At 43.1% G+C, this 144,179-nt stretch overlaps 1 protein-coding gene across 1 annotated transcript; it reads left to right on the forward strand.

Annotated features, from left to right (window-relative positions):
- Nucleotides 1-6,882: 6,882 nt before the first annotated feature.
- On the forward strand, nt 6,883-86,696 carry MBOAT1 (membrane bound O-acyltransferase domain containing 1). The gene is made up of 13 exons (XM_054020568.1): nt 6,883-7,166; nt 39,221-39,366; nt 40,706-40,783; nt 48,137-48,232; nt 58,959-59,014; nt 61,961-62,015; nt 63,279-63,462; nt 65,154-65,346; nt 73,975-74,078; nt 79,192-79,256; nt 80,763-80,895; nt 82,352-82,503; nt 84,542-86,696. The coding sequence occupies exons 1-13, from the start codon at nt 7,077-7,079 to the stop codon at nt 84,675-84,677; spliced, it is 1,488 nt and encodes a 495-aa protein (XP_053876543.1). The 5' UTR covers nt 6,883-7,076; the 3' UTR covers nt 84,678-86,696.
- Nucleotides 86,697-144,179: the final 57,483 nt, after the last annotated feature.

Consider the following 144,179-nt stretch of genomic DNA (forward strand, 5'->3'; position numbering starts at 1 on the left):
ACATACAAACTCTATAAATGCAGTTCCCTCTTTTCATTCATTTTGAGAAAAAATGTAATAAATAATATTACAAAGAACGAGAGTTATTTCTCTACCTGAAGATGAAAACTTGCCCTGCAAAGCTCAAATTTATTTCCTGCATGTTTTACAATTTCACCTCTAGGTGGTAGAAGACAACAAACTCTAAGGTGCCTGTTTCCTGAAGGATAGCATAGTGGCTGAATGAAGAATAACTTCACCTATGGAAATACAGTGCAGAGAGGTTGAAAGTTGTGTTACGTCAATGGGGATGCAGTAAGAATACAAGTATCAGAGGGGTAGCCATGTTAGTCTGAATCTGTAAAAAGCAACAGAGGGTCCTGTGGCACCTTTAAGACTAACAGAAGTAGTGGGAGCATAAGCTTTCGTGGGTAAGAACCTCACTTCTTCAGATGAAGAAGTGAGGTTCTTACCCACGAAAGCTTATGCTCCCACTACTTCTGTTAGTCTTAAAGGTGCCACCGGACCCTCAGTAAGAATACATTCTACCTTTCACAGGATTCATTTTTCCAAGGTAAAGCTACCAGCATCAGTTTAGTTCACATGAGAGTAAATTAGACACAAAAAATAACAATCAAAGTTTCTCTGCATTTTGCTGTCCCTCAAAGCGTTTCCCTCACCAGTTCTGAATAGCCAAGTCTGAGCAGCCTTTACTTGCCCTTGAGCTGCCTGTGGACATCCTCTCATGTCTACACTTTCACCATTATTGTGATATGTGACCTGACCGCCCCCGGTGATGACTTTGTTGGCTCTGTTGCTCCTGTATCCTTTCCTTCTGAGGGACATTCAGTTAATAGGGTATGTTTCCTAAAACCCTGGCTCCTTCTCCAAAAGGTCTGCTTTTAGGAACTTCAGCTTCTCATCGCTGTAGTTTGGCTTTAATCTTCAAATCACTTCCCCTTGTGCTGCTCTCTTCAGCACCACCATCACCTCAGGCTATCTTTTCAGATTTTTTTTATCTGCTCCACTTGACATAGAAGTAAAAAACAACCTCTGCAGTATAATTTGTATTACAGTAGTGTCAATGTGTAAAAACACATAGGAAGAGACTGTCCCTGCCCTGAAGAGATCACAATCTAAGTGGACAAGACAAACAAAAAAAGAAGAAAGGAAGTACTATTATCCTCATTTTGCAGATGGGAAACTGAGGCACACAGAAATTCAGTGACTTGCCAAAGTCACACAGGAAATCTTTGACAGAGTGGGGCATTGGACCCTGAGTCTCAGACCATCATTCCTTTCTTGCAAGTTTGGGAACAATTTGCATATGTTAATATACTCATTAGCAAAGGATAATGATATCTAGGGGCATGACCATATAGGGCAATGTGGGCACATGCTGTAAAATGTGGGCACATGCTGTAAAAATGACCATGTGCCCTGAGCAGGACACCTGCAGACCACTGCCACCAGAGAGTGATTCTCACTTGCAGGCAGGCGAGTGAGGATCTGGCTACCTAATTAACACTGTACATAGGCTGCTTTAAAGGAAAATGTTCAGATCTGTTGATAAATGCAAAATAGCCACATTAACCAGTGGATCTAATTTCCTAGAAACCTCAAAATAGCATGTGGTTTGGGGAACGGCTGCCCAGGGGATATATATTTTCTTTTTAGGGAAAAAGTGAGAGTATGAGGAGGAGGAGGAAGAGTAATAATTGATGTTTGGCTTGTAAGTTTGGCTTATACCCAACAGAGTATACTGCTACCAAGAACATCGGCTACTGCCACAAGAAGTATTTACACTGTAACCAGACAATGCAGTACTGTGTTGAAAGGGGAACTTGCTGTTCTTTCTTGTTCTGCTGACACATTTTCAGAACCTGACATACCCCGAAGGTTCCTGGCTGACTCAGTTTCAGGCTCTGTGATGGACTATCATTTTCTCCTCTTGAAATAATTACCAGTTGTGGTAGTTGAAACTGCAGTAATGGCCTAAAAATGGTGGTATGCAATGTTCAAAATCCTGTTTTATAATGTGTGAGTGCTACCATTTACAAGTCCAGGCAGAATTGTGCCCTTTTTTGCTTCATTATGATGCATGAAGCAGGCTGTGTTTTTATTTGGTTTCTAAATTTTGCTTCTTTTTTAATATTAGAAGTTCTGGCCCTGAAGCCCTATGGATGATTTCAGAACTTGTGATTGTGATTGTGACGTCACAGGAACCTGAAAGTTGAGCAACTGAGAGAAGTGATTGTTAGGTCTTGTGTGTGACGGGTTGGATCACAGAAACCCCCTTGGGAGCTGCCACCCGATGTGCAAAGACTACCCCTGCTCCTGTTTTCCCTGCCAGCTCAGGACTCCAGCACCCTGTCTTGCTGAGCCAGACACTCCCGTCTGGCTCCAGACACAGACCCAGGGTCTGAATCACTTGTCCCAAAGCTGCAAGTTTACCTGAAAACAGCTCGCAGTAGCGTGCTTGTCTTTAGCACTCAGATGCCCAACTCCCAATGGGGTCTAAACCCAGATAAATCCGTTTTGCCCTGCATAAAGTTTATGCAGGGCAAACTCATAAATTGTTCGCCCTCTATAACACTGATAGAGAGATATGCACAGTTGTTTGCTCCCCCAGGTATTAATACATACTCTGAGTGAATTACTAAATAGAAAGTGATTTTATTAAATACAGACAGTAGGATTTAAGTGGTTCAAAGTAGTAACAGACAGAACAAAGTAAGTCACAAGCAAAATAAAATAAAATGCGCAAATCTATGCCTAATCAAACTGAATACAGATGATCTCACCCTCAGAGATGCTTCAGTAAGTTTTTCTCAGACTGGACACCTTCCAGGCCTGGGCACAATTCTTTCCCCTGGTGCAGCTCTTGTTGCAGCTCAGGTGATAGCTAGGGGATTCTTCATGATGGCTCCTCTCTCTCTGTTCTCTTCCCCCCTTTATATATCTTTTGCATAAGGCGGGAACTCTTTGTCTCTCTGGGTTTCCACCCCCCCTCACTGGAAAAGCACCAGGTTAAAGATGGATTCCAGTTCAGGTGACATGATCACAAGTCACTGCAAGACTTCATTACTCACTTGCCAGCACACACATATACAGGAAGACTCACAGGTAAATACAGTCATCTGCAGACAATGGGAGTCATCAAGATTCCAAACCATCATTAATGGTCCACACTTTACACAATTACAATAGGCCCTCAGAGTTACATTTTATATTTCTAGTTTTAGATACAAGAGTGGTACATTTATACAAATCAGATGATCACACTCAGTAGATTATAAGCTTTGTAATAAGAAGAACAGGAGTACTTGTGGCACTTCTTTTTGCGGATACAGACTAACACGGCTGTTACTCTGAAGCTTTGTAATGATACCTTACAAGAGACCTTTTGCATGAGGCATATCCCAGTTACTTACATTCACTTATTACCGTATTTTCTCTAAAACTATCTCAGTTACATTATATTGACTTATTATCAAGTTTTTATAAAACCATATAGACTGCACAACGTCACATTGTGTACACTGTTTTTTTGCACCAGTCATCATAAATCCCAAGCATAGACATGCTATATCAATTGAGTGGTAATCTATGATGGTAAAGCAAATACTCACCAGCAACCACACACCACACAACAAAAACCCTAACCCAGGAACCTATCCTTGCAACAAAGCCTGTTGCCAACTCTGTCCACATATCTATTCAGGGGATACCATCATAGGACCTAATCACATCAGCCACACTATCAGAGGCTCGTTCACCTGCACATCTACTAATGTGATATATGCCATCATGTGCCAGCAATGCCCCTCTGCCATGTACATTGGCCAAACCGGACAGTTTCTACGTAAAAGAATAAATGGACACAAATCAGACGTCAAGAATTATAACATTCAAAAACCAGTTGGAGAACACTTCAATCTCCCTGGCCACTCGATTACAGACCTCAAAGTCACAATATGACAACAAAAAAACTTCAAAAACAGACTCCAACGAGAGACTGCTGAATTGGAATTAATTTGCAATTTGGACACCATTAAATTAGGCTTGAACAAAGACTGGGAGTGGATGGGCCATTACGCAAAGTAAAACTATTTCCCCATGCTTATTCCCCCCCCCCCCCCGCCCCAGTTCCTCATATCTCCTTGTCAATTGCTGAAAATGGGCCATTTTCATTACCACTACAAACAGTTCTTTTTCCCTCCTGCTCATAAAAGCTCACCTTAACTGATCACCCTCCTTATAGTGTGTATAGTAACACACATTGTTTCACGTTCTCTGTGTATATATATATCTACCTACTGTATTTTCCACTACATGCATCCGATGAAGTAGGCTGTAGCCCACGAAAGCTTATGCTCAAATAAATTTGTTAGTCTCTAAGGTGACACAAGTACTCCTGTTCTTTTTTTGAATGGAGCTTGCGGACCACTGGTGGTCCACGGACCACAGTTTGAGAACCTCTGTACTAAAGCTTATCTTAAGCTGAAGACAAAACTATATTCCTTAGTAGAAACTTTCTAACTATAAGGATAGTTAAGCACTGGAAAAGTTTACTGAGGGAGGGATGCTTGTGGAATCCCCATCACTGGAGCTTTTTAAGAACAGGTTAGAAAAACACATGTCAGAGATTGTGTAGGTGTACGTGGTCCTACCTCAGCATGTGTGTGTGTGTGAACTAGACTAGATGACCTTTTGAGGGCCCTTATAGTCCTACATTTCTATAGGCTAAATGTGCTGAAAATTTTCATTTTATTTATATTCTGGGTTGAATGTGTGGATCACATGGTGTTTATCAGTACAAGCTTGGTGTCATTAATAAAGTCAGGGGTAACAAGAAAAATACATAATGTGTCAGCTGTTTCCCAAAAAGTAGAAGTGTCATCTGACAGTAGGGATGAATAAACACCAACAATGACTAACTTTTGCAGAAGTGGGAGATAGCACTTTCTGGTTATTCTCTCCATGCCATTTTAAAAAATGGAATCCCTTGGCATTTTTTTTGTACAATTTCCAATCCTGAAAAATTACTCTTCAGCCGTATATACCAAAATTGTGTGACAGTTTCTCCAGGTCCCATATTCCCTAGGGATTTTTGCCAGACACAAATCGTGACCCTAGGCAGCTGCAAGGTGAGCATTTACCCTTCAAGAGAAGGAAAGAGAACTGTATGAACAGCGTGGGACAATTTTATATGGCAGGAACACCCTTTCCCTAGTGTTTTATTTTTGATAATGTTGTGTCACAACATATGATCCTTTGCATGATTAGTCCTAGAATTTTTTTATGACTCAGTGATTCACGCTGGATACAGGCAGAGCCGGCTTTAGGAAGTGCGGGGCCCGATTCGAACAGTTTTGACGGGGCCCCAGCAAGGATGACTAAAAAAAAAAAAAAAAACCACGTAAAAAAACATGTGGGGCTTGTTCTCACCGGGCGGCACTCGTAGTCTTCAGCGGTTTGTCCTTCACTCACTCCGGGTCTTTGGTGGCACTAAAGGACCTGCTGCCGAAGTGCTGCCGAAGACCCAGAGCGAGTGAAGGACCCGTCGCTGAAGTGCCGCCGAAGACCCGGAGCGCTGCCGGGTAAGTAAAAATTAAAAAGGAGCCTCTAGCCAGGGAAGGGATTCTCGGCCACTTGCCCCCACCCCGGCGGCCCTGCCACTGGGCGCGGGGCCCTCTTAGGCGCGGGGCCCGATTCGGGGGAATTGGTGGAATTGGCCTAAAGCCGGCCCTGGATACAGGGCAGGGGGCATTAGATGCCAGTTTCCAAGTGAAGGGCATCCCTCGCTCCACCCGCCAGGCGGGCACCCCTCAGTAGGGTTACCATATTCTCTGCCTCCAAATGGAGGACACTCCACGGCCCCCGGCCCCGCCCCCAGCCCCGCTCATACCCCCGCCCCAACCCCGCCCCCTCCCCAAAGTCTCCGCCCCCTCCCCTGCTTCCCGCGAACATTTGATTCGCGGGAAGCCTGAAGCAGGTAAGGGAGGTGTGGGGGGGAGGAGGCGCGGCCCCGGCCGACCACCCCCGGCCCGCCCAGCACTGCCGGCCCCTGGCGGCCCGGCGCACCCCCGGGCTCCCCGCGGGCCCACCGGCCCGGCTGACCGGCTCCCCGCGGGCCCGCCGGCCCGGCTCCCCGCCGGCCCGCCGGCCCGGCTGACCGGCTCCCAGCCCGGACCCCGGCCCGGCCCCGCGCCCCCGGCTCCCCGTCCAGCCCCGCGCCCGGCACTGCGCCCCTAGTTCCCGGCCGGGCACCATGCCCCCGGCCCCGCACCGCCGGCCCCGGCCGAGCACCACCCAGCCCTCCCAATTTTCCCGGACATGTCCGGCTTTTGGGGATTTCCCCCCGGACGGGGATTTGAGCCCCCAAAAGCCGGACATGTCCGGGAAAATCCGGACGTATGGTAACCCTACCCCTCAGCCGCTGCTCCAGGAGCAGACAAGCTGCCCAGAGACGCCTGCCAGGCAGCCCCCACTCTCTAATGGCGTGTGCTGGAGTTGGGGAGGGTCTGTGCTTCCCCAGAGGCGGGCGCAGCCGCCGCAGCAGTAACCGGGGCGGCTTGCGTTACGTTTCAGCGGGAGGGGGAACGGGCAGGAGCCCGGCGTGTGTTCAGCGCGCAGGGAAGCCAGGACCCCGCGGCTCCGCTCGCTTTCTGCGAGCATCCAGCCGCACCCGCTGCCCTCTGCGCGCTTCGACTCACTGAGGCTCTCGGCTCCCGCCCTACCCGGCCTCCGCCCAGCGCGGAGTGACTGGCGGCTCCGCCTATGGGCACGTCCCTGCTGGCTGTGGCGGTGGGGTCTGGACGGGAGCCAGCTCCCCCTCCCGCCCCGGGCTGTTGGCTTGAGGCTCCGCCTGGAGGATGCTGCTTGGGCCGCCGCCGCCCTCCCAAGTTCCCCCCGCCGAGTAGGAAGCGGGGAGCGGGCATCGCAACCAACCCGCAGCCGCCGGAGGGGCAGAGCCTAAGCTCCGCCGCCGCTGCATTGGCCGGGCGCACGTGTGTGTGTGTGCGAGGCTCCCGGCTGGTCCCAGCGCTGCAGTGGCTCGGGGCGGAGGGAGGCCCAGGCGGGAGGGATGCAGGATGGCAGAGACACCCAGCGTCCCCTACCGAACCACGGGCTCCACCTTGCTGCACCCGCTCAGCCAGCTCCTGGGCATCCCGCTGGACCAGGTAAAACCGACACACATGACAGGGATCGGGGGTGCCCCAGCAAGGGGCCAGTTGTACCTGGGGAACGGGAGGGAGAAGACGTGGGGAGGAACTAATAAGCTTCAGTATGATGCGATTGGAAATCTGGGCTATACGAGGCTTGTTGGGGGCTCACTTAAACGTTTTGCAAGGTTATATGTATATCAGTACATGTGTGTCAGACTAAGGCGTACAAGAGTAATTTGCAACCTATTAGATACACTGCATGGGGTATTTTACATAGGGCACTGTATGTAAGAGAGGAGGTCAGTTTTCAGCAGATCAGTTATTTCGTATGACATTTTGCCAAGGTGGTCTGTATCAGCACCTCAAGAAACAAACCTATGCAAGGTCAAAGTGCGCAGATCAGATATCTTGTAATGGACATATATGTTAAAAGACATATAAAGTCAATTTGCAAGGGCAGCCAGCAGAGATCAGAAAGTCAAGAATCTTTGCGGTTTTTGTTTTTTTTTAAGAAAAAAGGAAAATGGACACAACATGTGCACAGATTGCAGAGCAGACACTACTGTGTAATAGAAAGCAAAGTGATCAAGCATTGAAGTTAAGCAGGTGTTTGGTTAGTTCCACAGTTTTTGTTTATACTTTAAAATACATTCTGTTATCTGTCTTGTTAACACTTATTTGAGCTATTATTTACTTAGGTAGCTGTACATGGCTCTTTCCACTATTCTGAGTCATAGTATTCTTTAGGGCTAATGCTGCTCCAAGTAGCGATATTGACCTAAATAAGGGAAAGTTTAAAACTTTTTTGGGGGATGGTAATGGTGTTATTTGCCTCATAGTCACTTAGCAGCTGACTAACCAAAGCAGCTATTTGAATACATTTTGTGTCAGGGGACAGGGGTTGAGTGTTGTAGCTCATAAAATGCCAATTAATTCAGCTATCAGGGGGTAGCCATGTTAGTCTGTGTCCACAAAAACAACAAGGAGACCGGTGGCACCTTAACCGGACTCCTTGTAATTAATTCAGCTGTTATTCCTTAGATTATACCTACTTGGAAGGGAGATTAGGGAAAGAGACTTCCGTAATAACAAGGGACTGTTGATCCCAAAAATACCTGTGTTGAGATGTGTAGTCAATTCTCAAAATAAAAAAATAGAAGAAAGGCATCTTACAGGAATGCAAGGGTGTTCAGAGCACTCATGGCATGATATATGTGGTTGTGCTGTCGCATGTTAATTTATAGGCTCATTGTGAAATTGACCTCTAACAGGTAGAGAAATCATTGGTTGGTGTTTTCTCTTTATCATTTTTCAAGCATACACACACCTATTGCCCTTTCTGCATTCTTTCAGCAATGAGGAAGTTCAGCCTGGAAGTTTGCTATACCAGCCTACTGATGTGTTCAGTAGTTGAGATTGTGCTGAGAGATAAACCAGGGCAACAAAGATTTACTGTAGGTTTTGAAATCAACAAAAACCAGGATATTCTAGATTAAGATTGACTTGTTCTCTTTTACTCATGCAGTAACTATGCACTGTTTTGGCTATTTTTTTTTATAAATTAATAATAAAAAAGACATTTTCAGCCCCTTCTCCCTTCCCCCTCAACTTAAAACATGCAACTTTAAATTTGTGCAGGCTTACAGTTAATGTGTTGTTTTAAAGTAAAAAATAATGTTTTTAAAAGATTGGTATTTCTAGTATTTAGTAACTACAGGAAAAAACAGGATTTATTGTAAATTCTACCTGTAAACCTATCTGTGAACGTATCTGCTAGTCCAGTCTGCTTAGAGGCAGGACAAAGAGTTTTTCTTTTTTTTCCTTTCTTATTTTTAAAGGTATTATGGGCTGGAAACATTTTAAAACAGTGTTAAAGGAACCATAGGCAGACACTACGTATTGGCTGGAACGGCATACATCAATATACAGTACAAAGAGTATTAGATAGACTGGCTGACTGAAAAGTGAATAGCTTTCAAAAATATATTCCTCCCATCAGTGAAGATGACATAAAGACTATATTCTCTATAGACAAAATTCACCACTTATCCCCCTCATTGCCCAAAGCCTGAATGGTCATTGTGTAGGGAACTTTATAGGGATTGTAGTGGGCATAATGAAACACACGCACACACAAGAGGGAGTGGGGTAGCAGGTAGGGTGTCCACCTTTGTTGGATGGAAATAAGAGAAAAACACATGAAAAATAAGGGACAACACTTTATTTCACACTATTTCCCTTAGCATATCATATACTTGTCTCTCAAGCGTATGCTTGAGGGCAACAGAAAAGTACAATGCAATTATCATAAGCTTCAAATGAATGTGTAAAATGGTCAGTGTCCCTTTAAATAAGGAATTGGGTGGTCACTCTATCAGCTGTGATGAGAGGGGCTCTTGAGGGTTCATGAAAGCCCCGTGTTATAATTCCTCCAGAAATTTTCAGAAAGATTGGGGTGATATGCTTTCCTCTTATGGAATCTGCTTAAATATTTCTGCAAGAAGACTGCTCCATGGGACTTATAAGAATACTTCTAAGATCTGATTTCAGAGTGGTAGCGTGTTAGTCTGTATCAGCAAAAAGAATGAGGAGTACTTGTGGCACCTTAGAGACTAACAATTTTATTTGGGCATAAGCTTTTGTGGACTAAAACCCACTTCATAGGATGCATGCAGTGGAAAATACAGTAGGAAGATATATTTACACAGAGAACATGAAAAAATGGGTGTTGCCATACCAACTATAACGAGACTAATCAATTAAGCCCACCAAGACTAATCAATTAAGGTGGGCTTAATTGATTAATCTTGTTATAGTTGGTATGGCAACACCCATTTTTTCATGTTCTCTGTGTATATATATCTTCCTACCATATTTTTCACTGCATGCATCCGATGAAGTGGGTTTTAGCCCACAAAAGCTTATGCCCAAATAAAATTGTTAGTCTCTAAGGTGCCACAAGTACTCCTCATTCTTTTTTCTAAGATCTGATTATTATTATTATTATTTTTGCCTTTTGAATGGACCAGCTTGTGCCAAGTGTCAAAGATTTTCAGTTTCCCTGAGGTGGGACGTGCCCAGAGCTCTCCACAAGAGCTTTACACACCTAGCCTCACTTTAAATTACATAGATTGAGCTCTGTGCAATAGCGTCAATATAGATAAGAACAAAATGCAAACACCTCCAACCTTTGGGCTAAATATAAGCTTGTTTGTCAGGTGGTGTTGCCTCCTTCCTTTGTTGGGGGAGAGGGATTTGTTTAAATGAAAAAATAAATACGGATTGTTCAGTTTTTAACCCCTTCTTTATGCAGAACTTGCCTCTCTGGCCAAAAGAATATAGTGTTTATTATAAATCCTATGTATAAAGGGAAACATCTTGTGGGAATCCTTTATTAAAATATTAATGGTCCCTCCATGGCTTCTAAAGGCTCTGGGCTGCTATAGGGGAAATTAACCTTCTGTGTCCTACATGCATCTGTGGCTATGGGTTCAGTGCAGCTCTTCACCCATCCTGCGCTTCTAGTGCCTGTCTGGAGCTCAACACTGCTACTAAAAAGGACTCTGGGAGTCTCCTGCATGCCTGCTGTGCATCCCCCACCAGAGCACAATGGAATTGTGGTAGTTTCTTTATATTGGGGCTCGTCCCTGGCCCATCTGCCCCTGGGAGAATTTCACCCTGCGATAAAAGCCAGCACCACAAGCTGAGCTGGGGATGTGAAAATCAGGCTATCTGTTTTTGTTTTCTAACTTTCACATGACTGGTAATAAAGATTCTGCAGTCTTCCCTCAGCTGGCCATTCTGTTGATGAAGCCTGAGTTAGAGTAGAATCTGGCATGTTCTTTCATAGCTGTATTGGCTCTGTTGTAACAACAATAGGGGGAAAATGTATGTAGGTAAAATAATCAACTTGAACAAGTGCATGGAGCATATATGTAGAGTAAAAGAATGACATTTTTGCATAGTTTTTTCCTCCTTTTTAAAAATGAAAATGATGAATTATGTTTCAAAATAATGCAGAGTTCTAAAGAGCATCTAATTAGTCAACACATCTAGAAATTATACAGTACTAAAACTATTACTGACTATACACTATATTAATGAGAGATGCCAGCAAGGTTTGCTGGTTTACATACATAATAAAGAGTTGCCATGTCTCCGTATAAATGGTATATATTCTTTTTTTACTTGTAAGTTTTTCCATTAGATAACATACTCTTGTATTTAACAAACCTTTCATTAATTGGAGCATGATTCTGTGGCAGTACTTCTTTAGCTGCAAGAGTACCAGATGCAAAAGGGGATAAAAATAATACAGTGTTTAGGACATCATTATATCCCAGTAAAGGAAGCCTTGAAGTGTAGCTGATTTCTGTTTTAAAAATATTGGGCAACTACAATATACACCTCCCGTAACATCAGGCAAAAGAACACTTTCACCTGATATGCTCAAAGTCACCAGTTCTACCACAGCCCCTCAGCGTAAATCTGAGTCAGATTCAGCAAATTAAAGAGCAGACTTGGAGTAATAGAAATGTTGTAGACATTACATTATATAAGTAGATGTGCTTAACTGCACTGTACAGGTATGTTAAATGTATGTCTTCAAGGACTTGATTGTGTATTTTTATCCATGTACAATGCCTAACCCATGTACAAATGTTGCAAATACAAACAAAAGATAAATATCGTCATTAGAAAAAACGTTACCACTCAAGACTCCTTCACACTATAGCCTATTTGATACCCAAATTCCTTTTTCAGCAGCCCCCACCACCCACCATAAATGCCCATCTCAGAACCTCAGTTTAATCCTCCCTGATGAGTCTTTTAGCATGCCCCCAACTTAGTTTGACAGTGCCTGCATTTGTTGACATTTAGCAAAGTGAGTTACAGAGTCAAGACCTCTTCACAGAGAATGCAGTGGCACAGCTTCCCCTCCCTTTTAAACCAGGGGGCTTTTAGCTTGAGTACCTCCATTGACTGCAGTTGCTGTGATATCACTAGGGAAGCAAGATGATCTTTCAGCCGGGGTTCAAACCGTTTAGGATTTGACTGCGTCCCTTTATCTATGGAATTATTGATGTTTTCTATGTGTGTCCTACATTGTTATTCACACACCTATTTTTTACTTGAATTCATTCACTGCAGCTGGACTTCGTGATTGTGTCTTGGCAGCAGTTTAAATTGAACATTCACACAAATGATTACAGGTCAAGCATACTTCCATCTAAGTGTCTGAACAAAATGTATCGGGGACATCTTCCTGATAGTGATTTGAATGGCTCTTCCACTAAAACTGCTTAGTTGGAAAACAGTTGTGGAGAGGATGTGTGTTAGAGATTTTCCATTTGGATAAAGTATAAATCATCCTAAACTTTGGTCTCAAATGTGAAGTGAGCCCCCATACCAAATCTTTGTGGAAGCTCAGAAAACTTCAGCTAAATCTATAGCTATCAGTTTTCAGTTTTGCATCTATTCTTCCTGGTTCTTACCAGGACTACAAGAGAGTGAGCTGAATTAACATCCACAAGCCTGTTTATGTGACTTTTGTAGCCCAGCTTTTGAGGTCTAAGAGACCAGTTAAGAATCTAGTCTTTTGTAAGCTTGTTGAAATTCAAGCTGAATTGCCCATATTTTGAGGTTCATCTGTCACTAATTTGTTTAGATTTTTTCTTTCAGGCAGTGTAGCATAGAGCAGGATGAAATGAATCCTGCCTTAATACCATGGAATGGACTAGATAACCCACTAGAGATTCTTTTTGCCTAAATGAATCTAAAATAATCTTAATTGGGATGCTGTGTATCAAAACAAGGAGTAATTGGAGAAAAAATGCAACAATTTATTACTGATCAAATTAACTGAGTTTAGGACTCTAGTCTTGTTGTAGGAGGGTTGGTCCCAGGATATTAGACAGACAAGGTGGGTGAGGGAATATCTTTTATTGGTCCAACTTCTGTTGGGGGAAAGAGACAAGCTGAAGAAGAGCTCTGTGTAGCTCGAAAGCTTCTCTCTTTCACTAATAGAAGTTGATCCAATAAAAATTATCTCACCCACCTTGTGTCTTTAGGATTCTAAACAGATCAGGATTTTTGACAGAGAAGTGAGTGAGTTAGTAGATGACTTTAACCTGAAACATACAACTACATTTTGTGGCTAAAAATTAAATTTTGTAATGGGTTCAAGTGGGACTGAGTTATATGACCCATACACAAATTTTAATACTTTTTTTTTTAATACAGGAACAACTGTTAATGTCTGTCCTGAACTGTTACATTTCATTTAATTTTTAAGTTTAATGCATTGCACTCTGAAAATGAAAACTTGATTTGTTATTTTGAATAGCAGTAGCACTGTTAGGTTTAAGGGTGAATAAAAATCAATGATTTAAAAAAAATCGGATTTTTTTTATTTAAATTGGATTTTTTTGATAAAATGCTTTTTGAGGAAAACCTATCTAAAGATAGTTAATATTAATGATTAACCTGTTGAATTGGAGATAGTTCACCTCCCACTGACTTCATAAATATCTGCTTCAGTTACCTTTGGTAAATGAAATAACCAATCATTCATTTTCTGATATAGCTCTAAAACTAATATGAAAAGTTTTCAAAATAAATCACTGTTTAAAACTGTATAGTGTGTACCTTCTAAAAAGGAAACCTACAGCTATCTCTGAGTTGTAAAGAATATGTATTAAGGTTATAACAACCAACAAGAACGCACTTTTATGTAGAAATCCATGATTAAATCGAGTCTTCCTGACTAGTGATTTAAATCAGATCCATCCTGTTAGATTTATTATCTCATTGCAAGACTCACACTCAGCTGGCTATAAAAAACTTGTCTGATATTCAGTTATTTGAGGAACAGTGTGTGCTAATGTAATCTAAAGACTGTATCCTGCATGTATATTCACAGAGAGGTACTGCTAAGAGTTCATTTGCTAGCTTTTGAGTGCTCAGCTGTGTAGCATTGATGCTATTTTAATGTAGTTAAGATGGAAGTATTGTTTATTTTTTTTTAATATAATGCCATAGAGGTATATAGTATTTTACAGGAAGAATGAGGCTATGTTCCCTGCCAGGGATTGAGGTTACCCCCTGAGAATTATTCCCCATGCAGGCCAATATAATCCTCTGTAATATTATAAAATGTTATACAGAAGACTAGAAGCCTTTGAAAATAAATGCCTATGGAAGATTCTGGGCATTTGTTGGAAAGATTTAATCACCAGCAAAGAGAGACAAAAAAATCACCAACTAGAAGCTCATTTCCACCAGAATCAGAGAGAAAAGGTGGACTTATTTGAGCTATGTATTCTGTATGCCAACACACATGATATGTCTACGCAATTAAAAACCTGCGGCTGGCCTGTGCCAACTGATGGGCTTGCAGGGCTGAGGCTAAGGGGCTCTTTAATTGCGGTGTAAACATTCAGGTTTGAGCTGGAGCCTGGGGACTGGGACCCTCCCTCCTCATAGGGTCCCAGAGCCTCGCCTCCAGCCAGAGCTCAGCTGTCTGCACTGCAATTAAACTGCCCCTTAGCCTCAGCCCCGTGAGCCCATCAGCTTGCATAGGCCAGCCGGGGGTGTGTAATTGCAGTGTAGACATATTAACAGACTCCTGCATGAAGCTGTCAAGTGGAAATCCAACTGGTGTGAGGAAACAAAGGCATCTAAGAGAAACCTTAAGAAGAGCTCTTATCAGGGAGGGCTTAACAGTCAATATCAACACCGTAAAGCTGTCTGCAAATGACGGAGAGGAATGGAAGAGACTAACTTCCACTCTGTGTACCAATATCAGTTTGAGAAGGATGTAATAATAATAATAAGATAACAATACAAACCTCTCTCTGACTTAGAAATATGTGCCCCATCTCTACGTTGTTCTCATTCAGAAGGTAATTTCAGCCTCAGAGTTCTTAGCCAGCATCTTGATATTATGCAAGTAAATATTTCCACATCTCCTTATTCATTGAAAACAAAGTCTTTGTCCTGATAAATTTTCCATTTGGCAGGGAACAAAATTGCAATTGGGAAATAGCCTCTCATGAATTTTCCTGCTTTGTGCACTTTCCTTTCCTTCTCATTTGTATTACATAAGATCTGGAAAAATAAATGTTAGGGATTTTGTATAGAATTTCCTGAAGTCTTCTCTCTACGTTAATCATAGTAGGACTGATTCACCAGTGCAAAGTGACCCCAAAGCCACTCTATGGCCTCCTCCAGTGTAGGGGCCTCCATGGCAAGCACAGTGCTATCTATACCTGCCCTGCTCCCCACTCCAGTTCCACAGAAGATGCCAATACTGGGGACTTGTTGGGTGCAGGAAGGGGTCTGGTTGTGGCTTTCCTATGCTCCGAATTCCCAGGTTCTGCAAGACCCATATGGATGGGCAGCTCTCAGGATAGCCAAACTAACTCCCAGTAGACCCAGGATAAAGGAGGTGCAAGTCTGGTTCCTGCGCCAGGGTCTCCACCAGTGTAGCGATGAATCTAGCCCTCCATTCTTATCTAAAATGATAAAATCATCTGCAAGGTACAAATGATGTCAACAAACTAGATTTCCTATTGGAACCTAAGGCCTATTCAATGTCTAATGTACCATATGACCTAATCGCTTTTAAAAGTATTGGAAAGTATTTACATGCCAAAGTTACTAGGTCCCCTCCTCCTTGCCCAGCTAGTCTAAGGGCTGGTCTACACTGGGGGGGGGGGGAGTGGGAATCGATCTAAGATATGCAACTTCAGCTATGTGAATAGCATAGCTGAAGTCGAAGTATCCAAGATCGAATTACCTGGGGTCCACATGGCGCGGGATCGACGGCCGCGATTCCTCTGTTGACTGCGCTACCACCGCTCGGTCTGGTGGAGTTCCGGAGTTGATGGTGAGCGCGTTCGGGGATCGATATATTGCGTCTTAATGAGACGCAATATATCGATCCCGGATAAATCGATTGCTACCCGCCGATATGGCGGGTAGTGAAGACGTACCCTAACAAGTGGACTTAAATTGTAAGAGCATGCTTGACATTCTAGAAGTTCAGTTACATTCTGGCATGAAAGCTGCCATTGTCCTTCAGTAACGCCTCTGACATTCATTTAGCTCTTTCTTCAGAATATTTCACTGGCTGATCTGTACTTTACTTCTGTCAACATGGTGGATTTCAGTCTCTCCTCTGTAAGGGTTGTTTCAGTTGGTTCACACATCTTGTGCAATTTACTGTCAATTTGCAGGGTCACTTTGAAAAATAACTACAGGGAAATCGCTTGATCAGATGTTTCCTGCCCCAGAGCAAGAGAGCATCCAGTCATGCTCTTCTCATCTATTGATGATCTTAGTTTGAAAAATTCCTTTTCTGTAATCCTTGCTTTTGTGGTTTAGGACATTTTAAAACGGCTCTGCAATCTTATAGGTGAAGTGTGAAGCAAAAATGAAGGCACAATAAATTGAATTTGCCACTTCTGAGCTACAAGGACTTTAACTTTAAAAGGACTTAAACTTTAAAAGAATAGAAAACTTTTTTTTACTTTTTCCTCACTTGAAATATATTGGGCCCTTCTAAAGTTAGGTGGGAAATAGTTTTCTTATCCTACAAGAATTTTCAAAATTTTAACATATTTTTTCCATCCTGAATTGGGATGAAAATTTGAAATCTCAAACATCTTCATGAAACAAAAATCCAAAACTTTGTTTTGTGTTGGATCAATAGAAACATTTGTAAATATTTTGATTTTGACCTTTAAACATTGGTTTAATTTTTTTTTTACTATAAACTAACTTAAATTTCAAAATAAAAAATAATTTCAAAGAGAAAAAACATTGACATTTTGAAAATGTCGATAAGGGGTGTTTTGACAATTTCAAAACTTTTTTTTTATAAATTTTTCTAACCAGGAAAGTTACCTTTTCCTTAAATAGTTTGTTTTGACTAATTGGCGTTTTCCAATAAAAAACATTTAGCTGAAAAACTAGCTTTAGTCCTTAGTTTGCTTGATTTGCTGGAGGAGCCTGAGTTGGTTGATCAGAATGTCTATATATAGCGTGACCACCACCACAGTGTTTAGGCACCAAACACAGAAACTTTAAAAAGCATTGTTGCTGTTCAGAATCAGACTGTTCTCTCCAGTCTTCACTCAGTTATGTCATAGATCTGTGGGTTGTTTTGGAGGATGACATCTTGGGGTGGGTGGAGAGAGAAACTCACTGGCCATATTATTTCTTTGTGCTTGAGGGAGATTGTGCGGTTATCTTTTGTTCGGCTTTGTCTCTTTTAGGGCTCATAGATATATCCTAGCTTCCAGTGGCAGGAAACTCCAGAGCAAGTGACCTCTGCTGAAGATGCGCTGCCCCTGGTTCCCAAGTTTTACTAGGGGCTCTGAGACCCATGATGCCCTTGTGTGTTATAGTTCTTACGTGTGGTGTGAAAAGAGAGAGAGGGACCCTGAACCCTAGTGAGGGCTTTGACTATAGAGTTCCATTTTCAATGTAGCCCTGCCCTTCATATCTGCATTTTTCACTGAATTCTCGTGTTTAGCCCATTTTTACATCTGGGTTGCCTGAGATCTTAAACAGCTTAAAATAATTCTTAGTGAGAGAATGAAACTTTTTTACACTGAAAACCATACGTGAAGGCTTGTAACTTTGTGACATCATAATGGATTTTTTTTTTCTGGTGAGTCTATTTTCTTCCCGGAAAACACTCTCTCTTGTATTCTGTGTAATCCAGACTAGACATCCAGGCCACTCTCCCTTTTTCTGAGGAGAGTTGCTGATTTCCTCTTGGGCCAGTCACACCTGCTTTAATTCCTGGGGAGAGAGGGTTTCTGACGTGTGAAATAAAGTGCTCCTTGTCCCCTGGGATGAGCCTCAGTAGCATTTCTGGCACTCAGTGTAACTGAGCACTGTACTGCCAGCCAGTGTGGCAGGCTTCTTAGTGAAGGGGGTGTTTTTATATAAACAGAAATACAATTGCTGAAATGGAAATTGAGGAATCTGGACTAGTGATCTCACAAAAATGTTTTGGAGTTGTTTCAGTGTTTGGCTTAAACACAAAACATTAAAAGTAGCTTATTCAGGCCCAGAAAGGAACTTCAACCACTGGTTGTGTACATTTTCCCTGTGCTGCATGTCCGAGACCCATGATGATAGCTCTAATCGGACTGGAGCTCTTTTTTCCATTAATGTTCTCTTGTCCAAGGCTGTGTTTGGCATTGGTGTGTACATAGGATAGGAATGTGGAGATGTAGGGAGATATGAAAGTGGACATTTTTAAGAACCATTTTTATATAGCTTCCATGAATTGACATTCATATATACCTTTTCAACTGTACTTAAAAAAATTATTTTTAGACAGACGTGGTTAATTAGTTTAAATCTTCTCAAATAACTGTACTTTTTTAAAGAGTACCGTAGTTTTTTCCCCTGTTATGGACACAAGGAGTGTTAAAGAATAGTTCAATGTTGACTTTCTTTATCTCTCACATACATACTATTTCTTATCACTAGCCTGTTGAGGCTAGTAGTAAGCATTCACACCAAGTCTGAGGAGCTGTGATTCATCGATCGGGATTATATGTTACCACCACTGTTTTCCCTCCCTGCAACTCCCATTGGTACTGCAGCTTCTTACTTTTATTAAATTATCTTAGCTTTACATAGCACTTTTCATTCTGAAGAGTCTTTAAAAATGCTCTGCAAACTACATTAAATGCAAAAACTGTACACTAATGTAGCACTAGGGATGAGGAAATTAAATGCAGAAAAGTCAGGTGATTTGGAAGTTGAAGGGCCTGGTCTCCAAGTAAAGCCTCCATTTTTGATAGCAGAGTTTTTGAACTCAGATTGAATTGGGGGCACTATTTTTCACCCACAACTCATTCATGTTTTTTTCTTGTAATTCTCTGCTGGCTAAATTGGGACCACTGATTTGAAAATTGGGCCTAATATTCCTACAACAACGTTAACTTGCCCACACTATACTCAATGTTTACTTTGTACATTTAACAGTCTAAGCAGTATATTAACATTTAGTCATATTCCCTACTTACACTGTTAAACTTTAATAGGCTTCCAAGACATTAAATAATTTGTGGGGTTTTTATTTAAGTATAATAGTCACACATACATATATAATATATGCAAACACATAAACACATGGAGACTATCCCCAGTTGCTCCATAACAACACCTTTGTTAGCTAATTTCTTATAGTCATCACAAAACTTGTGGAACTTCCAGAGCATTTTGGGTGAGGAGAGGGTGGTGGTTTTGCTGATCAGCTCAGGAAAGGCATTCCATTCTGAAGGAGCAGCTGAATTCTCCTTCATGTAGTTGGGAGTATTTGGTTGAGCAAGTCAAGATGTAATATTCAAACCAAACAGAGCTGTAACTAGTACACAAGGGTCGATTTGCATCCTTGTTCTTTACATTCTGAGACAGCTTTTTCCAGTCAGCTATGGAAACAGTATTATTATTCTGAAGGTGATATTTTTGCTAGCTGTCACTGTTTTCTTCAGAAGTGTCAGTTAAAAGATGACAATAATTGACATCTTTGTATTTTTTAAATTTCATTTTTATGGCAATCAACATAAAAAAAAAGAGGAACAATTACATGGGAAACTATTTTTACTTAACCACAGAAAGAAAGATTGAAAAGATTGGGATTGTTACTTTAGAAGGGGGACTAATGAAAGGGGACAGGATGAAAGTATATAAAATAATGAATGGTATAGAGAAAGTAGATCGGGACTTCTGTTCTTCCTGTCTCATAACAAGAACCTGGGGATATTTAATGAAATTGAAAGGTTGTAAATGCAATCATGGTAAAAGGAAGTACTTTCTCCACATAACACTCCATTGGAATGTGAAACTCATTGCCACAGGGTGTCACTGAGGCTAGGGACTTGTCAGGATTCAAAGAGGGATAACAGGACCATCCAGAGTTATACTAGCTAATGATAAAAAAGAGTATTGGGAAGGCCATAAAACTTCATATTGGGGATTAGGTTGAGACCTTAACGAAGGGCTGATTATTTCTTGCACCTTCCCCTGAAGCTTCTGGTGCTGGTCACTGTTGGAGACAGGATATTGGACCATGGGTCTGATCCAGTATGGCAGCTCCTATGTTCTTAAAGTGGCTATTTCTGTGTACCTTCTAGTAAAGTCACATCCCTCACAGTAGAATGATCTTTACCGCTTCATCTGATTTTTATATATATATTGCTTACTGGCTGTGTGGGAGACTATTGATTGCTGATTGCAGGATGGGCGGCTAAAGTTCAAAGTTCATCTAGATCAGTCTAGTTCTCAGCTACTTTGTGCCATTGGAATGGCCCAGAGCAGCCAGAGTGAACCCCAAAATTTGGCTCATCAGCCTGGGGCTAGCAGCAGGAACTTCTCAAATTCCTGTCTCCATCTGATGAAAAAATCCTATACTACCAGTTATACCAGGGATCGGCAACCTTTGGCATGTGGCCCGCCAGGGTAAGCACCCTGGTGGGCCAGGCTGGTTTGTTTACCTGCCGCATCCGCAGGTTCGGCCGATGGTGGTTCCCACTGGCTGAGGTTCGCTGCTCCAGGCCAATGGGGACGGCGGGAAGCAGCGGCCAGCACAACCCTTGGCCTGCACCATTTCCAGCAGTCCCCATTGGCCTGGGACGTCCAAACTGGCCCGACCCGCCAGGGTGCTTACTCTGGTGGGCTGCGTGCCAAAGGTTGCTGATCCCTGAGTTATACAATCAGCTCAGACTGATTTTAGGGATGGTAGGGAAAAACTGAAGTATCGTACCACATTCTGTACTTATGTTAGCCTTTCAGCAATGGCAAACTTTTGTCCATGTTATTTTAGGGCTCTTTTAAAAGATTTCTATACTGAATTATTCCATTAAAAGGAATTTTTATTATAATTGGATGGTAGTGGTCTAAAGCCTTATTATACAAGGAAATATAGAGATAATTCAGGTTGGCAACCCAAGTATTTAGAAAGGAGATGTTCCAGCTCTTCTAAAGCATATTTTTATGACTGTGGATAAGACTTATTTGAAAGAAATGTTAAGATCATTCATGCAACTTAAAGCATAACAAACTCCTCTCCCAATATATTTTTCTCTCCAATATGTTCAGATTTGATATAGTTTGAGGAAAGACGTGGAATGGTACAGTTCTGAGTTTGTGATGTTGAATCCTAATACTACCCTTAACATTTTCTCTTTCTAAAATATATTCTCAAACAACTCTTCTCTTAATACATATGTTGTTGGTGTGTTCATGGCAGGACAGGTTGTTTTTATTCAGTGGTTAAGAGTGGTCACTTTAATAGTACTCCTAAAATGTAAGGGTTGTCTTCTACTCTTCAATAGTCATGAAATAGAAAATGAGATTGGTTCATATACAAAGGAAAAGAGCACATAGCTTCTTCTATATCTGACTAGATAAACGTAGCAAAGATACTGTCCCCCTTGAAAAAGTATATGACTGTGCTAAAGGCAAAGATGCACATGTTTGTTTGTTTTTTGATATTTTTTACTGATATGGCAATTTTTTATTGACAAGTACAATGTCTGGGTTGTAATCTTCAAGCTGTGCCATATTACAAATAAAAAGTACAGAGTATTGTTTTTAGGAAGGCAGTGTGATCTAACAGGTAGAGCACTGGACTGGGACTTGGGAGACCTGTATTCTATTCCTGGCTCGGCCACTGGCCTGCTGTGTGACCTGGGGCAAGTTGTTTCATCTCCAGGTGCCTCAGTTTCCTTAACAACAAAATGGGGATCATGATACTTGCCACCTTTGAGTTCCACCGATTAAAAATATTAGACAAGAGCTAGGTATTGTTATTATTCATTATAAATGAGTGCCTTTGCTGTATTGTGATACAATGGATAATCAAGGTGCAAATATATTTTTTAATTAGTCAAAGAAATGAAAGCAAAATAATCCCCTTCCTTCAAATTTAGAGTATAAAATGTGGATTTCTAAGTTGTTTTCTTCATGGTGTTGCACTCCAAACTGATTATTGCTCATGGTATGTGTGTTTTCCTGTTTTTCTTTATGATTTTGGTTACTAAGTTTGAAACCAGAAAAAAGAGTGTGGATTTTTTCTTTGCCTAAACAACAACAACAACAAATCTTTTGTGTAAGCTTCTACAAATCACTTAAGACAAGATTTTTCAAAAGCAACTCGTAATTCTGAGGTGGGCAACTTGAGATACATAAAAGAGGCCTGGCTTTCAGAAAGAGCTGAGTACCTGCCTGTGAAAGTCAGGTTATTTTTAGGTGTGTCAGGTTGGGCACCCAAAAGTGGAGGTACCCTAGTCACTTCTGAAATTCTTTTCTTCTGTTTGTTTTTTTTTAAATCCTTTTTTGGTCCTCTTTTTTGGTAGTACGATGGATTGTAAATGTGTTTGTAGTTATTAACTGAATTTAGCTGAGGAATCTTAGATGGGCCAAGATCTAGAGTAAACTGCTGTAAAGTCTGAGTATGCCCAGAAAAGAAATGTATGCTGCTGGCAATGTCAGATCATGAGCAGAAATAGGAAAAAAAAATAACCACAACAGGATATTGCAGATGTTCACATCTTCTGTAGTGGTTTCTTTTTCTGCTATGGTGCTAAAGGAGTTAAAAAAATAGTTAAACTCTGGTACATAAGTAAACTCTGGTGCATAAGTAAAATATAAACAAAGATATATCATTTTAAGTGCAGTAGCAAGATAATTTTATCCTTAAGCCAGAGGACAACAGGAAAGGGTAATATTTTAAGACCGTGGATGATCTATCCAGCACTTTTGTAGGCATTTGCTTGACATTGGCAGTTATGACTGACATCGGATGCTGGCTAATTCTGCACAGTCACCATCACATTGGAAGCATGAAACAAAGTTACGGCTGCTAGGATATGTAAGAGGCCCTTCAAAAGAGGGTTAAACTGTTGAGAGAGAAGCTTGCACTCAGGACTTGGAAAAATTAACTTGCCAGTGGTGAGCAGGCAGATTCCTTTAGTGAGGGTGAAGGTCTGCACCATCAATTTAGGGATAATTTAAGCTTTCTTTATTAAAAAAAGTTATTAGCCCTTATGTTTGCAAAAATAACCTTCCAAATGTTAACTGATGTATGGCATTATCTTTTTGGAGTTTGCATGCCAGACAGTTCAGGTGCCTCTGCTCTTAGCTTTGCCATGTGCAGCAGAGGGAAATTAATAAGTCTGACGTTAGTTTTACTGCTGCTTTTTAGCATTTTGAAGCCTCATTGAAATTGCCAAGATTCACTTGTTTCCCATTGCTACTTTGGGAAGGCTCTAATCAGCAGCAAAGGTATGTACTAGAATTACGAGGGTGGAACAGAATCACAAGACCCTGGCAGAAATATCAATACCACTTCCCTTTCTTACACCTGTGGCTGGATGGCGACAGGGCTCCTTACCAGAATGTTATCTCTGGCCCTCACTGGAGGCTCCTCCATACCCTTGTGTCCATTATCTGCTCCTAGTTGGAAGCTTTCTCTCTGAGGCTAGAAAGGTGTTTGGTAAAATTTTAATCCCCATTTTCAAGAATGTTATTCTTTGTAGAATATTTCTGAATCAGCCTTTAAAATTCAATTATAAACCGTTGTTTAAGAGAGTTCTCCTCCTCTGCTTCTTCCATAAACTCCGTTGGTTTGTGTCTTTGGGGGAGTAAGATTACTGAAACGATGAAGAGAACAGGAAGGATAGAGGTTTACCAAAGCCTTCTCATTGCAGATGCAGGAAGTTGATCATGTAGACTACACCCACCAGATCAGAACAGTGGCACACTAATTGCTTAAAAATAACATTTTAAAACACATAACAAAGATATTTTGGATAAGATTTTCAGAAGTGACTAGTGATTTTGGTTCCTCAATTTTTGGATGCCCTTTTAGATACCTTAATTGGGCCTGATTTTTAGAGAGTGCAAAGTACCAACCTCTGAAAAATCAGGCCCCTTTAAGATATCTCAGTTTGAGTACCCCAAAATTGAGACACCCCAAATCACCAGTTACTTCTGAAAATCTTTGCTCTCACACTTTAGTTGAAGCAGTATGCTACAGAATGTGGCTGCTTCCCTCGCTTCTGTTAATGCTCACACACATGCAGTGTGTTATAACCTTCCTTGAGTGTAGCCCTCTTGAGCCCTTTAAAATGTGTTCTAAGCAGCTAACTCTTGCAATGTTCTCCCTGATGTTTTAAGTAATTAAAAGCCATAATTTTTCTGATTGATGTACTGTGGCCAAGGTTTGAAAACAACAAGAGCCAAAGTTAGATTAACAAATCCATATTTACTAGCCTTACCACATCTCAGAGATTTATTTTTCATCAAATAACTTTCTTCCCAGAATGGTGTGCTTAAATTTTACACAGTGACAACAGCTTCATCATTTTAAAAACACACAGTTTAGAGCCGTGGTGGGCAAACTTTTTGGCTCGAGGGCCACATCTGGGTATGGAAATTGTATGGCGGGCCATGAATGCTCACGAAATTGGGGTTGGGGTATGTGTGTGGCGGGGGTGAGGGCTCTGGATGGGCCTGCGGGCTCCAGGGTGGGGCCAGAAATGAGGAGTTCAGGGTGCGGGAGGGGGCCCCGGGCTGGGGTATGGGGGGCCTGAGGGCTCCTGCTAGGGGTGTGGGCTCTGGGGTGGGGCTGGGGATGAGAGGGTTGGGGTGTAGGATGGTGCTCCAGGCTGGGACTGAGGGGTTGGAGGATAGGAGGGGGATCAAGGCTGGGGCAGGGGGTTGGGGCGCATGGGGGTGGCTCAGGGGTGCAGGCTCCGGGCAGCACTTACTTCAAGCGGCTCCCAGAAGCAGCGGCATGTCTCCCCTACGGCTCCTATGTGGTGGCACGGCCAGGCGGCTCAGCTGCGCGCTGGCCTGTCCGCAGGCACCACCCCTGCAGCTCCCATTGGCCGGGAATGGGAGCAACAGGGGCGGCACTTGGGATGGGGCAGCATGGGGAGCAGAGCCCCCTGGCCACACCTCTGCGTAGGAGCCGAAAGGGGGACATGCCGCTGCTTCTGGGAGCCTGCGGAGCAGCCCCAACCCTGTTCCTTGGCTGGAGCACTGGAGCGGGGCAAGCCCCAGGCCCTGATCCCCAGCGGGAGCTCAAGGGCTGGATTAAAATGGCTGGTGGGCCGGATGCGGCCTGCGGGCCGTAGTTTGCCCACCCTTGATTTAGAGCAACCTCCTGAAAATGCTTCTTTCCCTACTGATCTCTCTGCTGTGTGCACACATTGGCTGTTGTTGCAGGGAGGATAATGAGTGTTGCAGTGTTGGGTATTGATGGTCGTTGGTGGTTTTTTTGTTTTGTTTTTTTTTAAGGCATTAAAGTATTTGTTATAGAAAGAAAAATTCAAATAGAATCACATTGACTTTGAAAACGGATGCAATACAGGAAAACGGGAGACAAAATTTTAGACTTATCAACTTTGGCCCCAGCTAAGGAATGTACTTTATGGTTAAACGTTTTAAGCACGTGAATAATCTCATTGAAATCAATAAGACCACACATGCTTAAAGTTTGGCACATTTGTGAATTGGGGCCTATTATTACTTGAAAGATCATGCAGTCCTTACCTGTATCTCCCATTGGGGCTTGGGGAATTTAATTTGAGTCATGACTAAAGGAATGGGCCCCAACTGGGAGGGGCAAATGTTTGTTCATTTCTGAAAGAAAATCAAAGTGTATGCTGTATTCTTGTCTGAGTGGCATAGTCCGATATTACAAGGAAATATTTGACCTGCCATACTCCAACCTGCTGCCTGAAATAAACCCTTAATACTGAACCAACATTGCAGATCTCTTTTGCACTACCACTCTAGTGCATTGTTACTTATAACTGTTTACAAAAGAATCTTGAGAAAATAAAAGCCCCAGAGGGTAATCATCTGGAGGCTGTATTTAGATAAATATCCTCCCAAGGACTTGGGTGGCTGGCAGGAGTTCTAGGTTCTAGGAGTTAAAGAACCTTCAGTCTGTTTGACTTGTATCAAGCTCTTACCTGACAAAACCTGTCCAAGATATCTAGCTAGTGCTTGGCTGCCTGTTTCCTTTTCATTACTGAGGGCATGTCTACATTACAGCCCTAAGTCAACCTATATTAGGTCAACTTATAGCCACCGCGTTAATTACTGCAATGGCTGATGTCCATACTACCCTTCTGCTGTTGGTGGTGTGCATCCTCACCAGGAGCGCTTCCACCGACTGAAGAGGGACAGAGTGGGGGGCTGAGAGCCAGGACTCCCTGCGGGGAGCCCAGCTGCCCTGTCCCTCCAGCTCTCGCCTCTCTACTCCCAGCTGGGACTGTGGGGCAGCTGCCCACTGGCTTCTTGCTTCCCTTAGTGTGGAGCCTCCAGGCAGCAGCCCAGCTGGGAGTGGGGAGCTTGGGGGCAGCCAGCCTCTAGCTGCCTGGCTTCCTTGTCAATTTCCAGCATGGATCGGTTAAATTGACAAGACAGCCAACAGCCCATGTAAATAACCCAGTGTGTACACAGACATTGCATTGCCCTAAGTACACTGACATAAGCCCTATGCCTCTCATGGAGGTGGAGTTACTATGTCAGTGCAGTACGGCGCTTAAATCGGTGGGACAAGGCTGTAGTGTGTACACTGACATAATTGGGTCAAAGCTGTCTTATGTGGACCTAACTGTGTAGACCAGGACTGAGTGCTGCCTGATTGCTACGGTTCCTGTGGCAGTGGTGATGGAGGAACAGGGTTAAGTAAACACTTTTGAGGATTCCTATGAAGATAAAAGCCCTTTGTTTTGTTGGAGACCTTATCAGATGTGAAGAGACCACTCAGGTACTGTATTTACCAGCCAGGTATTCACTTATAGGAAATGACCAGTTAAATCTGTTAAATTTTATGACAAGCCAGGACCTGTGTAATCTAAGGGAATGTCTACACTAAAGTTATACCACTTTTATTAAAACGCTGGAATTAAACCGCTATTGCATGTCCACACTGTGCTCCTTGTGATGCTGGAGTGCATCCACATTAGCAGCTCTTGCAATGGCAAAGAGAGCAGTGCATTGTGGTAGCTATTCCACTGTGCAACTGGCCGCAGGGTGCTTTGGGAAGGGTTTGCAATGCCACATGGGGCAGGCACAGTGTCACATGATGCAGGTTTCCCAATCCCATTGTTCCATGGGCATCCTACTACATTGCCAGCTGCTTTTCAACTGAAGTGCGGGGGAGGGAGATTGTGTGACAGGAATGTGTATGTGTATGGAGCCGGGGAGAGAGACACTGTGTTTTGGGGGACAGAGTGTGTCAGCATGCTGTCTTGTAAGTTCAGACAGTGGCAGGAAGCAACTAGTCCTGAGGCAGGGGAAGGGGGAAACCACGACATCAGCCCCTGACTCCCTCCCTGGGCTCTCTGCACAGCAATCTTTCTCTTCTCTCACACACACAGACACCTGCCTCTGTGTTCAACAGCACAAGCATTTCACATTAATGGTTTACTTTGTGTCCCGGAGCAGATCAGCACAGCACACGACTGTCAGAAATGGTGCTTTGAAAAGGGAGGGGCGCATGTCTCTAGGGCAGCCGAGTTCAAAACAATATGCAGAACGGTCATTTGAGGCATTATGGGACAGCTCTGGAGGCCAATTACAGTGCAGAAAGCAATCAAATGTCTACACGGGCAATAGAGCGCTGGAGCCTCTTTGCAAATAGCCTTACGACTCTCGTCGAGGTTTTTTTGGTTTTTTTTTGCAGCGCTGCAACTGAGGAGTTTCTGCACCCAAAGTGGCTTGGCAGAGTGTACACGTCTGCAGTTTGAGTGCAAAAAGCTGCTTTACTGCGCAGAAACTTGTCAGTGTAGACAAGCCCTAAGGGTCAGAGCGTCAGCTGCTGCGTGAGTCTGCCTCTGACCACAGGGAAAAGAACAATTTGGCACTGTTTGTCCAGCACACGGGATTCGCTGGTGCTCTGTGGGATTTTGGGGATGGCTCAGGATGGGGCAAGGCAGGGTTGACTGCTCTTCACGTTACTATCTCTTGCAGAGCCCCTAGATTTCCACCAGTTAGAAGTTAGAGCTCGCAACAAGTCTCCTCTGCATTGTTACTGAGCAGTAAGAGGGGGTCCCAGGCTGCCTTGGCGGCGGGGGAGAGGGGGTGAGAAAGGGGGGCAACAGAGCACTGCACATTGGCTGCTGGCAGTGTAGCTGTCTCTTGCTTCTGAATCCTGAGGAGCCACATAGTTGGGAGGCCCTGTCACACCATCCAAGCTCTGTGCCCTTTTACCTAAAGGGATTATTTACAGGATATATACCACAACGTAAACCTCCCAATGTTTCTTTTGATTGCTTCCTGGTAATAGTATTTTAATCTTTGTTAATCAGGAGGCACGGGACGGGGTCTACTGGGGAGCAAGTACATAGATAAAAATGCTGACGCTCAGAAGTATGTTGGTTACTATGATATTCTTCTAAATCTTTGGCTCAAATTTGGATTTCTGTAATGCAACATGGACAATTCGGTTAAAACTCAAATCGAGTTATTTAAGGAAAGGCTATCTCAGTGGGCCTTGTAATTCCATTAATGCAACTCAGATGCATTTCTAGTGATGAAAGGGCTTTCATGACTTAGCTAAACTATGTTGTAAAATGAAATGTTGTATAACAAGTGTTTTGTTGGTTTGGGTTGCTAGGCGTGGGTGCTTCTGAATTTTAAGTTAGCAAGGTGGGGAAGTGACTACCAAGAGGGTGAAATGAAAGCTTCTCCTTTTCTGGAAAATCAAGGCCTGCCACTGGTGCAGTCTTTGAGCCATTTCAAAGTAGGTACGTCCTCTTGAGTTGTCACTTTTCTCTTCCTTTTCACAATTCCAAAACCATTTCACTTCAAGTTACACATCATCATTTAAGCAGGATAAGTCTGGTCATCAGTACTTCAAAAGGAGACCCACAGAGAAAAGCCAGTGAAGGTAGCACACTTCCCTCTGATTCAGCATTGAACCAGTGTTCCAGCACCATGGTTAGGGAGACAGGAGATGCCATCTTTCAGGTGATTTGGGAAATCAAGGTCCCAACTACGTGGGGTCATTAACAATCCTATAGCACTTTTTGCAAAAGTTAGGGTGTTAGTCCTGTTTTCCTGGCACAGTTCCAGTTTGGATAATTATATTTTACGTATGTTTTTCCTTCAAGTATTCTTCACTTTCTGTCCTGTGTTGTGAATTGGCTTGTAGTATTGCTCTTAAACATCTGCCACAAGAGGTGGCAGCATTTCAGATGTGTGGAATTAATATTATTTTATTGTTACTATTCTTTTATTTGTAAACCACTTTTGAAGATGAAAGTTTCTATTATTAGTATAAAACACTGGTATTATCACAGTCTGGGCAACTAATATGCTTCATAGCTAATGTCTTAAGGTGTCTTGATTAGAAAACCCCTGAATTACTGAAGTTTTCTAAGTACTCCTGGCTATCTCAGAATTCCTTTGTATCTATCATAGTAAGTTACTATGTCATAACTATAAAGGGAAGGGTTACAGCCCTCCTGTGTACAGTACTATAAAATCCCTCCTGGCCAGAGACTCCAAAGTTAAGAAGGTCAGGTAACCTGGCTGACACCTGACCCAAAGGACCAATAAGGGGACAAGATACTTTCAAATCTTGGGGGGGAAGAGGCTTTTGTTTGTGCTCTTTGTTTGGGAAGTTGTTCGCTCTTGGGACTGAGAGGGACCAGACATCAATCCAGGTTCTCCAAATCTTTCTGAACAAGTCTCTCATATTTCAGACTTGTAAGTAAACAGCCAGGCAAGGCGTGTTAGTTTATCTTTGTTTTCTCAACTTGTAAATGTACCTTTTACTAGGGTGTTTACCTCTGTTTGCTGTAACTTTGAACCTAAGGCTAGAGAGGATTCCTCTGGGCTCTTTAAGTTTGATTACCCTGTAAAGTTATTTCCCATCCTGATTTTACAGAGATGATTTTTACCTTTTTCTTTAATTAAAAGCCTTCTTTTTAAGAACCTGATTGATTTTTCCTTGTTTTTAGATCCAAGGGGGTTGGATCTTGATCCACCAGGGAATTGGTGAAGGTCTCTCAAGACTACCCAGGGAAGGGAATTAGCATCGAGAGTGGTGGCAGCGGACCAGATCTAAGCTGGTAGTTAAGCTTAGAAGTTTTCATGCAGGCCCCCACATTTGTACCCTAAAGTTCAAAGTGGGGAAGCAGCCTTGACACTGGGATTATCCATTGAGAGAACGGGGTTGTGGCAGAACATCATTGCTCATAACTGAGCACTACTTAAACATCTGTGCAGTATACAGAATAGTTACAGTTCAGTATAAGAGTTGTTGAGAGCAAAATAGAGCCTTGGATCAATGAGCCGTTAAAAGTAAGCATACAGGCTTGCACGATTTCTAACCTAGAATTAAGTTACAGGTTAGATTTTTCAAGACTACTTTTCATTTAATTATTTTCCTTTCCAAATTTCCGATGACTGCAGATTTAATCTATTCCACAGCTATATCACATGTCCTACTAGTGATTATTCCTTTAATGGCTTCTTAAAGGTAATCCAGAAAGAACATCTGTTTCAACTTTAGAGTCTAAACAACAAAGATTATTGATCCCGTAAGTAGGAAATCAGCAGAATTTACTCATGAAAACAGCATCACAGGCCAACATTTTTGAGATATGTGCATGGAGATAAGCTGTACAGCTCCTGTTAGTGCACACAGCCCCATTTTAAAATTTCCCCTCCCGGTAGCAGGGGTAGATATGGTGATTTCCCTGCTTTGGGTGGAATTCACCCTCTCTCTGGATAGAGTTAAATCATCCCTGCCAGAGAGAATTTGTCCTTTGAGCTCATAAAAATGCTTCAAAAGAGAAAAATATTTTTCCTTTGGAATGGCCCAGATTCCAGGAAGTGTCAGGTATGTTTAAGAAATTCCTTTTGGGTATATCCCAACTCTCCAGACAGGTGCACACACGTCCAATTTCAAATATCACAATTTGGATGTTGTTCGATGCTATCAAAATACTCTGTTTAATTTTCAGTATCAAAGTATAAACATTTCCACCAAAGTGCACTTAATTATATTTGTTTGCCAAGTGGCGCCCTCGGTTATGTATACAAGAAGCCTTATGGAGAAAACAAATGATTACACTTCCAAATCCCTTGCTTTTCCTCTGCAGAAATACACATCTATGACTAATGGGGAAATTTCTATGGGGGCCCCTTATTAAAATGTTAACCAAACAATGCTGCCTGGCGTTTGAGTTAAGAATGAACGCCTGCAACCTTTAGTCTTATTCACCTTCACTGATTCTTAATGCTTTCCTGAGCACTGAGAACATCTGTTTGGTGGCCTATGAGAAGTTACTTGCTAGATACAGCACTGGTATCAACATCGTAACTGGGACTAAATAGCTCCGTTGTAGGCAGGGCCAACATTAACATGTCTTGAAGCATGGATTACCTGCTTGTCCCAAGGATCAAGGCATACTGGCAGCTCTGCTGCTGACTGTGCTGTACCTGCTTAGTAAGTAAAACAGATTTAGAGCCTGATCTTCAGGTCTGGCTGAATACTGTTCAGCACAGAACCTTAGGGCAAGAAGTAAAAGTGACTTTCTGCCACCTTTGCATTCTTGTAATTTGGGGCCAGTTCAGAGCAGAGTCCAGCCTGAATGCTAATTGCCACTGTTTAGCTGGGACTATTTTGGCAGCCAGAGATCACCGATTCTATCCAGATGGGCTTCTGTGTGCTGCCATTTTGAGTTTGGAGAGAATTATAGTCAATCTAGTCCGTCCTCCTACATTTTGGCAAGTGAGGTCAGTTTTTGAGCAAGTATAAGGGGAAAAAATAATAAAGGAAAAGCAAGGTATTTTGTGGTCAGACTTGTGGGCGATTTGCATATGCCAGGATTACTGCAGGATCAATGGAAAGAAACTCTTTTTTTTTTTTTTTTTTTTTTTTTGAAGTGAGAGATGAGTAACCCAATATGACCTAGGTGAAGCAGTGACCAGGAGTGTTTCTAGTGATTTATTATAAAGGTGAAGCCAGGGAATTACCAGCTCTAAATCTTCTGTGTCCTGACTCTAAATGTTCCAAGAGCTTCCTAGCAAGGGAACATATTTTCCCTCTTCTCCTTTATAGGCTTTTCTGTGGTTTGAACGATCATTTTCAAGAGAGAGGACAACACACTATTTACTTCTCTGTGGAGCTGTCATACCTCTCTGTTGCTTTCCTCTGTTGTAGGAATGTGATGAATCACTAATTATTCTGGTCATGGGGCTAGTTTATCCACTACTTAGGAAAAAACTGTGCAGGGAACAGGAAACTTTGGATTCCCTCTGGCGTTGTTTCAACTTCATAATTCCATTGGATGAGCCGGGTTTGTTTCTTGGTGGGAAAGGCAGCAGTTTCCATTTACTACATCTTCCAATGTCCTGAGGTCTGTAGAGATCTTGGGACACCTGTCTGAGGCCAGGATCTCTGCACATTGCTGTCTCGGACCCTCCTTTTGGCTCCTTGCCCACTGACTGCTGTCCCTAAAATCATCCTGCTATGGGTGTTGAATGTAAGGGAAACACATACAGGGTAGCGCAAAAGGGGTCAGCTTTATCTTACGGAGTGTCTGTGGGAATGATAAGGGGGAGCATGGCCCTCTTGCATCATATGCCCTCTCTGTTCTCAGACATGGCCATGTAGGGGCTCCAATACCTGGGGCTAGGGGGCAGATGCCTGGAAGTGATCACTTCTCTCTCTTCTGCCAGACCAGCCACGTCTGTCAGATCACTGTCTCCTCTTATTAAAAATAAAGTGTGGATGACTGGGCCCTTTAAAGGTGACCTTTTTTTGGTAATGATGACCTACCTACAGTATTGTATGTTCAGGAGAATCACATAATCAGTAGTAGTATGCTTGGATAATGTCATTCACAGAGTCCAGACAGTGGGCTGTTGGTCGTTTGGTTTGATTTGGTTAGTAGGTTTTTAGATGCAGTTTGGATTTCAGGGCCCTATGACAAACACAATTAATAAGTAATTGTTCGTGGGGAAAAATAGAATGAATATAGGAAAAAACATGAAATGTAATTCCTTTCTTCACCATACATGCTATGCACTGACGATTCCCTTGGTCTGTCAAAGATAAAGTAGATAAGGAAATGTTATTTACTCCTTCTCATAGCACAAGAATTAGGGGTCACCAAATGAAATTAATAGGCAGTAGGTTTAAAACAAACAAAAGGAAGTATTTCTTTATACAATGCACAGTCAACCTGTGGAACTCCTTGCCAGAGGATGTTGAGAAGACCAAGGCTATAACAGGATTCAAAAAAGAACTAGATCCATTCATGGAGGATAAGTGCATCAGTGGCTACTAATTTGGATGGGCAGGGATGGTGTCCCTAGCCTCTGTTTGCCAGAAGCTGATAATGGGCAACAGGGGATGGATCACTTGATGATTACCTGTTCTGTTCACTCCCTCTGGGGTACCTGGCATTGGCCACTGCCGGAAGACAGGATACTGAGCTAGATGGACCTTTGGTCTGACCTAGTATGGCCGTTCTTATATCACCTACAGCTTCCCCAGACTTGAGGCTTAGCTTTGCAGCTACTGTTCTCTGGTTGAGGAGCTCTCAATAACAGTCCATCCAGTTCCATTCCTTTATTAACTGCATGGTTGGAGTTGCCCCAACTTCTCTCTTTCTTCAGTGGCAGAATGCCTTGCTGCTGCATTATATTGCTGCCTTCACCAGCTGACTGATGGACCAAGAGACAAGTTGAATAATGAAAACTGAGGGGATGGTGGTATCTTTCCAAGGCTGGTCTTGGCAGCATACTGTGTGCTCTGATGGCTCATTTATTGTATCTTATTCAGTAGAAATTGGCTTTGTAGAAAGCCAATGCATTTCTTTCATGTTGTCAAGGCTGAAGAAGTTTGAAATGAAAAGATCCGAAGGCAACCTTGAATGGGCATGTGCAGTTAAAAGATGGGTTATGTAATATACAAATAGTTATAGGTTTGAAACAGAAGGGATCAGTTTTAAGATAAGTGAATAATTATTTTCCTAAGTCAACATTCAGAATCCCCTAATTCATTATTTCCACTGTGCTGTTAGCAACACCAACAACAGAAATGGTATGAACCAAAAGGAGGGTGGTTTTATGCTCTTCTGCCAATGTGGCAATTCCCACAGTCAGGGATTTTTGGGGTCAGGGAGAAAGAATGAACTTTCCTTCTTTGTGGTCCAGCACTGAGTGCACACAAATTGTATCATATAAAGTTACTTTAAATCATAGGCATGTGCTCAGTTTTGAAAATTAGGGGGAATGTTTGTTCTTCATAGCAACCTTACTTAACTACCTCAAATATGTATGGTAAGCAAAGGGTCCCAAAGGAATCTGCATAATAAACTGCAGTATGCTTATTGTGTTATAACCCCACTCTCTCTCTCTGTATGTATGTGATACACACACACACACACAACATATGATATGCATGTAATAATTTATTATGCACTGTTGACTGTTTCTCTTCCTCTTCTCCTGAGATGTAGAATTCTCCCCTCCCTCAGAATTAGTTTCCCTGATGCAGAGAATGGACAAGATTCAGTCTGGCATGAAAACCAATTTTTCTAGACAATAAAAAGCTGCAGCTTTAAACCACACTACATGGTTAGAAATGGGAATTTTATACCATTGGGAAAAGGATTCCCAGCTTTCTAATGGGGCCCAGCATTTGCATCAAGCCCTGGAAGATCCTGTGAAAAAAGACTTTAAATCTGTGATAATTTTAAGTTTAGAAAAGATTGTGGTTAAATTTTTAGATTTTTTGAACCTTGCACAGCTGAACTCATGGGTAGTGATTTGTAGAAGTGTTGAGCACCTGCCACTCCTGCTGGCAGTCAGTGGGAGCCGTGAGCATTCATGACCTCTGAAAATCAGTCTCATGGTAACTAAGGCCCTGATCCTGCAATGCGGATAAAACCTTTATACCACATCATGTTGTGCATACCCTTGTAGGTACAGTAGAACCTCAGAGTTACAAACACCAGAGTTATGAACTGACCAGTAAAACCACAGACCTCATTTGGAACTGGAAGTACACAATCAGGCAGGGGGAGGAGGGAGGCAAATATAGTACAGTACTGTGTTAAAAGTAAACTACTAAAAAAAGGGGGGGGGAAGCAGCATTTTTCTTCTGCATAGTAAAGTTTCAAAGCTGAATTAAGTCAATGTTCAGTTGTAAACTTTTGGAAGAACAACCATAATGTTTTGTTCAGAGTTAGTTAATGAACAACCTCCATTCCAGAGGCGTTTGTGATTCTGAGGTTCTACTGTATTAAATATACATATAGATTGCATGAGTGTTTTCTCTAATAAAATTGCAAACAAACAATGCTTAGTGTTATGTTTTATCATGGTCTAGTTAGAGGGGGTGAAAAACGATGCATATATTTAAGGCATCACATTACATATTGCCCAAGATGCAGAAGAAGAAAATGGTACAAGTATAATTTATGCACAGTGGTTTCTTTGTTGATAGAAAACCTGTGAGGAACAGATTTTAGATAATTATGCACATTAGCAGTAAACAAAATGAAACAAAAATACAGCATATTCTTGCTGGAGTAGCTTTATCAGTTGGATAAGGATATGGAGGAAAGGATGTTGAATGCCTGCATTAGAGTTTGGGTCATAGCAGGTGAGAAGAAGGAGATGACCAGGGTAGGGGTGAGTGTGCCCTCAGTCAGTGAAAAGGCAGACTCTTAACATTGTAAACCACATCCTCTGCTTCTGTGAAATAGTTAGAAAACAAGTGTTTGATCTTGAAAACCATGCCATTTATACTGCTTTCTCATTCCCTTTAGAGTAGTGCTTAGTCATTTACTTTCAAAATGACTTTCAGGGGTGCTGCTATTTCAATTTGTTCTTCTTTGATTCCCTCACTGTAACCTTCCTTTTCAGATACTGTAAATTACTTCTGAATTGTTAGCTCTCTAAATTAGATTTCCTGCCTTAATGGCATGTTGTAACCATGGTGCTGCAGGCAACTGTTAGTTTAATTCAGGGCAAGAGGGTTAAGTGAAAATTACAATTCCAAGATTATCACTCTCCATGTAAATTAGATCTATGGCATTAGAGCTTCTTATAAAGAAATTGCCTTTAAGCATTGAAAGTAGAATGAAAGTTCGAGCTAGAGTTTGCTTTTACTTTTATCCCAGTGTAAGGAGCAACATGTAGCTGTACTGTCCCAAAAGCAGCACAGGGAGGGAATTGTGACTCTGAAGGTCTAAGGCACAACCAAGATCTTGGATTGAATGGTCAATGAAATCGTGCGTGGGCTTTGCTGGTGAGCTTTCCATGACTAACGCTCCCACAAAACGGGGTGTTGTTTTTCTTTTAAACAGACACGCAGGTCAAAGTCCATGTCCTCTCCCTCTCTGTCCATCATGGGTAGGTGGGGTGGGCTTTGAGGAGCCTGCATAGTGGTTCAGCATTCCAGCCTGCCATGCAGCTTAGCTCCATCAAAGCTTACCTATGTACAGCCCCAAAAGAGAGGGGTTGGGGCAGGCTTTGAGGGCAAGTACATTGGCAAGTTGGCATATCCATGTGGCCCCACATACATGGGGCACAACCTGAGTCTTTGGGCTGTAGCAGTGGCCATGGAGTGGCTATACTGCCACTTTGCAGACCTGCGGAGCAGATGTCCTCCTCCACTTCCAGATCCCTTTGGACCCCCCACACACTATGCTAAGCCTGACTATGTGAGGTTGGTGTTCCAAGAGTGCTCTAAATGTAAACAGTGTTAATACATAATGTGACAGCAGCCTGTGCTCAAGAATTTGTACAATAGTTTCTGGGTTTTATAGGACCAATAAAGTCATCTTGCTGTACACTGCAAATGGCTTTCTCTGAGATCCTCTTTATATCTGCTTTTAATACTTGATACAGACGGAAGGAGTAATTCCCTTATTCAGGCTTAAAGTATTGTCATGGTGAGAGAAGCCTCCTATGTTTATTCCTGAGTTGTAATCATATGATGCCTTTCATTGTTTAAGTGCTGACTATATGACTAAGTTGTACAAGACACAAGTGGAGACTGGCCCTGTCGAAAGAGCTTGCAGTCTAAAATCCTACATGTTTTGAACTTTAGACCTGCAGCAGTATCCGTTTTATAAATACTGAAATAAATAGTTTTGTTTAATAATTGAACCAACAAATATTTACAGAAATCATTCACTGTAACAAGACCATTCTGAATATGAATGTGATCTGCCATGCCAAAGACCTTAAGGGTATGTCTATACTGCAGTGTAACCCCAGGGTTCAAACTGAGGCTCAAGCCTAACCCCCCTTCTGTATATACACAAATAGTGCTAGCCCAGGGCTTGGACCAGGGTTCTGGGATGCCATGGGGGTGGAGGGTCTGAGCCTGAGTCAAGCCAGGAATTTGCAACGTAGATGCAGCCCTATTGGACTCAGAGTCTGGGAGTCTGTCAAAAGTATTTCACAGCCACACAGGCCAACTTTCTTTGTTCTCTGGACAGTCAAGTTTTCCCACACTGTACCAGAAAGAAAGGACTAGCGTGGCCACATTTTGGGAGATGCTAGGAAGGCTGGGATATGGGTGGTTGGAGTCGGGCACGCATAATGAGGTATAGATATTGGAGCCTGAGGTTGGGTCCCAGGTTTCAACAATTCCTAACCTAAAGTTACAAATGAGTGTAGATGCTCAAGCCCTAGGTTACTAAACCCAGGGTCTGCTAACTTGAGTTCTACTAACCCTGGGCTTATTTTGCAGTGTAGGCATACCCTAAGAGATCACAGTCCTGAACTGTTTATTTAATATGTGACTTTCATGTGGAAAATAAGTCAGACCCAGGCAGCCTTAGTTCAAAGGATTTCCCAATGAGATATGCTAACTTGGTCTAGATTCACAGCTTAGTACAGGGGTTGGCAACCTTTCAGAAGGGGTGTGCCGAGTCTTCATTTATTCACTCTAATTTAAGGTTTTGCGTGCCAGTAATACATTTTAACGTTTTTAGAAGGTCTCTTTCTATAAGTCTGTAATCTATAACTAAACAGTTATTGTATGTAAAGTAAATAAGGTTTTTAAAATGTTTAAGAAGCTTCATTTAAAATTAAATTAAAATGCAGAGCCCCCTAGACTGATGGCCAGGACCCGGGCAGTGTGCCACTGAAAATCAGCTCGCGTGCCGCCTTCGGCACACGTGCCATAGATTGCCTACCCCTGGCTTAGTATGTTGCCAAAGAGCTTGAGGTGAATGTTCAAGAAAAGGTCTGCAGCAAAATAATGTAAATCTAATCTTATCTGTCTAGGTTCCCATATTCTGTCCATCATTGAGGTATCTGAGCACCTTACACATTTATTAGAAAGAACAAAAGAGCTTTATTTGTTTTAACTCTGTGGGTTTTGTGGGGCAATTGAGGGGAAGGGCAGTGGAAGAAGCAAGCTTTGTGTTTTGCTTTGAATACACGGAGGCTTGTGGCTATTCTGGGCTCTTCTGGGAGTGAATTCCATTTGTGGGCTCTGTCTCCTGCACACACAAGCCTCACTCTTGAGGTTGGCAGTTCCCATTACCGTAGCTAATTTCTGTTTTAATGAGCAGAACTCCTTATTATGGACCTCATTGTTTCCAGCCTCTGCTGCTTGGGCATGCACTGGGAGGAGAGGCCTCAAGGAGGTTGGTGCATTATGGGGAGTGGTGGGCAGAACCAAGATTCTACCCATTTCCACCCCTGCCCATCTGTGCTGAAGGATAAAAAACAGCCATGCAGGGGCTGCTGTTACTTCTGGATGGGACTGTTGAATGACCCACACTCTGGCCCATAGGTTTTGATCCTTTTGTCCTTAGTCAAGCAAAGCTCCCATGGACTTTACTGGGAGCTTTGCCCAGGAAACAAGGTCAACCCCTTTATTCTTTTTCCTCCTGGATCTACTCTAGTTTCTTGTGATAGGTGAGAAATTCTATATAGCTTTTTCCAGAGTCACAAAAGGAAGCTGTTGTGATCTCCAGCAATGAAGTCTGTGGCCAGGTAACATTCCAAATTTCTTTATTTGTTTGTTTTAGGTCAATTTTGTAGCCTGTCAGCTGTTTGCCTTGTTGGCTGCTTTTTGGTTTCGCATTTATTTGAGCCCCAGCAATGTCAGTTCCGTTGTTCGTCATGCATTTGCCACTCTCTTTGGAATATACTTTGCTGTTTTCTGTTTTGGATGGTGAGTATTTAACTTTCAGATAAACAAATTATGCTAGCAATTATGTTTTATTTCATGTCAGTTTTCCTAGATTATTTGTGTTCTGTCCTGAGACAACTTGTGTGTTGCAGTCAGGGCCGGCTCTCGCTTTTTTGCCGCCCTAGGCAAAAAAAGCCGCCCTGCCCCCCCCCCCCCCCGAGCGCGGCAGGGGAGAGCGCCGAGCCCTGCCGCGGGCCCGCAATCCCCGACCGGCCGGAGCGCCGGGAGCAGGGCGGAGAGCCTGGCCGGGGCTCTCCGCTCTCCCCAGTGGCCAGAGTGCCGCGGGGAGGGCGGAGAGCCCCCAGCGGCCAGAGTGCCGGGAGGAGGGCGGAGAGCCCGGACGGGGCTCTCTGCTCTCCCTGGCGGCCAGAGCGCTGGGGGGAGGGCGGCAAGCCCAGCCGGGGCTCTCCGCTCTCCCCGGCGGCCACAGTGCTGGGGGGAGGGCGGCGAGCCCGCCGCAGCTCTCCGCTCTCCCCGACCGGCCGGAGCGCTGCGGGGAGGGCGCCAAGCCCACTGCGGCTCCGCTCTCCCCTGCGGCCGGAGCGCCGGCGGAGAGCCCTGGCCGGAGCGCCACGGGGAGGGTGGCGAGCCCAGTCGCGGCCCCGCTCTCGGGCCGGAACGCCCTGCCACGCCGCCCCCTCCAGGTGCCGCCCCAAGCACATGCTTGGTGGGCTGGTGCCTGGAGCCGGCCCTGGTTGCAGTCCTGCAAAACAACGACCACCTAACCGCCACAAAGCCCGGAACAAACTGAAATGACTTGTAGATGTTTATTTGCAGTGTTGTTGTAGACCTGTTGGTCCCACGACATTAGAGAGACAAGGTGGGTGAGGTAATATCTTCTATTGGTCCAACTTCTGTTGGTGAGAGAGACAAGCTGAAGAAAAGCTCTATGTAGCTCTAGAGCTGGTCTCTCTCTCTCCAACAGATGTTGGTCCAATAAAAAATATTCCCTCCCCACCTTGTCTCTCTTGTAGATGTATGTTGTATTTATCTATGGCAAGTTTACTGCAGTCATCAAAGAGACACCATCACCCAAGAAGACATAAAAATATATCTTCATTAGAGGAGATGCATTCATTGTTGAGTATTTAATTTTCTTTTTTTTTAAAAAAAGAACATTTTAGGCCCAAACTGGTTGACAGGATTCTTACTTGAAGCACTGTTCTCTTCACGGTATAAAAACTGCATTGTGGGGTGGCTCCATGTTTACTGGCTCTATTTCAAATTTAGTTAGCTTACATGGTAGAAAAGGGATTTTTTTTCCATCAGCCCTGCAGTCTTACTCTGAGACTATCTAAATGTTTATCTTTTTGTTTTCAAGGTACTCGATCCATATTTTTGTACTGGTGATGATGAGCTATGGCATCATGAACATTGCAAGTATTCCCAACATCCACAGGTAAAGTTACATGAGGGCAAGAATTCAATTACCCTGTTCCATCTAGAGGCTGGCAGCAACACAGAAGTTCATTTTGGTACCTTATCTCTCTCACCACCTGAGTTCTCCACTCAGTTGCAGCAGTTTTATGGATTTAACTACAGTATCCACTGTATTGTCTAAATTTTGTGGATTTTTAGTTAGTGTATCACATCTGCCTACCAAAGAGAGGGAAGGCGTTTTGTACTTTGCCCAGTTTAGCCTCCTGCAGCTTCAGCAATTTACATGGAGACCTCTTGTTTTTAAGTTGTTATTGGAGATTATGTCAAGCCACACACTCTTCAGTGTTGTGTCCTGGTGAATGGGTTTTAAAAACCCTATTTTTAATTTTTCCCTCTTGCTGTTTGGCCTTTATGCATTTCCCATTTACCCTTGAGTTAGATAGTCAGAATAAGATCACACGCAGTTCAAAATCTGTGTTTTGTGAAACAAGTCAGTATTTTGGTACAGTAACTCCTGACTTAAAGACATCCCGGTTAACGTTGTTTCATTGTTATGTTGCTGATCAGTTAGGGAACATGCTCGTTTAAAGTTATGCAATGCTCCCTTCTAACGTCGTTTGGCAACCGCCTGCTTTGTCCACTACTTGCAGGAAGAGCAGCCCGTTGCAGCTAGCTGGTGGGGGCTTGGAACCAGGGTGGACCGGCAGCCCCCCATCAGCTCCCTGCTCCCCTAAATTCCCTGTGCTGCAGCTGCCCAGCAGGCTATCAATTGCCAGCAGTTCAGCTGTCCCTCCCCCCACTGCCATGTGTTGCTCCTGCCCTCTGCCTTGGAGCAGCTCCCCGAGACTTCTGCTTGCCGTTCCGGGGGGTAAGGGAGTAAGAGGGGGGCAGTCAGGATGTCCCCTTCCACCCATGCTCCCCACTTACCCCATCTTCCATAGCACAGGGGGGACACACGACAGGGCTCAGGACAGAGGGAGCTTGCTGGCAGCAGCTGCGGTCTCAGCAAGCTGATCTAATTAACAAGGCAGTGTACTTAAGAATAGGATCAGCATACTTAAAGGGGAAATGCACATCTCTCGCTCTCTCTCACATATGGTGGGTGTCTCTGTCTCTGTCTGCGATGCTGTCTCCCCTCCCTCCATTCCTGCTGCCTTGTAGAGTGTGAGAATTAACCCTTGAGGGCTCAGCCAATTGCTAGTTCATCATTTAGCAGTAAGGCATTCCCTGGGAAATATCCCACCCTCTGACTCCACCACCTCAACCAAGCTTCACAATCATCATCACTGTGTAGCCCACGAAAGCTTATGCTCAAATAAATTTGTTAGTCTCTAAGGTGCCACAAGTACTCCTGTTCTTTTTGCAGTATTACATTGTTTGATTAAAACTTATACTGTATGTGTGTGTGTGTGAGAGTGTGTGTGTGTATATATGTATGTATATATATTAGTCTTTTGTCTGGTGAAAAAAATTTCCCTGGAACCTAACCCCCGCATTTACATTAATTCTTATGGGGAAATTGGATTCGCTTAACATCGTTTTGCTTAAAGTCGCATTTTTCAGAAACATAACTACAATGTTAAGTGAGGAGTTACTGTACTGGACACAGAGCTTCACAGAACTGCAAATACAGGAAATGCCATTGACTTGATGACAAGAGAGCATTAAACCATCACCAGCCCAAAAGTAAAAGTTATAGACTGTCAGATTGTATTTGTTCCTTATGCTAAGATCAAAAAGAAAGGTACTGAAACTACCGTAGCCAGGTGTATGTTTAGTGCAGGGGTCGGCAACCTACGGCACATGTGCCAAACATGGCACGTGAGCCGATTCTGAATGGCACACAGCCTGCCGGTGAGAGGAGGAGAGGCGGAGGGGCCGGAAAGCGCCACGCTCGGGGAAGAAGCAGGGGAGGAGGGAAGCTTGGCTGCGGCAGGACCAAACTTCTGCCTCCTGCCCCGGCAGGGGAGAGTGGTGTGGGGGGGTCCTGGCCCCCTACCCCACTCAGCCCCCCCGCCCACCGCTCTTCCCTGCGGGGGCAGGAGGCAGAAGCTTGGTCCTGCGGCAGCCAAGCTTCCCTCCTCCCCCCGCTTTTTCCCACAGCTTGTTGCATTCCGGCCCCTCTGCCCCTCCTCCTCCCTCTCCCTGCCGGGATGGCCCTTGCAAGGGGGAGGGGGAAGAGCTGCAGGCTGCACACAGCTCCGTAGAGCAGGCAGAGAGAGGTAGGGACGGGCCTTTGGGAAGGGGGTAGAACAGGGCATATCCCTCCCAGCCCCCTGCCATGAGCCGCTCAGGGCAGGGGGCTGGGAGCACCCCCACGAGCCGAGCACCCCAGCCTTCTGCCCTGCACCCCCCCACACATCCTCCAGCCCTCTGCCCTGACCTCCCCCCAACACCCACGCAGCCTTCTGCCCTGCACCCCCCACACACCCAGCCTTCTACCCTGCACCCCTCAGCCCTCTGCCCTGACCTCAAGTCGCCCCCAACACCCAGCCCTCTGCCCTGCACCTCCACACACCCCCAGCCCTCTGCCCTGACCTCCCTCCAACACCCAGCCTTTTGCCCTGCACCTCCACACACCCCCAGCCCTCTGCCCTGAACCCCCCCCACACCCAGCCTTCTGCCCTGCACCTCCACACCCCCCAGCCCTCTGCCCTGCACCTCCACACACCCCCAGCCCTCTGCCCTGACCTTGAGTCGCCCCCAACACCCAGCCTTCTGCCCTGCACCTGCACCACCCCCAGCCCTCTGCCCTGACCTCCCCCCAACACCCAGCCTTCTGCCCTGCACCTCCACACACCCCCAGCCATCTGCCCTGAACACCCCCCACACCCAGCCTTTTGCCCTGCACCTCCACACACCCCCAGCCATCTGCCCTGAACACCCCCCACACCCAGCCTTTTGCCCTGCACCTCCACACACCCACAGCCCTCTGCCCTGACCTCGAGTCCCCCCCAACACCCAGCCTTCTGCCCTGCACCTCCACACACACCCCAGCCCTCTGCTCTGACCTCGAGTCGCCCTGCTCAGCCCACTGCAGGCCTAGGTGAACAGAACCCCAGACTGGAAGCGGGCTGAACAGGCTGGCGGCGTAAGATCAGCATTTTAATTTAATTTTAAATGAAGCTTCTTAAACATTTTGAAAACCTTGTTTACTTTACAACAATAGTTTAGTTATATAATATAGGCTTATAGAGCGAGACCTTCTAAAAAATGTTAACATGTATTACCGGCACGCGAAACCTTAAATTAAAGTGAATAAATGAAGACTCGGCACACCGCTTCTGAAAGGTTGCCGACCCCTGGTTTAGTGTCTCACTGAACCTTATTGGGCAGATGGTACCTTGATCAGAATTGGCAAACTCTGTTGAAACCATAGCTGATTCTTGTACGAAGATAGGAAGCATCTATAAAAGAGATTTACAGGGCAGTAGAGTAGTTCTCTTTGTAATATTTTGCAAAACATAATCACAGATAATGTATGGTCTCAGAGTTCTCCAAGCAATAGTTCTTTGTTAGGGTTCAGCATGCTGAGCATTTCTTTCTCTGCATGTGGAATTGCTTTTCACTTGCTGTTATTTTGAGCCCTTAGTTGAAGATATGGAGGTAGTAGTGTTACCTGGAAAATTGGTTTCTGTAAGTAATCTAGAGGAACATGCCAGCTGGCAGCCTGAGAGTTATTCCACTTTTTTGTTTTGGGTTGACTTGGGCATTGCTTAGACCATTGGATTAATGCTCCCGTTAGGTCTAGTTTTGGTTTGTAACATATATCCTCTTGCCCTACTCTCTTTGTGCAAGTTTTTTAACTCCCCTTCATTGGCTTAGACATACTCCTGTGGCCACTGCAGTTGTACCTGAAGACAGAATCCCTGTGCTTGCTTATCATTTGGTAGGGGCTTTCTGAGGGTCAACGATAGTTATGTGTGCATCAACCATCTCCCCTTCTGTCTTGTCAGTTCTTCAGACAATCTCTCTCCAGTGAGTCTAATGTCCAGTCTAGTACATTTTTTAAAGTAGGATTTATTTATAAATATCTTACAGTGGCAGGCAATAAAATTAAATAAGTGACGTGCAAAGTACGAATTGTTGCTAGAGGTAGATGACTTGCAACTGTACGCGGTGGCTCTTCTATGAAGTACCCCTCATGTAACAGCCAATGGGAAAACATGCAAAGGAGAAGGCATCCAGCCTAGAATCCATGATTGTTCCAAACAGGCAGGGGCAGGCAGCAGGGAACACTGGTAGCAGCGAAGCAAGATTTTCATGGAGAGGGTATGAGAGAGTGGCATAATTAGAGGCCACTTCTGACAATTTGATCCTAAATGAGTTTCCCAAGGTGGCCACATAGGACAGTCACACGGCAGAGCCAGAACTAGAACCTAGAAATCCTGATATAGTTGATAACTAGCACTACGCTGCCTGTGTGAGAAGACATCAGAGAGAAAAGGTGCTAAAATACGCTTTGTTTCTTTCTTGATCAGTACTGTTGCCTGTGTCTTGGGGAAAGAAGGGAGCAATCTATTGTTCTGGATCAGTGGACCAAGTTGTAGAAACCAAATCTACAGCTAGAAATCCAATATTTATTCATGCCTGCATAGGAGAATGAGAAGAAATGGGCATACATTCAAGTTAAAGGATTTTCCTCTCACTCTTACTGTTTAGCCAATTATTCATGATGGAAAAAATAGCATATGTTGCACCACAAATGAAGCCAGTTTACATAATGTTGTTGGCTATTAGAGTGCAATAGTGAGTCATACTTTGAACTGCATTGGTTTGAAATTGTGATGGAACATGCTGAAAATCTTAGCAGGGCTGGGGAAGTTGGAACAGTGCCATTCCTCATTCTTAGCAATAGCTTTGTGGCTCACACATAACATGTTCAAATTAATTGAGGCAACATGAAAAGTAACTTAAATGATAAATGTTATGGGCTAAAACAGGGCTTGAAAACTGCAGCCAACAACTGCTGGCTTAAAAACCTGAGCCTATTCATAGTGTTTAATACACTGTGTCCCCAAGCCATGCCCCGTTCCTTCAGCAATGTACGAGAATATTGATAATAGGAATATAAAAAAGTATATTTTCTCAGGGGAGAGATTTCTCATGGAGTGAGGTAAAAAAGAGAGTAAGGGAAATAACGAAAGTATGAATGCATGAATGAGTCTAAACTGCACCCTTCCTATTCCCCATTAGTCCAGTCTCTGCATAGGCTGTTCTGTCTTCCTCTACTGGTTTGAGCCAGGAGGGCTGTAGTAGGTCAAACCCAGGCATGGGTTTGTTTTTTAAAATCAATACTCAAAACAGATAAATAAGGTCCTGCTGCCTGGCTCCTCCTAAAGCCTCTTCCACATAAGGTTTCTTTCCCTGCTCATACAACAGATGTCTCTAGCTAGGTTTTACACCTAGCTAGTGTGGAGAATCGCCTTCCAGGACTTTCATCCTAACATTGGGTCTCCTACAGGAGCCTTCCTGCTACCTGCAGGTCCCTCTCCCTAACCAAGCTACTTGCTGACCTTTTATCTGAGAACCAGGTGACCCTGCAGGCTGTCACCTGATCCCGCACCTGAACCCATCACCCGGGTTGTAAGTAATCAGTCACTGGTGGGCCTAAACACACCTCCCTTAAAGGGACAAAGGCCTGGCTCCGCCCCCTCCCAGCTGGCCAGTTCTTTTGCCATTTCATCTTCTGTTCTGTTTCCCATTCTGGTTTGTCCTGACTTGGGCTTGGTGGCCACAGCCTCACACTCGCCAGTCTGCCTGCCTGGTCTTCTGCTGGCCAATTTGTGCCACTGCTGTTTGGGTGTGAAGGCCTTGATTTCCCAATCATTAGGTTCCTGCCTGCCCCCTACTGCTAGGGCTCTATGGTCCTAGGCTCCAGTTGGCTGGTTTTGCTGATATGATGTTGGACCCTGATGGCCTCAGTTCTAGATGAGGTCTTAGGATCACCTGCTGTTCTCTTCTCAATTTGGTGTTCCAGCCTTCTGGTGCTCTGCTGCACCCTTCTGGATCTGCTGAATCTTGGTTCTGTTGGTCTCCTTCCTGCTCTTCTCTGTCTCAATTGGCAACCTACATCTGCTGGCATCCTCTTTCCTGTTCTGTTATGGATGGGGATGATGAGGAGAGGGAGAGGAAGTAACAGGGTTTAAGGATCACCCCTCCGTGTGCTGCACTGAGGATCTGCAACACTGCACTCCTTAAACCAGCGATACTCAGACTGCGGCCCATGAGCTCTTTAATGTGTCTCCTGCATGTCTTTGCAGCACATGATATCATAACACAGTGTGATTTAATTATTAACCAATCAGGATGCTTTTACTATGTTATTAACCAATTAAGTTATGAACTTGCACTAAGTTATTAACTTATTTGCTGTGAGAACTATATATATGGCAGACCTCTGTGGTTCGGGAGCCAAATTAGCCATCAGCAGTACCCAAAAGAGCCACAGTAGTGTGAAATATTTCCTCTCTCATACTGTTTTACTATAGTACTATTCATATTTAATGAAATAATGAATTCATGCTACTGTGACTCTTTTGGGTACTGCTGATCGCTAATTTGGCTCCTGAACCACTGAGATCTGAGAATCACTGCCTTAAACTATTAGAATGTCGGAATACAGGATACCATTAGCCTTCCTGCCTAACCTAATTTTACACTCACACAGGACACAAACCAGAGAGTGGATTTTTTTCAAACCCTAGTTAAAAAATACTTCCGGTGTGCATAACGGCCTATTTGAGCATGTAAAGCCAAAAGAAATTGTCTTCCAAATGTTACTGAAAACAATGTACAGCGATTTTGTACTCTTAAACAGGGCCGGCTCCAGGCACCAGCTTGTCAAGCAGGTGGTTGGGGCGGCCACTTCGGAGAGGGGCGGCAAGTCCAGCTATTCGGCAGCAATTCGGCAGACGGTCCCTCACTCCGGCTCAGAGCAAAGGACCTCCCGCCGAATTGCCACCGCAGATCGCGATCGCGGCTTTTTTTTTTTTTTTTTTTTTTGGCTGCTTGGGGGGCCAAAACCCTGCAGCCGGCCCCGCTCTTAAAGCATAATTATATTCTCTCTCTCTTGTTTTCTACAGACTTGCAATATGAGTGTCTCAAGTATTTCTGGTGTGTGTATGTACATAGAACAGAAAGGAAAATGGATAATCTCAACAGTATGTTAAATGTTATCTGGCTTCAGACACTTGAATTCTAGGACATAATTTTCCAAAGTGACTAGTAATTTTGAGTGTCTCAATTTTGATTATCATCCTGACATGTATAAATTTACTCTCATTTTTTGGTTTGCTTATATGAGGTGAATGTAAAGTCTTGACTCTGCTTCAGTTGGTAACTGTTCTGTTTGTTTGTATGTTCTGTTTAGGTACTCCTTTGTGGTGGCCATGGGATACCTCACATTGTGTCACATTAGCCGAATATACATATTTAATTATGGTATTCTCACTACAGATTTCTCTGGGTGAGTATCCAGCTCATATACTATGTCTGTTGATAAATTGTATAGTCAATTGCTTGATCACACTTTGGTTCATTATGAAATATATTCAAGAGGCAAATTATAGATTTATAAATATAAGGTTTATACCAGGGTAGAATATTCATATGTCTTGTCGTTTTCCTTTGGGACATTTCAGTATTAGCTTGTGAGAATAACTCCCTACCTGTTAATATGGAAAAATACTCATATGTCCTGACCCAGACCGTTTTCTTATCTCCTTAAGCCAAAGCTTACTTCAACTAATGCATGGTCTTATGGGATACCTGACATGAGTGGACAGAATTGTAGGGAGAGTATAATACATTCAGTTAACATAACTTCCCAATACTTATATTAACACTAAGCCTACCCATATATGTATTGGCTAACAATATAATTTATTATTAAATTATTGTAGAACTATAATTTAGTACAATTAAAAGAATGTCACACAGGGCGGTCCTGCAATCTTGTTTACTTAATCTTTCAAGAAATACTTGTTCAAAGTAAATAATGCATGATGTTAGACTGACTCAGTATTTCCATTAGCCAGCAAGGTGTGCCTGTGTGTGTTCTTGCACAATAGCACCTTGCCAGAGGTGGGGAGGGTCTGCTTATCTGCTTCTCCACCTTGAGTGGGGATGGGAGAGTAAGTTCCAAAGTTACTCTTTGGTGGTGGAGTGGGTCCTAGGTTATCTTCCTATCTGCCAATCCCTCAGTGTCCAAGGAAGCAGCAAGTCAGGTTGGCCCAAGCTGCTTCTTCCTTAAGTTTGTCTGGTTGGGTGGGATAGACTGTTGCTCTCTTTATTCCTTTCTTGAGAGTGCAATAGACCAGTATTGCCAGTCCCGGTGAGTGGCCCCAAGCCTTCTCTTTCCTCATTCTGATTCTACTCTGGGGGAGACGGTCCTTGGATTTTCCCAAAGCCCTTTCTTGCCAAGCTGGGAAAACAATGTGAGAGGAGCCATCTGGCCCTCTCCTGCTGAAAGGGAGAGAACTTCCAGAATAGCTGTAGCTGGTTGTTTCTTCCAGCTTTAAAGGGCCAGCTACCAGCAAAGCTGTTTTATCCCATTTTTGAAAGAGTGAAACATGCATGTTTTATTATAAGTCCTTTTCTGGATGCTTTGCTTTGGCATATATAAACTGTTCTTAGGATTATTTAGGTTTTTTAACTCTTTCTTACCCCAGTTACATATTTTTTCCCTTCTTCTTTATGCTAAGAGGATTATGCTGGTGAGTTGATTTTTGGTGTTTTTTAATACTTTATAAGAATGGCACTACTAATAATACATCATCCTCTTTTATAGCATATGTAGACTGTCAGTGTAGTGATATTATAGTTTTTACCAGAAATGGATTAGTTTAAAAAGAAAAAAAATCAAAGGACTATGATTGCTCAGGAGGCTAGTAATGGGCATGGGTCCCAATCCAGTAAACTATTCAAACATGTGCCTAACTTTGTGCACATGAACAGTATGAATGAAGTCAGTGTGACTATTCATGGATTAAATTATGGACAAGCTTAAATCCTTTGCTGGACTGGGGCCACGGTGCCTCTCACTTTTTGGTTACGGGTTTGAGTTCAACCAGTTTGTTATGAGCAAAAACCACTACCATTTGAAGAATATTCATTGAAGGCCTGTGGGTGACACAAATGGCTTATCTGAAATTCTAGGGGCCTACACACTATTCCTAGTGGAAAAATTCACAGCACAAAAATCACCATAAAATTGGCACTAGTTACCACCCTTATTAACAGTCTTATATGAGAGTCAAATGCTTGAATTGGCTTGGAGACTGACCCACCTTTTCACCCTGAAAGGTGGTATTTTCCATGTGTAAATTGGAGCCTTTTGGCTGACAGATACACAATCTTGCACTTTTTACTGCATGTGCCATATTTCTGCTGTAGATAAATGGAAGATTTCATTCTCCAGGGCTGTTGGGCTAAAACATTTTATCAGCCCTAACTTTACTCCAAAGGAAAAAATGGCAGCATTTCTAGCAAACCACCCTAAAAATGAACATAGTTAAATGTGAAATCTCGAAAAGCTTTATAAAGCAATTTTTTAGCAATGAGTGTTACTGAAGGCAGTTATTTATCTTCTAATGCTTAATGCTTTGCTGTGTTTTCTTTCCTCTGCTGGTTTTATTTCAATCCCCAAAGTTAGCAATAATGGTAGAATAGCCAATTTGTAAAAAGAAAATATATTTGACAATGGAATCTGACCTAGAAGTCTTCTTTTTTGTTACACCATTGCAGAACAAAGTACAGAAGTATTAAACACTCCAAAGAGTTAGATGGAAACATTTGTTTTCCTTGAAAATATATTAAGGAAATTCTTTTTTGGCATTGTAAGTGATGGGACGACAGCTCTGGGGACTGAAGTCCTCTGTGTATCCACAGACCACGTACAACATGGGTAGTAGCAGTGCAAGACATGGCTCTGCCAATAAACCTCTTTTCTGTAGTATGAAGATAGCACTCTCTTCATTCACTCCGTGCTCATTCATTGCTTGACTACTCTGTTTAGCATTTGTCCACTTGAAATTGGACACCACTAACTGATTACACATAAGCTGATAAGGAACCGTGGGTGGTAACTACCAACCAGCTTAAATTCAAACCAGTGAATCAGAGTTGAAAAGCTTGATATCCCATTAATATCCCACGCAATTCCCTCAGAAACATTTTTCTGAATGAAAACTTTCAGCTGTAAAGAATGGTTATCTAATAGATGCCTCCAACTAAACATATTGTTTAGAATTGGGGATGGGTGAAGTAAGTGGTTCTGATTTTAAGTTAGGAAGTGACTTGAATTTCTGCCTAAACATGAAACAAACTGAAAACTGATTTGAGGTGTGTAAAATTCAGTTTGTATCTTCTTCTGTGTGCTGCTGCACTTCCTGGTTTCTGTTGAAAACAGAAGTAAAAAATACAGCAAGAGATGTTGATATGGAGTTTCTAGTACAATAGTAAAAAAACGTAGACAATCTGAACAATCTCATGAGAGCCCTTGATCGTGTGAGGTTTTCCACACTGATTTCCAGACCAAGGAAATAAATTCACAAAAAGTATCAAAAATATTAGAAATAAATCATAGCATGAGGAAATTGAGTTTCTGTTTCTCTGGTCTGGTTTTAGCAATGGTGTTGATATGTTTTATTTTGTATGATATTCACAGATTAGGCATTGTGGGATAATATCCTTTAGTTTGCAGCTGCAAAGCATGAGGAGCTCTTTTTAGTCACAGTTAAACAGAGCTCAAATGATCTGGGTTTTGGGAATAAATGGCTTTATTTCAAATGTCTTCCTTTAGGTTTCCTCTGTAAATGTAAGTATCATCTGTAGGCTTTATTCTCATAGAATATTGTGATTTTCTTTTAAAGTCTACCTACTTCTTCGCCTCTTTTCAATAAACCGTGTCAACATTTTGAACAAAATAATAGATTCTGACCTTCACTTGTGGGTATACAGTAGATTTTATTAATGTTTATTTTTGTGCACATCTCTGCAGCCTTCTCAAACTGAGTCACATTTTTATTACTTATATGTCAAAAACATTTGACCTTGCATGACATAGGCACCATGTTTAACATACTAATTTAGTCAACATTTTTGTGCCATTTATAATTAGATGTTACCTGAAAGTTAAAAAAAAAAAAAATAGCAATTTATTCCTTCAGTATTGCCAGGCCTAAGTGTTCAAATATCCTGAGTCTGACTTAGTAATTATGGGATTTTAAAAATAAGCTTTGGGTTCTTTTTATTTTGGCTCTGTTTTTGAGCTTGGAGGTTTCATGTTTCCAATCTTTTCTCTACAATCAGTAGGGCTAGGAACTTATTTAAAAAAACAAACAACCAACAAAAGCTGAGGTTCTCGTATAATCACATGATTCAGGGAGCTGGGGTTTTAAAAACATATCAAATATCGTAAGACCTGCAATAAAATCCTGAGAGTTGGCAACGCTTCTTTTTAATACTTTAAATATCCAAATCAGACTTCTAACTTGGCAACTAATCACACACAATGGAGGCTGGCAGATATTAAACACAATGTTCTGGCATTTACCTGCAAAGCTGATCTTCAAGGACACTTTGAAAGAGCTCTCTATGTGTCAAGAGGCAGAGATTGCTGATCTCTGCCGTACTGTTTATTTTATTACTAGGCTTGAAATCTCAACGTACCAGCATCTCCTGACTCAGCATTTCAGCTTTAAAACAGAGAACTATTTTAGGTGGGAGGAAGGTATGAAGTGTCTGTCCAGGTGCTATAGTGGACCCATATATAACAGTAGTTGCATAATGTGCTTCAGTGTGCCAAGTTAGGCATCTCATTAGGACTTCTCATTCTGTAAACTGAATGGCAATCTATGTGGTACCCATCACTAGGATGTGTGAGCAACATATGGATTCAAAGGTTGAAAGCCAGAAGGGTTTAGCATATGATGTAGGTGAAGCACTTGGATTTCAGGGCACCAAGTGAAACATGCAAAGTTTTCAGTTACTCTGTTCTCGCTGTAAATTTCTTAAGCCGACATCAAGATGAAGTCGGTGGCTGGGTAGGAGGGGCAGGGGGACGGCAGACCTGTTCATCCTACTTTTACAGCTGGAGGAGAGATTACAGTACCAGGCACTACAGAAGTATGGATATGTGCTTTCAAGTATGGACATGTGTATGGGAAAGGCTGATATCCCATAAGAACCCACAAGGACTTATTCTTTTCTTGGCTGGGACACGATATGGGCAGATTTCTGCTTAGGGGACGTTGCAAGACAGTTTTCCACCTTCCTGAAGAAGGTTACAGAATAGACTAGACAATTTGAGTCTGTTTGAATATTGGAGGCTTTAGCTGAGCTGTTATTTTATACACTGTTTCCCTCTCTAGCACCCTTAATTCCCTCTCTTACTGTCATTGTATATTAAGCATCTTGAACCCAGGAGGAAAATAAAGACTCCTATTGGTTTTTCAGAAAGGGCTTTATATGATATGTTGTATTTTTCTGCATCAGGAGGGTCATTTCTGTCAAACTTTATGTCTTATTTAGAGTTCAAATTTGGGATGGAAGGGAGAGAATATTAGTTTTTTCAGATTAAATTGTAGCAGTGTTCTAATACAGGCTGATTTTGTGCATGACCTTCAGTCCATCTGAATTGTTTGGATTTCAGTGCTCAGTGGTTTACAGCAGGGGGCCCAATTTTCAAATGCAGGTGCCTAAATGCAGGCAATTAAAGGGACATCAGTTTGGCTTTGATTCTCTGGTTTGAAGTTACTTACTTAAACCTTAGCATAAAATAAATCAGTTTTGTCATTAGCAAGAATCATGCCTGACAAAAGTTTGCTTTTAAAATGAAAAGTTGTTGCTGAACCAATGTGACATGGTGGGATAATACACGTGACTGGAATATTGTTATAGAAGGGTACAGCTTGCTCAGGAAGGACAGGCAGGGAAAAAAGGGAGGAGGTGTTGCCTTATATATTAAAAAGGTATACATTTGGACTGAGGTTGAGATGGAAATAGGAGACAGACTTGTTGAAAGTCTCTGGGTAAGGATAAAAGGGGTAAAAAACAAGGATGATGTCATGGTAGGGGTACAGACCACCTAACCAGGAAGAAGAGGTGGATGTGGCTTTTTTTAAACAACTAACAAAATCATCCAAAGCACAGGACTTGGTGGTGATGGGAGACTTCAACTACTCAGACATCTTCTGGGAAAATAACAACAGGGCACAAATTATCCAAGTTCTTGGAATGTATTGGAATGTATGTTTTTTTATTTCAGAAGGTGGAGACAGGTACGAGGGAGAGAGGCTGTTCTAGATTTCATTTTGACAAATAGGGAGAAACTGGTTGAGAATTTGAAAGTGGAAGATATCTTGGGTGAAAGTGATCATGACATGATAGAGTTTGTGATTCTAAGGAATGGTAGCATGGAGAACAGCAAAATCAAGACAATGGATTTCAAGAAGGCAGACTTTAGCAAACTCAGGGAGTTGGTAGGTAAGATCCCATGGGAAGCAATCTAAACAATTGAAGACAGTTGGCAGTTTTTCAAAGACACATTATTAAGGGCACAAGAGCAAAGTATCCCACTGTGTAGGAAAGATAGGAAGTATGGCAAGAGACCACCGTGGCTTAACCAGGAGATCTTCAATGATCTAAAAATAAAAAAAGAGCCCTACAAAAAGTACTACAAAAAGTGGAAACTAGGTCAAATTATAAAAGATTAATATAAACAAATAACACAAGTATGTAGGGACAATTAGAAAGGCCAAGGTACAAAACAAGATCAAACTAGCTAGAGACATAAAGGGTAACGAAAACATTCTACAATACATTAGAAGCAAGAGGAAGACCAAGGACAGGGTAGGACCGTTACTCAACGAAGGGGGAAAAATAATAACAGAAAATGTGGAAATGGCAGAGGTGCTTAATGACTTCTTTGTTTCGGTTTTCACCAAGAAAGTTGGTGGTGATTGGACATCTAACATAGTGAATGCCAGTGAAAATGAGGTAGGATCAGAGGCTAATATACGAATAGAACAAGTTAAAAATTACTTAGACAAATTAGATGTCTTCAAGTCACCAGGGCCTGATGAAATGCATCCTAGAATACTCAAGGAGCTGACTAAGGAGATATCTGAGCCATTGGCGATTATCTTTGAAAAGTCATAGAAGACAGGAGAGATTCCAGAAGACTGGAAAAGGGCAAATATAGTGCCAATCTATAAAAAGGGAAATAAGGACAACCCAGGCAATTACAGACCAGTCAGCTTAACTTCCATACCTGGAAAGATAATGGAGCAAATAACTAAGCAATCAATCTGCAAACATCTAGAAGATAATAAGGTGATAAGTAACAGTCAGCACGGATTTGTCAAGAACAAATCATGTCAAACCAACCTGATAGCTTTCTTTGACAGGGTAACAAGACTTGTGGATGGGAGAAGTGGTAGACATGGTATATCTTGACTTTAGTAAAGCTTTTGATACTGTCTTGCATGAGCTTTTCATAAACAAACTAGGGAAATGCAACCTAGATGGGGCTACTATAAGGTGGGTGCAAAACTGATTGGAAAACCATTCCCAGCAGGAGTGCAAGTAGGCTGGTATGTTCCAGTACACCGTACCAGCAAGCTAATTATAGCCGGTACAGCGTACCAGGAAGACACAGCAGCAGCATCTCCGTCTGTGTACCACAGCAGCAGCCCCACTGGAGGAGAGGGCTGGGGGGTGGGGCTGGGAGTTCTGCTCCTTTCCCCACTGGAAGGGGCAGCACCGGGGAAAGAAGCAGAACGCCGGCGGCTCCTCTGGCAGCTGTACTGCCCCCTCCCCAGCCCTGTCTCTGGCACAGCGGGAGGAGGACAGAACCCCCCTCACCTTCCGCCCCACGTAACATGGGATGGATGTGCGATGGGGATGGGGAGAGCGTAGGGTTACCATACAGCCGTATTTTCCTGGAAATGTCCGGCTTTTTGGTTCTCAAATCGCCGTCTGGGAGGAATTTCCAAAAAGCTGAACATGTCCGGGAAAATAGGGAGGCATGGTAAGCCTAGAGTTACCTGCAGGAGCTGCGTGTCTGGGATGCTCGCCCGGCCCCGGCTAAATGTGTAACCCGCTTCCCTCCGCCATGTGAGGGAGCGCGGCGGCTTTGATGGGCTCCGGCCGGCCAGGAAGTGATGTCATTCCTCTTCCGGCCCCACCCCGGCCGGGGGCCCGGCACTGTGGGAGCGGGAGCCATGCAGGCCGCCGCCTGGCCCTGGGGACGGGCCCTGTTGCTGTGCTGCTCCCCTGGCCCTGGGACTCCCGCTGCTGGTGCTGACCGGCGGGTCCCCGGCTGCTCTGCTGGCCTGGGCCGAGTCCTGCTGCTCGGCTCGGGCTGCTCTGTGCGCTGCTGCCCCGAGCCGCTCTCCCTGTGAGTACCTGCCACCCTGCCCGCAGCCCCTGTCTCCAACCCCTGCCGCACCCCCTGCCCGCAGCTAGCCCCTAACTCCTGCCCTGCCTGCAGGCAGCCCCTACCTCCAGTCAACCCCTGCCCTGCCTCCAGCCAGCCCTGCCCCGTGCCCCTGTCTGCAGCTGGCCCCACGTCCACTGGTGCCCTGCAGTTCCCAGGGCAGTAACCCTGCACACCTGCTTCAATGAGGGGGGCAGGGAGCAGCTGGGACCCACACTTGTGAAACGGAGCTCATTTCTAGTTCAGGCCCATCTTTTTAAAAAAGAACTTTAGGTAGGGTTACCATACGACCGTATTTTCCTGGACATGTCAGGCTTTTTGGTTCTTAAATCGCCGTCCCGGGAAAATACGGACGTATGGTAACTCTATTTAAATATCTAAAAATGTCTGGGAGGGCAGCTGCAACAGCGAAGCTTACCTCCCCTCCCCCCCGTGGAGTGTCCTCTTTTTTGAATGTTCAAATATGGTAACCCTAGGAGAGTGTGAGGGCCCTGGACTGGGGGCGGGGCGATGAGGAGTCACATGGGGAGGTCACGTGCCCTCCTTAGCTGGTCGTCCTCCCCCCGCCGTACCGGTAAGACATGGATTTTACTTGCACCACTGGTTCCCAGAGAGTAATCAATGGTTCACAGTCATGCTGGAAAGGTGTAACAAGTGGCGTCCCTCAGGGATCAGTTCTGGGTCCGGTTCTGTTCAATATCTTCATCAATATGATTTAAATAATGGCATAGAGAGTACACTTATAAAGTTTGCGGACGATATCAAGCTGGGAGGGGTTGCAAGTGCTTTGGAGGATAGGATTAAAATTCAAAATGATCTGGAAAAACTGGAGAAATGGTCTGAAGTAAATAGGATGAAATTCAATAAGGACAAATGCAAAGTACTCCACTTAGGAAGGAACAATCAGTTGCACAAATACAAAATGGGAAATGACTGCGGAAAGGGATCTGGGGGAAGTGGACCACGAGCTAAATATGAGTCAACAGTGTAACGCTGTTACAAAAAAAGCAAACATCATTCTGGGATGTATAAGAAGGAGTGTTGTAAGCAAGACACGAGAAATAATTCTTCCGCTCTACTCCATGCTGATTAGGCCCCAACTGGAGTATTGTGTCAGGAAAGATGTGGACAAATTGGAGAAGGTCCAGAGAAGAGTGACAAAAATAATTAAAGGTCTAGAAAACATGACCTATGAGGGAAGATTGAAAATCTGGGTTTGTTTAGTCTGGAAAAGAGAAGATAGAGGGGACATGATTACAGTTTTCAAGTACATAAAAGGTTGTTACAAGGAGGAGGGAGAAGAATTGTTCTTCTTAACCTCTGAGGCTAGGACAAGAAGCAATGGGCTTAAATTTCAGCAAGGGCGGTTTAGGTTGGACATTAGGAAAATCTTCCTAACTGTCAGAGTGGTTAAGCACTGGAATAAATTACCCAGGGAAGTTGTGGAATCTTCATCAGTGGAGATTTTTAAGAGCAGGTTAGACAAACGCCTGTCAGATAATACTTAGTCCTGCCATGAGTGCAGGGGACTGGACTAGATGACCTCTCGAGGTCCCTTCCAGTCCTATGATTCTATGATTTTCACTAACTGCAGAAAACTGTGCCTGCTTGTGGATTCCCTTTGGATGTCCATGTCTGAGGAGGATGAGGATAAAGCATATTCTTTGTGTATAAAATTATTACAGTGATATTGATATACATTTAGGGTTTAAAATACAATTGAATTTCAGTTCGCTGAATCTATAGTATCTAAACCTCTCAGTCTACTGAACTGCCATCATGACTCCCTGGTCTATTGAAACCTAATTATGTGAACATAATCTTTTGAGTGGTTCAGATAATCGGGATTCTACTGTACCTTCGACGCTTTTTTCAACACGGTGAGTATTTAGAAAAATCACGTCAACTTTTATATTGAGGCAACCAAAAGGCAAATAGTTAATCTTAACCATCAGGTCTGATTTTGAATTGGGAGATTTTTGAATACAATGTTGCCTGGTGGGTAGAGCAATGGACTGGGGCTCAAGAGACCTCAGTTCTATTCTCTTTTCTGCCACTGGCCTACTGGGTGACCCTGGGCAAGTCGCAGCGCCTCTGTGCCTCAGTTTCTCCATTTGGATAATGGTAATAATTATACTTGCCTCCTTTATAAACCCCTTTGAGAATTACTGATGAAAAGCTCCATATAAGAATTAGCTGGTAGTTTTATTCTGCCTAAAAATGTTTGCTAGGCACAGTCCCCACTCCAAAGGGATTAAAACCAGATGAGCTGCAACAAGGGTGATGGTATTTCATACTGAGGTATTATTTGTTCCAGAATGACCCCCTTAGCATAGTATACGCTGTACTGGTTGCGGTACCATCTTTTGGATGAGACCTACAATAAGGTTCTGACTGCATTTGGTAATTAAAGATTTCACAGCACTCTACTGTAGGGTTGTTAACTTTGCTGTTTTGGCCCAGTTTCTACCATGGATAATTATGTTCTGCCTACTTAAATTCCTCATGCAGTTTTGGTATTTATATGGCATTTTCCACTTTTTGTTCTAAACTGTGACAACGATACCTTTCATCCCAGAGGTGGTTACATTTCATTGACTAATTAAGTGAATTGGGATCCTTTAAGATGAAAGACATTATATAAGTGTAAGATTATTATCACTCAATCCAATAATCATATAAAAATAAGATGAAAGGATTTGCACTGTATTATGAAAAGGCATTCATCGCTTTCTATATCTTTACGTTATAGCCCACTGATGATTATTACACAGAAGATAACAACTCTTGCATTCCAAGTGCACGATGGTAAGCAAACAAACCCTCTGATATCCTAAAGGCAGCACTTCCATTCCAGTCCACTGTCTTTAGTGGAGTTACCCCAGGGATGAATTTAGTTCACTGTGTTTCTGCAAGCAAGGAAGGGCAGTGCTTTCTGAAAAACAGACAGATTTTGCTGCATTTTTCCTGATTCTAAACCTTCTTTTTATAATAAAGATGCTTTTATACCTCAGAGAAGATTACCTCCAGGGTATTGAAAATTACACTGGTTTGAAGTCCATGGGCCTAAGTCTGATCTCATTTAATATTTGTTTGACACCTGTGTAACTCCACAGACTTCCCTCAAGTTACCCTTGATTCTCGCTGATGTGAGATCAGAATCAGGCCCTAGGACTTAATATGTTCAGTCCTGAATCTATGCGAGACCAAGGCATGAGTTTAAGGACTTGTCTATACAAACAAACAATTTGCGGCAAGCTGGGGTGTGAATCTACCCTGTGCTAGCCTGCTGCAGACTAACTGTCTGCATAGATTAGAAGTTTGCTCGAGCCTAATTTTTAGGTCTGACCCTGACCCGAACAGGGCCCATCCCTACCTGACCCAAGTCTCTTTGACACTGCTAGAGTCACAAATGGCATCATTTTCCAGAAAGATGCCTGCCTCCAGTACAATAAAAGGCTCAAACATTGAAATTGTCATTAGTGGTGGTGTTGTTTATTTCTATAGCGGTTAGGGTTGCCAACTTTCTGATTGCAGAAAACCGAATACCCTTGCCCTGCCCCACCCTTCCCTGAGGCCCTGCCCCGCCCCTTCTCCAAGGCCCCACCCACTCCATTCCCCCTCCCTCCCTCCCTCGTTCTCCCTCACTCTTGCTCATTTTCACTAGGCTGGGGCAAGGGGTGAGGGTGCAGAAGGGGGTGATGGCTCCGGCTGGGGGTGCGGGCTCTGGGGTGGGGCTGGGGATGAGGGGTGTGGTATGCAAGAGGGGCTCTGGTCTGGGGGTGGGGCTGAGGGATTCAGAGTGTGGGAGGAGGCTTTGGGCTGGGGCAGGGGGTTGAGGTGTGGGAGGGAGTGAGGGCTCTGGAATGGGGCCGGAAATGAGGGGTTTGGAGTGTGGTGGGGGATCTGGGCTGGGGCAGGGGGTTGGTGTGTGTGTGGGTGGTGAGGGCTCCTGCTGGGGGTGTGGGCTCTGAGGTGGGGCCAGAGATGAGAGGTTTGGGGTGCAGGAGGGGACTCTGGGCTGAGGCAGAGGGTTGGAATGTGGGAGGGGGTGCGGGAGAGGACTCAGGGCTGGGGGTTGGGGTGCAGGAGGGGGTGATGCGTGCGGGCACCAGGCAACACTTATCTTAGGCGGCTCCCAGAAGCAGCCAGCATGTCCCTGCGGCCTCTAGGCAGAGGCACAGCCAAGCGGCTCTGCACGCTGCTCAAGCCCGCAGCACCCATTGGCTGAAGTTCGGGGTGGGGACAGCGTGCGGAGCCTCCCTAGCCAGCTCTGAGCCTAGAGGCTGCAGAGACATGCTGGCTGCTTCCAGGAGCTGCAGGGAGCTTGCCTTAGCTTTGCTGCGCCGCTGACTGGACTTTTAATGGCCCGGTCAGCAGTGCTGACCGGAGCCACCAGGGTCCCTTTTTGACCGTTACGATCGAAAACCTGATGCCTGGCAACCCTACCTGGGGACTCCACGCAGGGATCTGAGCCCCATTGCGCTAAGCACTGTACAAACAAATAACACAGAGACAGTCTCTGCTTCAGAGAGAGTAGTAATCTAGGGTTTAGGTAATATCCAACAGGTGTAAATAAACAGACACATGAGGGGGGAAGACATGGTAACAGCAGAGACGGATGCATTTGAAATTAATCTTTTTAAAAGTCCTACAGATTAATTGTAGTGGTAAGTGCTTATTACCTTACAAACTTTCATACTAGTGGAGTGGATAAAATGGATGCAGTTTCCATTTTCAAGCAGTTGTGACTTTATCTAGAAAATACATACAACTCCCTTCCAAACGAAACCAACCCTGCCCCCAACCTCTCCAAAAATAGAAGGAAAAAAAGAGGTTAAATATGCTGGTGCAGCCATGATGGGTGTGCACATAAATATATCAGTGTTTGTTGTTAAATGCATGCTATGAAATATACAGGCTGTACAGCGTTACATAGTTAATGTTAATATGATAACCTTAACTTTTGCATTTGAGTGTTCAAAAAACATAATTAATGTTCTGTTAATCATACGGGTTTTTACATAAGAGTGTTTAAGCGCACTAGTCAAGGGTCTATTTTACAGTGGTGGATATAGTCTGAGCCCAGGAGTTTAGTGGTTAGAGTGCAGTGCCTGGGCAGAAGGAAACTCAGCTGGAGCTCTTGACTATAGTTGAGTCCTGACCAACCCCTTCTTTCCCATGCCAGCAGCCAGTTCCTCTCCTTTGGCCAGTCTTCTTGCTGTGAATTGCCCCTTTCCTCACATGGGAATAAGGAGGAGGCTTGTGGCTAAGAGGACCAGCATTTTCTGGGAACAGGGATTTCCCGGAACAGAGCTATAATAATAGCCACTGGGGATGAATGCTGGTGGATGAGCATTAGGCAGCTCACTGCCTACTTGGGAAGCTGTTTCAATAGGTACAGAGACAGTGAGGTTGTGGACTCATGTTGAAGAGGAGAGAATGAGGAAGGGAGATGGATCCAAAGGAGAAGGAGAGCCTTGTAGGGAGAGGGGGGAGGAACCGACCCTAAAGTACCCATTCTCAGTACTTCATGCAGTCTTTTGAGGATGAGCATGTTTGACTTAAAGGATGGAAAATGAAATCAAATTATTACTGTTGGTAACAATGAAACACAGGAAGGCCTGTGAATTTAAAATCTCCAATAACTGCCTACAGCATGTAACCTTTGATCTTGGGATAGTTTTCTGCAGTTATTTTTGGAAGAGTCTAATTTGATTTTATCGTGTCATGCCTATTATTTATTCTTTCTAGGAATAGGCCGACAAGCTGAGGACCTCACTGCTGAGCAAAATCGTCTTGCCGTAAAGTAAGAATTTACTTCTCCCATTCAGTGTGTCTTTAACCTCATCTAAGTAATAGTGGTCTGTGGGGTTTTTAATTCCTCCATGACTCATTACCAGGAGTCAGATTTTCCCCAATCATGTACGACTTTTAAAAAAAAATTGTTGTTAATGTAGGTACTGCCTGCAATCCACCCAGTGCCAAAGGTGGATGCTTTAATACTCATTAAGGTAATTCTTTTTGTGATATTCGTGTCCCAACCACCCACACATGACTTCTTCATTTCCCCGCGACTGAACCATATACCAAGAGAGCCCTCGTTTCTCCAAGGCCGGGTTTAGACGCTGATTCAGCAAAGTACTTAAGCACATGCTTAAATCCCATTAACTTTAATGGGTGCCTGAAGCGCAGCAACTGCTTATGTGTTTTGCCGAACCAGGCCCTTTAATAAAGTTGTGCTACTTGAATCTTCAGGCTTTTATCTACCCTTTCATTGTGGTCTGCTATCTTTCACATTAGAATACTCCCTTCCCCCCCCTCACCATCAATAGCTTCATCAAAGCACTAATCCATGTTAAAACAGCAAGGATGAAGTTTGCTTCTGACACTTCAAATGCTGCTGGGTTTTTTTTTAAACCTACTACCAGCAGTTTCTGGACACTGATGCATGTTTCTCCTCCATCTCTTCATCTTCCAAGTACAAACTTTGATACGACAGATTTGACTGTTTACCAAAAGAAAACGGATGCTGCTTATCTATTACAAGCATTTTCCCCCTCCCCCCATCTTGTTTTAATTCCACTCTAATTGTGGAATGAAAGCGAAATCTTTTTTGAATAGGCTGAAAGTTACAGCAGTAACTAACTTTGATCCTTGTGTTTAATACATTTCAAACTTTGCTTAGGGGCAAAATAATTAGTTCCTCAGTTTTCAAAGTTTAACTGTGAGCCATTGGAAAATTTACCTAATTATTAGATGATGGAACTATGATTGTCATCTCTTGAAAAATGAAAGTTTGTAGGGAGGTTAATATAACATTTCTACAGTAACCCGTTGCTTTGTGTCTCCATTTATCATTTAGTATACAGCTGGCTTTAAAAATGTAGAGTACTCATAATTGAGGTTCTGTTGTATGTAAAGTTTTAAATATACTCTGAATAATAATAATCCATGGAACTGGCAAATAGTATGTTACACAGTCTAATTCAAAAACTTATCAAAAGTACCCATGAAATTTTTTTTTTTTATATTTTACCTTGTTCTGTTTTGTGTGTGGATGTTTTGACAGAATAAGACCGTCCTTACTGGAATATTTGAGCTATCTCCTCAATTTTATGAGTGTCATAGCTGGACCTTGCAGCAATTACAAGGACTATATAGCCTTCATTGAAGGGAGGCATGTGCATATGAAACTTTTAGAAGTGAACTGGAAGCAAAAGGGTTATGACAGACTTCCCGATCCTTCTCCAACTGTAAGTTGTGAAAAGCCAAGTATTTATTGCAAAGGGCTAGAGAATACTGCTTTGCACGTCTGACTTCTATAACTGCACCTAGTTTAAAACCAAACAAGGAAAACTGCTTGAGGTATTGTGCCAGAAAATATAACTGTTTTCTGCTGTTTGTGTTGATAACAAAGCTAGGGGGAAGAGGGTTGGCATCATCCCTTTGTTCAGAAGAGCACATAGTAGCTCGTTGGTTGGTGAACATCATATGTGCAAGTCTCTCCGTTCACAGTGGGAACATACTATAGATTCTGATTATTATGAATTGTAATTCAGACTTAGACAAAAGAGAGAGAACATTTTACAAAAGAGAAAAGCTGAAAAAACTATTGTACTGTAGATGACATGTTGGAAGCAGGAATCATAATTGATTAATTACTGTAAGTTGCCCAGATGCATTTCAAGGAAACCTGGTGACTGTCTTAAAATATCTGTGAAGCCATCTTTTAAATCTGAAAAAGATAAATCCATTGCAAGGACTTTATAATTTTTGTTTTATATTATTAAATATTAACTGGATACTCCCACAAGTGGCATTCATGTATTGCAGAAAAATGCATGGGCCAGATTCCGATGTTACATTGGAGTGACTCTGGATTTATACCTTTAACTGACTGAGAGCAGAATTTGGTTCTGCAAATTCTCTCTGTAACGTGGAATATGTATATATACAGGGCGTCATCCTGATCTCTCACTGTTGTAATCTGCTGACAGTGTAAGTGAAGTCAGAATCAGGCCCACATTGTGTCACTTGCATAAATTATATATGTGTAGTATAGAAAAATTAGTATTTTTCTTTAAAAAGTTAAGCTTTAAAATGACATTATGCATTTAAGTTTTACTGTATAGGGAGTGCATGTAAAAAAAAAAGTATTTAAGAGCTAAAAGTGAGTTAGTTACATCAGTGTTTAAATAATAATGGTATATTGTTTTTTATTCTCCTGATATTAGGAGTCTACTCTTACGGATTCACCTATTTGCAATATGAATGTATGAATGAATCTGTTTACTCATAATGGATATGTGAAAGCCAATTACAAAGCATTCACATAGCTTACACCTATAATTCTGATTTCTGGAGTGCTAGGGCACTAACTACACATTTTTAAAAATATATATTTGCTAGGTTAGGTGCAGGACAGTATCTGTCTAAGTCATTTTGAGAGGCACTTTCAGACACCTTGATGGGAGTGATGGAAGAACCTAGATATATAACAATCTAATTGTACTGGAAATCAGAATATTTGGTGCTTCCAGCAGGAATCCAATAATAAGTTCCTGTGCTTAACTGCACAGATAGGGAAATTCTCTGTTTCCCATCTTATTTCTCTGTCCTCTTCAGGGCACTTCCAGCAGATCATGTACAGTGCTTAGGTGAAAGAACATGACCCATTTTGGTTCTGAATAATTCTTTAATTTCTATTTGTAAGTATAATTAGTAAAATATGTTAAAGCCAACTTTGCATGGCTTTCACTGATTCATTATACCAGCTGGTCCTTGTTACAAATTAATTATGAGGAAAAGGAAGCTATTATTAGCTGTTACCAGTCTTGTTGGGTCTTTAGTCAATTTATTTTTGTAAGTGAGAAGCATTATTTTGCTTTTAGTCTATTCTGATAAATTATCACATCAATGTTTTATTATTCATTATGCTTTTCAGGGGGCTGTGATATACAAACTGTGTATCACATTTGTATCTCTCCTTTTGTTCTTGACACTTACCAAGACCTATCCTGTTACATACATTGTTGATAGCCAGTTTATCAATAACACATCCTTCTTGTCAAGACTTGGCTACCTGTATATCGTTATGCAAGCATCGAAGCCAAAATATTACTTTGCATGGACATTAGGTAAGGATGACTAAATGGCTTATTTTGTGTCCAAAGAAATTTAATACATAAACAGTGGGGTGTATGAAATTGTCATAAAACAATTTTTTTTAAAATTTGGGGCCCAATCCTGCAATTCCCACAGCACCCCTGCATCTGTGCAGAGCCCCACTGAAACCAGTGTGGGTGCAGCAGTCTGTCTGTGCGCTGCCAGTTGCAGAAGGAAAGAGATTTGGTGTGCTATGGGTATATTGACTATAAATCTCAAAAGGACACTGTCAAATAGTGTAGGCCAGAAGTTTGATCTACTTTAAAACTGTTGTCAATTGGCAGCAAATGTCCCCTCCTCCCCCATACCTGGGGGCAGATCCTCAGCTGATGTCTATTATAGTTCCATTGAACTCAGTGAGGAGTATGTAACCTCTGGAATCTAGATGTGTAATATAATTGGTGTGAGTATGGGTATGTGTATGTAACACCTTCCCCTTACACCTGGACCTTGTTAATTGTACCTAAATTACTTTTATTGGTATTCTTAATACTTTAAGAAGAAAAGATTGTATCCTTTGTGCCATGATTGTATTCCCTGGTCCCAATCCTGTACTGCTCTGGTGCAGATGGGGGCTCATGGAGCCTGTGATCACCCTGGTAGTTACAAAGCCATTGTAGATGTGAACCAGCCTATCCAAAGCTGTGGGAATCGCTGTACAACCATTCTTAGGGTTGTCTATAACTAGAAAGTTGTCCCGCTTTAACTATACTAGGGAATAGGCTATGCCAGCATAAGGTGCCTTTATACCAGCATAACTGCATCCATATTAGGGGTTGTACTGGTATGACTATATTGCTAAAAAATCATACCCCTAACTGCCAATTATACTGGTACAAAATCTCTATGTGGACCTAGCCTCATTCAGTCCCCATCTCCTGTGGGTGACAATCCTACACCCTTACTTGCAAGGGAGAAAGGGAAGCAGGGTGTGGGCAGAGATAAGGATGGTCAGGAGTGGGCTAATTGACCTCTAACCCTGCCCTCCCCATTCACTTGGGTACAGAGCAGCCATAAGGCAGAAAAAGAGTTCGGTCTGCTATACTGAAGAGATAGCTCACCTGCATAGGATGAGGAGTAGCACTGTCAGCTGCTCAGGTGTAAAACTCCCTGGCTAATCAGTCTTGTAAAATTCTTCTCATCCACTCACCTGAAGCAAGCAACTTTTCCTGGCCAAATAAAGTTGTTACATTATCAACAGTCATTGCTATGAAAACAGATAGCTATTGCTATGATAATGGATAGTCAAGGGCTTTGGCTGGTCATAAATGTTAATAGAGTTGAACCTCAGAGTTATGAACACCTCGGAAGTGGAGGTTGTTCATAACTCTGAAATGTTGTAACTCTGAACAAAACATTATGGTTCTTTCAAAAGTTTAAAACTGAACATTGACTTAATACAGTTTTAAAACTTTACTGTGCATAAGAAAAATGCTGCTTTTAACCATCTTAATTTAAATGAAACAAGCACCGAAACAGTTTCCTTATATTGTCAAATCTTTTTTTTACACTTCCCCCCTTTTTTTTTGTAGTTTATTTTTAACACAGTACTGTACTGTATTAACTCTTTTTTTTTTTTTTTTGGTCTCTTCTTCTGCCTGATTGCGTACCTCCAGTTCCAAATGGGGTGTGTGGTTGACCAGTCAGTCAGTCAGTAGTAATTCTGGTGTTCGTAACTATGACATTCTACTTGTAATTATTTTGCAAGGCTATTTTCAATATATTTCTTGCAATTTTGTCTTTATTAAGAGAAAATTCAGCAAAGAGGGAAATATCAGGTAACACTGAGAGAAGGAAATAATAGAGGCAAACAATAGCTGCGAGACAGTATCTGAACACACTTGCAAACCTTGAGTGGCTTTTAGTATGTAGCTACTCTAAACATCGAAAAATACAAGGCTTTTAAGAAACTCGCTGTGTTACTAGTAACACCTTAAGTTGTTGTATTGGAAAGCATTTAATACAATTTACTTTCCAACAATTAGGGTGAGGAAGATTGATCCTGTAGGTCAGGCATTGAATTTGGACTCAAGAGGACTCTGTTCCCAGCTCTACTTGAGACTTCTTGTATAAGCTGGAGCAAGTCACTCGTGATTATTCAGAAGGTTGAGACCCATTGTCTGCATGTGTTTGTGCACACCAGTTGTTACTATAAATTGGGCATTTGCTTGCCCTGGTGCATATTTAGACCAATTTTTGCAGCCAAAGAATTTATACAGACCTTGGTCTTCAACCTTTTAAAAATCAATCTCTTATTACTGTGGCTACATTTCCTTATATGTAAAAGTGGGGATCATATTCTTGTCCACCTCACACCAGTGTTTGGAGGCTAAATTAATTAGCTGAAATGAAGCTCACTGAGATACTCAGATGGAAAGAACTTTATAAGTTGAAAGCATCCTTACTATTTCACTACTAAATTGTCCCCCCTCCCCCCGCCACTTTACTCTTGGATAATTAAAATAGACCATTTGTTTTTCCTTGTTCTTTTACAACCTTATTTCAGTGCTACCCTATTGAAGAGCAAACACAGCTAGGGCATGTTTGAAACCAAACCATATTTCCAATGATATTCTAAAAGGAAATAAAAAACAGTTATATTAAATTTTATGTAAACTGCCCACAGAAGACCCCCCCCCTTCCAATTCACACACCTAAAATTGTTTCCTTTAACAAAACCTAAATTTTGGTTCTAAACCACATACTACTTCCTTCTATTAAATGACATTAGCCTTCAGGACTATTGGGCAGATCCCAGGCAGAATAAAAACAAAGGGGTTTTCTGACTGTTCACCCAAGAAAAGTAGCCTGTGTTGCAAAATATTAGAATAACCCTCATATCCCAGTGCAGCAATGTAAACACCATTATATTGTAGGGTTACCATACGTCCGGATTTTCCCGGACATGTCCGGCTTTTGGGGGCTCAAATCCCCGTCCGGGGGGAAATCCCCAAAAGCCGGACATGTCCGGGAAAATTGGGAGGGCTGGGTGGTGCTCGGCCGGGGCCGGCGGTGCGGGGCCGGGGGCATGGTGCCGGGCCGGGAACTAGGGGCGCAGTGCCGGGCGCGGGGCTGGACGGGGAGCCGGGGGCGCGGGGCCGGGCCGGGGTCCGGGCTGGGAGCCGGTCAGCCGGGCCGGCGGGGAGCCGGTCAGCCGGGCCCGCGGGGAGCCGGGCCGGCGGGGAGCCGGTCAGCCGGGCCCGCGGGGAGCCGGGCCGGTGGGGAGCCGGTCAGCCGGGCCCGCGGGGAGCCGGGCCGGCGGGGAGCCGGTCAGCCGGGCCCGCGGGGAGCCGGTCAGCTGGGCCCGCGGGGAGCCGGGCCGGCGGGGAGCCGGGCCGGCGGGCCCGCGGGGAGCCGGTCAGTCGGGCCCGCGGGGAGCCGGTCAGCCGGGCCGGCGGGCCCGCGGGGAGCCCGGGGGTGCGCCGGGCCGCCGGGGGCCGGCAGTGCTGGGCGGGCCGGGGGTGTCGGCCGGGGCCGCGCCTCCTCCCCCCCACACCCCCCTTACCTGCTTCAGGCTTCCCGCGAATCAAATGTTCGCGGGAAGCAGGGGAGGGGGCGGAGACTTTGGGGAGGGGGCGGGGTTGGGGCGGGGGTATGGGCGGGGCTGGGGGCGGGGCCGGGGGCCGTGGAGTGTCCTCCATTTGGAGGCAGAGAATATGGTAACCCTATTATATTGAGATCACTGTCTACCAACTCTTTGAATTTATTGATAGTTAAACCTTTTAAGACCATTCTTATTGAGTGAGAACTTGAAATAAGGGTTCTTATTTTCCCCCTGAAAAATGGATACTATCTTTCTCCGTGTTTTGGATATAAACAACCTCCTTTTCAGCAGCATTGACTAGAACAACAGCTCCCAAGTGGGACTGATGTCAGTTAGTGGGTTTCATTCTCAGCTTCTAGTGGGCCACAGGAAGAGCACAGACAAGATCTTTCAGTGTTGCTACTAGGTATATATGTGGAAATGAGGCAAGACACACACAAAGGAAACATGGGATGGTTGAAAGGATGTATAATGGTGTGGGGAGAGGGAGGGATGAAATCTTAGGAGGAGATAGGGGGATCTAAAACACTTCTGTAAGGAAAGGGAGAATCAAACATTCACAGAAGGGAGCAGGCCAGAGAGGCCTATAAAAAAGAAAGTAGTAAATGGCTTGGATTTTAAGGTGGGGAATGTGTTTCTTTGGCTATCAATTTATTTAATATTGAGAGTTAATTTGATTGGTATCTAAAAATAACTTCAAACTAACACTCTGTTGCCCCCATCCCCATATATACTTTTCTTTAATCTTCTTAATTTGTGTGTCAGAGGAGATCCCTTGGCAGGCTATGGAAGGGTGAGAAAGACTGTGTTTGCTGAATAGAGAAGATCACCAAGATCTGCTACACAGAGGCACAGATACCTGGAAATTGGAGAGGAGCATCATGGAAGGGGATAGAAAAGGGACTGTGAGCATTCAGATTAAGGCAGTGATAAAGTGCAGGAAAATAATAAGTGGAAGAAAACAGTTGGGATTGGTTTATTTGTAATAGAAATGGCTTTGGAATAATAAATCATTCAGAGAAATAATTTATTTTAGTTGGATATAGGTTTAGGTTATTAGAAATCTGGAAAATGTGGGTATAAAGTAGAAACATTATTAGAGAGAGAAACTGCCTTTGGATTTATGACGTGACTTAATCTTGGAGACTGTGGAAAGATCTTGTGAGTTTTGGGAAAGCATGCTCTGTCTAGTGGTGGGCGAGGCTTCTTTTATCTATGTTGCAGATCCAAGCAACAAAATGGCGTGATTCCTCCCCACCCTTTTAGTTAAGCTGTCCGTTGTGTGGAATAGGGCATTATATAATCATTTAATAAAACTGCCGATAAGCAGTTGCTGTTTCCAGAAAAGGACAGTCATGCTATTGTGTGAGGCACACTGCAGAATTCCTCCAGATTCATGAAAAGAGAGAAAATTCAAGCATTCTGGTTGGTAGCATTAAACACTGGAACTTAGCTGTAAACTTGACTAAGGCTTAAAATACTTATTAGTAAAAACCATTTAGACCTGAATTCCACAATCTGATAGATGGGGTTTATCCTACATAAGCAACTAACCAAATAGGGTTAAATTCTGGCCCCACTAAAGTTAATGACAAACCTCCAATTAGACTTCAGTAGGTCCAGGATTTTACCAGTAATTTGAGAACTGAAAGGTAGCAATTCTTTTCACTCCAGAGTACTTTATGCTGCATCCAAACTTTTTCATTGGGGATAACAGACCTGTTTTAATATTACACACTGGAATGCACCTTTTTTCACCTTTGCCCTTAATTAGGTGGTGCAGCCTGTGGAGACTAAAAGTCTCAGCATTCTGTGGAGATCAAGAAGTAGCAGTGCAGTTTGAAGTGTATGTGTGGGAGTTGATTCCCTACTGCATGGTGCACAGTTCTTCAAGGGGTTCTCTTGTTGCAGCATAGAGGGCAGGATAGGGCCAGAAGATTTATGCCTGTACAGATCCTCCAGTTCTTGGCTCTGTGAATACATTGGCAGCAAAGACGCTACTTCAGCCATTGTCTACAGCCATGTCCACTCCACAGCCTGTGGAGGGACATTTTTGACCTTCCTGCAGACATACTTAACACACCTGGGCTGGCTGTTGCGTCTCACGATTTGGGCCTATGGTATTGTAGCATGCAGAAAGCCCGAACAGTAGTAGACATTAAGGATAGAAGGGACTAAATATAAATTTTCTTATTTAGTTCTAGCAATCTGGCACCAGCAGTTAGCACTTGTTATTGATCTAGTAGCAGACACTTTCTTGTTCAATAAAAAGTATAACAACTAGCAGGGTTGTTTTTAGATTGTTAGGATCAGAAATCAAGCCTCTATTTCCAGCAGCTTGTCAGTGAAGTGGAAGGTTAAGAGAAAGGTCCATATTTTTCTGGTTAGAATACTGCTTTTAGATTAGACTGCATCCCTGAGTTGTACTTCAGGGTTATCCCTGAATTTGTACCTAATCTCAGAACACTTTGTAAGAGAGACCAAGACCAATTTTGAATCCCGAGACACAAATGCTGACTTCATTTAGTAAAAATGAAAGGCTCAGCTTTATCTTCAGTTTTCTTGATCAGACTTGTCATTTATAATGGAACTAGGCGGAAAAATCTAGCAGTGTTTATACTTTCATTTTTTCCTTCCAATATTTATAGGCTTGGCTGTATTTAGAGACCTAGAGGTAATGAGTCCCTCCTGTCTTCTCAGTATGCACAGAGAAAGGGCTTTTGACAGAGGCAGATTAAAAGCAGGATCCTTGAAATCCAGACCCAATTATCAGAGGGGTTCCAGAGCAAGACAGAACCCTGATTGGCTCTGTGGGAAAGAATGCAGCGAGAGCTGCGGCCCATGGAATTCCACTGGGCTTACTGAATAAGGAAGAACAAAGAGTCTTCTAGGAAGAGCATAGTGTGTGAAAATGGGCCGGGTGAGTGTCCAACCTGACATGAACCAGGCCTCCATTTTTGCTCTTGCAATTATTTGCCCCTGCAATGTAAGTTATTTGTACATCCAGTATTGGATGTGCAGAGATAGTCTGGTATTAAGTGAGTTGTGAGATCAGCACGGAACTTTGTACATGGGGTGTTCAAAAGTCATCGCTAAAACTTAACGTTGACTAAATCTTAATAAAAAACAGAAACTTGAATTTGAGACACGGCAGTATTTGCCCCCACAAGTACAAGCGCAGTATCACAGATACAACCATGTGGCAAATATTGATACATTTTAATTAGGGCTGTCAATTAATCGCAGTGAACTCACACGATTAACTAAAAAAAAGTAATCGCGATTAAAAAAATTAATCATGATTTAAATCGCACTGTTAAACAATAGAATACCAATTGAAAATTATTAACTATTTTGGATGTTTGTATACATTTTCAAAGATAGTGATTTCAATTACAACATAGAATTCAAAGTGTATAGTGCTCACTTTATATGTTTACTACAAATAGTTGCACTGTAAAAATGATAAACAAAAGAAATAGTATTTTTCAATTCACCTCATACAAGTACTGTAGTGCAATCACTGTCATGAAAGTGCAACTTACAAATGTAGATTTTTTTGTTTGTTACATAACTGCACTCAAAAACAAAACAAGGTCAAACTTTAGAGCCTACAAGTCTGCTCAGACAAACAAGTTTGTTTACATGTGTAGGAGATAATGCTGCCCAATTCTTGTTTACCTGAAAGTGAGAACAGGCGTTTGCATGGCACTTTTGTAGCCAGCATCGCAAGATATTTACATGCCAGATATGCTAAACATTTGTATGCCCCTTCATGCTTTGGCCCATTCTGGAGGACATGCTTCCAGGCTGATGCACTCATTAAAAAGTATGTTAATTGAATTTGTGACTGAACTACTTGGGGGAGAATAGTATGTCTCCTGCTTTGTGTATTACCCACATTCTGCCATATATTTCATGTTATAACAGTCTCGGATAATGACCCAGCATGTTGTTCGTTTTAAGAACACTTTCACTGCAGATTTGACAAAACACAAAGAAGGTAACAATGTGAGATTTCTAAAGATAGCTACAGCACTCGACCCCAGGTTTAAGAATCTGAAGTGCCTTCCAAAATCTGAGAGGGACGAGGTGTGGAGCATGTTTTCAGAAGTCTTAAAAAATCAACACTCTGATGCAGAAACTACAGAACCGAACCACCAAAAAAGAAAATCAACCTTCTGCTGGTGGCATCTGACTCAGAGGATGACAACAAACATGCATTAGTCCACACTGCTTTGGATCGTTATTGAGCAGAACCCATCATCAGCATGGACGCATGTCCTCTGGAATGGTGGTTGAAGCATGAAGAGAAATATGAATCTTTAGTGCATCTGGCACATAAATATCGTGCGCCGCCAGCTACAACAGTGCCATGCAAACACCTGTTCTCACTTTCGGGTGACATAAGCAAGAATTGGGCAGCATTATCTCCTGCACATATAAACAAACTTGTTTGTCTGAGCGATTGGCTGAACAAGAAGTAGGACTGAGTAGACTTGTAGGCTCTATAGTTTGACATTGTTTTATTTTTGAATGCAGTTATTTTTTGTGCATAATTCTACATTTGTAAGTTCAACTTTCATGATAAAGAGATTGCACAACAGTACTTGTATTAAGTGAATTGAAAAATACTATTTCTTTTATTTTTACAGTGCAAATATTTATAATAAAAATAAATATAAAGTGAGTACTGTATACTTTGTATTCTGTGTTGAAATTGAAATCAATATATTTGAAAATGTGGGGAACATCCAGAAATATTTAAATAAATGGTATTCTATTATTGTTTGACAGTGCAATTAATCATGATTAATTTTTTTAATCACTTGACAGCCCTAATTTTAATGCAACCATGTTATATGTATGTTTTAGTTTCATAATGATTAGAAAAACCCTTTCTGTTCACTGTCCTTTACTAGATTTTTTTTCCACCCTAAGAGTTTTCTTATTATTGTTTATTGAGCATTATCATTGTGTTCAGTGTCCTTCAGACATGTAAAAAAAAATGACGCCTGCCACAGTCTAATTTGAATCGTTTGCGTTGATGTTACAGCTGACGCGATCAACAATGCAGCTGGCTATGGATTCAGTGGTGTTGATGATCAAGGCAATTTTCATTGGGACCTGCTATCCAACTTAAATATATGGAACATTGAGGTGAGTTAAAAGAAACAAAATCTTGGTATAATTATGGAGTGACGATTATGATGTGGTTCATTAGTAACGGGGATACATTTTTCTCTTCCAAAGGTGTGTCTAGAATTAGAGTGAGTTTTATCTTTTGTACGGATAAATTGTATTGGTCACACTTCATAGGAAGGTTACATTTGTAAATAGTTTCTAAAGAGCTAATAAACAATGTTTTAAAAAACTATTAATTATTGTAGAGTTCAACAGGTCAATAGATTCCTTACAACAGTGATTCATAACCATGATAGCATCTTCTATTTATGTGCTTATAACAATCTGTTATTACTATTTTTAGTATTTGTATGGCAATAGCAGGTAGAGGACCCACCTGAGATTAGGGCTCGTCTGTGCTAGGTGATGTACAAATACACAGTAAGAGACAGTCCAGGCCCCAAAGAGCATATGTTCTAAATGGAAAAGACAGACAAAAGGCAGAAGAGGAAACAGGTATGGTCACCTGCCCAAAGTCACAGAATATGTCAGTGGCAGAGCGAGAAATAGAATTAAGAGTTACTCCTAGCTCAGTTCCCTATCCATTAGACCACACTGTTTCTCAGAACATCTGTAACATATTCCTCAGGCCAGTGGCATGCTTTTAGCATCCTATAGTCCCTTACAAATATTTATAAAGGTACCTTTACTATAAAGTGTGACCAAGATATTTCCTGTTAGTTTGTTGCCTAAGATAAATATCTTCTGAGTGCCAATGGCATGAGAAAATGTCTAGGAGATTGGAGTAGGCCATTCTCAATTTCTTCTTCTACGGATTTATTTTCATACAATAACAGGAGCTCTCCACCTACAATCCATTATTTATTATTTTAGAAGGAAAAGCAAAGGAAACCAATGAGTTAACTGCATTGTAGCTTAGTGGTCTATCAAAAGACAGATTTTGGTAATTCATCTCTAAATTTTAGGGGCCCCTATAATTCTCAGTGGAAAAGTTGAGACCATCACTATACCCTCTCCCTTTCATCTTCCCTTATTTGTGCTTGTCTTAACCCTTGCCCGAGCTTGCATCTGTCATTCTTGGAGTGTTTTTCCTTGCTCCTTTTTTGCAGCATCCACAGTGGGTGCACAGCTCAAGTCTAGAAGCACTTGCAGCCAACTGCAGATGGAAATGCACTCAGCTTCCCCCTTTGCTCCCGGACTTGAGGGGGGAATCTAAAATAGATTGAAAACAGGAATGGGAGTGCTCACTGTACCACTCAGAGAGGAGGGGGAGTTGGGGAGGAATGTCGCTAAGCCGAGAGAAGCTGTGAGTTCCCCAGTACTTTAACCCATTCTCCTATCCTGTAGACCTCATTCACCCTTTCCCTCTCTGGGACATATGGGCTGCGGGGGGAGGGGCTGGAAAGGGGATTTCTTTGGCAGCATAGGAGCAATGAAGCCATATCAGCCCCAGGACCCTTGTGATGCCACAGCCTCATTTCCATTTTGAACTTCCCTTTGAACTGGTGCTGTGTGGTCCAGCTTTCCTTATGGAGAACACTCCTCTAACAGCACAACCTGTCGGAAGAGTTCCATGGAGAGGCCCTGGTGGATGGAGGGAGGTATGAAATGATGGGAGGCCATAAGATTCAGGCTCATTTTTTCCCCCCAGAGTGGGGCAGGCTGGGTTAAATATTAAACGGACCAATGGGATTGTGGTTTATGACAAAATTTTAAAAGGCTAATTTTTTTATAAGTTGGTGACCTGGGCAGTACATGTCAAATAGTAAGAGCCACTTACGTGCATAAAGCACTTCTGCATTTGAGCCAATTGCTAAATGTGGCTGCTGTTGCACCATTTGGTCATGGCCAGGTGAAAATACACTCTGTGCAGGTAGCAGACTGTCAATTAGGAAGTGTTGTGAAGTCTTTTAGGCACAATGAAAGAGTAAGTATGTGTGGAAGGCATCAAAGATTTGAGGTAACTTCATCATTGATCCTTTCTATGGTCTGCCCAAAGAATGCCCTCTCAGGGCTCGGGCTGTAGCCAGAACATCTCTCTCAGCAGGAGCCCACATCCATCTCCCTTCTGACCAGTGATTTTAGGCTAGCAGCCCCCTTGCAGTCACTGTGATTCTCTCCAGCAGGTCTGACCAAAAGTCCAGCCTCCTCACTTGCTTTCTCTCCAAGGGATATGGCCAGGGATTATATGTTGCAGATGGAGCCTTCACAGCAGAGTACATTTATTTAGGGATGAAAACATAAATAGGTCTAATGCATACTAAGTGTACCCAGGAGGAGTCTGGAAGATCAGAATCCTTCCAATCCTTCAGCAGGGCAGGGTCCCCTTTGGACAAAAGGCTCATGTCTGTTTGTTGAATCAAAAACAAAGCTCTTCTGTCAGGATAAACTCAGCCTTTTACATCAAAGGGCCTTTCTGTGTCTCCTTGCCTCTGGCACCTGTCTGAACCAGTATATGCAAACTACCCCAAGGGGTGGTATTTCTCTGGAGCTGTTTATAGTCCCACGAATTGCAGTAATTATGGCCCAGTGGTTTAGTTTCTGGAGGAACTTTTGTAACCTTCCTGCATGGAGTGGAGTAGACTCTCTAGCTCACAATGATCCATATAACCTTCACGAAGTTAATACAGTAGTCCCCAAAAGATACTGCATGTGACTGCAATATCTGTAACAGAAGGTGTCAAGGCTGCTTCCCCACTCTGAACTTTAGGGTACAAATGTGGGGGCCTGCATGAAACTTCTAAGCTTAACTACCAGCTTAGATCTGGTCCACTGCCACCACTCCCAAAGTGCTAATTCCCTTCCCTGGGTAGCCTTGAGAGACTCTTCACCAATTCCCTGGTGAATACAGATCCAAACCCCTTGGATCTTAAAACAAGGAGAAATTAACCATCCCTCCTCCTTTCTCCCACCAACTCCTGGTGGATCAAGATCCAACCCCCTTGGATCTAAAAACAAGGAAAAATTAATCAGGTTCTTAAAAAGAAGGCTTTTAATTAAAGAAAAAGGTAAAAATCATCTCTGTAAAATCAGGATGGGAAATAACTTTACAGAGTAATCAAACTTAAAGAGCCCAGAGGACCCCCCTCTAGCCTTAGGTTCAAAGTTACAGCAAACAGAGGTAAACACCCTAGTAAAAAGGTACATTTACAAGTTGAGAAAACAAAGATAAAAACTAACACGTCTTGCCTGGCTGTTTATTTACAAGTTTGAAATATGAGAGACTTGTTCAGAAAGATTTGGAGAGCCTGGATTGATGTCTGGTCCCTCCTAATCCCAAGAGCGAACAACCCCAAACCAAAGAGCACAAACAAAAGCCTTCCCCCCACCAAGATTTGAAAGTATCATGTCCCCTTATTGGTCCTTTGGGTCAGGTGTCCGCCAGGTTACCTGACCTTCTTAACCCTTTACAGGTAAAAGGATTTTGGAGTCTCTGGCCAGGAGGGATTTTATAGTATTGTACACAGGAGGGCTGTTACTCTTCCCTTTATAGTTATGACAGAAGGTTTGAGGAGAACCCTGCCAGAGAGCATTCCATTTTGACAACCAGCTTGACTGGCTGCTCTCTTGGAAACACAGAGGGGAAAAAAATCAATGCTTGCCAAGTAAAAAAGGACAACATTGATAGAAACAAGGAAATATAGCTCCTTTCTCTAACTGATACTATAATGCAATTAAGTTGTGTTTCTCAATTAGGGTTATTTTAATGTAACCCATAAAACACTAATGAAGATTGTTCTAACCTCCAGTATTTTGGACTGAGGATCAAAAGCACTCAAGTACTCCTTTTTAGCCCCTCTCCTGCCCTACTCCAGTTCACACTTCCCTTGGCTCTCTTAGAAGACCTTGTGAGCTTTGGAAGAGCCCTTTGACCTTCTACTGGCTTTAGTACAACTGCTGCTGGAATACTGTGTCCATTTCTGGTACCCACAATTCAAGCAGGATGTTGATAAATTGGAGAGGGTTCAAAGAAGAGCCACAAGAATGATTAAAGGTTTAAAAAACATACCTTCCAGGGATAGACTTAAAGAGCTCAATCTATTTAGCATAACAAAGTGAAGGTTAAGGGGTGACTTCATTACAGTCTATAAGTATCTACATGGGGAACAAATATTTAACAATGGGCTCTTCAGTCTAGAAGAGAAAGGTATAACATGCTCCATGGCTGGAAATTGAAGCTAGACAAACTGAGGCTGAAAATAAGGCATACATTTTTATGGTGAGGGTACTTAACCATTGGAACAATTTACCAGGGGCATGGTAGATTCTCCATCACTGACAATTTTTAAATCAAGACTGGATGTTTTTCTAAAAGTATGGAGTCCAGCTCCTCAGAAGCTTCTTGTCTCAGATAGCAAGCAGAGGTCAAGTGGAGCCAGGGCATGTGCAGAGGTGGAACTGAGCAGGGCTAGAGGATCTGCTACTGGAGGGAACCCTGTGGTCCTCCAACCATGAGAGTGGCACACGGCTTACTGAGTCAACAGGTTGAAGTAGTCACTGTAGAGTGGTTATGTAACTGCTCTGTGGGCTTGCCTCCCCTTTCCCCATTGGTATCTCCCTACGGCCCAGCTCAGTTTCTCAAGCTGCACTCTGGGCTGAAGATTTGGCCCTAAGTTCATGTACTAAAAATACTTTCCATTGTTTCTTGAAAACAAGTTCATTTACCTGTCCCCCTGCCCCCAATAATGCATTTCTATTAGAAACCTTTTGTTTTCATAGCACTCTAGCTATTTCCAGCCCACCTAATGGACTGCAAGGTTTAAAGATTAAAAAGCAGTTGTTTGTAAGTTGAAGGGTTGGGGGTGGCATGAATATCTGAAATTAGAAAACCTTTTTTGGCTTTTTCCATAATTAGAAAGATAGCCAAACACTTTTATTTTGTTTTATAATAAAAAGTGAGATTTTAAAAGTGAGTGGCAAGTGTCAGCCATGGGTAAATTCTTATGGCTGAGTTATAAACCCCAAAACATGTTTATAATGGAAATGTTGACACAGCCTTGACTGTAGCTAGCTACTACTCCTAGCATACTGCATGTAAACCTCCTCAGTTTAAAATCCAGGTAGAGACTGGTATTGTCCTGTACATTTCAAAGCCAGTGTGAGATGTTAACTTTCTTCTCTCTCTTAGACTGCAACAAGTTTCAAAATGTACATTGAAAACTGGAACATTCAGACGGCTGCCTGGCTAAAGCGGTAAGAACAGTAAAACAGTCAATTGTTGGTGAGACCCAGTTACTTTTAGGTGGTAATGTTGGCTAGTAATTCTAACTGGTGAATCTGATAAATACACAACAGCCTCTCGGTCACTTTCATTTCTCCCTGTGTCTATAAGAACTTGTGTGCTACTATGTTTTTGGTGCTCTGAAGTTTTTATTGCTACATTTTTGGAATGACCGCATTTACTCATGAGCAGCGAAGCCATGAGTGAGCTATACAGGTCTTCCTAAATAACATTTTTATAGCACCTCTCACTGTCCATATTTTCTTTGTTACCCATCTGTATTATTTTGCTAGGAGTTTATCATATTTTCTCTCTCTCTCCCTTGCACTTGAAATCGATTAATTACTATTGGAGATGGGCCTGAATTGGGTCCAAACTCCTTCTCCAATTGGAACTTTGGGAAATCTTGGTCCTGATTCAAACTTTAGTAGCCTCAATATAATCTATTGCAGAGGCACTGGTTACCACATACTTCAGGTGCCAATTTAGGTCTGTCTTTATAATATGCCAACTTGAGATGCAGAAAGTAAATTTTGTCCAACACTAGGGAATTTGATTTCAGACTGTCATCACTATGATTCACTGTAAATAATAATATTAATCCAAATTTTGTAGCTCAGTCCTGTCTCTGGATACTGTGAAAACAATGCCTTTGGTATGTGAAAAGTCCGGTTCAAGTCGATTGATGTGACCGCCAAAATACAAGAGTTTATATAATGTTTGTCCTAACTGTATTTTGTGTAAAAATATAGATCTGAAAAATCTGTTTCTATTGTTCTTCATGAGTGAAGTAAACATAATGTTTTTGAGAAAATAAACTACCATGATCTTTTCTTAGGACCATTGCATTTTGAGTTAAAACTCAGATGTTGTAAGATTCTTAGGGTCCTGTTGCTGTGTTTCTGAATACGCACACGGAACCATTCACCTACATCTTCCTTAGCTGCTAGTGTAAATCAGCATAGGTCCATTGATTTACACTAGCTAAGGAACTGGCAGTCTGTGATGTAAAGTACGGGCAGTGGCTGTATAGTATTCTGCCTAAAGAATATTGAAATAGAAAAGGAAGTGTGGGTATGTCGCTTTCATCCTCCCACCCACTCTTGAATATCCGTCAAGTTTCTCAGGATAAATACAGAGTTCCAGATGGGAAAATGCTGGTATGGTAAATGAGAACCCGCCTTATGCCAAATTATATATAGAGAGAGCATAAATAATATGGCATACGGTAGGTTCTCATTTACCATGCCTATATATATAGGTTTAAATTCCATGATAATTAATTAAGTCACGAGAGAATGCCTTACTCATGCAAGTAATTCAATTGACCCTCACGTAAATGAAGGTTTGCAGGACTGGGCCCCTGATACATAAAGGTGATCAGAATGGGATCTTTAAGATTCAAGGAGATCTGCAGTGCAATGAATATTTGTTACTGGTTCAATCTGCTGTTTTCTGTTTGTTTCATTTCTTCCCAGTGTTTGCTATGACAGGGCTCCATGGTACCCCACAGCCTTAACATTTATCCTGTCAGCCCTGTGGCATGGTGTCTATCCTGGATATTACTTTACATTCGTTACCGGAATCCTTATGACATTAGCATCCAGAGCAGTACGTAGCCTTTATTTTTTTCTTCAGAGACTTATATTAGATTACTGTAAAGCTTTCAGTGCTAGGTGTTTATGTACCCTTTGACATACTGAACCATTTTCATCCCTGGCATAACGCCGTTGACTGTACACGAGGGGATGAATCCACGTAATACCTTTTTCCTTTGAGATGATCCTCACTGAAACGTTGATCTGCACTGCAATAATTGTAGGTGCTTCCTATAATTACAACCAGCCATTGCTCTTAATTGATTCAGCATAGCAGATACTGTGACGCTGGACTTGGCTACAGTCATAGAGGGAGAGGTGAGGGGCTGTGCAAAATACTAGTGGTCCGTCATACATGTTGCACATAGGTTCATTTGTCTCATAATTGACCTGGTCAGGTAGAAAGAGCCTCCATCTCATCTGTGTATTGTGATAATTCTGTGTAAAGTACAGACCTCATAGATTGGATTGAGCCAACAGTTGGTTTCAGGCTGTATAGGCATGTCTTTGTAGACCACACCAGTTTCTACAGAATATGTACTTTCATTTTTAACAAAAGAAAAGCTTCTGCCCATTATGGTTGCAAAAAAAGAATTCTGAATGGGACCCCAGTGCATCTAAATCTGCAGATAGATCATACAAAATAGTATGTCTGAGAACTTTGAACTGGCTTCATTCTTTGCAGCAGAGTGTTAACTTTGGATCCTAATGATGACAATTTAATTTCCCAGCATTAGTAACTATATCCGTGCTGGTCATTCTAGTGGAAACATCCGCTGTGAAGAGATTGGCGAGCACCATCGCTTTTACCCATAGTCTGACCTTGGGTATATATCCATATCAGTTTGACAAGTGAACAAAGCTGGCAATCAATAATAGTTACCATAATACTGTACCACAATAATATTTTGCATTTAATTTGCCCCTTCCCTATGAGGATGCATTCCACAGATTAAAACAAATAATCCACCCCCCAAAACATCAAAAAAAGAAACCCAGCCCTCCAAATAAACCAACATGTGTAGAAATCCAAAATGCTTGCAGACATAATCAGCTGCTAGAGAGTGTAACTCCTCTCTCTGTTGTACATTTTATAAGCAGTGGCCTGATTCATCCGAAAAGAACAAAATTGCCCATAGATGCCCATACGAGAGAAAGCCTACTCCCCTGGTTATAGAACACAGGAGATCTGGGATGTATTCCCAGTTCTATCATTGACCTGCTGTGGGACCTTGGGCATGTCATTTGGCATTTGCGTGCCTCCATTTCCTCTCCCACTTTTATTCTGGCCTGTCTATCCAAACCGTAAACTCTTTGGAGCATAAGTATGTGATATGTTGAGGCCTCTGGGTATCACTGTAATACAAATAATAATGGATGAGGAGTTTAATAGATGTGAAGTGAGTCTGCATGTGTTTACTAAGAAATTTTGGTGTTTTTTTTTTAATCCCCTTCTCCCTGATTTGTAGATAAGGAACAATTACAGACGTTACTTCCTCTCTTCAAAGCCACTCAAGGTGATCTATGACATTGTCACGTGGTTTGTCACTCAACTGGCTGTCTGCTATACTGTTGCACCTTTTGTTATGCTGGCTGTTGAGCCCACGATTAAGTTATACAAGTAAGTTTCCCCCTTTTAACTCTTAAACTTGTATACCTTAGACCTGTAACCATTGGCTTTGTTTAATAAGCCAACCTGTGATGGAAGCTGATTAGAATTTTGCCATCATTTGGAGGGAATCCAAGCAGGTTATTTAATAACATGAGTAGTGATTTCATCTGTATAACTCGATGAATTCATTTAACCATGCTAGAATAATTTTCCTTTTCTTTCTCAGTTTAGTTTAGTGGGTTTTTTTATTCTTATTTGACCTGACTTTCCATGTGTCTGTTGCTGCCCTGTTCAAAGCCTCCCAGTGCCAATTATTAACAAGACCAGAGGATGGGGTGGGTAAGAATGAAATTAATCTTATATTTGGGAAATGTCTAGGTGAGAAAACAACTAACTTCCAGTTGTAAAATGCTCATGAGAAGGGATTCTGAATTGATCAGCAGGAGATAAAGAAGATACACAGCTGATTCATTGTGTATTAAAATCATTTTTTGCTTTGCACTCTTATTTTATGTGCAGTTACTTCTGTATTTTAAAAATGAGGTAAAGGGAGATGAAGATTATATATAGTGAAGCATAAAATGGGTTGAAAAAGACTTGACTAAATTACTTCACTTTTCTTCCATTTTTTGGTAAAACCTTGTCAAACACAGAATAACAGTTTTTGGCTGAAAAAAGAGACATTCCATTACTTTGTCATAAAAGACTGAAAACTGTTAGTCAAAAGAGCAGCTGTGCGTGAGCCTGTTTGAGGGATTTTGAATGCTGTCCTTTTAAAAAAAAAATTAAAATGTTTAACTAAGTTTTCTCCTTACATAAACACAACTATTAAAATGCCAACACCAATCTGAAGCTTGTATCAGTGTTGGCAAGATTCATTCCCGGCTACCATTTTAATATCTCATTGTTCTGTTTTTAGCAACGGCAACAAATAAAAAAAGATAAGGGCTATCTCAGTGTAAAAATATTGAATGTGACAAACTCATGGACACTTATGAATTTGCTCAAAGGGCAAAATTTTGCCCTTTTTGCCACCAAAGGTCATTTGAGGTAACAAAATACCAACGTCTTAACCTAAGTTCCATTAATAAATACTTGTAAAGAGATTGCTGTTTCTATGCCAATACCTGTGAAGGAAAAACTGTGGACATGTCTGGGGGTTCAGGCACCTTACAGGGATTTTAGAACTATGAGGGACTATTTTAGAACTATGCTCCATAGCAGGGGCAGGATATGCCTAAGTGGTCAGGTGCTGGACCCATGCACAGCTCCCTGACCTTCCTCAACCCATACTCTATGGGCCCACCAAAACAGGTGTCCCATTTTCCATTTTAACTAACTGCTCATCCTGAACACTATCAGTTATAGAAATAAATATATGGAAGATGTTTTATTTAACATTGTGCCATTCTCTCTCTAATTATGATGTCTTTTATTATGATTATTATATTTTATTAATGATCAGCAAACCTAAAAAATGTTCAGAGTTTTAACTCATTTCAGATAAGCAACCAAAAGTTTGGCTGGAAGCTCTTCTGTCCTTCAGTTGCTGGTGCCATTTTTTCAGGCACAAGCTGTGCTTGCTCAAAAAGGAGGCTTTCTGAAAATGTATCCCTGTATATTCTTTAACAGTGGGAGACTGGCTGAGAAGGCCATGTGTGGGTTTCTCAAACCATAATCATGGGTAGTTCACCTCTGAGTCCATTTCACCTGAATTGTCAAAGTTTGGGGCTAGGGATTTGGAAAAGGGTTCTGGGTTTGACCCCTTGTCTAGTAACAATATATGGGAAAATACTGGCCCTGTTGAAATCAATGCAAAACTTCCATTGACTTCAGTGGGTTTGGATGTCGCCATAGTATAAAGTAACATACTGCTGTAAAATCCAAAGGCATAAAAGCCTGTCATATATAAGACTCTATCAGGTGCTCTGTTTTATGTCTAAACCTCTTGAATCTGATGGAGCTGGTTGTAGTGCTGAACTAATACAATTTTCAGCATTCATATGTTACTAACAAGCATGTTATCTCTTTCTCTTTTCGTTTCTAGGTCAGTGTACTTTCACATGCACATTCTGAGCCTCCTGCTGCTGCTGGTCCTACCAATCAAACCTCGAGACCACACCCCGAGGCAGCTTCAGAATCAAGTCACACACAACTCTGTTAAAAACAAGAAAGAAAAATGATACCTCAAAGAAAAACCACTGATATTGGGAAGTGAAGTGTCGTACCAAAAACAAAAGGGAGAAAATAAAAAGACAATGGGATTGTTATTGCTTAATTTAAAATGCTTTGGAAAGGACAGACTGGAGCTTGGTTGACTGTATTCCAGATGACCCAGTAACAAAGATTTACAGGCTTGAGGAGCAGTGCTTTTGATTTTATAAATATAGGGACTATTTTTATATATTTAATTTTTTCACATGTACAGATGTTTTTGGTCTTTTACAGAAATGTACATTTGATAAACACAAATTTTGAGATTAAGAAAATAATCATTAAAAAAAAAAATTAGCAAGAGTCAAATCAGCAGCTTAGCAGACTGGTGCTCTAGGCTGCGGAATCTTTGGCTTCCTATCCTGGCTATGGCCAGAGGGGTTCTGGGGTGTAGAGCCACAGAATCTTGGCTCCTGAGATTGTTGGCATTGACTCCAGCAGGAGGAGGAGGGCCACAGCGCAGGGTGCAAGTGCTTCCCATGTGGTTGTGAAGCAGGGACCTGCTGCCTGAGTTCAGCAGCTTGGAGACTCCTAATCGCTGTCAGTGACACCTGCTGGTGTGAGGGCAAATTAGTCACTTGGAAACCATTCACGTAGATTTCTGTGAACATCAGCCACTGGATTGGCCAAACTAAAATATTATGTGTGTATATATATATATATATATAAAAGGAAAAATCAGAATATCCTATGATATGCAGATTAAAACTTCTCTAGCTGAGGCTACGTCTACACTACAAGTGCTCCAGTGGCCCAGCTACAGCACTGCAGCTAACCCTCTACAGCGACTGAAGGGGTTTTTCCATTGCTGTGGGGAATGCAGCCCCTTGAGAGGCAGTAGCTAGGTTGACAGAAGAATTCTGCTGTCAACATAGTGGTGTCTACACCAGGGCTTAAGTCATTTTAACTACATCTCTCAAAGGTGTGGATTTTTCCCACCCTTGAGTGACATAGTTAGGTTGACCTAAGTTTTAGGTTTAGACCAGGCCTGAGAGACAAAGATAATTGGGATGTGGCTGATGTTCAGCACTACCCTGCAGCTTTGGAGTGATATGTTTTGACGTGATACTTTTATGATCAATATAATGTAGCAATAGGGAAACCTTGCAGATTTAGTGCTTTAAAACTGTCAGTCATAGATCAAAAGCTGGAGGAAGGGTTGGGAATAGATCAACTTGTTCCTCATAATATTATGTATTGGCAAATAGGAATTTTGTTCACACAAGGATAACAATCCATTAAAAATAAAATTAAAAGAGTACTATACAAGAGAAGGGTTGTGATATGATTAAGGGACTGAGAATCAGCAGCTCTGCTTCTGACTCACTGCGTGATCTTGGGAAAGTCACTTAACCTTTCTATGTTTCAGTTTCCTCATCTGTAAAATGGGGATAATAATACTTACCTACCTCGCAGGAGTGTTGTGAGGTTACATTAATGTTTACACAGCGCTTTGAGAGAACAGGATGAAAAGTGCTATGTAAGTTTAAAAACTAAATATAGTCAGAGAGGACCTCTTAAAGGAACACATGAAAACGTGCACCAAATAATTCTGTATATATCTTTAAATGTTTTCTAAGTTGGTTTTCTCAGAATCATTTAGAAATGAAGCAGTTCCCTTACATACCATTGATTTTCCTCATCTGTCTGAAGTGTAAGTGAACAAAGAGTCTACCACATTTATTTTATTTTAATTTTTGTATCAGAACAAATTCAAATTCTGCAGAATCCTTACTATGGGGAGAAAAATGTAAGAAATCAAAACTGAAGGATGTAAACAGTTTCACTTTATTTTTCTTGACGGACTGATTTTGCTTTTTTCCCCTGCACCAACCTCCTTCCCTCCCTCTTCCCCCCCCCCCGCCCCCCGAATCCCCAACAGCCTTTTAGTATAATGTCTATTTCATGGGAAAGTTTATTTGGTGATTTCTTTTGGAGAAGAGATGGATTACTAAGATTGGTCTGAATAAACAAACTGTTTTTTGTCAGTGTGTGGCCTTATTAATGGGAGGGAAGTATGAAAATCTGGGGAGAATGAGCCTGTGTCTCATGAAGCAAGGTGAAAGATCATTATACATATGGCAGGAACTAATCACATCTCTCAGTCTCGCATTTTACAAACACAGTGTGGTTCAGATGCTGCTGCTATTGAAATCCATGCTAAAAACTCCTATTTATTTCAATGAGAGCAGGATTCATCCCTAAATGGGTTTATTTTTTGTCATTTTTTTTGTTTTGTTGTTCAGTCTTTTTATTTACATCTTTTTATTTAAGAACTTGCTGTGACATTTCTGTGGTGTGGTGAATCTATTCCTACATAACCAGATCAAACCCCTACTCAGCCCATACAGGAACTAGGACGTTCTCCTTGGCATTCTTCTGTCAGAGAGGGGGTGACATTTGTGGAAATAAGAAAGGTCCTAGCTCAAAAACCAGCCGATAAGCAGGAAGACAAGGTGAATCCTTACAGAGGCCCTGTGTCCCTGCGTGGTTTCTGGATACCCATCAGATCCTCACCTTCCTGCTTCTTGGCTGTATGACTCCAAATTTGCTGTACTGACAGGGCTGCTGCAGCTGGCCCCACCAGTGTTCCCTCTAATTTTTTCCACCCATATGCGGAATTAATTTTGTTATGTGCACATATAGAGGTGATGTGCATATTGGTGCACATAACAAAATTCACATGGCGGGGTTCGGAGTGTGGGAGGGGGCTCAGGGCTGGGGCAGAGGGTTGGAGTGCAGGCTCTGGGGTGGGGCCAGGGCTGAGGGGCTCAGGGCTGGGGCACAGTGTTGGGGGTGAAGGCTCCAGCTGGGGGTGAGGGCTCTGGGGTGGGGTTGGGGTTGGGGTGCAGTGGGGCTGCCCGGGGCTATGGTGGGGAGAGAGAGGACTCCCTCCCCCCTAGTTCTCTCTTCCCACAACAGCCCCTGGGCTGGAGGGGAGAGGCACATATCCCCCAGCCATGGCAGGTCCAGGCTGGGCTGCGTCTGTGCCAGGAGAGGGGCGCCTGTCCCCCCGGCCGCAGCAGGTCTGGGGCTGGGCTGGGTTGGGGGCGCCTGTCCCCCGGCCATGGCAGGTCCAGGCCGGGCTGGGGAGGGGCCTGGAGAGGGGTGCCTGTCCCTCAGCTGCAGCAGGTTTGGGGAGGGGGAGGGGCGCCATAGCAAGTCCGGGGCTTGCGGGGAGGCATCTCTCCCCACTGCAGCCCTGAGCGCCTGCGCAGTGCTAGAAAGGGAGGTACATAGGGCTGATCCAGGTCTCTGGATAGACATATGTATGTCTACCAGTATGGGTAGACATACATATGCTCTCTTTGCTTGATCTAGCATGCTAAATATAGCATGGCTGCAGGGTCACAGGCAGTGGCCTAGGTTTACCATCCTGCCTGACCCTCCTGGGTATATACTTGGGATGAGGGTCTACCTTTTTTAAGTTTTGTGTACATACTGAGAGATGTTTATATGTAACGGGAATATAGAAAAAGTATTTTAGTAAATTACATGTCACCTGCACTTAAGTCCCAGAAATGCATCAATGCAAATGCTTGCAGAACCGGTAAAGTTTTTGGAAGCACTGGGCTTGGATCAGAGTAAACATTTTCAAACAAGTTAGTTTACATCCCAAGTCCATCAAAAATAAATAAGAAGTTCGACAGCTGGCCTACTGCCTGGTTTGCATATGATGCTCCTTGCAATGGGTTCTCAATTCAGGGCCGTGTCTCTGTTCCATACTCCTTATCTCACCCAGCATTTGATGCATGCTATATATCACATTGGGTTTTTTTCAGCACTTCATGAAGCAAAAGCTGCTTAACTCTAGTGCTTATCCTCTACTACTTTCTTACTGTATACTTGCTAGTGTATAAACCATCATTCTCCTGTCATAGTCCATCCTTAAAGAGTCATCACCATGATTAAAACTTGAACCCTGGAGTTTCACTTCTACTGAAAAATGTTCATATTGGCCCTGGAAATAGCCTTATAAATACAGTGTGTTTGGTCTTCCCTAATTTCTTTTCAGATTACAGATTTAGGATCCAATTCTCCATTGTCTTGCAAGTTTGTTGTTATTTACATCTGTGCCAAATCAATGTAAAAGTCGACCACTGGTATAAATAAGTGGAGAATTCTCATTTAGTTAGCAATTCATGCCCCATTTGCACAAGTGTAAATTACTGCATGATATGCAAGGCAGTAGAGAATCAGATCATTAATGCGCAATAGTGGAAAATCTGTTGAACCTAGTTATTGGCTTTGCATTGCTGGGCTCTAATTAGAAGGATGTAAATTGAGCATGGTCTTAAAAATACTGGCATTAAATAGGTTTATGATCTAAGTCATATTCTAGTAGCCTGTAATCACTCTTTGGGCTCAGTTTGGTGCCGGAAGCAGAAAGAGATGGATATTGTAAAGAGATCCTCAAGACAGAAACAGATGATGCTTGTAGGAGAGAGAGAAATATGGAGCCCTGAAATGGAGACACAGAAACTAGATCCTAGAGGATGAGCAAGTGTTCTTATTCATGAATAACTTAGATGGAGCCCAAATTCCAACTGCTATTCATCAGCACATGTTCTTCTACATCAAACCTAACACAGAACTGGGATATGCTTAGGACGGGGAGGGAGAAAAAAAGACTGAAACTAACATTTCAGTTCAGTAAACTGAACATTTAAAAAAATAGCCTCATGAATAAAAATCTTGCGGGACTGGCATTTCTGGAAGGAATTAACTCTTCTGAAACAATTTCCTCACTATATTAGAGGCACAAATGTACTTCATTTACCATTCAATATGCATGTTTCCTTTCCCCCCTCCCCATTTGTGTTTGCTCTCTTGTAGCATGCCAGGGCAGGAAGGCAGAATTATATGGGAGAAAAGTGAGGCATATTTCTCTCCTGTTATGAGTGCTCCTTTTTAAATGTGTATGCTGCACATAGCTCAGATTTTAGAATCCTTTAAAGTGAAAGGAGGCTGTAGGTTAAATTTCACCCTCTGATAAGTGCTTGTGAAACACGGCAACTATCTGGATGCTGTAACTGCAAAATGGATCCATCTTCTTTCTTAGAAATATTGAGTGAAATCCTGGTACCAGTTAGTCAATGGAAAAATTCCCATGAACTTCATGGGGCCAGGATTTCACTGGTCTAAGGCACTTATCACCTTCCTGTCTATGTATCTTATATTTGTGAGCACAATTCAACATTGGCTGGATTTGCCGGTAATTTTTTGACTAACATTGAAGAGAATATTAAAGGAAATGCATTTGCTTGAGTAGTGTGGTACAGCCTGTATTTAAAGCTTTCCAAATGCATCTTGAAACAGTGCACTTCACACTTACACAGGATGTTGTGAGAGCCATTCCACCCTAACACAATGCTGTTCCTGCCTGATTTTCTCAACAGCCATAGTTAAAGCTTTTGGTTTTCAGTTTTAACCATTAAACACTGGTAAAGCGCCCCGATTTTAAAACAAAACAACAAGAATAAAAACCAAATACATCAATGTTTATCTAATACACCCCAGAAAAACACCAGAAATTGTTACTTGTATCTAAGGGCTTGTTTACCTGGAACAAGTATCAGAGGGGTAGCCGTGTTAGTCTGAATCTGTAAAAAGCAACAGAGGGTCCTGTGGCACCTTTAAGACTAACAGAAGTATTGGTATTGCATCTGAAGAAGTGAGGTTCTTACCCACGAAAGCTTATGCTCCCACTACTTCTGTTAGTCTTAAAGGTGCCACAGGACCCTCTGTTGCTTTTTACCAGGAACAGTAATTCGCTCTACAAGGGTGTGATTTCTGAAGCAGACTGATGTCTTCCCATTAATTGGTTCAGGTGGATCCTGCTGGTGCACACAAAAGGTTTCCCAGTGCACTTTAACATAGTGCTCTTTGAAACAGTATTAAGTTAAAGTGCTGTAGGGAACATTACAACGAGATGACTCATTACTGTATATACTGCTGTAAAGAGTAATGTATATGTAATGTATATTGTCTTTACAGTATATAAAAGAGAGAGCCCTGGAAACCGCCAATTATTTTACCTCTACATAAAACTCAAAAATTGCTAAAAATAACCCCCCAAGTCATATTCCAATAAAAATCCAGTATGTGTTTCAAATGAATTCTCAGATATAACCATCAGACAACTTCTCTCTTCCCTCCCAGAGAGGGCAATAATAACAGAGTATTTGAATTTGTTCTTGGAAAAAACTGCCTATCCATCTAATCTCGTGCTGAAATTACGTAAAGTGGAAATATGCCTGTAAGTGACCTCTGTGAATAGGGCCCTTTGTGTATAAGTGTGTCAGGATAACATGAAAGTGGAAACTCAAATACCCTGGCTGGTTGTTAGTGGGTGACCCTAGCAAATCAGGCAGGAATGATTTTGCAGCTATCCAACCCAGCTAATAGTGCGGTCAGGGTGGTTTTCATATATGGTTTCTATGTGAAGGATTTTTGTAATGTTTTGCTGTGGGGGACAGTTAGATGTGAAAGCCATGACAGTAATCACAAAGGGGAATATGTTCACAGTCTTATCCATTCATCTAAAGGGAAGTGTGTGTTTGTCTAGTTCAGCGGTTCTCAATCCGGGTCCTGCGGCCCATCGGCCACATGCGGCCCAATTAGCACACAGCTGCAGCCCAAGTCGTGCCGGCTAAGCAAAAAAACCCCCCAAAAACCAAAAAAACAAAAATCCAGTGCTGCCGGTGGATATCGGGACAAATTGCGTCCCGACCAAAGGGACACAGGACAGACACCGAAATATCGGGACGTCTAGTCACACTAAGTTTGTACTGGAAACTTGTGCTGATGGTTATTTTCTGCTTCACTCGACTACCATTGTGGTAATGGGGCCAGTGTGTTCCGAGGCACGAGGGACAGAGCTGTGAGCGTTTTTGAGCTTGAACCAGTCATTACTGAGGCTTGATGGAGAAAGAGAGAGACTCAGTCTGGGCCATCTAAAATGGCCCAAATTGTGAGGGAAAGAGTCTTCCATCAGCTAATGTACAATGTCTTGCAGATTTTGCACTGCATTCTGTTTTGATCAGCTAAACTAATCAGTTCTGAAGTTAGGAGATGAAGTTAATCTATTTCCCTCTACAGCTTGAATTTGCAAGGTTCATGGGGATCACTGAATTCAGAATAAAAAATGTTAGTCACCTGGTAGCTCAGAGATGAGCCCAATCTCGCAGCCCTTATCCAGGCAAAACTCCCAATGATATGCAAAAGGTATTCTGAAGGTACTATAAGCAGTGAGGTTTACTTGATTCCATATTGTAGAATTGTAGCTTTGTTTCTTCATTTTTTTCTTTGTTCTACAGAAAAACGACAACCATCTGTGCAACCGTCTGTTGTCTGATTAACAAACGATGGGAGTGGATGCTAATTAAAGATAAAAAATGGCATAAAGTGTGTATGTCAGGTCAACAGAGGAACCTATTCACTGTTGTGCAGTATGCTATGAGATGGGTAAAACATGTTTTGGGGTTAGGTTAAACTTCGTTAAACTGATGGGCATGAACACATTCATTTAAGACCGCTTTAAGAGACAGTGAAGGGGACGCAAACTAAAACAAGGCAAAAAATAGCACCAGGTGAGCAGAGGGTTCCATTGGGTATTGTTTTGAGAGAGAGAGAGAGAGAGAGTGTGTGTGTGTGTGTGTGTGTGTGTGTGTGTGTGAGAGAGAGAGAGAGAGAGAAGCGGGAGTGCAGACCAGACTGAGACAGACAGAGGAACAGCCTGACCAAGCATGATGTGTGACCCTGGAAGAAGCTAGAGAAAGGACTTCTGGTCTGGTGCTGGCTAAAGAGGCTTCGGACTGTAAGCAAATAAGTTCTTCCCTGTTTTTGGTTTCTCCTGCATTTGGAGAAGCAGGGCTTTGAATGTTCCTTTGTAATAAACAAGATTGCATTAAAGAAAATACCAGATTCCCTCATCATTTTCTACTCCCAACTGTACCAACCTACAAGGTTTGAACTTTGACTAGCTGCTTGGTTCAAAAAGGGATAACCATAATAACTGATTTTCCTTCTTACTAACCGACACCTCCCCCCCCCACCCATTTGACTTTTCTTGGGGATTCATGTGTTTTGTTGCCATGTCATTTTGAAGCGACATCTTCCATTGCTGGAGATGGTATATATATTCAAGAAGATTTCTAAAATAAATCACAAAACTGCAAAGCAACCTTCTCTTGTAGATGTATGTTTATGATTTTCTCATGTAATGCACTGAAGAAAACAGGAACAAAGTTGCAAAGGTCTATCTTCAATATACTAATATTTGTGTGTGTTTCTTCAGCCATATGAAATGAACCTGTTGTGCTCTTAGCACAAGGAACAGCTGTAACAGTTGAACAATTTTCTTTAATGGGGTGTCTAAGTAAGAGCTTTGTTTCTTACTAAGATGGTGCAGTTTAGATTCTTAAAGGCAAAGGCAGTTGGCAGCTCATTTGCAGTGTATGTGATGGTGTGCAGGATAAGTTTCACCCTTCTATAATACTTGAGCCCCATTCATTTTTCATTGGCTCACATGCCATCCTGGTATGGTTCATTTTAGAAAGCAGCACATAACAGATAGTTGAAAGGTCTAAACTAGGAACTGACATTGTATATCCGTTGGCTGAAAGCTGAGAATACACTCCCAACACAATGTGGGTGTGTGATTTCATTTTGCCTGTCTGTGATCACTCATCTTCCCTGAACTCATCTATTAATGAATATGCTGAGTACAACAGCAGCAGAAGATACGTCAATAAACATCGTGGACTGAAAAAAAACAGCAGCATGACTCCAATTTTCACCAAATGCATTTTGGGAGGTGGCTTGGAGGGGAACTGATCTTGTCTTGCAAAACCAAAGTAATAGCTTTAAGCCAACTATTTTGTAAAGCAACTTCTAAGTTAGTTGTATGTGGTAATACTGTGAGTGAAGCAATGTAAAATGGACGAAAGATTTAGTGAATTTATTTGGCAGTTTAAAGTGGTCTGACTTGTTTTTGCTGAATCAGTTTAAAGACAATTTCTGCCATGTAGACATACTCTTTTGAGTCCTAGTTCACTCAATCAGGTTTAACGGGTGAGATGAATGGTGCTAAATGAAGAGGGGAAAATTACATTAACAATATTTAGCATATACTTATATAGCACTTCACATCTTCAATACATGTTGCAAATATTAACTAATTAATACCACCAGTGTCAATAATGGTGATGGTAATATTTGCAGATGAAAAACTGCATTTTTGTATTATCCTAAATACTCAGATGTCCCCATAGCACTGTGCAACATGCTTCATGCTGCATCACATATACAGCTCTTCTGATTCAGTTTCCAAAATATGCCACCTAATTGTACAGATCTGTTTTGAAGGAGTACATCTCTACTTTTTCAACTATCGCATCTGGAGTACAAATGGTTCCTTAGAGCTACCTTAAGAGTGAAAAGTCTCATAAAGGCTCCCTGAAAAGCAATATCAATGTTCCAGATAGAGTAACGGGTCAATTCTATGCTAAAAATAGCTAGATTAAAAAGTCTTCCTTTTGCAGTGTCCAACAAATGAAACAAGTATACATTGCCATATCTGACCACCTTCCTAGATTACACTTGTTGAGTAGATCCTAGTGTGAGGTTATGACTTGGGAGTCTTTTAAACTCTATCCTGCAATTTGGTATTGGCCTTATTGATTACATTTCATGGCTGCACCTTGGATGTGGTTCTTCATCTGGTTTTAGTTACCAGTGCTCTAGGTATCACTCTGTACCTTTTCTCTCTGATTTCTTGCTTTTCATTTTCTATTGTACAGGTTTAGCAGGTATGAATGCGCGCGCACACACACACACACACACACTGCACTCTGTTAATAACACTGTTATAGCATTAAAGCAGTGTCTCAGATAGAATGTATTATCAGCCTCACTGGCTGTATTAAGTGGAAAAAGTCTGTGCTTTTGCTTAGAAGCATGGTGTGTGTGTGTGTGTGTGTGTGTGTGTGTGTGTGTGTGTGTGTGTGTGTAAGTAAAAGCAGATCTGTTGTTAGCAATCTTCTGCATGCTAGTTCAGCATTCTGTTTACGTTTGCCCAAATTTTTTCTCACTCCTGGCTGATGGTGCTCCAGAATTTTTCATACAGGAGAAATTCAAAGCGATTGGTGGGCAAACTTCCCACACCTGCCCTTCTAGCTTACTAGCCCTCTCCAGTCATTGATTTGCTGATCAGTCACTAGGTGATAAATATCTCCTAGATGTTTTTTTTAACCAGTGCCTGGAAAAATTCTTCTCTCTTCCAGTCTGGAATCTCCTGCAATCTCCCAATGCTACGGCTGCCTGAAATAGTGTTAAGATCATAATCCCCCAGACAGGCCCACAAAACTTTTCTTAAAATGTTTTAAATAGAAATATGAAATATGAAATACCTACCATAGTCTCCAAGGACTGGTAATCTGGCATGCAGCTGCTTCTAACCAGGCAAATGGGTTGAGATAAAATAAGAGCAAGCAAGTATGTAAACACATTAACTGGTGGCCTTGCTGTGATACAGAATGTAAAAGGGGCAATTTTTATTTCTTTCCAGAGTCAAAACTATTAATTATTCTTTTATTATCTTGGCAGGACCTTCTACCTATGCTAGGGTGACTCAGCCTCCAAGGCCTTTTGGGGAGAAAACACTGAACCAAGGAAAAGAAACAAGATCATGGATGACTTGCTGCAAGAAATTCATAATGACTTTGGATGCAGGCCAGCCGGGCACCTTAAGTTCCAACAGCTGGAGCAGGTGAGGGAGACAAAACTGGTGGTGGACAACCTTGAGCATGGCCGAGGATGAGGGAGCATGACTGACAGCAATAGAAGTATCTAGCATCAGTCGATTTTCTTCTACACTATCGTGTCTTGCAGCCATGGTAGGCATGGGACAGTTCTGGGGCAGAGTGGGCTATGAGTAAGTCAATGCTCTCCTGGAATGGGAGTGTGCCTGGGCAGATGTACCCTGTTCACTTGACTTCTGGGCCACTGTGGGATAAGGAGACAAGGTGTGCTGACAATGTACAATTCCATTACCAGTGAGACTGCACTGATTGGCACTGTTAGTTTTCCTTGCACGTAGCACTTTTCAATTTTGTTGCCATTTCACCTCTTGGCACCTGGGCTGACTGTATTGGTTCTTAATACAATATTTTTTATTACTTTGATAATTTACTTTTAACAAAGGTTGTGATTGTACACTGCACGGATGTGTGAGTGCTTGAGGAAAAAAGGAAAAGGCATGAAATTTTATCCAAAGCTTTTAATAGGTCACACACACAACCATGTAAAAGCAATAACAAATGGATAAACTGATGTGTACTAAAACACTACACAGCGTGACATTTCCCCATCACAGCATGACATTTCCCCATGCATCTCCCCCTGTAATCCCAGGCTTCTCTTGCTGTCCTGGACCCAGCCAAAGCTATCAGAGGTGTACTTTCTGATTGTCTGAACCAGGCCTGCAAACCAAGTGTCTTGAGCCCATTCCTGGTGAAATAGGAGAACACCAGATCTCCTGAACATTCCGGCAACATGCACACTGCCAGTGCATCCCACATTTGAGGTCCATGAACCAACTTTTTTGGTCAACCAAGGCCTGCATAACGATTAAGCAGTATCCTTTATGATTGACATAGTAATGAGCTCCTTGTAGCGGGCAAGCAATGGGCATGTGAATGCCATCCATGGCCCCAGCATAGTTCAGGAACACCATTCTGTCAAAACCAGCTATTATTTTGAGAACATTAGCAATGTCCACCACCCCTGGGTAAACCACAGTGATAGTCGCCTCACAAACCTCCACAGCACTGACAGTTGACTTGTCAATGCCAAATTGGTTAGCCTCTGAACTACAGCAGCTTCCAGATTGCAATCACAGCCTGCTTCTGGGTTGGCATGGCCTCCCTCCTCTATGTGTCCTGATGCAGAAGGGCCTTCAGACAGCTCCATGAAGATGGCCTTCCTCATGCAAAAATGCTGGTGCCTCCTCTGGCCAGCCCAGCTCTGCATGACAATGCAGTCCATGCTGGCGGTTCTGGTGCAAGACCACAAGCACAGTCCCCATTGAGGGAATCCACAGTTATCACAACTAACATCATCTGTCGCCACTCTGACATGACAGCATCTAGCCTGCATAATCTCCTTTCCAAGATCTGCCACTGCCACCTTCTGAGGGCCACTAGCTGCCACCAAAATGTCCTCCATCGTGTCTCCTACTCTGTGTCTGCATCCTGCTGCATTAACACTGCACTTCATAATGATCGTAGGCCTTTTTTAAAAATAAATCAGGGGTGGCCAACCTGAGCCTGAGAAGGAGCCAGAATTTACTAATGTACATTGCCAAAGAGCCACAGTAATACATCGAGCAGCCCCCCATCAACTTCCCCAACCCACTCCCAGCACCTCCCACCCACTGGCAGCCCTGCCAATCAGCACCTCCCCATCCTCCCTGCACCTCCCGATCAGCTGTTTCGTGGTGTGCAGGGGACTCTAGGTGGGGTGGGAGAGGAGCAAGGGCACGGCAGGCTCAGGGAAGGGGGTAGGATGGGGTGGAGTGGGGGCAGGGCCTGTGGCAGAGCCAGGGGTTGAGCAGTGAGCACCCCTCGGCACATTGGAAAGTTGGCGCCTGTAGCTCCAGCCCTGGAGTCAGTGCCTATACAAGGAGCCGCATATTAACTTCTGAAGAGCCGCATGTGGCTCCGGAGCCATAGGTTGGCCACCCCTGTAATAAATAGTCACATACTCAATTGATAATAAAATCATGCATTCCAGCCCCACTTACATCTTGGCTGTCACATCACCCTAAGAGTCCCCTTTTCCTTATGTTCCCTCTTCTCTCACATCTGCGCCCTTTGCCTTCTCTTAGCTTTGTACTTTCATTCAGCATCCCACATCCTGTGTCAAGAGCCTTTCTTCTCCTTCTCCTGATTAACCACCACTTCTTTCATTCCAACAGTGAACTCTCCCCTGACAGTGGCCAGACCCTGTGCTTTTTACTGCTGTTCTATGTGTATTGTAATTTAGATTGTCTGGCAGTAGACATGTCATTGACATGGGAGATAATTTTTTATACCTCTAAACATGTGGCAGACTCACTAGAACTCTTGATGGCTGAACTGCTTTAATGTTGTGCGAATCAGATTTATTATCCCAGTGAGTCTTTGCTCTGCAAATGTATGGAGCAGCGACATCTAGGGGTGAATACATAGAAGTTCAAGATGGAAAAGGGCAACTTTGTTAGACTGACATCTAAGCCATTTCAGCTGTCAGTGAAGGATTGGTTTCTACCATATGGTTTGTTGTACTGTGTCCAGTATAGTTTTAAGTTCTGAGGTCCCATTATTTCCTTTGGAAAAGTACTTCATGGTTGGGTATATGTGCTTCAAAATGCTTGTAAAATGCAGTGCACATTTAGAGCTCCACATATACGTTTTAATTATAATAAATAATTACAGTACATCACACCATTTTGAAATTTCCTAGATACTTAGCCTAACTTTTCTTTCCTTAATATTATCCCATTTAGAGCTGAGCAAACAGTTGATTTTTTTTGGCTTGGTGGCTGCAAAAAAAATCAGTTTGGTTAGAACTTAAACTGATTTTTATTTTTTGTTTTTTCTTGCCAGGATGAACCCCCCCCCACCCCAGATTTGTTTGGCTCAAAATGAAACATCTTGAAAAGGCCAAATCATCTTGACTTTTCAGTCAGGAAATGTTCATTTGAAATTAAAGGTTGGAAAAGTTCATTTCAACCTTTTCAAAATGAACCGTCCTGACATTTCTGAAATATTTCGTTTTCGGGGTTTTTTTTTTTTTTGGCTGAAACTCTTTGCCAAATCCATGAATAGCTTTGGTGCTTCCTAAATGCGATGTCTGCTCCAGGGCTGTGCCCTGCTGAGAGCACGCATGGGAGCACCCCCGCTGCACAGCGATCTCTAGCTGCCTAAAGGGAAAACTGAAAGTGTCATGAGTGAAATTCCTGAGCTGCCTATGTCTTATCTCAGGAGCACAATAGCCCTCCCCAAACTCCACCAAATCATGATACTCACGATATTGAGTATTGGCAGCATTGTTCGACCTCCCCTTATGAACCAAGTTATACACTCCGCATTTAATTCTTCTAATCTTTCCTTCTCACTCAGCCACCCCATCTGCTTCCTTGGGGAAATCAGGAGAAAATATTCTTTATTGGCATCCTAAAGAAATATACCTGGTACTTTCATCTCCAATGGTTCTTTATAGCTGGAACTAGGAAGTTGGTGGGCATCAAAATGTGTGTGTGTGTGTGTGTGTGTATATATATATATATATAGAAACACATTGACAGATCTCCATGCATCTGTTTGTGGTCTCTTACTCAGTCAATCTGCATTGGAAAACTGTATTTCCTACTCTCCATATCGTTGCTCATTCTCTCTCTCTCCTGAGGCATTTTGTAGTCTACTCCTAATTCCCAGCTCTTTTGACACTTTTTAGAAATAAATATTGAGACTGAATCTCTCTGTGTTGCTAACTCTTGTGATTTTTATCAGAAGTCTTGCAATATGTTGTGTTTTTTCTTAAAGCCTTAGACCCCGGAATCATATGAATCCAATAGAATGTCAGCTTTCATTAAAATAAATACTAAGGTTCTAGCCCTCGTGGCTATGGAGAAAAGCTTGAAAATCTGACTCATTAAGGTTCAAAGGCCAGAAACAAATAAACAGATCTCCTACCTATTATTTTTAAATCTCATGATTTTTAAAACAATCTCGCAATTTATTGGGGGGCCTCACTCATGAATTTTGAGTGATTGTGGCTTGGCAATATTATTCACTCTCTCTCTCTCCCCCTCTTTCTCTCTCTCTCTCTGGCAGTTTTCCATGTCAGTTTCCATGTTTGAGTGTACAGTGGTTTCAGAAAATTGTGGGTCTGAGTCTCAGCTTGTGTAAATGAGTGTCTCCACTGACTTCATGGTGCTGATTTACATTATCTCAGGATTTCGCCCCATGTGTTTTTGAAAACTGGCCATTATTTGTGTTAGTTGACTCCCAGACTCCCAGAGGCCTTACTGAGAGGAGGCACCCATTGTGCTAGGCACTGTACACTGTACACTCAGAGTAAGAGACAATTCCTGTCACCCAGAAATTTAAAGCTTAAGCAGACTTGCCTAAGGTCATGCACAAAATCTGCAGTAGAGACAGGAATGGAATGCAGTCCCAGGCCAGTAGCTTAACTACAAGACCATCTCTCGTTTGACCACAGAAAGATCCATCTGGCACTATAAAAGTGACTCATGTGCAGTCCCAATATTTCCAACCCAGAGTTTTTTAAGACATGAGTCACTGCCCCCCAAAATTATGAGATTGTCTTAGAAATCCTGAAATTTAAAATATAGTAAACTTTGGGTTCTTTTTATTTGCATTTAGGGTACGTTTTCAAATTTTTCTTTTCAACCATAAGAGCTAGAAGCCTTAAAAAAAAAATCATGAGAGTTGGCAACACTGTCAGTTCCCTGTTCTCTTTCATAAATGATGGAAAGAAATGATGGGCCAGGGGCCTCTTCTTTCCTTTCTCCTTCGTGGAAAGATATTACACTGGCATAGCAAAGGATGGTCCAAATTGCCTAACAGATAGAAAGTAACACTGTCTAAACCTTGCAGGAAGTGAGCTTCTGCAGTGTAGCTTGGTTTGCAGAAAGCCACGCAGTCCCAATGGCATGCTACCGGCCTACTTCAATTAGACTTTTTGACTGATGGCCAATTTAATGAGCCTATATATACAGGGTCATTCAACATGGCAATTATACCTATAAATCTATTTGCAGCAGGATTCAAATAACCTGCACACAACCCTTTATAAAATGACCGTCTGATTAATTAACATTAATTTATCCAGGGTTTGGAACTGGATGCGTCCATTATAATCTACAAGCAGTGTGGGAATTGGGAGATTTTTGGGGTGTGTGTGATATTGTTTAAAGAGTCTTCCAGCTTCTCTTTGATTTTTTTCCTTCCTTTCTCGCTTTGGTCCCAATTGATTAATGTTCCAAGGCAGCATCATATACGGGGGCAAAATTCAATTAATTGAATATGAAATATTTATAACCCTGCTCTGTGTGGCTATCAGAGAAGGGTCCTTAATAGATCTTCTCATTAGTATGGACTGGTGACTCGTTTCTCCGCTTTCACAGTCATTTGGAATTAAAATCCAATTAATCTAATGTCCCAGTGAATATTATTAAATTATTTGAAAAACTGCATTCAAGAGATATGAGGTAGGGGGGCGAGGCGGCTAGGAGAAGGAGAGAGAACATGGCTTGCGCTTAATTTCTTCTCTGGTAAACACATGGTCCAGGAAGACTACGGTAATTCCCTCAGTCCCAGAACTCCGGTTGCCAATGCTTTATGTTAAAATAGCCTCAGAATGGAAAAAATAATTTGTTTCCCATGGCCATAGTATAGAACTTTGTCATCTTTGTGAGGGCAAAGGAACAGCCTTGCATACTTGTGCTTTTTTGGTTGCGCCTCGGTTTTAGACACTAACATTAGGCTGAATTAGCTGACAGAAGGGTGGGATAGGGCCAGATGTATAATGGTATTTAGGCACCTAAAGATGCAGATAAGCACTCAGTGGGATTACAAAAGTGCCTAAACAGGTTAGGTGCCTAACTCCTATTGGGACTTCAATGAGAGTTAGGCACCTATCTCACTTAGGTGCTTTTGAAAATCCCACTTGGTGTCTATCTGCACAAATGGTCAGGGAAGTGGCTTATACACAAGAGACGTTGGTTCAATTCCTAGCACAACCACAGAGTCGCTGTGTGACTTTGGGCAAATTACTTAGTCTATTCTATACCTCAATTTGCCATCTGTAAAATGGGGATAATATTTCTCTACCTCCCCAGGAAGTTGGGAGGGTAAAATCCACTCATGATTTTGAAGCATTCAGATTCTATGGTGACAAAAGTCATTTAAGTATCTAGCTAGTAACACTTGCTAAATAGCCATGTAAGTATCTAGAGAGCAACACAAATGCTAGAAGGGTTAGAAAACCTGACCCCTGAGAAAAGGTTGAAAAACTGGGCCTGTTTAGTCTTGAGAATAGAAGACTCAGGGGAGACCCAATAACTGTCTTTAAATATGTTTAGGGCTGTTATATAGCACGGTGGTCTCCAAACATTTTTGATCGTGCACCCCATCAATAAAAATTTTTTGAGCATGCACCCCCAGTATATGTCCATTTATTTATGTATAAATTATATACATGTACTACTATACTAATATATTATGTACATTATAAAAGATACAAAAAATAGAAATTAAAAAAGGATGAGATAAAGATGAAACAAACAATATTTTTAAAATATTTTTTATTGTATTTTATTTATTAACAGTACAAAAAACCTTTTTGCTCTCACAAAAAAAATTATCAATAATCATATTTTTAGCGAGAGCAATGTGATTGAATATGCTTCATTATTTCTGAAAATCTTGGTTTAACACTTTGTGATACAGCGATTCGAAGGTCTGGATTAGGGTTAGGGTGTGGGAGGCGGCTCAGAGTGGGGGTGCGGGAGGAGGCTCAGGGCTGGGGCAGGCAAGAGGTGCAGAGCACTTCCCGGGGGCAGTTCCTGTTTGGTGCAGGGCGGGTGCAGGTGGCTCTGTGCAGCGTGGCACCGCCCCCATGGCCACAATTCTGGGAGTTGCCCCCACCGCCCCCGCAGGGCCACCCGGAACACAGGGGCTTTAGGGGCAGCAGGGCCCTGGGCTAAGGGAGCTCCAGGGCCTTGGCCTGCAGCTCTAAAGCCCCTTTCGGAATGCGGCCCTGTGAGCACGGGCTGGAGGACTCAGAAGGAGCAAGGGCAGCCGCACAGCCAGCGGCCGGAGAGAAGCGGCGCTTTCCCCTTCAAAGTGCCTCTTCTCTCCAGCTGGCTTTGAAGGGGAAAGCACTGCTTCTTTCCGGCTGCTGGCTGTGCGGCTGCCCCTGCTCCTCCACGGGCCGGAGGACTCAGGGCCGCATTCCGAAAGGGGCTTTAGAGCTGCAGGCCAGGGCCCCGGAGCCCCCTTAGCCCAGGGCCCTGCAGCCCCTAAAGCTCCTGTGTTCTGGGTGGCCCTGCCTGCGGGGGAGGAGGAGGCAGCTTCCCCGCTCGCTTGTTCCCTCCCTCCTCTGGCCGCCCCTTCTCCCCCCACCGCCGCGCTCCCCAAGGGATTGTCTTGCGCACCCCCTGGGGTGTGCGCACCCCACTTTGGAGACCACTGATATAGCAGATGCTGGTGATCAATTGTTTTCCAAGTCCACTGAAGGTAGAACAAGAAATGATTGGCTTACTCTATAGCAAATGAGATTTAATTAGTTATTGGGAAAAGCTTTCTAACTATGAGGATAGTACTGGAATAGGTTAACAAGGGAGGTTTTGGAATCACTGTCATTGGACAATTTCAGAAGAGTTTAGACAAACACCTCTTCAGGGATGATCGAGGTTTACTTTGTCCTGCCTCAGTGTGGGGGGCTGGACTAGATGGCCTCTCAAAGTCCCTTCCAGCCCTACATTACTGTGATTCTATAGATACTTCTAAGCTAGAAAAGCATGCTGGGTATGTGCATGTCAAGCCTCCCACTTCTACTTCAAAAATTCCTTGTTTAATATTTAGACCCAATATGTAGGTTTTTTGGTTTGGTATTTTTAGTGGAATGAGGATTACCTTGTTCCCCAGGCACTGGTCATTTAAATTTTGTTATAAACCTTAGGGCAAAGGGGGCATAGCAATAATATAGTATCTTAGGCCAGATCTACACTCAAAAGTTAAGTTGACCCAACTACATTGTTCAAGGCTGTGAAAAATCCACACCCGAGTGACGTAGTTAAGCTGACCTAACTTCTGGTGTAGACAGCACTAGGTTGATTGAAGAATTCTTCCGTCTACCTAGCTACTGCCTCTCAGGGAAGTGGATTAAACTACGGCGATGTTGCTGTCGTGAGTGACTACACTGAAGCACTACAGAGGTGCAGTTGTAGCATTTTAAGTATAGACATAGCTTTACTATAGAGTGATGATAGCACATTTTACTGTATATTCATATAGGACCTTTAATCCCAGACTTCAAATATATAGAAATTACTTTCCCATCACTAGAAGGCAGCCACCTCTGGAGGAAACTGTGGCAGCTGTTTAACAATGCATAACAATGTTACAGTACAATTGAAAAACAAGAGGTGAGGAATACTTATGTCTAGCTGAAACTATAGGAGGAAGAATTGAATAGGTAGAATGTAGCTACCAGAACTACACTTTGACTAGGACCCCAGAGCTCCCCTACTCTTGAGAAAAGTGCCATGGTATTATTAATTATCACAGTATCAGGATATTAGGGTTTTATTTCAGCCAAAGAATAGTGCATCCAGCAGCATGATGTTTGGGCATTGGCTGAGTCCTGGCTCAGAGGGAAGAGGTCAGGTCCACTTGCCACTTTCTTCTAGCACTTGTGTTTTTCTTGGAGGTTTTGCTATCCGCAGATTGACCAGATCTGTCTCTGATTAACCCTATCTGTTGTGGTAATAAACCTCAACATGCAAAACTCAACTGCTCTGGATTTCACACAAAAACAAAGATCAGTACAAATCAGAATGTAAGTAGATTTTACACTTTCACTTACTAAGGGACATTTGCCAGTCTTAGTTTTAACTCAGCAAATCAACTTGACCTTTCTAACCTGATGTATATAATATAATACAGGAAATGGCTCCAGGGACTTCAATGGAGCTACACTGAGAAGAAGATCCAAGAATCAGACCTTGCAGAAAAAGTCTCCCCTTCATTCACTGCAAATCTGGCAAATTCCAGGCCAAACAAGTTTTCCAAAGCAAAAATGTATAGGGAGTGTAAAATAAATCTTTAAAATGGAAGCTGGTTACAACCAAAATTCTGGAGAAATTACAGCACTTGAAGTATAGGAGGTGCCTTACAGAACATATAGAAAAGAGTGGTCCCGATTCACTGTTGCTCTGAGCCCTGTGCAATCATTTACCAGTACAGAATGCTTACATTCTTATTTGGTAGGACCTTACACCCATTTTTGACTCACTGTACGCTGGCATAAAGGGACAGGACAATGGTGAATGTGGCCCAAGTCCTTAAGATATTGCAACCTAAATTTTGATTGTGTCAATGCTTAACTTTAAGCGTATGAGGAGTTCAAAATCAATGGCCAATCAGTCACATGGTTAAAGTTAACCAGATGGGAAAGCATTTGCAGGCCTGGGGTCTAAGAAAAGAGAAGATTTAGCATGTGAAAACAGACAGGAAGGTAGATGAATGGAAGGACAAGGGTTATAAGATTATGTAGATGTTTTTAATTAATTATGATTGCTTCTTGGTAAACATCCAACTTGTAAACATTTAATGTATTTATATATGATATGTTACAAAAATCTTAGAAGGCAGCAAAGTCTGGTAAGTCAGAAATGCAGCCTGAAGACTCCCAGTGTTTTGCAACATTGGATAATTTTTTCCATATACAGGATCAATTGTGCTGATGGGGCAGGAGCTCCTAGCTAATCAAATGCTGCTTTATTGGCTATACAGCTTGAGTCCGCTCTCTCTTACACCAGGGTAACTTCATGGACTGATATATCTGAAATTTTTGTCAGCTTACCAAATTTGGTGCCAATGCCACTCTTGCGATGAATGGAACCATGAAATTGATGCCATAGTTTTCTGCACACTGCACCTTTACATTGCTAAGCAATCTGCCTGTGTAGAGACAGTGCCTGTTTTGTTCTCGGAGTTCCAGCCTGTAGCAGAAGACACACGCTTCTCTTTGCTCAGTAATGGAGTCAGTGGCCCCAGTTCTCAGCTGCATTCCAGGCCCTTTATGCTGCTGGAGTAACTCGAGCTCCCCAGAGAGGCATTCCCCAAAGATTCTTCCACCAATTTCAGGCCAGTCAGAGGGGTGGTGTCGGGCATACAACGGGACTGTGGCCCATGAACTCTGCATTCGGAGTATTCTAGGCCGCAGAGCACACACAGGTGGCTCTGGTAAGCCACCTTGTACAAGCTAGAGCAGCTTCCTGTAACGTATCCCATTTAGCGTCAGCAAATCATTTCATTATGTGTAAACAAGTTAATAAAAGCATGACAGCCAGTAACAGGCACTGAGCCCAATTCTAACACACACCAGTGGAAAGTAGGACTAGCGGCACTGGACAGTGTTGCCAACTCTTACAGTTTGGCCAAGGCTGGAGGCAGTCTCTGACTGACACAAATCTCCAGTCCTCTGGGAAGTTTCAACCCTGCCTGGGGGAAAACCCCCCTCTCCTCGGGAGCTTTGCCAATCTGTCCTCTGTGGTAGAGCAGCGTCTCAGGGCTGCTGCAGGAGCTAGCAGAGGTCCCTTAGGAGCAGGCACCATTCTCACAGGAGGAAGGGGGGGAATCAGGACGACCCCAGCAGCTCTGCTCCCTCCCCTCCTGTGAGCAATAAGACAGCTCCTCCCCTTCCATCCCCCAGCAACACCCCATCTGGGAAGGGGTAGCAGGGACCTGCCCCTGGCTTGGGAAACGGGGGTGAAGAGCTACAGAAGCTGCAGTGAGACCTGGAGTCGGGGGCAGAATTGACATGAGTGCTGGGGGATGGGAGGGGAGTGAGGGGGCAGGACTGATTTGGGACTTGGCGGAGTAGAATTAATTCCTGGGCAAGGGGATGGACAGATCTGGGTTTGGGGGACACAGAAATAATTAGTTTGAATTTTGAGGTTTGGGGAGACTGGATGCTTGGCACCGCCAGGCAGCCAGAGAAAACATCTGCAGCAAGGTCCAGAATCACCTAACCCAATAAAAGTAGGTGAACTGGATTTGTTTCTGCCTTTCGCACACACACACACTGAGGATGGGCGGAGGGAAGAGGAGGAGCAAAAATCAAAAGACACCCCAAAAAATCCTGCAATATAATCTTTTTCGTTTTAACTCGTGATTTTTGGGCGGCTGACTCATTGTGTGTTTTGAACATTTGGGGGTGGCACTGCAGGTTAAGGTTTCAGTGGATGTCAGTATCCAAGTGATCCGAGAGCCAATGGATCGTAGTTAAGCACTTATCCAAGGCAAATCAAAATGAAAAGAGAAATATAGCCTCTGCAACCCTTTTATCTACTTCTTGGGTAGCTGGTCTGTGCCCCTGATTTACTCTTATTTCCAAGTCTTGGTTGGGGATGCTGCTGGGGATCCAGGTAAATGCGGTTGCTTCTCTAAGAGGGTCCCATGCTTCTCCCTACTCTACCGTTGTCTGTTATCGTTTGTCTATGTCCAAACACAGATGGCGAGCTCCTGAGGACAGGGATTGTGGGCTTGATTCTCCATTGCCCTGGGCCGTATGTTGTCCTCTGCACCAGGACACAGTGAGTGACGGGGAGCACAAAATACAATTCTGCTTTAGTAGCATTTTACGATCACTTTGTATTAGTATAAATGACTACATGCGATGCAGGGAAATGGAAGATTAGGCCTTCTATCTTTTGTAAAGTCCCTAGCACATGCCAGGCTCTATATTAATGATTATAATTTCTTCTACGTTGCTGCTTTGTCTGTGAGGTTTCCTTGAGCAGTATTTTTTCCAGCAGGCATTGGCCTATCTGGAACTCAGCTGCCTGAGATCTTTCCCAGGGCTCGCGTATGCCAGCCAGCACATCAATCCACTTTTGTTTTCATTACGCTGGCTTCCTGTGAAGTTTCAAATTAATTTTAATGTCTCCCTCACTTTTAAGGCCTGTAAAAAGGCACTGATTCTGCCTATCTTGGTGAACTGGGGCCTGTTCATGAGTCCAGAATACAGCTTTGCAGATTGGCTGATGCTGTGTGGTTAACTGTTTCCTCAGTTTGCTTCCAGAGCCAGGGCTTTCAGTTGTTACTTATCTAGTTTCTGAAACTATCTGTTCAATAAAATCCAAACCCTTTCTTCCTCTCCAAAACCCCAAAAGGAATCAAATGCACCACAGGCTTTTAGATTTAGCATTAAAGTGTCTCTTTCACAAAAACAACAAGGAGTCTGGTGGCACCTTAAAGACTAACAGATTTATTTGGGCATAAGCTTTCACTCTATGCATCCGAAGAAGTGAGGTTTTAACTCACGAAAGCTTATGCCCAAATAAATCTGTTAGTCTCTAAGGTGCCACCAGACTCCTTGTTGTTTTTGTAGATACAGACTAACACGGCTACCCCCTGATATCTTTCACAAAAGTCACTAACTCTAATTATGTTTATGCAGTGTCTTGGATAGGCTAGTCTTGTAGTTCAGACAGTGCAGTAACACTCAGGAGACTGGCATTTGTTCTCAGCTCTGCCACAGACTTCCTACATGACCTTGTGCAAATCACATAAACCTTTAGACAGCTAGCAAGTCTAAAATGGGGACAATAACAGCTCCCTACCTCACAGGACTGTTATTCAGAGAAACCTGTCAATGTTTGTGAGGTACTCATGAATTAAAGATATAATTAATACAGGGGGAATAAAAAACCTGATTGATTTATTAAACAGGCTGTAAGGGGTTGAATACAGTCTTTGATTATTTCTCCCTTCCACAAGCATGACTACTATGTCTCATTAGGAGCCGCACATGTGGATATATCCTTAAGTGTGAAAACTGCTTCTGTTGTATACTAAGTGATAAAAAAAATCATCGATGAACTCTAGCACAGGCTGCATTGCTGCTGACCATGGCACCAGGGGGGCAGATTTCAAGAATACACTGATTAACCCCTTCCTTCCCATTTTCTAGTGTTTACACTTGTAAGCTCTTTACTAACGTCTCCAGCGTCTAATGAAGGCCACTGTGTGTAAGGTAAACTGGTAAGGAAATCATTCTTTGGAGACAGAGTGGTGCTGGAGCCCATGGGCTCTCTTCCTTAGTATTTGTATCAAGGACTCTCCCACTGCCTGGGAGACAGGGATTCAAGGAATCAGAACAAGCTGCAGATAGGAGGCCCAATTCACCATTGCTTTGCCCCTGGTGTCACCATTTACACCAGAGCTGAATAGGTATAAAACCAGAATGACAATGTTTCAGAGCAGTGTCAGTGATTACACAATGGTGAGCCAGACCTGTAGAGTTCTCAGACACCCTTCTGGCTTTCCTTTCTTTCACTCAGTAAGTTTCCTCCCTCTTTCCTATGCACATTCCATAGGCAGGAAGGTGGGCTTGGGCCTGATTCTCCCCTTAGTTACCCCTGTGTGATCCAGTTGCAACTCCATTGCTGTGAATGAAGTAACACCGGTGCAAGGCAGAGGAGTCTCAGGGCCTGGCAAAGAAGTGATCGGAAAAACTTCTGAATTTCAAAATTTTTGATGATGAAAAATGGGACCAGTTTTCACATCAAATTTTTCTACTAGGTCTAGCCTGGCTATTGCCCCTCAAGCATCCCTTGGGCTGGGAGTGAGTCATTAGGTTTCACTCTCCCGCAGCTGCTGAAGGAATCACCTCTGAACCATTACCAGCACTCACCTGCTCACCTAATACCACAGAGCCTGAGATTAGGCTGAGACATGGGTCTTGTGTGTGGCAGCTGAGCCAGTAGGACTGGCTGTGAAATGCTTTTTTTTATTGGATATTTTTTTCCTCTCCTAACATCAGGCTGCAAATGAAAACACCTTTTCAGCCCTCGTATTATTTCCCCTATGGATGGCACCTTTAATGTGTGCTATTCATTGTTATAATGGCTGCACCTGTGTATAGCAAGAACACTGGAACTGTAGCAGCTGTGGACTGTAATTGCAAAACATTATTTTCTGTTTCTCCCTGAAAGCTTTTTTTGTTGGTGTGGCTGAGAAGGTCCATTTATAACGATTGCAGACCTCTTTCTTTCCTCAGCGTCCCCTGTAAATGTCTGACACCCATTGTGAAACACAGGATTTCTTCAAAGACCCACATGTGTGTGCGTGCATACACACTCCCGTGCGCACACAGACAGAGAGCGCATAATGACACGAAGCGTCTGTGGGATTCTTTGTGTGTGGTCAGTGGAAAGGTTAGAATTGTTCATGTTATCATTGCTGCTCTGAGCAGTAGTCTTTATGCAGGTTGGCATGGCAGTGCAGCAATGATTAATTCATTTCTTCCTTAGATATTCTGCCCCTGGGTGCCTGCAGTACTATGCATCAATTTAGCATCTCCAGGCCCGGATTAGCGCAGTGCCGATGGGGCGCACACACACACGTGTGTGTGTGTGTGTGTCCATGTCCATAGCAGAGGTTAAACAACTCCAAAAAAGAGCTTTTAAAAAGTGTACATTTTATTTTCAGTCATCTCAGCTATCATGTTAGATTTAATCCACTGAATTGGTGCTAGCTGGTTGATGTTTCAGGTGGTGCTTTAAAAATCAACGGTGTAGCTAGGAATTCAAAATGTATATTGCCACTGACCTGTTACCTACCACTAAACAAACACACATATCTCCCCCCCCCCTCCCCCCGGATTTAGAACTCTTGTCCTACTTCTTCCAATACAAGCCTCTGCCACCTGAACTAAAACGGAACTAAAAGTGGTAGGAGGTATCGTAGCCTCTCTGTGGGCCGGCCACCACAGGACAAAATCATTCTCTCATCCATTTACACTGCATACAGCCAGGACGTTACATCATCTACTCTAGTGGGTGCAGTGCGATGTGGAGAACTAGCGGCGTAGCTGATTTGCGGGGTGGGAATTGAGAACCTGCTAGCTACTCTAAGAAATGTTGCCCAAGACAATAAAAAAATGGTATGCAGTAGCATGCCAGCCTACACTCAGGATTTCAACAGAAAGGAAACAGAGTCAGGGCTCAAAGTGTGGGTGTTGTACCTTTCTGGGGTGTGACTAACAGAGAGAGTTGCTGAATAGGTGGATGATAAAAGTAAAAGAGAGGCTCCTAGCTACCTTCATTCCTCTGCCACACATGCTTCGATCTATATTCCATAGGGCCCAATGAAACCTTAATCTTCCAATCCTACATTTTGTTCCCCAACCTGAAACCTAATCTGGATTATGGCCATTCTGTCACCTACAGACTGGAAGGATAAAGTACAAAGGGGGGAGGCATATACAGTATTATTTTATAGGTGCTGTGGTTCAGCAGCAGCAGCAGATGCTCAAGCTCATCTATTTATTTAGGTGCTTACAGGACCCCATCCCAGTAGTATCGGATCAGTTCTACTCTCACCAGTAGAAAGCACTACAAAGATATTCAAGGCTTCATAGAACACAAGGAAAATATGGGGAAATGTAACCTAACAAAATCAGAATTGCATAATGGAAGGAAAGAAAAGATAGAAGAGACATGTCTCTTCTTGAAGGAAGGGGAAGACGTACTTATGTTACTGTGAGATCTGGAACAGTTACTCTGGGCTGTAGGAAGTCTGAGATTAGAAAAAAAAATCAAAACCAGACATCTGGCCATCCTTGTCAGAGGGGATTAAATATTTTCCTAATGAAGGTCTCATGTAATTGGGTCAAAGTACTCCGTATTATACTATTATTATTATTTATTAGTAGTATCATTATTTTTCTAATTAATACTTTGATTCTGTCTGGGTAAAAGATATCTGTAACATATTGATGTTGTGCAGGCTTAATTAAAAAACAGGCCAAAGCAAACCTGCATCTGTACTAATCAATGTAAATTGGGCTACGTGGTCCCTTATACAGTTCCAGATGCTGCTGCTATGCAGGTAGTCCAGGAGGTGGCAGTACTTCCTAAAGAATTTTGAAGAGTACTAAAATTCAGATGCAAAAGACAAGATATAGTTAAAAAACAATAAAGACAGAGCATGGGACCCTGTTTTTTGTTTCTCATTCTTGTTTTGACAGATAAAATAGAGAGTTTTCATCTTTCTATATTTGTGGGGGGTTTTAAACTGTGTAAGTGAAAATAATTAGCAGAACTTCAGCCCAGTAACAAATTAGATATAAAATGTATTTAAATGTCTTACAGTTGCAAACTGGCAGGGAGCTAAAATTCAATCAATCTATTTCTTGGAGGGTGTTGTGCGATGGTATTTATAATACTGCATTTTAAGTCCAGGCTTATTTAGTGATAAGTTTTCTGGGGCCACTGCGTTTGTTTCTGTAAATTCCTCCAATCACAGAGATTGTTTAGCTCCTTGTAAACCTCACGGTTTTTTTTATGGAAAGGGTTGTTGTTTTTTTTGGTGCATTTTGGGTGCTTTTTTGTCCCTTACTATTTTGTTTGTGCAGTCAAGGTTAAAAAGAAAGCTTAAAGGGAGTAGAGGCATTTTAATAAGATGAAGCAGAAAAAAAGATAACAGTGAAAATTGTCTAGATTACAAGACACATCTGAAAGCTTCATACAAGCAATACTTGAATGCCCAGGCTATATTTGAGTTCCTATTCAACAGCAATGTTAGTGTATTGGAATTTTTTTCTAAGATTGTTTACCTGGAAGTTTCCTGCACTTCAGTTTTTCTGTGTGTGTGTGAAGCTTGTAGGTGTGAAAGTGAAATGCTGATGGCATTAGATAATGGCACTTGGCATAATGTGAGTGGGTGCTGTGAAATCTCCTCTGGATACCTATGATGATGCCCTAATTTCTGATTGTTATCTTAGTGTCAGGTCCGTTGGTAATGCAAACATGGTAAATTCTGCTCCAGAAGGTTTCTTGAGGATGACAAACATCTGTGAGTGACAAGATTGAAAGGACTGTGCCACCTAACCTACATTTAGTACAGTCTCTTTTTTCTCCCTGCTGAACATAGGGCTTATGAAAGATACTAGATTGATAGCCCTGGAGACTAAAGCCCTCTATTTATTTTCAAAGCCAGCATAGTAGCAATATAAGCTTCTTCACACTGCATGGCAAATATGCTCCAGCCCTGTCCTGGAGGGCACACATTTAGTGGCAAGAGAGTAGTTTAGTCTTTCTGATTCCTGGACCTCTTTCCTGAGATCACAAACAAGGGTTTCAGTTCGTGTCATTGTAATGGTGGCCTGACAATGCGGTTACCTGATAAGAGTAACTGGGCTGAGGCCACCAATTGTTTCATAGAGATCACTGACCAGCCATCAGAAGGCAATGACTTTTTGTCACTAGCATTGTAGGTTGAACTCATAGCAGAGGTCCAGAGATGAACGGTTCCATCCACAATGGACTCTCCAGTCTTCTCTTAGAACATTTTGTAAAATCTAAATTTAAATAATCAGAACAATGCTAAGAAATTCTGATTTGGGGTGAGAAACATACTCATCTGAATGTCAGAAGCTGAATTTAGCCCCTCAACTTTTACTATTGTTGCTCATGTTTCTCGGGGGGGTATATAATATTTAAATTAAGAAAATATTTTGTATACCACGTAGAAATTTGGAATTTAAAGTATTTCTTGATTGGGGTAGTCATTCTGAGCTATGGCAAAAGCAGCAGGTGTGAGCTGGCTCTGTCTATGTATGTTATATTTTGCTCAGCAGTTTCTGTGTCCTATGAACAGTGAGGCGGGGATTGCTGATAGGAAGCACAGAAGGGTGAGCAGTTGGTTGAATAACAGCAATGGTGGTTAAATCAAGCAGATTTTTTCTAGTTGATAACAGAATAAGAACGTGGCTCTTATTTCTCATTAGAATCTCCTGATTGTTATGCTGTGTCTAATGGTGGCTAAAGTCAACAATGTCAACTGCTGGTGTAGCCCTAAACTGGAGGAAACTGTTTGAGGGAATTAGTCCCATACAGTACATTAAAATTGGTGGCTGTGTCTTAGTCTAATTCTTCACACAATACTTATTTACTCTTGTTTATCCTGTGTTTCTGCTACACAGTGAGACGGGTTCATACTCTGGATAGTAGCCAGGAAATGTGGGTGGGATTTGTACACACCTGAAATTCATCTGTAGTTTCAGATGGGGTGTGGAGGCTTTTGTATTGATGTTATTGTATAAAATATGATAGACGAATGAAATAGCACATATTGTACTTCACTCCCATAACTTTTTCCTACACTGGAGAAAGTATATTGCAGAAAGAGAGGGCCAGTCCTGGGTTAATTCCATTGTCCTTAGCGATGGAGTCACTCTGAAATGACTTTGCTTTACATTGCCTGGAAGCCTACTTAATCTCCTGGAAATTACATAGAATGGATCTTAAAAGGCAGAGGGAGTACACATGGTTCAGAATGTAATAACACTATGGAAGTTTTCATCTCCAAGCACAGGTCTGCACAGGCCTAACTTTTAAACCCAACCTAGACCCTAGTCCATCCGACTCAAGTCAAAGAGGGTGAGCCATTTTCTGACCTGACCCCGACCTTCCCCCCCGACCCTGTCAGTGCTGCCGCCTCCTCCTCTTTGGGGTGGCGCAGTGGTGGCTGTGTGCCTCACTCCCACAGTCCATTGCCCCCTGCTGCTCTGAGTGTGTGGTGCAGAGCAAGAGGCACTATGACTCCGGCACGTGCACTCTGCAGCACATGCAGCACAGCAAGGTGGCAGTGGCTGGCAGGAGTGGGGCAGGCTGCTACGGCCATATCTACCACACGGGCAGGAGAAGGTGAGAAGAGTCAAACCGAGCCGAGCCTGAGAGCATCAGGTTGTTTTCTGACCCAAAGCCGACACCTGTAGTCAGGTCCCATCAGGTTACAGGACTCTACAATCAAGTCACTGGTCCAAAAATAGCTCAAGATGCTTATATGTTATTACCACCTGTTGGTTGGCTGTGAAATGAGTTGACAGTCTCCAGTCCAGTTTCTATTGGACAGGTGTCCATATCACTTGCTACTATAAGTGACACACTCGTTAATCTTTAGAGACACCAGGCTTTGAATGGATCATGAAAACCGAATCTCCTTCTCATCTAACCCTGATCTGCACTACAAGAAAAACAGAGCTGGACCAAAAATGGGAAAATTATTTTGTGAAAAACTTTGAAATTTTGATATTATTCCCAATTTTACAGGGTTCAAAATGGACTATTTTTCCATTTTCTTTTAAATTTGCCACAATATTTTTACTGAAATTTGTATCAAAATCATTTTTGAAATTTTCCATTTACTGAAAACCCAGAGTTCAGTAAGCAAAAATTTACAGCAACAATTATAATAAAATATAGTGGAAAAGTTTGCAAAAATTGGAAAATTCTGATAAAAATCTAATTTTTTTCATGAAAAGTTAAATTTTTTAGAAAAAGACAATTTTTCAACTTAAAAAACCTTCAAGTATTACAAGTAACTTGAAAGGTCTGTACAATGTTTTTGTCTATACACAACACCCACCCTGATACTGGTTGATTGCAACACTGAGGATGAGATCTTTTGCTGAAGTCCAGTGGCCTCTCTAGATATATTTGCATCCTTACTGGGTAGTATTTATAATTTTGTATTACAGTAGCTCTAGAGATCCAGCCAAGATCAGCTCCCTGTTGTGATTGATACTATACACAGACATATAGCAAGAGACAGTCCCTGGCCTGAAGAGTTCATAAGCTATGCAGACAAGACCAACAAAAGATGGGAAGGAAAACAGAGGCCCAGAAAGGTGAAGAAATTTGTCTAAGGTTAGACATCAAGTCAGTGGCAGAGCTGGGAACAGAATCCAGGTCTCCCGAGCCCAGTCCAGTGCTCTGTTCTAGTCTAGTCACACCTGAATCTTATTGAGGAGTTGCCATCATGGATCAGAACAGCTGGTCCTGCCTCCAACATTAGCCAGTCCCAGATGCAAACCTCCGTGCAATAGGCAATTCTGAAATAGCCTACCCCAGAGAAAATTTCTTCCTAACCTGTTAAAGGTTGGCTTGTGGCCTGAAGCATGAGTGTTCATATCCCTTTAGTTCCCCACCTCCAATTTATACTATTTTAACTCTAGATGTTCTTGTTCTCTAGACCTGTTTGTGCTGTCTCTGTCAAATTTAAATCATAAAGCTCCTCAGGGCAGGAACCTTGTCTTCCTATATTTGTAAATTACCATGTACCTCTATGGAACTATATCAATAATTAATAAAATAATGTGTTCCCTAGACTCTGTCTGTCAGAGGGTGGAGATGGATGGCAGGAGAGAGATCACTTGCTCATTATTTGTTAGGTTCACTCCCTCTGGGGCACCTGGCATTGGTCACTGTCGGTAGACAGGATACTGGGCTAGATGGACCTTTGGTCTGACCCAGTACGGCCATTCTTATGTTCTTGTCTTTACTGGACATTTCCCTTCTTCCTTTCTTCTCAGTGTGGTTCACTCACATTAAGTAGGCTGCAAATTTGCCTTTCACATATTTAAAACTAAACCAAAGTCACACTCAAACAGAGGTCACGCTGTAGGGACCTTGTTCTGAATGTGAACTTCTGCTTTCAGCAGCCCTGTTGGTTCCTGCCACTGCAGCGCCTCACATCACTTGCTGGCTGTGAGGTCCAGTCTGTGGGGTCAGACTGTAAATTGTTGTGAGTCAGCCTAGAGCCATCGACTTCAATGGAGCTATGCTGATTTATGCCAGCTAAGGATTTGTTCCAATGGATCTCCTTTTCCAAGCTTGTATTTCTGGATCATTGTGATCTTTTAGCACTGATTATCATGGATCTTTAGAGGCTTGATCTTCAAGGTCTGCTAACTGCTCCACAGAGTGCTGGTACATAGGATTTGTACAAGCACCTACAGCAAATCCCTTCAGAAATATGCTCCAGAATGGTTAGTGCAAGTAGTAAAGATGTGTGAGTCTGCAAGCGAGGCAGTATCTTGAATTGCTTCAAAAGCTGGGTCACATCAAGTCACCCGGGAGACTTGGGTTCATAATCCTGATTGCATAAGTGCAAATGGCTTTGGTGGTTTCATCCTAGTACGTCCAGGTGACTTGTCCACACTTCCCCTAAAGCCCCTGGCACAGTGAACAATTACTGCTCAGGAGAGTCAGGATTAGTGTATTGGTGTAGAATTGAGAGTCAAATTGCACAGGCCTTGCCTGCTCCATACCTGGCTCTAGCCAAGCTATCTGACTGTCTAGGTAACTATATAACCCCTGTAAAATGTAGGAGCCCCATCAGACTCCAAATTAAACCTATATGTGTGTTGTAAAGACAAAAGGCCACTCCTCTTTTGTTCTGACTTTACTGATAAAACTGTATTTAAAACAAAACCCAACACGAATACCAGCCTAACCCTGTTCCTTGTGTCTGGCTGTGATTAAGGGTCCATCTTCATTGCAGTTAAATGGGGTGAGCAGCACTGTGTGAGCACACAGGTTGGCCTACCTTGTGTGTGAACAGCAATACTGCAATGACATAGCTGCGTGTGTCCACTCAATTGCATCTATGCTGGTGCTGCATTTACATGTATGTGTCTCTAGGACATCTGGGGACATAGCACTACTGAACTGCTCTACGATTCTTTCCCAGTGAATGATGGGGAAATTTATCTGTCCTGTTGGGCACGGGAGGGGAACTGTGGGAAGGCATTGGAGGACTGTCAGCACGTGAGTGGTTTAGCTGCACTGCAAAGTGGGTGGGTCACCAGCTTAAGGGTAAGCATCACTTGGGCTTTAGGCCTATTCTTCAGGCCAGGCCAGCTAAATCAGGTAATGCTCCACTGTTGTGCTTTCTTACCCAGGCAGCCAACATTGGCTTCTCCTGAGTACGCTGCAGTCTCTGTGCTTCAGGAACTTAGAATGAGACCAAGGATATAAAATTTGAACCACAGCTCTCCTTATGAGTTACATAACAAGATGGCTCCTACAGACTCTGAGCAAGCAAACCCTGAGTTTGTCGGCACAGGGTCTGTAGGAGCCATCTTGTCATATAACTAATCTAGAGAGTTGTGGTTTGAAATTTATGGCCCTGGTCTCTTTGTGAGTTCCTGAAGCACAGAGGCTGCAGCATAATAATGAGAAGACACTCTTGGCTGCTGTGTTAGACAGCAAGACGTGGTGTCAAAATTGACCACATTCTGCATGAGGCAAGTGGCAGCTGCTTTTGCCAGGGGCACGGACCGTCAGTGAATGGTGTGAACTGCAAGAAACTGCAGTCAACAGACCAGCCGGAACCCAGCTGAAGGAACAGAGCAGTGGGACACAGAACACAGTGAGTAGCACACACAAATGAAACCCAAAGTAAAAGTTTCAGTTAAACTAAAAAAAAACAGCATTAAAAGAAAAATAAATTGGAACATGGCTAAGCCACTCCCATCTTTTTCTTTAGTTGGTAATCCTGCTGAGAACTGGAGGAGATGGAAACAATGCTTCCACATCTACAAGAAAGCCTCAGGAGCAGATAAAAACAGATCACTTAAAAGTAGCCATTTTACTGTACACATTACACATGACTAATTTTAAAGAGACAGTACCACAACCACTGCACTCAGGTCTGAGTGGACAGGAGCCGGGCTAAAGGCTACACCTGAGTAAGAACTGAGGGTAACTCTGAATTGAAGACAGACTTTTTCTGCCTGTCCTGGTGTCCGACTCTTTTTAGCCAAGGGCTACATTCATCTTATAGCCAGATTGGAGTTTAATGAGCCACCTTTGCCTCAAAGAACCATGCCAAAGGGTTCTAACATCTACTGACAGAGTGGAGCAATGGGAGAACCCCGCCACCCTGTTACAGTGCCCATCATCTTAGCTGTGGGTGTGAAAAGAACTTGCTGAAGGAAAGCTAAGGAAAAAAAGAGTTTGCTTTTTGTTCTGAATGCGGTGAGGTTTGACATAGTTCTTATCTCTTGTGGCTGTGAGTTCCATCATCTAGTTCAGCTCCTGGGAACGTTTTGGCTACTGCAATCACAGGCCTCCCTCGTTGAATGACAGTGGAATGGTACTGTCGTGGGAAGTCAGAATCACAGAGGGAGAGGTGATCTCTCAGGTGGGTGGGGATTAATCTCATAAATGACAGAGACCTTGAACTAGTTTTTGTATTCAGTGGGGAGCTTGTGCAAAGAGTGGAGCACTGGCATGTTGTTGAGACCTGTGTTGCTAAGAAGATGAGCTATTGTATTTTGCACTGGTTGAGACTTTTTCAGGATCATAGAATCATAGAATATCAGGGTTGGAAGGGACCTCAAGAGGTCATCTAGTCCAACCCCCTGCTCAAAGCAGGACCAATTCCCAACTAAATCATCCCAGCCAGGGCTTTGTCAAGCCGGGCCTTAAAAACCTCCAAGGAAGGAGACTCCACCACCTCCCTAAGTAACATTCCAGTGTTTCACCACCCTCCTAGTGAAATAGTTTTTCCTAATATCCAACCTGGACCTCCCCCACTGCAACTTGAGACCATTGCTCCTTGTTCTGTCATCTGCCACCACTGAGAACAGCCGAGCTCCATCCTCTTTGGAACCCCCCTTCAGGTAGTTGAAGGCTGCTATTAAATCCCCCCTCATTCTTCTCTTCTGGAGACTAAACAATCCCAGTTCCCTCAGCCTCTCCTCATAAGTCATGTGCTCCAGACCCCTAATCATTTTTGTTGCCCTCCGTTGGACTCTTTCCAATTTTTCCACATCCTTCTTGTAGTGTGGGGCCGAAAACTGGACACAGTACTCCAGATGAGGCCTCACCAATGTCGAATAAAGGGGAACGATCACATTCCTCGACCTGCTGGCAATGCCCCTACTTATACAGCCCAAAATGCCGTTAGCCTTCTTGGCAACAAGAGCACACTGTTGACTCATATCCAGCTTCTCGTCCACTGTGACCCCTAGGTCCTTTTCTGCAGAACTGCTACCTAGCCATTCGGTCCCTAGTCTGTAGCAGTGCATGCGATTCTTCCGTCCTAAGTGCAGGACTCTGCACTTGTCCTTGTTGAACCTCATCAGGTTTTTTAGGATGTGTGGTGTCATCCTTACAAATAAGGACCTGGGAGTGTAATAGGTTCTTCACTTTCATGTGCACCAAATTCCCCCACAGTCTGAGCAATAAATAAAGCCTTACTTTTAATAAGTTATAAGTGCTTTATTTTGTAAGCCACTCGGCTCCTGGTTTGCTCAGTTTTTCTGAGCTACCAGCGCTGAATCAAAACTCCACCGAGACATTGACAGACCATAAAGACACAAGTGGGTAATGAAGAGGCGAGGAAGATTACTGAGGCTGAACAAGTTTCCCTAGCAGCTCTCTAATGCTGTCCAGCTGGCCAGTGGTCTGGAAGTATGTATGTGAGAACAGCACAAAGCCATTCTAATTTAACTCCTCCAGAAAGGAACCATTCCTTGTCAGCGTGAGGTCCAGAAAGCCTTCTCCTTACACTGGGTCAGCTGGAAGAAGTCCCACTAACTGGGACAGCTGAGGTGTGCAGATGTTCTCAGCTTTCATGGTCCATGCAGGATTGTATTACTAGACATTCAAATGAGTCTCTTTGTCGAGGGACAATTTCCCAGTGCCAAGGCTGTACTTCACACAGTTACATCCCCAGTGATCTCCTCCTTTTTCCACACTTCTTGTCCTAGGCTGAGCGGAATAGTGAAGATAATGATCCTCATTTATATCAGTTAAGGTCTCAACACACTGGAATTTTCTTTATTAGACTTTGAAGATGTATTTATTTTCATTTCTCTTACGTTTGCAGGGTGGTTTGCTGCAATGGTACTGAGGTTTCTGTTTTTAGTGTACTAGACTGGAGATTTTCATTTCATCTCCTTAACCTTATTTCCCCCTTTCTTCTTCCTCGTCTCTTGGTTTGTTTCTAATCTTTACCCAGACACCAAATAGAACCAGATACAGTTTATAACCTGGGATTATTCCAGTGACTGTCAAAGATGAAAATGTATCAGCTAAGGAAGTATACTGCAGTAGGGTTGCTTTGGACTATAACTTTTTCAAGTGTACGGGTCAAATACTAATCTCACTGGTGTTTTGCCATTTCCTCCAACCTATTTGCATTTGGGGAGGGTAGGGAGGGTATCCACTTAGGATAAAAGGCCTGCCCCCTCAATCGAGGCAGGGGCCACAGAGCCCAGAAAACAACTGATTTCATAGGATAACAAATGATAAATAGGAATGTGAGTGGGGGGGTCAAAAGTTTAAAATGAGGGAATTAGATGTGGACACTGAGCAGAGCCATTTCCTCCAGTGAGACCATGATCTGGCCCTAGGAATCCACTTGAAACAGTCGAGAGAAGTGGATTTCTGCATGAAATAAAATGTGTATCCTGGCTAGGCACGTTCCTGCAACCTCTGACCTGATATGGTAAGGAATGAACAGTGCTTCAGTTCCAGCCTCCGTTGAGCCTCTGCTTCAGGTTGAGATTTTCAAGGGAGCTTAAGAAAGATAGGTGCCCACTTGCCATTGAACGTCAATAGGAGATGGGTGCCCGGCTCCCATTTGTGTTTTTGAAAATCTCCCCCTTAAGTCTTTTCCAATACCACCTAGCAGTGTTAGAGGCAGGAAGAAGGCAAAAAGAAAGTTTACTTCCCCTCTGTAGATCTTGGGTAAAGGACTTCTGAAAAGACCTGATTTTCAGAGCACTCACAACTACAGTTGTGTCAATGAAAACTGTTGGCACTCAGCATTCTCTGAGAATCTGGCCTTCTCTATTTCTGATGGTTGATGTAAGATCTGTAATAAAAGGATTGGGGCACCAAAGCAATCCACTCTAGGCATCCTGTTTATTATTATTTTTCTTAATGTGCCAGTATGGAAGTTTCTTGAATGATTCTGAAGTGACTGCTTTGCCTTTTTTCTCCTGTTACTGTTGCTTATTCTGGATCTATTGTTCTTACGCTGTGCATGACTCAATAGAGTTTTTTTTTTTAATAATTTATATTACACAATTTACTGAGAGTCACTGACAATATCTATTCTGGGGAAAGGGGTCACTGTTCAGAGGTTGTCATAAGACTGATATTTCTATGTTTATTGCTTTCTTCATTGAGACAGATGTCTTCTCCACTTATGTATCCCCTAGGTCCAGATTTTTGTTTTGTGTTTGCACAGCATCTAGTACAATGGGGGTCCTGGTCCGTGACTAAGGGCCAGGGCCACCCAGAGGATTCAGGGGACCTGGGGTCTTCAGCGGGGGCCCCCTGCTGCTGAATTGCTGCCGAAGACCCGGCACTTTGGCGGCGGGTCCTGGAGCGGAAGGAACCCCCACCGCGGAATTGCTGCCAAAGACCCGGAGCGGAAGAAGCTCCAGGGGCCCGGGCCCCACAAGAGTTTTCCAGGGCCCCTGGAGCGAGTAAAGGACCCCGCTTCAGGGCCCCCAAAAAACTCTTGTGGGGGCCCCTGCGGGGCCCGGGGCCTGGGGCAAATTGCCCCACTTGCCCCCCCCTCTGGGCGGCCCTGCTAAGGGCTGGTCTACACTACTGTGGTAAATCGATCTAACTTACACAACTTCAGTAACTGAAGTTGACGTAGTTTGATCCACTTTCTGCTGTGCTGTTCTACACTGTGCTGTGTCGATGGGAGAGTGTCTCCCGTCGACTTTTCTTACGCTTCTCGGGGAGGTAGAATACACAAACGGATGGCAAAGTGCTCTCCCATCAATTTAGCGTGTCTTCACCAGACCCACTAAATCAACACTCGGTGCATCGATTGCAGCAGTGCTGATCTATTGGTAAGTGTAGACATGCCCTAAGGCTCCTAGGCAGTATTGTAATACAAATAATTATAAATAATAATGCTGCCTTCTTCTGGGAAATGCAAGGAGGTGCAAAGCAGAGTAATATAGACAGAAATACCCTAATAACTGCCAAGACTCTACGTAGTTATCATTCTATTGCAGCTCAGGAGAGCCATGAGCAGCCACAGAGTCATTACAGTTGCCCATCTGCAGATGTCGGAAGTTTATTTTTAAATATATACCAGAGAAAAGGATTTTTTAATGAAAGCTCAGCTTCTGCAGAAGTTGATGGCACGTAAATATGCCCTGGATATGGGGCTTTTTAAAGCCCTGCCTATACACCCAAAGTGCTGAGACCTCGTAAAACTGTGCCCAGAGTTTGTTATCTTTACCCTGACTAGTTCTGCCCCTGTCAAAATTGAAATAAAGGATTCCTTCACTAGAGGAAACCCAATAGTGTAAATTCCCCTTCTCCACCGAGGTAACTGCATTGTGACTTTTTTTCCCCCTAAGTGAAACAGCAACAGTATTTTCAGTCCCCAAACAAGCAAACATATATATGTGTACATGTATATAAAGAGAAGTGTCTGCCAAGCTCTTCAGCTGTTTTAGAGATGGTGTTAACATGTTTGCTTCTATAGACAGGTTTATAGACTTGTTTCCCATCAATGAGCAGCCCTGCCTGCATTAATTCTTCCCACTGAAACTAATGAGTCTGAGGATGGATCTGACTGCATGGCTTTCAAGGGAATTCATTCTGTATCTTTCATGTTAGCGATATCTGCGAAAAACAGGAAACTGTTTTCCCATCTCATTCACATAATAGATAAGATGAGAAATTAGCTGCTCAATGAGCATCCTGGGGGCTGTTCATTTTGTCACAATAAATAAGACTCTGCTGCCGCCTCATGTGTGTGCGTGTGCATGCGCATACACACACACACGGTCTTTCCATCTGAGAGTCACTCTGCCTCATTGCTACAGATTCTTATTAGAGAAAAAAAAAAGGTTTTCCCTGTGTAAGTTTTTCTCTGTCAGTTTTAATTGCTAGACGCTTGCAAAGCCATTTGAACTTTCCATGGCCATATGTGGTGCTGTATATATGCAAGCAACCAAATACAGTAGAACCTCAGAGTTATGAACTAAACGGTCAACCACATACCTTGTTTGGAACTGGAAGTATGCCATCAGGCAGTAGAGACCAAAAAAAAGAAGCAAATACAGTACAGTACAGTACTGTGTTAAATGTAAACTACTAAAAAAAAGGGAAAGTTTAATTTTTTTTTTGACAAAGTAAGGAAATTGTTTCTGTGTTTGTTTCATTTAAATCAAGATGGTTAAAAGCAGCATTTTTTCTCTGCATAGTAAAGTTTCAAAGCCATATTACATCAATATTCAGTTGTAAACTTTTGAAAAAACCACCATAACGTTTTGTTCGGAGTTATGGAACATTTCAGAGTTACAAACAACCTCCATTCCCAAGTTGTTCGTAACTCTGAAGCTCTCCTGTAGATAACTTTTGGACAGTTACAGTTAATGGGCAGGATTTTCAAAAGTGCCTAAGTGAGTTTAGAGGACAAGTCCCATTGACTTTCAAGGGGACTTGTGTGCCTACTCCCATGGGTGCTTTTGAAAATCCCATCTAGTAAACTTTACCTCTCTGCACAGCAAATGTCTATTGTCTGTAGCCTAGTGGAGAGATCGAGAGTTTCTTTGGGTCTGATTGTGGAAGCTTTACTCAGGTGGGTAATCCTAGTGATCTCAATGGGACTGCCAGCAAGAGTACTTGCTCCCCTACCTCCATAAGGATTGCACAACTGGCTCCTTTGTATGTTCTGAGTGCAGTACCAATTCCACTAATGGCAATGCCAAACCTCCTATTGACTTCAGTGGGAGCAGGACTGGACCTATTGTCTTAATTATGTGTAGCCGACTGATGGCCTGTGATAAGTTAAAGCTTCTTTGATGCTTACTTTGTGACCCTCTCCTCTACCTTGCATTTCATGAAGAGCATATTGGACATTAAAGTGAAACTGACTTCAGGGAGAATTGATTCTGTTCAAAAGCTGTGGATTCATTTTAGAAGCAAACAAAAGTATTCCCATGTGGATGCAGTTGAAAGAGAGGGTGCTTTCTCCCCTCAAATCTAACTTCCTAGGGTTACCATATTTAAGAAATAAAAAAAGAGGACCCTCCACGGGGCCCCGGCCACGCCCATTTCCCACCCCACCCCCACCCCGCCCCTTCCCCCGCCCCAACCCCGCCCTAACTCCGCCCCCTCCTCCCTCCCACTCCCAGCCACGCGAAAAGGGCTGCCCGAGCGCTACCGGCTTCACGGTTTGCCGGGCAGCCCCCAGCTGGAGCCCGGGAGGGGAAGCGCCCAGCCGGGGGCGCAGGGTCTGGAGGCTGTCCAGCAAACCGTGAAGCCGGTAGCGCTTGGGCTTCGGGCAGCCCCTATGCCTCCGGACCCTGCGCCCCCGGCCGGGCACTTCCCCTCCCGGGCTCCGGCGGCGCAGGGTCCGGAGGCATGGGGGCTGCCCAAAGCCCATAGCGCTCGGCTCTTAAACAGAGCCGAAGAGTCAGGGGAGGAGCAGAGCCGCCGCGGCCGGAGGCTCTGCTCCTCCCCTGACTCTTCGGCTCTGTTTAAGAGCCGAGCTGCCCCAGTGCTACTGGCTTCGGGCAGCCCCCATGCCTCCGGACCCTGCGCCGCCGGAGCCTGGGAGGGGAAGTGCCCGGCCGGCGGCTGGGGTCCGGAGGCAAGGGGGCTGCCTGAAGCCCATAGCGCTCGGGCAGCTCGGCTCTTAAACAGAGCTGAAGAGTCAGGGGAGGAGCAGAGCAGCCGCGGGAGGGGAAGTGCCCGGCCGGCATTTTCCCGGACATGTTCGGCTTTTTGGCAATTCCCCCCGGATGGGGGTTTGATTGCCGAAAAGCCGGACATGTCCGGGAAAAACCGGACGTATGGTAACCTTAAACTTCCTAACCTTCATGCAGGCCCAGCCAGGAAAGCACTGCGCAGCTTGGGAGCCCGCCTGAAAAAAAAAAAAAAAAAAAAAAAAAGGAAAGTGTAGTAAAGCAGGTTTTTTGGGTTTTTTTTTGTTTAATGTTTAGAAACCTAAAGAAAAGGAAATCAATTATGAGGCCTACCTGAATTTTATTTCCTCACCAAAAACCAAATTACTCAGCAAACTTATCGCTTGCTATTGCAGGCCTCGGTATTAAAGAAAACAATCAGGCCAGCAGGATTAATCTCTGACAGCTGCCTTATCTTTAACTTGCACCTTTGTTATTTTCTGATGAGCTTCTCTTTTTTTGCTGCCACGTTGCACCATACCTCACTGGTTCCTTTCATTTTATCATCAGGCAGGAGCAGAGGACCTTTCAGTTTATTAAAAAACCTTTATTTGTGAAGAACAAAGAGGAGGGGGAAAGGCAAACAATGAGGTCAGACAATCTCCTTACTGCCAGGAGTCACTCACCTGTTATTTAGAGTCTTATCAGTTAGGGGAGACTTGCATCATTGAAAATCGAGGGCTGACAGGCTACTCTGTTAAAACGCACACACACACACACACACGAAACAAAACGAACCCCCAAACTCTGATTGACGCATATCAACCTCCAGACAAGGTCCTTAGCTGCCAAAGCGGCAATATTTTCACTTGTTTCTTGGGGAATTGTTTTATTTTCCCTCCATTTAGGCAGTAAGGACCCAGCACAAAAGAATACACCTTTGACAAGTTTGGTGGCACAAGTGTATATATAAGCTGGAAACAGTTTGCTTTGTCATCAAGGAAGACCTCCATTATGTGTTATGCTTCCTTACTTGCTCTTTGTTATCTTTGATGTATATGGCGAAATTATTTTGAGACAGCCATTCACTTCTGATTCGGTTGGTCATGTGCCACTTTGACTTAGCTTTGCTAATTACATTGATTAAACTAGCAGCCAGAGCAACGCGGTCAGGTATGAACACAGAACACCACCCAGCAGCAGCAGCAGTGTTATCCAGGCTATGATTTTCCTTCCACGCAGGAAATGCTTCCTGCACTTGCCTTGGTTGCTGGCTTTGCACTGGCCCAGTCACAGAATTGCAGAGGTCATATGATTTCTGCTTACAAAATACTGGTATTGTATTAGTGTTTGCACCACTCTGATTTACAACACCATCACCCCAATTTCAAACCAACCACCCTAAAATGTCACAAACCACATCTCACTCCAGGGCAGGGTGACCAGATAGCAAATGTGAATAATTGGGACAGTGGGTGGGGGGTAATAGGCACCTATGTAAGACAAAGCCCTGAATATCGGAACTGTCCCTACAAAATCGGGACTTCTGGTCACCTACTCCAAGGCAGAATTCATCTACAAAGTTTTGAATAAACTAGAGACAGATTTTTGGAGATATAGAAGCTTAAATATTTATCTTGAGTTCATTTTTGAGTGATTTTTCTAATGTTGATTTGTCTCTTTATGTCTCCAAAAGAACTTTGCCAGAAAATAAAAAACGTGCACTTCTCTCATTGGGTTTAATAAGCAGATGTGCCTTTGAGTGTTTTTTTAAGGGGTTACCAGTTGGAAATACTGAGTCAATTGAAGTTATTTTCATGAACATACAAAAGTGCAACCTGACTGTATACTTAGCAAATATATGTATTATATTCACACATCATCTTGATGTGTGAATTATATACATTCATCAGTCTGATGCACCGTTTCCAATGTGTGCCTGAGCTGGTGGGAACTTTGCAAAGTATGCATAACTCAGATGCAGGTGGCCATGGTAAAGGAAATGTCACACAGGTAGGAACATGTAGATCTGGCCTGGCAGGAGCAGCAGAGGGAATGCCATGTAGGGGAGAAGCTGTCAGGTATAGGAAATGAAGAGCCAGACAGGAACATGGGAGACTTTCTGAAAAAAAGTGAGATTCATACCTTAGTGGATTGCAAGGTCTGTTAGAGTCTCTGCATAGCTTAAAGGCCCAGCACAGTCCACACACACCATGCAAGACCTACCCAGACTACTGTCACAGAGAAATTTTTGGCACCTTAGAGACTAAACACATTTATTTGGACATAAGCTTTCGTCTCTAAGGTGCCACAAGTACTCCTCGTTCTTTTTGCTGATACAGACTAACACGGCTACCACTCTGAAACCTGAGAAATTTTTGAATACTTAAAAACCTAAGGAAATTCTCAGGCAAAAAATGTTAACCTAGAAATAAAGCTGAAAGGACTGAGCAATTGCTTCAGCCAAAAATCTCTTCAAATAAGTATTGTGGTTTTACTCAAAACTCACAAAGGTTAGAAACCCTGTGAACACAAACATATTGCTATATATACATACATGCATTTCCACACACATGGATACATCTACACACAGATTACACTTTATTTCTAGTGAGAATGCCCGATGATGTGGTACAAAGGATTATTGGCATGAGTTTGAGATGGTTACATTACTCATGAGTGGTGAGGCCATCTCAAATGAATTCCAGTAAAAACCTTCACACTGTTAGGTATTCTGTATATATCACAATATGTTACCGAGAAACTGTTTATAGCAGGGTCAGGCAAACTTTTTGGCCTGAGGGCTGCATTGGGTTTCATAAATTGTATGGAGGGCCGGTTAGGGGAGGGGGTCGTGGCCCGGGACCCCTGCCCCATCCACACCCCGCCGCTCCCTGTCCCCTGACTGCCCACGGACCCCCGTCGCCCCATCCAACCCCTCCTCTCATTCCTGATGGCCCCCCTGGGACTCCTGCCCCATCCAACCACCCCTTTTCCCTGTCCCCTGACTGCCCCTGGAACCCCTGCCCCTGACTGCTCCCTGCCACCCCATCCAACCCCCCTTCTTTTCTGACTGCTCCCTGGGACTCCTGCCCCCATTCAATCCCCTGTTTCCCCCCTGACCACCACCCCGAACTCCTCTGCCCTCTATCCAGACCCCCTGCTCCCTGCCCCCTTACCATGCTTCCTGGAGCACAGGTGGCTGGCTGCGCTACAGCCATGCCACCCAGCTGGAGCTGGGCCACGCTGCCGCCGCTACCACCACACAGCTCAGAGCACCGGGTCAGGCCGGGCTCTGCAGCTGCGCTGCCCCAGGAGCTCACAGCCCCGCTGCCCAGAGCATTGTGCCAGCGGCAGAGCGAGCAAGCTGAGGCTGCGGGAGAGGGGGGCAGTGGGGGAGGGGCCGGGGGCGAGCCTCCTGGGCCAGGAGTTCAGGGGCCGGGCAGATGTGGCCCACGGGCCGTAGTTTGCCCAACCCTGGTTTATAGAATGTTTTAAAAATTATATTTTGGCTGTATTGTAAATCTCTTTGCTGTAAATCCAGGTGTCTTAGGTACCATCTGATTCTAACTGTGTGGGGATCAGAAAATGAGAAAAACTAAACTCAATGTGCTTGATCCTCAGTTGCACCAAGCTTATGCCTGGCACAGCTCAGGAACGGACGGAATATTGGCTTGAATATATTTTCTATTCCCCCAATCCTAGGAATGCCAGGGGCCAAACCAGCCCTTACATAGTTTAGAGCAGGGGTCGGCAACCTTTCAGAAGTGGTGTGCCGAGTCTTCATTTATTCACTCTGATTGAAGGTTTCGCGTGTCAGTCATACATTTTAACGTTTTTAGAAGTTCTCTTTCTATAAGTCTATAATATGTAACTGAACTATTGTTGTATGTAAAGTAAATAAGGTTTTAAAAATGTTTAAGAAGCTTCATTTAAAATTATATTAAAATACAGTCTGAGTGCCACTGAAAATCAGCTCGCGTGCTGCCTTCGGCACGCGTGCCATAGGTTGCCTACCCCTGGTTTAGAGCAACCTAAGGTTGTTCTAATGATGATGGCTGGAGTGTTCTCATCGGGACTACTTTACTGGCCGATGCTCTGGGCCTGCCCTGCCCTAACTAAGCTCCTTCCCCACCCTTTTCATCCAAAGTGGGAACGGGTGGTGTAAAGCCCTTTCTGCCAGCTCTACTCCGGTCTCCACACTAGAGGAAACCTTTGCTGCCTGTTTAAGACAGCCATAGGCAGCAGGTATCACAGGCCAGGAGAGGCTAAGCCTTCCCAAACAGCCCGATGTGGCCCCACCCACACTTCACCCCCAGACCGCTTCTGGCTTCCTGCTCTCCCCCCTGCCTGGGGCTAGGGCTGTCTGCAGCTGGGACTTGGGGCGGAGAGGGCCAGTGCTGTGCCACCTGCCCGGTGCTCCGGGGCTGAGGGGTGCTGGGGCCGTGCTGGCTGCCACTGCTCCGGGGCTGGGGGCACTCGGGTGGCCAATGGAGGGCGGGGGAAGTGGCCATGGTGGTGTTGGGGGTGCTTTGGGCTCTGGTGGGGGGGGGGGAGTGGGCTCGGGCAGAAGAGGCAGGGCCTGGGGCTAGCCTCCCCCAGTGGGCAGTTCATGCACCGCCCATGAAGGCAGCTTTAAGTGCCCATTGTGCCACTTGAGCACACAGGACCCAGAACACTTTCCAAACATAAAAATGTCACAGCTTTAAAGTCTGATATCTCAGGCCATTCCTGGGCTAAATGCAAGTGCTAGATCCCTTTGGGAAACTGGAAATCTCTCCTGCCCAGTGATATAAAGTCCCATTTAGAGCCCTGCAAGGCTGAGATAATGGAATTTAATGCTGTGACATTTTTTATGACTAGAAAAGCTGTTAGTGGCCCAAAGACTGAATTTTGCCTGGGGGAAAAGTCTATGGAGATAGAAGGGCAAACATTTATTTGATGGGTAGATCTGTTTATAAAAAATAGTGATTGTTTGAGGATGCTGAGTGATTTGGAATATTAGAGTGGATTCCAGGGAAATGGGCATGTGATAACGTACATATCCCTGTATGCAGTATGTTTGTTAAGCACTTTGAGAGCCGTTGAGGGTGAACAATGTTGTATAAATGCAACATTTTAATTATAAGAAAAACGCCCAAAATATAAGGGATCCAAAAAACCCCTCCTGGAACTTGGGAAAGCTTGAATTGGCTCCACTTCCAGCTCTGAACAGAGAGAAGCGGAAACAATCTCAAAGAAATTCCGGATCACATGGAAAATAAACATGAAATATTTGCAAATTTGCAAAGCCCCTCAGTGGCTTAGGAACCTTCCAAAATGTAATCCCTCTCCAGAGCACTATCTGTGCCAAATTCACCCAAGTGTAGACCTCCCTGCACCAACTGACCCCCTAGCATCTCAAGTGCGGTACACACAGAGGGAGGATAATACTGCTTCCACCACTGTTTCATCGATAGGCCTGCCTTATTGTTCACTCATACACACCTGTGTGAGCTCTAAGCAGGGAGTCAGCTCTATAATCTTTCACATGTCGGTGTCTATACTGGACACTTAAATCCTGCATTAAATACCCATGGGGAGACAGGAGAAGTGACTGCTTTAAACTATACACACATCTCTAGCTCAGAAGATGTAATTGCCCATAAAAGGAGTGGGTTATTTTTAACCAACTAGCCTAGGCAGAATGGGTTTTTTTTTTGGTTAGTGTCCATTTAATATATATATTAAGCTTTTAAAGAGAATTCAGCTTATTCCATATCATCTGAGATTCTTGATATTTTCCCCCAGCAATCTGTCTCTCTTCTCTCTAGGTGTTTTCATTTCTTCTCCTCCTCAAGCATTATTCAGTTTGACTGCTGAGTTCAAATCCGCAATGTACTAACCTACTTGAAAAGAACCTGAAAAAATGAGCTGACAGAGCCACACAAAGGGAGGGGGGAAACCAAGATGAGAAGAAAAAAGAAAGGTAAGATAATTCAGTGACAACATGGTCTTTTGGATCTAATGCTGTTGTGGTTTGCATTGTGTTCCCATTTTTTTTCCCTCTTGACAACATGTGTCTTGGTCAGTATCTCTGTTCCTTCCTCTCTAGACTAGTGGCTGTCACATCCTGCAGTGCATTGTCAATACAAACTTGAAAGGCATGTCAGGGCACAAGGATTCCCTCTCATGGAAACAAATCTGAGACTGTCACATTCTGTAGCAAGCACACAGACAGGAGAAACGCTGCAGGTTACCCTAGCTCACTCCTGCTAGTTCTGCTCTACACAGTCAGTTCTCTCAAATGTAGCAATACCATTTTTCTTCTTTTATATCTTTTGCTCAAGTATCCAGGAGTGTCCGTGAGTTATTTTATTTATTGATTTGATTTAATTTATACTATGCACTCTGTAGAATCTCTGATTGAACTAACTACAGTGTTAAAGACCCATATTGCCCATCAAATTACATTGCCACACAAGGACAACAAAACTAAAAGAATCCCCCTCAAAAGATTCCCACTTGGACTATCATAGTATCGTATGCTAACATTTGATGCAAGAGACAAGCTTTGAAAATGCTCTGGAGGTTGACCAGAGCAAAAATATTGCAAGAGCTGAGGGCCTTCCACTGTAAAAAAGCTGCTCTACATTCCCAGCTATACAACTCAAGGGACTGTCAACTCAAATGCCTCAGCTGATATTAACTGTTGACCAAGGGTGTAATGATCCAACAGAGTGGGTCTAGAATCCAAGGCTGCAGGAGCCCTGGGTCTCTGACCCTTCTTTGTCACCACCAAGGGAGAAAAATGGCAGAGCAGCTCACTAATCCTGGAAGGTCAGGCCCTACAGGAAGTCCTGTCATCTTGGGGTCACTGATTGGCTCGCATCCATTACTTAAGCCAGGAAGTGAGCTGGATGGGCTGTCTCTGCAACCATGCAGACTCCCTGTTGCTGCTATGGTAGACCCAGCTCTTTGCCTGTCTCCTGTGATCGCATCCAGTCCTGGTTCCTGTCTCACACCTGCCCTCATTCCCAATTCCTGTCCTAATCCCACTCCATGCCTAATCTTTGCCTCAGCTCTGGTTCCTGCTCTGTGCCTCACACCTGACCCGGTTCAACTCCTGACTCCAACTCCAGTACTGAACTTTGGTTCAACTCCTAACTCAGACTTTCGGTGCTGTTCCTGGTGTCAGACCATAAGGCCAGACCGCCTACATCCCAGTTTCTAACAGTTGCTTGGATCCCCTTATGACCTCCTCCTGGCAGGGCTGGAATGGAGAAGGCGGTCTTGCTGGTACCTAACAGTTTCCCACTAGGTCTGCAGGAGCAAGTTAACAGACACCAAACCAAGTGCTGTGGACCCAGGTGGCTCAGCTTGCAGCTGAGGTATGGTCCCTTCGCAACCAACTTGCTCACTCACAGGGAGAAGTGGCTGCACTCCAGGCTCAGAGAGGACTTCCCTCTTCTGAGCAGGGTCCTGCAGTCCCCCTACCTGTATGCTTCGATGGTGATTACCAGCAGTTTAGGGGATTTCTGAATTGGTGCTCTTTGCCTTTCTTACGCCATCCTCACATGAACCCCGGTGATGATGAAGGTGATGAGTCTACTTACAGAGAAAGTGTTGGACTGCATTTTGCCCCTCTTGGCCCCTTTGCGGGCATTCTCTGCTATATTTGATGACCTGTGTCCAGGGGTGGCTCCAGGCACCAGCGCACCAAGCGCGGGCGTGCCTGGGGCCTGCCGGTTGCCGTGAGGGCGGCAGTCAGGTTGCCTTCGACGGCATGCCTGCGGGAGGTCCGCCGGTCCCGCGGCTTCGGCAGCAATTTGGCGGCGGCTACGCTAAAGGCGCGGGACCGGTGGACCTCCCGCAGGCATGCCGCCAAATCTGTGTTACCAGCAGACCTCACGCCGGCATGCTGCCGAATCTGCGTTACCAGCGGGCCTCCCACAGGTATGCCGCCGAAGGCTGCCTGACTGATGTGCTTGGGGCAACAAAATACATAGAGCCGCCCCTGCCTGTGTTGAGAGCCCCTCCCGATTGGATGCTTTCATCAACCTAGCCCTCCTCATTGATGCCAAATTAAGAGAGAGAAAGGAAGAGAAGAACAGTGCGGGTCCACATGATTGTATATTAAACCAAAGCCCTGCGTACCAGCCCCTGAACTGATGCAGGTTGACCTCACCCATCATGTGATCCTGGAAGAAAGAGGGAGATAATGTTGCGAGAATTTGTGTTTCTATTGCTGGGCACCTGGACACGGCCTTACTCCCTGCTTGATCAGAAAGCCACCAGGAAACAGGCCCAGGCATAGTAAGGGGAGCCAGCTTGGGTATTGCTAACTCTCCGCACCCTGATGCTGCCTCCTGACCAGCCACTCAGATGGGACGTGAGACCCAAGGGACTTCCCTGCATCTCCAGGTTTTGATACAGATGCACATCCTAGATCTAGTGATGCCCATTCCCCTCTCATGGGCCCTGATTGATTCTGGGGCTGCAGACAATTTAATCAATGCCAAGGTAGTTCACGCCTCACCCATCCCCCCAAGAGCACACTAGATCTTGTCAAAACTGTCAACACATATACGTCCTGCCAGGGTGTGCCCCATTAGAGACGCTATGATTATGCCATGATGCCCCTCTTGTGGGCCACTTTGGTTTCCTCAAGACTTTTTGCACTATTGCTCATTTTTTCTGGTGGTCCCATATGCTTGCTGAAATCTGGGCCTATGTAGATTCCTACACGTGCCCTTACTTAGACACCTCACACGGAACCCCTTGACACCCTAAATCTCCTTGAGATTCCATCCTGACTCTGGATCTCATTCACTCTGAACTTCATTGTGGAGCTCCCAAGCTCTGAAGGTCACATCATAGTTCTAACAGTCATAGACCCACTTCATGCACCCACTTAAGATGCCCCACTTTATTTCCTGAAACCATCTCTTAGTTCTACTCCTGACTCCGGCTTGGATGACTGGTTCCAGGATCTTTGCGTCAGTACTATTCCTGGCCTCTGACTGCCACTGTCCTGATCACTAGGCCTGACCATCACTGCTCTGACCATTAGGCCATATTGCCTAATTCCTAACAAAAAGTATGCAGAGAGAGGCAATCTCTAAGGTACAGAGGACTCACATCATAAGGAGAGTTAGAAATCCAACCCAAGACTGAATCTGCACCTGGAAATCAATGGCAAACTGGTGCAGTCTATGAGCCATCTGTGTACTATATGATCTACACGTGAAACACTGCTAAGAAAGCAGACAGCTGCATTCTGCAATTAGCTGAAGTTTCAGAGTGGTCCTCAGATACAGTGCTAAGCAGACCATATGACAATATTCAATCTGGAGCTGATAAAAGCATAGACATTGTTGATATAGTCCAAGAAGACAGGCTGTGATGTCTTCACCAAGGACAGATGAGATGAAAAAAGCACCCTTAGCCATTTTTGCTACCCGGACACCAAAAAGCAGCTGGAAATCCAACAGGACCTTTGGACTGCGTATCTTGGCAACAAAGGGCAGGGATATATCTTCAACTACAAGGTGTCAACATCACATTTGCCATCTCAGCTGGTAGTGTTTCCTGTCCTACCATCATCTCTGTGTAACCTGGGTTGCCTCAATCAGCTATTTGTGTTCCAAGCCCTGACTTCAGGTAGCTACTAGGAAAGCCAGATAACTATAAAGTTTGGGTCCAATGAAACAGGAGTTGTAGAGTTGAGTATTTCAGCATTTTGATGGCAGTGTACCCCAAACAGTCATACTATCTCCCTCATTAGCATCAGGTGCACTCCAGACAGAAAGAGTGAGGAAATAACTCTTAGTAGTCAGTGTGTGTGTGTGCCAATTTGCATGCGTACCCTGGATTTTTGCATGCATAAACTGTGTGCAGTTTTATACCCTCAAGTGCATATGTTTAGCTTTGAAAGTCTGTCCCTCGTCCTTTACAACAAGGAGATTGCCAGCCAGCATTTTTGAAGCCTGTTATGGTAATTGCAACCAGGATATAGGAAAGGGATGAAGTGACCCAAGACAGTTTCAGAAGCCAGGAAGGAAATGGTTAGAGGGATTAGGGTGAGGCCAAGGCATTTTTGGATCTGAGAGGAAAGCTGTAGCTTGGGTATTGGAAGTTCAGGACTGAGGTTCTGAAAAGGGAAAGTGTTGCAGAGGTAGGACACACAATATATATGAGGTGAGTGAAATCAAAGACTAATGCAAGGAGGAGGAGTCATACAGATTGGTTTAATCAGAAATTTATTAACAGTTTATAAATACATAACAGACATTTGAGAAATGTTACAGCAGCAGATTAGCTATCACAAAGGTCTGTGGTGTAATGACACTGAAAACACTGATTTCAACAGTGTCACACTGACGTAATGCATAATACAAGAGTCATGTAGTGATGAATCAGGCCATGTTTCTTGAAGAAGTAGGAGGCATCAACAGTGGTAGGGATGTGGCTGTGATGTCACTAAACTTGACCATGTAAACCAGCATGTAAACAAATGGCAACCATGTTCTCAGCCAAAGCCTTTTTCAGCAACAAAATAACAGGCTGCAGAAATGGAGAGGAAAATTCAATTTGATTTCAGTATTCAAGGGGGGCTGTATGTAGAAAAGCCATAATGTAAAAAGTAGTACTTTCTTACACTTACCCAACTGCTCTGCTCCCCGGTGAGTATTCAGTCATATTGGCTTACTTTGCTGCCTACTGCTACTTTGCTGATTCAATGTCTACTCCTATTACTCCTATGAACACCTAAAACCAACACAACCCTGTGTTGGAATTATTAGTAATAATTTGGAATTATTAATAATAATACAGAGTTATTACCACAATAGTGATTTAACCATAAAGTCCTTTATTAAGTCCAAAATCCAAATGGTCTTTTATACAATTGCTCTAATCTTGCGTAACAGCCTAAAGAATAAGCAGTCACTACACCCAATACAGTTTCAAAGTATTCATAAGCACATGATCAGTATTCTTACAAATAGGCCAAACCTAGGGGAAACTGTCTCATCGTGGCATTCTCCAGAATGATCAGGTAGGATCTGACAAAGAACTCTCAAATTCATGCTTCTTTTTATACCTTTCAACAAACAAATGATATCATAGCCAATTTCTACTGTATCCAACAACCAATTTGAGACAGTTCACCCTTATGTCCAGTGTTAATTCAGATATGGTTTACAACTACCGTTATCCCCAAGTCATCTTCTTCCAGCTGACCAATAGCTTTTTCATTGCACCTAGGCTCACATAGGCCTTACTTTTAAAAATAATACTAGTATGTGGGGTGGGAAGGTCCACACTGTCTCCTTCTATGATAGATTCTCTTTTATTTCAAACCATCTGCAGTCATCCCAGTCGGTCAGATGCCTTCTTTTTAGAAACTTCCCCTTATCTCATTAGTTATTCTTTGAACCAGATATCCTCCCTACTTCATTCCTTTTGGCCTTCTAACTTATTACTTTCAAGGCCTTCCTTTCACTTGCTAGTCTTTACATCACCTATATTTCCTTAACCAAATTTAAGATAACTCTAATTCTTTAATTTCATATTTATTCTACACCCTGGGAGACTGATTCTGTTATGGGCCAGGCACAATCCCCAGGATTGTCAATTGATTTCAAATTGCAGAACTTTAATTGCCGATGATGCATGAATCAGAAAAAACTCAGTGTGACTTTCTGATCCCAGGCCAAGTTTGCAGGACTGGCAGTTAGAAGAATTATGATTTTACTGGTAAACTAGGCCCATTCTATTTGGAGTTAATGAGAGAAAGTGACATGGAGAGAACTCCACAAGGCCATGCTTACAGTCACTTTTTACGGTAGAACCACACTTGAAGCATCTCTTCACTTTAATTTTGTGCCCTTGACACACACCTCACATGGCTTTGTACCTTGGTAGGCCAAATCTGTTTCTAGTGTAACTGCACTGAAATAATTTCAGTGGAGTTCTCCCAAGATAACTTTGGCACTCTTTGTCCCAGAATTCTGATAACTTTGGGGGCTCTGCCGCCTCATGGAATTTCAGAGAGGGACCCTCCATTACCTGTCAGTTTATCAGCATGGATCCCCCAGAATTCAAAATCATTAGAATTTCAGTTTTTCATTGCTTTGACCATGTCAGCCCTCTCTTCCCGTCTTGCCAATGGCTTCTCTTTTTTCCACTGCATCAAACGTAAACTACTTGTCCTCACTTTCAAGGCCTTCATAGCCTATTGCCAGCCTACTATCATCATTTGTATGCTCTCAAAATGTCAGCTCCATATTCCAATTGGCTGGTGATGCCAGACTCCATCGCCCACTCGTTACATTTTCAAATAAGTGCCTTGTGTGTTCTCTTATACTGCTCCTCATGCTTGTGAGGAGCTCCACATAAACATCTGCAAAACTGCCTTATCCTCCTTCAGATCCCTCATTAAAACTCTCTTTTGCTGTGATGTCTACAAAAGTTTGGCATTGTCTAGGCAGCTGGTGTGCTAAGACCATTGCCTATCATGCTGACCAATATTGTCTGATTATGTTCTTGTGCTATCCCATCTGTCTGAATCCACTTGCTCTGTCTTGTCTTATACTTAAATGGTAAGCAATGTGGGGCAGGGACTGTCTTTTTATTCTGTGTTTGTACAGCACCTAGCAGAATGGAGTTCTGGTCCATGACCAGGGCTCCCTTCTAGTCGCCACAGTAATACAAATAAATAATAACAATAATGGTTTGAGATAGAATTGCTAAGTTTGAAGGGGTACCCTAGAAACTGAATGCTGCCCTTGGGCATGAAAAGACTAAGGGCCAAAACCTCTGCTGGTGTAAACAAAACACCATTAAAATACTGGAAACAGAAAATTTGACCCCTAACTCATGACAGGAATGCCCTGTAGCTAATGCTAACCACCATAAGATGGCCCTGCTTGGGATCTAGTATTCACGTGTGATAGAGCATTTGAGCTAGATAGTCTCTATCAACTGCTTACAAAAAATAACAGAAAACACGTTGTTCGGCGCTATTAACCAAATGTGTGTTTTACAATACAGCCACACTTCCTTCTGCGTCAGCAGAATATGGAAATTCTATAGAAGTGTTTTAAAGATAAGTGCTAGTTAAGTAGCCCCAAAACAATCATATTTCTCTTTTTATTTCTCTTAAATTAAATCCATTAGTAGATTAGGTTTTGTTAGCTCTGTTCATGGATATTTGATCCTTTCAAGAAAATCAATGGGTGGCTTTTCAGTTAATTAGCATAATGTTAATAAAATGTATAATGTCAACAGGATTAGCAAACCCCAATACTTTGTCTTATTAAATGAACAGAAAAGGTCAATAAATACTTCTGAAGCACCAGCAGAGTGGCGAGAGGTCAAATGCAGGGTTACCATTGGTTTAAAAGAGCACCTGACTTCAATGCTGCTACTGGTCCTGGAGCCAACTTCTGCGTTAAACAGTAGTCAGCAGAACACACCCACTTCCAAGCTCCTGCTCTTTTCCAAGGACCTGTCCTGTACAGAATATACATGCATGCTTCATGTCAGGAGCCATTTTACTAGGTAACATGCAAGTAAGTGGTCAAGGACAAGGACTCAACCACTCAGTGGTGCAGCAAAGATCAGGTCTAATGCAGCATCCTCCCCATCCTCTGCCACCACCTCCCCTTTCCTATTTGTTCCTCTTTCTTCTTCAAATCGAACCCACCATCTGCTGTGACAAGTGTTCTCATTCACCTTTTCCCTCTTATCTGCTCTCTTGCAGGGAAGTGCTCTGGAGGCTGACAGCCTAATCTTGCTGCTGATACTGCATTTCTGTATTCATCATTCCGCCCCTCGGGCTGCTGGTGCCGACACTGCTGCCACCGCTGCCGAATCCATTCTTTTATCAGGAGGAAGGGGGGGGGAATCAGGATACGTACGCACCCGGACAAAAAAGAGAACATCAGCATCGAATTGTGCGGCTACTGATGCAGAGTGAAAGAAAGGCTTTTCTGACTGCTTTTCTAAGAGAGGTTTTGTGTTGCTCGCTTTTATTACTGCCTATTTTGATTTCATGATCTCGTGCTATCACTCCGAGTGTGGCCTCTTACACTGTCATCTTTCTGTTGCGGTCCCATTGCGGCCGGGGCTCAGGAACATTGCATGAAAAAGGCTTGGAAGTATTTTTTGATTTTGCTTTAACTTGCATCCCTATGAACACTGTAATTCAAAAGGAACTTCCAGCCCCAATTTTGGGGTTATCTTCTTTGCTCTCACTTTGCTACTTTCCTATTTGAGACAGATAGGTGGGCGGAAGAAAATAAACCCTTTGCTGAGCTTCCTCCTTTGCCGACTTTCCTCAGAACTTGTGCAACTAGTGATCATTTTTTATTAATGACAATGAAACCATTTGACTGTCTAGAGGACGAAGCTAAAACCTGTAATGGGCCACAATAAATCAAGGCAATAACCTGCAATGCAGTAGATCTTATAAATACCGTGGGTGAAGTTCTGCTCTCATTTATATCCAGGCAACTCACACTGAACCCTTTGTGTCTGCCTGGGTATCAATGAGGATAGAATTATTTTTCTGGAAGGGGTGGGGTGAAAGACAAAAGAAGGGATATGGTGCTTCTATCAGTACTTTTTTGTTGTCCAGATGGGACAATTTTCACCACTTCCTTTCCATTCTTTCCTACATGATTTTAAAGGCTGTGTCTGTCCAGTATAACTGTTTGTCTGGCATGCTCTTATCCATGCCTAGCAATTGTGTAGCGGGAAGGCAGAAGGAGCATTAGCTCTACTCTCTTCTATTCTATTCTATTCTGCTTCCTGTACCATCCTCATCACTGTAGTATCTGAGCATCTTTCAGAAGTGCCTGGAGTAAAGCGATTAGTTCTCGCTCTCTTCCTGTCCCCAAGGAGAAACTGATTTTAAATATGTGATATGCATACTGTTTACATTATGTTTATATCAGCAAAAGCAAGGTCAAAGAAGTGTGCCTTGCACTTGGAATGGAAGGTGGTGAGATTTGTGGTTCATTCCACAGTCTCAGACTGGTGCCGAGAAAGCTCTGTTGCTCGCACGGATGAACTTTACCCTTGTGCTGGACAGTTCCATTGTGCCTGAGGAGCGGAGCTGCCAACTGTGGTCCTTGTCCTGGAGCCTTAGATAACCTTTGCGGTATGCCATGCCCTTGAAGATAAGCCTGCAACCTTGAATCTTATGTGGTATCATTTGGGGTGGCTCAGCAGTCCATGTCACCCCCATTACTCTGTGCTTAGCAGTAAGTCAGACAAGCCCTTATGTAGATTTGAACAATTTGAAAGGGGAGGAACTTTATAAGCCGTTGGAATCAGTGGATTCTCCTGATAAGTATCATAGCAATTCACACAACAAGATATCCCTGGGACAATAATTGGGCCTGTAAGCATAAAATCAACCTACTGAATCTCTTTGCAGGGCTTAACATCAACACCAGTGACTTCCCTGGAGTTTTGCCTGTTTATGCCACTGGTAAGCTTGGCCTGAGATTGTCTGTTTGTTTCATTTAACCTAGTGGAATCTTCTTGTTAGACTCCTGTGCCTTAGAGGCCCTCTTATACTGGGAAATGAAAAGACTCTGTGCTGTTGACAAACTCAGATTATTTGGTTATTCAGGGATAGTGAAGACTGTGAGGAACTCCAGAGGGACCCAACAAAGCTAAGTGAATAGGCTACACAAGAACAGATGAAATTCAGGGAATGATTTGAATTACTCATACACACTACTGGTTTTTAACCACCAGGAAAAAGACATTATGGACAGTTCAATGAAAATCTCTGCTCACTTTGTGTAGTAAAAAAAAAAGGCAAACAATGTTAGGATGGATAAAAAAATAGTACTGAAAATATTATAATACTCGTGCAAATCTCTGGTATGTCCTCAGCTGGAGTACTGTGTTCAGTTCACCACATCTCAAAAAAAGATCAGAATATGAAGAGGTCCAGAAATGGGTGATGAAAATTATTAGAGGCATAGAAAAGACTTCCATATGAAGAGAGAGTGAAAAGACAAGGCCTTCTAGTTTAGAGGGGAGATGAATAACAGGAACATCAGCAGTATAAAATACAATGAATAGGTTAGACAAGGTAGATAGGGGGCTCCTGTCTACTTTTTCTCATAATCCAAGGACAAGAGGATATTGAATGAAATTGAAAAGCAACCAATTGAAAAATGACAAAAGGAATACTTTTTACCCAACACATAATTGATGTATGGAGCTAATTTTCACACAGTATCATTTAAGCCAAAAACTCAGTAGGTTTCAAAAAAGGATTAGACATTTATATGGCTAACAACATTCACCATTACATTTGATAGGATAAATATATATAAGGGATATAAACACTTATCCTTCAAGGCATAACCCAACCACCCCTGCCTGGGTTGGGATGAAATTTTCCAAATGGGCATGTCATTTCATAACTGTTCACTACTATTTTCCTTGCACCTACCTCTGAAGATGGACCACTAGTCTGATCCATCATGGCAATTCCTGTGTTTCTGTGTTCTTCAATCTCAGTGGGCTCTCAGTAAACAAACCCTTATTAAAAGGTATGTGGTGCTCTGTTCTGTAAATATATGTGAAAAGTATATCAATGTGTCAGTCTTATGTACTTGAAATTCACTTACAGTGCACTTTACTTGCTAGAGCCATATTTTGCCACTGATCTGCATGTGGCACTCCCCATTAAAATTAATAGAGAACTCTGCATAAAAATAAGTGGCAGGAAATTATTCTGTATTTAATTTGTACTTTTTGGGACCACTTTAAAGTACCTGAAGAATGTTCCTCTATAAAATAAGTACAACACAAGTGCAATATCAAAATGCTGAGCAATACACTTTCTGGAAGTGAAGTGTATTGGAAAATATCTCCTTTGTCTTTCAAGATGGAATTATGATAAAGTACCATGGCTTCATCACTATTACTGAACTAGTCTATTTTAAGGAAAACTATAGTGTTACTAAAGCAGCGATCCTATACAATACATATTACTCTCCAGTCCATCTGTTGTGTTAGTTGCTGATGCTGGACCATGCAAAAGAAAATGTAGGGAATGTGGTTGAGCTTTTTTTAGTGTGGTTCTTAAGGAAGCTAAATCAAGATCCAATAAATTTTTTAAAAAGTCTTTTGATCAAAGATCCCTACTGCTGTAAGAAGGAGTCTGTGTGTGTCTCCTGTTTTGGTGGCATTTCCTGAAACACATTGCCTGGTATCAGTCTCCTTAATAAAACATACTAGGAATATTGTTCTGTTATACCCCTCCCTTCCTTTTGAATACATGGCATTAAAACTTTAAGTTGTGGTTTTGGAAAAACAGCTTGGTTGGACTACTGTCATGACCATTGTAAGTAAATCTAGGGAAGTCTGAACCAAACCCTGTAGCGAATGCAGAGTTCTGCTTCTAGAATTTTGAAAGCAGGAAACAAGTTCCATCATGTTTCACTATTCTTATCTATTTTGAACAGGCTGGCAAAGTGGAGGCTAACCTTTATAGATCAGGTCCCATCCAAATCTAATAAGGCCCTCCATCTCTGAATTTAAGTTTGTCTTAACATTTATAGCATCAACTCTCAGCAAAATGAATGTTTAAGAGCATATTTATATTGTGTATAATGGAGTCATGGCAGTAACTCCATAGTTGAGGTTATATAAGTCACTATCTATTCTAAGCCTGTTTTTGATATTCCTTATGTCCAACTTCCTGGAAAAAACTCCTTTCTACCTGAAAATTTACAGTATGGTTGCTACCAAACAAGGGTAGAATTGTTTTGGAAAGGTTGAGGTTGATTAGACAAAGCATTTCATAGGACTAGACTTTGTAAAATGAAGTGCAATTCATATTTGGAAAGGTCTGCATTTTTAACCCATTTCTCAAAAATGGCTTGTTTTAGAAACCTTAAAATTGTATTGTTCTTGAATATAAGATGAAATCTGGTACAAAGGACTTCAGAAACTAGCGTACGGTGGAGATTTTAGGACTTGTAACTTATTGACATTTGAAGTTAAAAATACTCAGTCAGGTCCCAGCTGAATCTATACATTTGGCCACATGTCTGGCAGAGTTTAGAAGGTGAGCTGGTATACAGCTGTAGTGATGGAAAATGTAAGCTCCATCAGCCAAACTCCTCCGGTTCAAAGATGTTCTAAACTGTGCTGGCACAGAAGATGGAGTCAGAGTTCCATCAACTGAATTATTTGGGTTCACCCCCATCTTCTGGTGGCAGCAGGGTGGTCATGGGATCTAGTGACCTCTTTTCTGGGTCTCACCACAACAATTATGTTGACCGTCTATACACTCTCAGGCATTTTTGGTATTTATGCATGCAATGAGTCATATGGCGCTTTAACCTCAGATTAAAATTTTACAAGACTGGGAGTGGATTGCCTGGCCACATTTTCTGGATGATTAGATAGGAGAAGGACTAGCAGTGTATTGGGCTGTGTGACATTCTGTACCTTGGGGGAGTGTATTTTAATCCCCATATTCATTTTCATATAATCGTGATCTCACATATAAAGCATGCCTTGTAAGGCATCAGGGGAAAGGTTATGATCTGCTGAAAGTCATTTCGCTATCCGTATATGTGTATCATTAATGCATATGAAGTTATGAGAATTGTGTTGTATGGTGGTCACTAAAGCATGCTGTAAATTGGGGAATCAGTCAGATATTAACTCCCCAGAGGCAAGAGCAAGGAAAGTAGCCAACACACAGGTGGGATGTCACTCAACCCATCAACAACCATTGTCCAGCAAAGGGGCTACAATGCAATGACTCACCGGCATGAGGCCACACCAGGGGGATTGCTCAACCTTGCTTCGAGAGACTCAGCAATGCCACAGAGACATGCCTGGACTTGTGTTCTACAAGCACATGGACTGAGAGTATAAAACAGACAGAGTGGATACATACTGAGCCCTTCTCTTGCCCCACCTATGCTACAAGCAACCAAGACACTGAGAAGAAGACGACAAGACTCCAACACAGGATATTGGCCCAGATATAAGGAACAAACCTGTATATTAAGGACTGCAATATCTAGTGGAGTGAGAAAAACTGCTTAATCTAGTTACTGCCCAGTCTAATAGGGTTGAGAGTTTAGATTGCATGTTTATATTTTATTTTATTTTGGTTACCACTCTGACTTGTTATGCTTTGACTTATAATCACTTAAAATCTATCTTTA

Source organism: Malaclemys terrapin, chromosome 2 (assembly GCF_027887155.1).
Source record: "Malaclemys terrapin pileata isolate rMalTer1 chromosome 2, rMalTer1.hap1, whole genome shotgun sequence".
In the NCBI taxonomy this organism is placed as follows: Eukaryota; Metazoa; Chordata; order Testudines; family Emydidae; genus Malaclemys; species Malaclemys terrapin.

What these genes read in the sequence shown, in the direction of transcription:
- MBOAT1 (XM_054020568.1), top strand. Translation starts at nt 7,077, where the DNA reads ATGGCAGAGACACCCAGCGTCCCCTACCGAACCACGGGCTCCACCTTG. An exon ending in TGGGCATCCCGCTGGACCAG is followed by an intron (nt 7,167 to 39,220) that starts GTAAAACCGACA and finishes TGTTTGTTTTAG; the next exon opens with GTCAATTTTGTAGCCTGTCA. An exon ending in TGCATTCCAAGTGCACGATG is followed by an intron (nt 59,015 to 61,960) that starts GTAAGCAAACAA and finishes TATTCTTTCTAG; the next exon opens with GAATAGGCCGACAAGCTGAG.